The sequence below is a fragment of the Bubalus bubalis genome, chromosome 11 (assembly GCF_019923935.1).
Source record: "Bubalus bubalis isolate 160015118507 breed Murrah chromosome 11, NDDB_SH_1, whole genome shotgun sequence".
Classification (NCBI taxonomy): domain Eukaryota; kingdom Metazoa; phylum Chordata; class Mammalia; order Artiodactyla; family Bovidae; genus Bubalus; species Bubalus bubalis.
The window spans coordinates 14,717,719-14,859,364 of record NC_059167.1 but is presented as its reverse complement, the minus strand read 5'-3'; the positions used below and the strand labels follow the sequence as shown (position 1 = coordinate 14,859,364).

The window sequence follows — 141,646 nt, the reverse complement described above, 5'->3', positions numbered from 1 at the left end:
CAGTGTTGAAAGACATCTAGAAAAACTCTGCTGATTTAATTGGTTATGGGAATGGAGTTTGGTGACATTTGTAATTTATTACACTCTCCTTTTATTGATTATGGTATTGTCTGAGTTTGATTCCTTTGGCAGAACAGTAACTCTCGTGCATATATTGAAGTGTCTTTCCAGCTATGAATTCTTTACGGTAGAGGTTTCTTTACCAAATGTGAATTCTTTTGAGGAAGTATGAAGTTTTGTAGAAATTGACTGTGAAACGTCAGAGAAAAATAAAAGTCACTTACTTGAAAACTATTTGGCCTTGGGCTTTATAACTGCTTAAAACACTGAAATCAAGAGTAAATGTTTGATTGATAAAGGTTTCATACACATATTCTCAAGGTATTTGGGGATGTTGAGATTAGACACTGAACTTGTGGAAATTCACTGTTCAGACTCCCACCAGTGTGAACTTAAAGGCGATTCAGGCACTCTTAAGATAAATGGGTGGTTTGACATTATTCTCTAGAGTCATGGAGGGTTTATATTGGGTAGGTTGGGAGGAGAAAAGAGAATACAGTCCAGTGGTTTCTTCCATCTGATATGATACTTTCACAGATGGAATTTTTAAATGACAAAACCACTGTAGTTGTCTACTGGGATAAACTAAAGCCACATTAAGTAAAGATGTTTCTACTACAGGGAGGTCCTTAACGAGTGCCTCTCCATGCCTTTTCCTTCATGCTTCTCTGAGTTGATTCCTGAGGCTCTGCTCCTCCTCAAAATTCACCTACCGAGTCTCAGTGGGGAAGTCTGTTGAGTCTTCCCTGTCCTGAGGCCAGTCAGGACACCCCTCCTGGGATTTTTTTAAGTCACTGGAAAATAAGAAACTTATCCTCATTTAAAGTCCTGAAGGATTGTCATAGTCTTAATTCTTACAGCATTATTCCTATCCTACACAGTTTTTTAAGTAACTTTTCAAAATATGGCTGGAAGTGGCCCCTCCTGAAACAGAGAACCAGCCTCCCATAAGAGATGGAGACCAGAGACATTGGAGCCCAGAGTGGATCCTGAGAGGCTCAGGAGAGCTGGGTCACTCGCACCGTTGCTTCTGACCGTTTGGCGTGATTCCTGCGTGTGGAGACACTAGCCTGTTGCAAGCGTGTCTGCTTCATCCACGTCCCTTGGGGCATCACTGCAGAGCGTGGCCTGGTGTGGTGGGGTCCAGAGCCCTGCATGCACCTCTCCCATCTGTCCCTCATTGGCCGGCTGACTTTGGATAGGCATCCCTCCTCTCAGTGGAATAATGGAGTATCGGAAGTTGTCCTCTCTGGGGTGCTTCCCAGCTGTAACCACGTGTAAGATCTCTGGCTGTATTACAGCGAGCCTGATGGTATGTTATCTGACAATAACAGCTCTTCCTCAGTTTACCGTGGGGTTCCATCCTGATAAACCCATCATAAGTTGAAAATACCCTAAGTCAAAAATGCATGTGATCCACCTAAATACCGAACCATCATAGCTTAGCCCAGCCTCCCTTAAACGTGCTCAGAACACACATCAGCCTGCGGCTGGGTGAGCTCATCTCACACAAGCATTGCAGGCAGATTCTATACCATCTGAGCCACCATAGGGGCTAACAAAGGTTAGGTGTATCATGTGCATTTTTGACTCTGGATAGCTCACGTAGTTTGTTGATTGTTGCACTGAAAGTGAGAACAGTACAGCTGTCTTGAGAATGGTGGTGAGTGTATCTGTTGTTGACCCTCACCATGGCATGGCTGACCGGGAGCTGCCCACCATGAGGACATAAGATTGTACCACACATCACTCGGCCAGAGAAGAGATCAAAATTCCAAGTAGGGTCTCTACAGAAGGCCCATCTCTTTTGCACCATTGTAGAGCCGGAAAACCCTAAGTCAGAGACCGCCTGTAACCTGTTAAACAAAACCCTGGGGTTCCCACAAAGCAGGTTCCTAGTGCTTAGTTGATTTTAAAGCATTCTGTCAGATTCTAAACTTATTATATGTGGCTGGGAGACGTGTTTTGCCAGGCTGCTTTGATTTTGATTACCTGGTTGGAGCTCACATGGATTCACTCATTCCCATATAAAAGACTGCTCTCAAATGAAGAAATATTACCCCCAAAGGAGAATAATGGGGCGAAGAACAGACTCATTTAAAAAGACCCTGATACTGGGAAAGATTGGAGGTGGGAGGAGAAGGGGAAGACAAAGGATGAGATGGTTGGATGATATCACCAACTCAATGGACGTGAGTTTGAGTGAACTCTGGAAGTTGGTGATGGACAGGGAGGCCTGGCGTGCTGCAGTTCATTGGGTTGCAAAGAGTCGGACACGACAGAATGACTGAACTGAAATCAAATTGTGTCCTTTCCTAGTCAGTCAGCTGCAAATAGCTATTTCGTCTGAAATGAAGGACATTTAACGGGATTTTATGTTTTAGAGAGCATGTCAGTGTTCTTTTATTTTGTTCTGGGTTTCTCTACCCACAGCCTTTAACACTTCTTCTGGCCTACTCCCTTTGCCTCCCCTGAACCTGTGTGGTACTCCACTCTGTGCGCCGTGCTAGGAAGCCTCTTTTGAGACAGAGGGTATATTGCTGCATGTTTTATAAGGAGCCTCTTAGGTTGATTTACTGTTATTTTAATGGTAAATAGTCATAGACTGTGCAGATATGGTAGTACTTTGTCAGGACTTTATTCTGGACCCAGGCTCTGGGTGTCACCTTTCATCCCCACCGGGAGGGGTGTTAGAGACGAGATGAGGTCTGCCTGGGTGACACGGAACGAGCAGAGTAGCTGGAGAGAAAGAGGCAGCAGGAAGCAGCTTTATCTGTTTCCTTCATTAGAAGAGGAGACATTTGGTCCACTCAACATGCTGAGATTATGGTGAAGTACAAAAAAAAAAAAGATGTCTCTGAAGTGTTTTTTCAGTTGCTCCACAGAGCAAGGTAGCTTCCGTGCACAGAAGCCCAGCAGTGGAATTCACGTGATGGCATTCCACCCCTGAAGGGCTATCCTTTGCTTGGAATAATTAACACCGTCTTCTACCAAAATCTCATTGACAGCTAATGGGAAGAGAGCATGTCTCAACCCAGCCTCTTAACTGGTTTCCTGGAAGGAGGTGCTTTGTGAATCCCTGGACTCCTGTGAGCACTTTGGCTTTTTCCTCTCAGAATTCCTCCTCCGTTCTTACAACACGTGGCACTCCCATCTCTTTCTGAAGGATGGTTATGCAAGACATGAGAGAATTGCTTGAAAGAACAGTCTGTGTGGGTCCTGCCTCAAATTTACAGCATCTGGAGGAGACGAGAAAGAAAGAAAAGCCTGCAGAGTAACACAGGGAGTGGGTGGAAGCTCTTAGTAGATGAAAGGGAATGAAAACTGAAGTAGAACCCCAAGGCCAGCCCGCGTGAGTCAGGTCGGATGATGAGCGTTTGGGACAAGGCCGTCGGAGTGGCTGGCAAGCAGGAGAGTAAAAATAGCTGCCTTTACTTTTCCTAAAACCTCGCTTCATCTCAGGCATTGCAGGGGCCCTGGAAGACTGCTCACTAGTTCTGGTAAATGTTTGTATAACAGAGGTGGGCCAGGGCCTCTGTTCTCCAGAGGCACCCACAAACCTTGGGCTGCTGCCTGGGCAGATGGGAGCGCTTGGCCTGGAGCCCATCCTTCGTCCGGGGCCGATAGCATGGCAGCTCCCGAGTCCTGGCCAGAATCCCCAGACGTGTTCCTGCCTGCTGATAGGAAAACCCTAATACCACTCCAGAGAGCTGAGCTGAAATTGCCATCTCTGCTCAGCCCTGATAACAAATTCATGTCACCCCAGAGTCAGGGGAAGAGAAGAAGCTGAAAGACACCCACAAATACACTGCACCTTCAGTAGGCCCTGCGTCCTGTTCAACAAACGCAGGAAAGCCTGGTTCTGGAGGTCAGGTGGTCCCCACAGAGCATGAGTCATTCTGACTCCTCTGTTCTCCAGCAAGGCTTCGGGGCTGCTCACCTGTCACTGGGCTGCTCGGTAAATGCAACTGAGGGTTCACTTAAGCAAGACACACAGAGGAAGGGCAGTGGACCACCCAAGCCAACAGCCCAGGATACCCATAGCAGACAAGGCAGCCCCAGGCCTGGGTCAGACGCGGTGCTTTCGCTGATGGTCACTGATGTCAGTGAGGCCAGGTGGGCCAGGATAACTTCAAAGACGTTTTTTTAAAGCCTCAAGCCGATGCTTGTCTGTCTAGTACGGATGTATTTGGAAGTTGTGCTGCTTGTGTTCTCGAGGCGTTCTCCAGACTCAGTCACACTCTGAAGCCCCTGACGGCTCAGTGACCAGGGTTGCCTGTTGTGCGGTGGCAGGACTGGCCTCCTGGCCCCATTAACGGCAGGGCACTGAGAAATGTGGGAGAGCTTATACCCGGGCGTAAATGTCTCTCACGCTGATTTTTTTTTAATCAAGGGAAGAAAGTGCTCCTGGAGAAGGGCATGGCAATCCACTCCAGTATTCTTGCCTGGAGAATCCCATTCTCTCTGCTTCTGTTGGAGTGGGAGGGTAGAAGAGACCCTCAGTTAGTCAATCACTCCTTTGATGGTTTGTGTCTCACCAGGTCTTACACACCCAGAGTTGGGCGTGTGAGCCTGGGCAAGGTGATGTGGCCCACTCACTTCTACTTTTGTTTCAAAGATTAATGTTTTGATAATCTTTGGCTTTAGCATCCTTTGATTAGGGCAAGAGTCCTTCATGTTAAACTGCTAATTGAGAACAGAACTGTTGATAGAGGTACAGTATATGAGTTGGTAAGTTTCACTCCCAACATCCAGTACACTAGGAGAGAGTTCTAGAAAGCGGATTATCCTGTTTGGTGGCACCTTCAGACCTTAGGGCTCACCCACAACAGCACCTGCATCCGCTTTCCTCAGCCTCCCCCCAGCTGGTGCCAGCAGAAGCATTCACATGACCCCAAGCCTGAACACCTGCTTAAATTTTGCACTGTAGGCACCTTCTTGCCTCACCCAAGGCCCAGTCCTGGCAGCACCAAACGCTTCCTGAGGCCCAGGGCCCACAGAAAGACACACGTGGCCCCTGACCTTGGAGCCCTCACAGCTGAGTCAGGAGACGTGACTCACAGAGAGAGCAGCAGGGCAAGGTGGTGTGACGTGCCCAGGTCAGCTACAGACCAGAGTTGCAGGAGCTCTCCAAGACCTCAAAAGGAACGCAAGGTGAGCTGAGATTTGAGCTCAGCCTTGGCGTCAGGTGGAGTTTGGATAAGCTGCAAGGAAGTTCAGTTCAGGAGCTCAGTTGCGTCCGACTCTTTGCAACCACATGGACTGCAGCATGCCAGGCCTCCCTGTCCATCACCAACTCCTGGAGCTTGCTCAAACTCACATCCATCGAGTTGGTGATGCCATCCAGCCATCTCATCCTCTGTCATCCCCTTCTCCTCCCGCCTTCAATCTTTCCCAGCATCAGCTGCTGGGACCAGCATTTTAGCCAAAGGAAAGAGGGGCTTCCCAGGTAGCCCAGGGGTAAAAAATCCGCATGAAGGAGATGAGGGTTCAATCCCTGAGTTGGGAAGTTCCCCTGGAAGAGGAAATGGCACCCCACTCCAGTATTCTGGCTGGGATAATCCCATGGACGGAGGAGCCTGGTGTGCTGCAATTTATGGGGTTACAGAGTCGGACATGACTGAAGAGCTGCACGTGCGCACAGAGTAGAGGCATCATGGTGAGAGGGAAATACGACTTTGGACCTGGACCTGGGTTTCTGCATGATCCTGGCAAGTTACACAACCTCCCTGGGCCTCACTTCCAAGTTTGTTAGATTACTGTGCCACAACAAAAGGCTACTGTTCCATAAGGTGTAGAGTTGGCGGAGGGGGGTGGGAAAGGGGGGCTCAAGGAACTAATTGTACAATCGTTACTGCAGGTGAAGCAGGCAGTTCAAGGGGTGGGGATGGGCCAGCTGGACTGGCCTGTGTCCAGGGTCACAGCCTGTCACATAGACCCAAAGAGGCTGTGAGCAGCCCAGCTCCCTGCCAGACTCCCACACTCTGCTGCCCTGAAAACAGATTCCCCTCCTTAGCACATACCTCGCAGAGTACTTGTCAAGCATGCTCCCCAGTCCTAAGCCTCACCCCTCTTTAGGGCAGTTTGCCAAGGGGTGGGGAGCTATTGAGGAATCGGTATTGATTGCAGGCCCCACCCTAGCCAGGATTGCTGTAATCTCATACCTGGCCCAGCCTCCTGGCTGGTGACTCAGCTTGCAGCCTCCACACATTCCGTCCTCACACGTGTACTGGGTGAACTTGAGGCCCCCTTGCTCACATTACTGCCACCCGCCCCGCCAGGGCAGTGGGTCTAGCCTGGGCTGCATAGTGAAAGTGTCAGTCGCTTAGTCGTGTCCGACTCTTTGTGACGCCACGGGTTGTAGCCCACTGGGCTCCTCTGTCTATGAAATTCTCCAGGCAAGAATATTGGAGTGAGTAGCCATTCCCAGCTCCAGGGGATCTTCCCGACTCAGATTGAACCTGGGTCTCCTGCACTGCAGGCAGGTTCTTTACAGTCTGAGCCATAGTGGAAGCCCTTAAAATCCCGATGGCCAGGCCACACCAATTCTGTCAGATTCTCTGGGAGGTAGGACCTCCCTTCCCACCCCTGCCAGTAATTAAGGCTCCTTAGAGGACGGGCCAGAGAAGGCGATGGCACCCCACTCCAGTACTCTTGCCTGGCAAATCCCATGGGCGGAGGAGCCTGGTGGGCTGCAGTCCATGGGGTCGCTAAGAGTCGGATACGACTGAGCGACTTCACTTTCACTTTTCACTTTCCTGCATTGGTGAAGGAAATGGCAACCCACTCCAGTGTTCTTGCCTGGAGAATCCCAGGGACGGGGGAGCCTGGTGGGCTGCCATCTATGGGGTCGCACGGAGTCGGACACGACTGAAGCGACTCGGCAGCAGCAGAGGACGCGCACGCTAAACTGGGAATTACGGCAGTGGCTCCCCCTTGTGGGCTTGGGCTTGGGGCCAAGGAGAGGGACCAGCCCTGCACGGTGCAGTGCGGTCCGGGCATGGCCATCTCCAGGAGCTTGTTAGAAGTGCAGAAGAATTGTAGGCCCATCTGCTTGCAAATCTGCATTTTTAGCAGGTTCCCAGGTGATTCCTGCACACTGTCAAGTTGGAGAGGCACTGGCAGCAGCTTCCAGGAGACGCTCCCAGTGGTCCAGGTACAGAGCCAAGTGTTTACACACGCCATCTCAGTTCAGCCTCACAGCCTCTCTGCTGTTACACCCTCTCCGACAAACAAGGAAATAACCCACCATTTGTTCAACAAATCCTTATTGAGTGCCCAATAGGAGAGAAGCTCTGTTATCAGGGACTGGGGATCAAAAACGATGCTCCCCTGCAGATCAAGTACTCAGAGGCCAGTGGGGTATGATGTCAACATCATCGCTTGACAGCTGTGTGTTCCTGGGTGACACCCTTGGCCTCTCTGAACTCCAGTTTCCTCTTCTGCTGATCTGGATTGTGGTCATGATTCAGTGATTTTTTTCCCTAGGCGGAGTGCTCACCTGAAGGCCTGGATCTAGCCTGAGCTCAAGGATGGTTGCTATTGTTACAAGAAAGAAAGAAAAAAAAATAATGCAAGGTTGTGGGGGGGAGGTGCAGTGGGGCGGGGTAGAGGGGCACCAGGCTCCGGCAGTTGCAGAGGGGCAGGGAAGAGAGCGAGGTCAAAGGTCTTGGACGCCAAAAACTCCCAGGAGGTGATGCACGGGGGAAGGGCCAGGGTGTGGACGAGGTTGCCCTGTCCTTACACTCTCTGGCCCGATTTCTCCGATCAGGCTGGTTCTCTCAGAAGAGTAGATGAGTCAGACCACTATTGGCAGCGTGAGTCTGGGCCTCGATCCCGCCCCTTTGCCCCTTGAAGCTCTTTGCGGCTCTGGGGAGGAGAAGTCACCCCAGGCGGCCCCTCCAGGCTTGAATCTCCCCCAGGTCCTCTCCAGCGCGCCACCTTGGCCTGCGGGGCGCGGGCGCCCCCTTCCCGCCGAGCCGAGTCAACGCAGCGAGCCCTGGCGGGCCCCAGGGATGCCCAAGCGCGACGCGGAAGCGCAGCCCAGCCAGGGTAACACCCAGCCCCGCGCGGTCCTGCACCCACGGGGTGGGCCCGGGCTGTGGAATTGCGACCCTGGCCCGCGCAGGGCTCTGAGGAATCGGTTTAGGGGTTTCGTGTTCCCTCGGAGTACACCACCGTTTCCTGTAATTTAATTTTCTCTCCTGAAAGCGTTGCTAATTAAATCCTTTCTCCGGCTAGCAGTCGTTCCCCTCCCCTGCCCCTCTCTCCGTTAATTACCCAGCACGTTGCCAGGGAGTCCTGGCCCCTGCTGCCAGGCGCGCCCAGGTGGATGGACCTCGCTGCTGGCTCTACTGGCCGCCTGGGCGGTTCCCTCCTCGGGTCTCCCAGGGCCCTTTCCACCCGGACCTGGGGAGCAGCCCTTACCAGCCTGATTAAAAGCAGCAACAGCCCTTTTTCCTGGCGCTGCTGGCTTGGAATCTGTCAAAATCTAATTCATATGTGGTTTCACCTCCCGTGTCTTTCCAGTTCTGAAGTCATGCTTACTCTTGACTGCTTTTTTCGCCTAAGCACCCTTCCTGCCTTCTCCCCCACTGCCCACTGCACATCATGCTAGGCAGAAGTTTGCCAGACCAAGCCCAGTGTCTGGTGGAAGGGCACCCAGCGAATCTAGGACATGATCCGGACTAGAAGTCAGCTCTCCTGAGGCTTAGCCTCTCGGGGTCACAATTCAGAAGCCTCCCGCTGCCCTCTGTGTTGCCCCTTTGGGGGGGTCATTCAGACCAAGTGTCCCACTGAGGGCTGAGAATGTCCAGTTCTTGATAAGTCTAAGTCCAGAGAGGGTGTGGAGAAAGGGAGCCCTCCAGCCCTGTTGGTGGGAATGTAAATTGGTGCAGCAGGTATGGAAAACGGGAGGGAAGTCCCTTTAAAAACTATAGAGTTACCCCACAATCCAGCAATTCCACTCCTAAGCACATACCTGGAAAAGGCAAAAACTCTAATTAGAAAACAAACATGTACCGCAGTGTTCATAACAGCACTGTTTCACAATAGCCGAGACATGGAAACAATCTAAATGTACATTGACAGATGAATGAATGAAGAAGATATGATATATATCTACACGGAGTAGTGCTCAACCATCGGAAGGAATGAAATGGTGCCATTTACAGCAACATGGATGCAACAGAGACGATCATACCAAGTGAAATAAGGCAAAGAAAAAGAGATGTCATATGATATCACTTATATGTGGATTAAAAAAATGGTACAAATCAGCTAATTTATAAAACAGAAATAGACTCACAGACATAGAAAACAAACTAATCATTACTGAAGTGGAAAGGAAGAGAGAGGGATCAATTAGGAATTTGGGATGAACAGATATGCACTGCCATATGTAAAATAAACAACGACCTACTGTATAGCACAGGGATCAGTATCTTGTAAAAACCTATAATGGGAAAGAATCTGAAAAAGAATATATATATATATGCACACAACTGAATCATATAAATAAATATACATACAACTGAATCACTTTGCTGTATACCTGAAACACTGTGAATTACAGTAATAAACATTGCATTCAGTTCAGTTGCTCAGTCGTGTCCGACTTTTTGTGACCCCATGGACTGCTGTACACCAGGCCTCCCTGTCCATCACCAACTCCCAGAGTTCACTCAGACTCACGTCCATTGAGTTGGTGATGCCATCCAGCCATCTCATCCTCTGTCGTCCCCTTCTCCTCCTGCCCTCACTCTTTCCCAGCATCAGGGTCTTTTCAAATGAGTTAGTTCTTCGCATCAGGTGGCCAAAGTATTGGCGTTTCAGCTCCAGCATCAGTCCTTCCAATGAATATTCAGGACTGATTTCCTTTAGGATGGACTGGCTGGATCTCCTTACCATCCAAGGGACTCAAGAGTCTTCTCCAACACCACAGTTCCAAAGCATCAATTCTTCAGTGCTTAGCTTTCTGTACAGTCCAACTCTCATATCCATACATGACCACTGGAAAAACCATAGCTTTGATTAGACGGACCTTTGTTGGCAAAGTAATGTCTCTGCTTTTTAATATGCTGTCTAGGTTTCAGTTTTAAACATTGCATATTTAACTATTTAAAAAAAAGAGTCCAATGTCCACTCATGACAGTGACCTGCCGGGGGTCACACAGGGACTCAGCATCAGCACTCCTGGGTACTCTGGACTCAGTGTGGTGATCTTTCCAAGATGCCACTTACTGGATAGGGGATATGTGAGCCCCCCACCCTGACTTCTGCTTATGCAGGGTCCCCCTTCCCCTCAGAGCACCACGTCTTGGACGCCACTCCCTTTCCTCTCTATCTAAAAGCCCCCATTCAGGGATTTCCCTGGTGGTCCAATGGCTAAGACTCTGCTCCCAATGCAGGGAGCCCAGGTTCGATCCCTGGTTGGGGAACTGGACCCCAAATGCTGCAACTAAGATACAAGGCAGCCAAAAAAATAAAAGAGAAAATCCCCCATTCAGGCCATGTCTGGCCCAACTTTCAGCTCACTATCAGACAGGAAAGGAAAGCAGCTCAAACCAATCCCAGAATTTGAAAGGAGGAGTTTAGTGGTGATGGGGGGAGTGCTATTTTTTTTAAGGAGATATTGGTGGTGGGGATTTCAGGCATTAGGAGAGGGCCAGAAAGGGGCATTTGGGGACAAGGACTCTGGAAAGGAGCCCGTACACAGGACTGCTCCCTTCTGGAAGCCTCCAGCCCCGGCTCTCAGCTCTGTCGGCTCAGGGTTCCAGGTCAGCGCCCGGCTCTGTCTGCTGCACAACGGGCCATCCGCTGCCGTCCGAGGGGAGGATGTTACCACGTGCTCTCGCTTTGGGCTGTCCTCTGGGCCCTGCGGAGGCTTCTCTCTCCCCGTATGTTGTAGGTGAGCTTTGACGCATGCGCTGCTTTCTCCTCGGAGCCCAGGCCATCTCAGGGTCTCTGGTGCCTCCCCTGCTCTGGTCCCCAGGGGTGGGTGTGAGAGATGCTGAGCTCAGCCTCCTGGCAGCGTTTCGTCCCCTCCTGCAGGCGGCACAACACTGCCTGGGAGGGCAGCAGCCCAGAGACAGCTCAGGCCTTTCCGGCTGGCTGGGCATCGTCCCTGAGCCCTGGAGGAGGGTCCCCAGCCTGCACTGTCCTCAGGCCTCCACAATCAGCCTCCAGAAGAAGCTGCTTCATCCAGGGCAGCTTGCCATCATCAACAGCCTGGGAGGAACCAGATTCACCTCACTGGCTCTGAAGTCAGCCTGTTTCCATCTGCAAGGCCACCTTACGCAGCTGACTGTCTGCTCTATGAAGTCAGAGGCTGAGTCTTGGGCCTCTTTGTCTCCACCAGGGCCTATCGCATAGCGAGTGCGTGCTTAGTCACTTCAGTCGTGTCTGACTCTTTGTTGGGCACCATGGACTGTGGGCCACCAGGCTCCTCTGTCCATGGAATTCTCTAGGCAAGAATACTGGAGTGGGTTACCATTCCCTTCTCCAGGGGATCTTCGCGACCCAGGAATCGAACCTGGGTCTCCTGAATTCTTTACCATCTCAGCCACCAGGAAGTGACACCTAGTGCTGAATAAACGTGCTGGATGCATCCATCAGTCAATGAGTTGATGAATAAAAGCTCGACTCATGGTTACTTTTCAGCAGGAAATTTATTGGGTATCTACAACAGTCCGCGTAGAAAGACCAATTAGTGTCTGGGTTAGAAGGATAAACTCAGGAGCAGGCAGCCTGGGTTCAAATCCCAGCTCTGCCACAAGGCTTTGGGCAAATTATATAACCTCTCTGTGCCTCTGTTTCTTTATCTGGAAAACAGAGGTAATACTAAAGCACACCTCGAGGGGTTACTGTGAGGAATAAACAGTGCGGGTAGAGTGTGTATATGATAAGGATCTGCCAGGTAAAGAATGCTCAGGAAGCGTTGGTCATTATCACCCACAGTAGAATTACTACAAGAGCAGCATCAGTGGACCACACTCTTCACGAGGTGTGGGGGAATCCAGGGCAGTCCATCATCTCCACTCCCACCTTCTACGGCTTACAGTAGAGTTGGGAGACAAACCCACGCAGGAGGCAGTCAGTTAGAGCTGCCAAGTGTTGAGGAAGATCCCCCCAGTGCTGGACTACATACCCCATGGCATGTGGTGGGGCTGGGAGAGGCCTAGGCGGATGGAAGAGGCATGTGGTTGTGGGGCTGTCCACCAGGGGGCAGCACGCCACAAGGGGCATGTGGGCCTCACCAGTCAAGACAGGAGATTGTGTATTATGCAGTCTTCCCTGCGTTTCAGGGTTTTCAGTTTTTCAATTCTACTCTACTCCCAGAGGCTATCTTGACAGAAACAGTTTCCTCCAACCCCACTTGCTGAGTCTGGGTGGGAAGGAAAGAGGGATGGGGGAGTTCCCAGGGGCCCCTCTTTGGGCCCAGAAAGAGGTCCCAGTTGAGCTCTCCAGAGGCTTCAGGCTGAAACTCTCAGTGATGACCATGACCCCCTGCCTTAGACTCCAACCTGGAGGACCCTGCTGATCTAGACATCAGTTTGTGCCCGATGCACACAAGCGGGACAGCCTGGACCTAGGAGGAGCCAAGGTTTAGGCTGAGTCAAGGTTTTATAAGAAGTGGTCAGAGGGAGGAGACAGGGAGCATGTGCCCTCAAGACTAAAAACCTTCTTCAGCTGTGGCCTCACGTTGCCTACTCATAATCCCATCCCATGTACATGGAGACTTGAAATTCCCAGAAATCACCTGGCATCCCTCCTTCTGGATAGTCCTTCCCATCCCCACTTCCACCCACAGCCTTACTTTTCTGCCCAACCAACTCCTATTCATCCTGTGTGACCCAGGTGTCACCTCCTCTGGGCAGTCTTCCAGCTTACCCATGGCCCAGTGAGTGCTCTCCCCCAGGCTTCCCTAGCACCTTGTCCCTCTCTCTCCCATCTACGCTCTCATACCTCGGAACCACAACCATCTGTGATTGGTTGTCTTGCCAGTGAACTCCCCTAGATTAAGCAATGGGTCTCAGTAGTCTTCACCTGCCTGGTTCTTGGCATCTTGCCTGGCATTGAGTCGGCATCAATGAAAGTTTAAGGAATGAGTGGAGAAGCTGGGCCCGCACCACCCAGAGAGGGAGGAAGAAGGCAGAGGCAGAGACCAACATCAAGAACAGCTGAGCTCCCCTCCCCACCTCACCACACCAACAGGCTCACCTTGGCTGGTGAGCAGGACCAGGGTTCTGCCTCACCTCTATAGCACCTGGGATAAGATGGGAGCCAGGCATCCTTGCTCCCTGCCCAGCCCTCCTTTCTCCCCAGCAGGAGGGGCTGCCTCTCAAGCATCCCTGAGAGCATGCCCAGAAGCAGGGGGAGCAGTGAGGCCAGTCGGAAGATGCAGGGTAACAGAAAGGAGCCAGGAAACTTGGGGGAGCAAATGCATGGAATGATGGGGACAGCTGTGTTCTTAGGGGAGGAGACTGGCTGAAAGATGCCTGCCAGGACCTAGGACTGGCTCCTCATTACAGTGAGGGCGATATGGTTTAGGTCTCCTCAAGTACATCGTTATCCCAAAGCTCCTTTGGTTCTTGAACATTGAGGAGCCCAGTGTATCACTCCATCTGATACTGGGTGTGGAGGCCAGAGGACCTGTGACCTCTATTGCCACGGGCAGATGGTTCCTGACCCCCGGTTTTGGGAGCCAGAGAGTTGTACATTAAAGTAAGCTCTGACCCTCTTCTTCCACTCAGGGTTGCAGGGTGGTTATTAATGACACCATCAACTGCCAGCCAATGATGGGCCAATGACAGTGTCAAAGTGCTTCAGGGGGCCCTGAACCCCACCCAGGACCCCACCTAGGGTCACGTTCTCCCAACTCCAGGGCTTCTGCTGGCCTGCCTCTAGAGGGCACCCTGATCACCCCACTTCTACCCTTCAGGATCACTTCGGATCTTTCCCCAGTAGCTCTCTGGTCATGCTCCCTGTCTGTGAAGTGGCTTTGGCATCCCCCCTCCTTACCAGCCCACAGCCGCTAACCACCCAGACCCTGGTTACACCACACTCAGACCGTAGCAAATGCCTCCTATCGGGTCCCTCCCACTTCCAGTCTACCTGCCAAGGCTCCATTTCTGAATTCTAGATCTAATCAGGTAATCCCCTTGCTCAAACCTTCAATGGTTCCCTCAGTCAATTCAGTTCAGTCACTCAATTGTGTCCAACTCTGCGACCCCATGGACTGCAGCATGCCAGGCCTCCCTGTCCATCACCAATTCCCAGAACTTGCTCAAACTCATGTCCATTGAGTTGGCGAAGCCATCCAACCATCTCATCCTCTGTCCTCCCCTTCTCCTTCTGCCTTCAATCTTTCCCAGCATCAGGGTTTTTTCCAAGGACTCAGTTCTTTGCATCAGGTAGCCAAAGTATTCCCTATGACCTGTCAAATTCATTCTAGATTTCTTAGCTTGGCATTCAAGGCCCCTCTGCTCAGGTCCCATCTCTTAGCCTTAACTCTCTCTGTAATGTCCCCTATGCTTACCATTCCACACTCACTCCAAGGCTCCAGGCCTGTTCCCTCCACCCGGGCAGCCCTCCCCAGGTCCCTCCACCTGCTGAGACCTCATCTACCCTCCCCTACTTTACCCCACCCACCCGGAAGTCCCCTACATCTGGGTATTTTCTGTCCTTCCTCCGAGCACTCCCAGGAACCTCTCCCAGGGTGTGAACCCTTGGAGAACAGCTGTCTCATCTGTCTTCTAGCTCCACTGTGTGCAGAATCCAGTGCTGGGCACATTAGGGGAAGAAGACATATGGAACGCGCGAATAAGCACTGACCTGTGCAAACATTCGGTCAGTGTTTATCGATCATCTGCTATGTGCTTAGCCGCCGGTGGCATCCAGGGCAAGATGGTGAACAAGGCAGATGTCTCTGCCCGGTGGAGTACAGATGGCTTCTGCTCTAGAAAGTGCTGAGGACTGACCGCAACTCCATGCACCCTCTCCCCACCTGCCCCAGCATATCTAGGGGCTGCCTTGCTGGTTGCCTGGTGATGAGCATTCAGGGAGTGCAGACCGTATACAACACTGGCCTAGGCTGGAGGTTCTCCAACAGCCCAAGTAGCAAGCACTTTGCAGTTGTGTCCGCCATCAGTCCAGGCCTGCAGGTCTTTGGATACCATCAGAGGTTATGTCCACTCACCTTCTCAGGGGCCAGGCCCTCCCCCAGGCCTCAATGCCCTCCAAGCAGCTCCCAGGGCTAGGTAGCTCAAGGTGTCCTGATACTGTAGGAGCCAAGAGGGCAGGGCTCCCCGGCTCATTCTCAGTGCTGCTGAGTTCTGGATGAGATGGAAGACTGGGTGAACTCCTCAGCTGTCCTCTGACATGGGAAGGAGAGGGAGGAGGAGGCAGGGTTAGCCGTTCCATCCCTGGTGCCTGTGGGTCCGCAGATCCTAGCATGCAGACCTGTCTCCAGCCAGGGGTGATGCCCATGCTTTTACCAGCCACACAGCACAACCTTGACCCCTCACAATGGACACTGGCTGAAGGGCAGGAGCAGGGTCCTGGGGGTCCCATGCAGCTGCCAGGCATTGCCCTTTTCATTGCTGACTTGCGAGGGGAGCCCGGGACCCCAGGGGAGGAGCAGGAGCAGCTGGGACAGCAGAGGTGGATTATGGACAGTGGTTATTTACCTGCTGGGACAGAAGCATTGTTAATTCTTACCTTCAGCATTTTAGCAGTTAGTATGACTGTGTCTGTGCATTCCAGCCTGGCCAGCCCTGCTACCAATGACATTGCCAAAGCAACCACGTCAAATCCAATTTAAAACCACATATTTTATTGATGTTCTTTACTGACAATACTCAGCCATGTGTACAAATATTACTCAAGCCCCACACCTGGCAACCTCCCCACTGCCACTCCCTCTGGCCAATCAGCCAGTAGATGACTCCCTGCATCATCTGTCTTTTGCTCCTTCACAATGGCTGAGCCTCCAGGAGTTGGAGCGTGGCAGGGCTGGCTTCCAAGCCTGAGTTTTGGGGTCTCCCTGCTCCTCTTCCACTCCCAGTGCTTCAGTGTGGTCAGAACTGAGGGTGAGCATGCTCCCCCCCAATAACCCCTCCATCCTGGAAGCCTGGGAGCCCCGTTTCACTCCCTTTGCCACATCCTTCCCCTCCAAATGACCTGTCCTGCTGTCTAACGAGACAGCAGAGTAACCATTTTTCAGGGGGTGGGAGTCAGTGCATGGGGACAGCAACGGGATGCTCCCGGGGGCAGGGATCTCACCATCTTGTTCAGTGTTGTATACCAGTGCCTGGTAGAGACTTGGCACATAGTTGGTGCTCAATAAATACAGTAGGAGGCATGAATGAATGCATGAATATAAGAGGGAGAAGTATGAGCGGGAGGCACTGTTACTACATCAGTTCTCTGGAGGCATGAAGGCAGAATCTTCCCAAACTCTGCTCAAGAGCTCAAGGTGTTGTGAGGTGTTGTGCAGCCATGGTCGGGGTCGCTGTGACCACCAGCTAGACGCTGCAGAGTCTGGGCTTCAGCAGACTGGCTGCAGAACGGCTTTGGGGCCCAGTCAGGAGGGGTCATTTGTGTTGTCTCCACTCCCTCATATAACCCAGGGGTCTGGTCATCTGGGCCCCAGAACGCACAGCAGCGCCTTCATCCCGAGTCAGCCAGGGTTGGTATCCTATTTGCACCCCTATATTCTGCTCCCCCCTTCTTGAGCCTCAACTCCTCCTGTCTCCCTCCTCGGAGTTGAGCATCCCCTTCCAGCTTTGCTTTCCCCGCCACTGCCCCGACATGCTCCTGAAATGGCTCCATGCCCCTGTTCTCAAATGCCAACACCCCCAACTAGCATTAATACCCAGTGGTCCTGAAAGTTTGCATCATGATTTTCAGACCCCTCCCTACCTGCCTCATCCTCTATGAAAGCAAATAACTCCCAGGCATCTCTGCAGCAGGCCTTGCCTCTGGACCTGGCAAGCGGTCCTTTTGTGCTCAGGAAGACACTAGAGTCGTGGGGTGGAAAGGAGCTTCCTTTCCCTGGCCCTGTGCAGAAATTCCTTCCACAGCACACCTATTAGATGGCTGCTGAGTCCCTTCTGGAATACCTCCAGCTGTGGGACACTCACTATCTCCCCAGGCAACCATTCAAACATTGAGCAGCTTTAGCTGCTAGAATGTCCTTCAGAAATAAGCCCATTTGCGCCCCTCATTCTCAGTCCTAAAATATTCCAGTGCCCAATCTCTGCGTGACCCTCTCTCCTCCTATTCTGACTCTATTTTCATAACAACATTCCTCACCACCACCCCACCCCCCGTCCCCCCACACACACAGACACGTACACATGCCCTCATCTATGTGGCTGTATAGTCACACACCTCTCTCATTTATCAGTATCTCCCTTCCCTTCTCCCTTGTCTTCCTATCATCCATGGAAGACCTGGAGGTTGGAGACCAATGGCAAAGGCTGGAAGAGTGCCAGGGAAAAGAAGCATCCAGCCAGGTCCTGGACTGGGCTGGGGGGCCCAGCTCGGGTGGGGAGGACAGGAGACAGCAGCTGGAAAATCTCAGGCTGTTGGCCTCTATCTCCCAGAGAAAAGGCCTTGCAACTTGGGGGCTGGGCAGCAAGCTACTGAGTTCTTTTTTCCTTCCACTGTCCACAGTTCCACAGAGATGAGGACACACGACCCTCCTTTCCCAACTTCACTAGCAGTTGGCAGAGCTGACTTGGCTGCCTCTCACCCGTGGTCATTCTAAACATTTTTGCCAGATTTCAGGCCTTTAGGGAGCATCATACCAGCAGTAAGAATCCGCTCCCCACTCCTAGTCTAGGGTTGAAAGGAAAAGCTCTAGCGGATAGCAATGATGACAGGAGACTTGGTAGAGAGTGTATGCACCAGGCAGAGGGGAAAAGCAGGCACTCAAGGGATGGAAACAAAAACAGAGGCCTCTGAACAGTTATCAGCCACCAGGCTGGCTCATGGGGGAGCCTAGCAATGCCTGGGTGGCCATCTTTCCTCCTTGAGAACCAACACAGTTCTCTGGTGTTATAGACCAGGGGTGGATGCTAGGACCTTACCAGTCCAAAGTTGTAGTGGGTCATGGGTTGAGACGGGGTGCTGTGGTCTCATGTTCACGAGGAGTCAAGACAGACACACACACGCAGAGGAGTGATGGGAGCGCCCGCTACTTGTCCCGCTGCTTGCAGCTCTCGCTTCCTACATTGAACATGGGGACCAGCAGGCCCAACAGCCACCTCTTCCCGAAGACCTCCTGTAAGTTCTTGCGCCAAGGCCGGGCCCTCACCGCCACCCCCTTCCGCACCTGGTGGCGGGTCTGCCCCCGGAGAATCAACAGCAGCTGATGGCAGCAGAAGCCAGCGCAGGCCAGGCCAATGGCAAACCAGAGATAAAGCATGAGGATGACGAACATTTCAGAACCGAGGACAGCTCCTGCAGAGGGCGGGGAAAACAAATTTCAGAACCGAGGACAGCTCCTGCAGAGGGCGGGGGAAACCCCAGACTCACTTTACACTCTGGCCACGTAGGAGACTGCGATCCAGGCAGGCGCTTTCCGCTCCGGAGAGAGGGAGATGAATGAGACTGAAACTACATTTTGTAGCAGTCTCAGCGCTGTGGCGAGGGAGAAGCCTAGTTGTCCTAACTTTTTCTTAGTGCTGATGGCTTCTGAGGCGAGAGAGGAGCGCTGGGGACGTGGGGGAGAAGGAAAGGAAACTCCTATGGGCAGTGCCTAGATGCTAACCTTTGCTCAGGGTCAGTGCTTCCCATCTGTCTCTCTGCCTTCTCTTTTGGGGCTAGAAACAGGGAGAAGGGGGTTTTCTCAGGAGGAGAGAATGGTGAGCTGAAGACCCTGGACAGAGAGATGGTGCCTGGGCAACTGTCTGGACTGCAAAGCCTGCTGACTTCGGAGCTGTGAGCACTGGCTGGGAGGATTCAGGAAAGTGACAGCATGATGGAGAACAGGGCCTTGTCATCAAGAAGTCACGAGCTTCAGGGCAGTGCAGAGGATAATTCAATTATCAATGTTAAAAAGAGGACAGTATGGCCACTAGAACTTTCGACCAGAGCTGTCCTATCAGAGCTTGCTAAGGCTGGAAAAGGCCCCCAAGGTCGTCAGTCTAGCCCCCTGCCTTGAGCTGAACCTCCCTTAAACCCCTCTAAATCAGCACTCTGCATGACTGGCTTAAACATCCACTGAGTAAGTGATTCACCATTCTCCTTCCGAGCTGGAGTGGTCGGTCCTTGCTAAGTTTGAATCTCCCAGCTCTGTGGTCTTTCACAAGTTTCTTAACCTCTCTGAGTTTCAGTTTGCTCATAATGTAAAGTGGGTAGAATAGCAATAATTCCACAGGGTTGCAACATTCAGGGACACTGTGTGCCCAGTGGCCAGCATTCTGGTTCATTCAGCTCAGCCCTCCCTGCTGAGCATCCTTCACAGATAAGGAGACTACCTCCAAAAGAGGCTCAAGTTTAACTCCTAAGACCATCAAGCTTTCTCCTTCTCCTTTCCAGGGCTTGGAGACCTGGCTGATTTACAACTTTGGCAGCCTCCACCTGCCCAGCCATCAGGACAGTGGGCCTAGCAGAGAACTCAAAAGCCCTCCTCAGCCCCTCTCTCCTGCAGGGCAAGCTCACCACCACTCCCTCCAGTGAGACGCAAGTGCCTGCCAGAGACCCCACCTTACAACCTACTCATCCCTGCAAATCTCAACCATATACCTCCCTTCTCCAGTTTCCCCTGGCCCCCAAGGACCTCTTCTCATCTCCCCAAGCTTCCATTTCCAGATTCCTGAGGGCTGGGCTTTTAAAACTTTTCCAATCTGAGCAATGCTGGACTCAGCAACCAAGAGGACATGGATATGACTCAGGTTTGCTCATTAGCATCCCTGTCTTGCCCTCAGCCCTAGGAGATTTGATAGCAAGTTTCTCTTGGCAAACTTGGGGACAGATAAGTCCCACTGCCCGAGGGATGGGAAGCTCAGTCCAGCTGGCTTGCACTGGGGGCAGGGAACAGCAGTGGGACAGGGCTCACTTTGGGCCGTGCCATGCCTCTGACCCACTTCTTCCTCATCAGGTTAGCTCAGGCAGCCAAGTGTAGGATGAAGGACCCTGGGACCACGGTGCCCTCTGGGGTGCAGGAATGCTGACAGGCAAAGAGGGCCTGCAAGCTGGGATATGCGAACATCAGAGCTGTCAAGCACAAGCCTGCCTTGCAACGCAGCCTCAGGGACAAGCCTGGGCTGATGGAAGCTGTTTTCCACAGGCTTTTTTTCTGGCACAAATCAAGGCATACAGAAAAGACCTTGTGGCCTTTCCTTGGCCCCTTGCAGCAGCTATAAAAGGCTATTCTGGGGATCTGTTTTTTCTCAAAGTGTTTGAAGATGCCTAGCCTGGCTGCCTCAGCTCCTCTGAACTATTTAATAATCGCTCTGCTCCTTTTAGAAAATCACAGAATTTTCCTAATGGGTTGAAACAGTCACACCATCCAGTCTCTCCAGCCCGGTTTCCCACCAAGTACCTTTGATAGAACGTCACCCAGATCTTTAACATCCATCCAGGGATAAGAAGCTCCCTCCCTCCCAAAGTGACTCAATCATCAAGAAGCAACTTCAGAGGGGCAGCCCCAGGAAAGCAGTATGGTAGGAAGAATAGGGGCTCTGGATGCTAGCAGCCCTGAGTCCAAATCTTGGGTTTGATACTGTGTGTTCCAAAGCAACTTATCCTTGTTAAGCCTTTGGTTGCTGAGTCTTTAAAAATTATATAATAATACTTATCTTACAGACTTGTCCTGAGGATTGGCTGAAATAAGATCTGCATGGTGAGTAGCACATACAGTTTGCCCAACAAACATTAACCTTTCTATTTGTCCACTGGATTTTTTTGGCACCTACCACACTGGCATAGTTTTCCAAGTGCCGTGAACACAGGTCAGATGGCATCACCTCCCTTTCTCAGATGAGAAGAATGAGGCTCAGAGAGGTGAGACAACCTGCAGTGGTCCCATAAAGCCAAAAGAAAGAACAACTTCTAAAAATGTCACTGGCCAGTCCTTCTTCTCTGGCACCAACTGAGGGTGTGTGGGCAGTAGCCATCTGAAGACCCATCCCAGTTTTTGCCCCCAGGGCCCACATTCGCAGCCATCCCATGCTCTGGTGGCAGATCTGCTTTAGGGGCAGCCCCACAGTTGAGGACAGGTCAGCCTGGGCAACTTTGTTCCTTTTAACACCCTCCTATCCACCTAGCTTCCTGAGCAGATGAGAAGTCGGGGGGAGCCTCAACCATTTGGGTTAAGAAGTGAGGGAGAAGGAACAGGAAGGGAGAAGCTGAATAGGGGAGGTGTGTGTCAGGGCAGGGGAGAGAAAGGCTGGCAAGGGGAAAGATGTGTGTGTGTGTGTGTGTGTGTGTGTTAGTCGCTCAGTCATGTCTGACTTCTTTGCAACCCCGTGGTCTGTAGCCCACCAGGCTCCTCTATCCATGGGATTCTCCAGTCAAGAGTACTGGAGTGGGTTGCCATTCCATTCTCCAAGGGGAAAGATGAAAGCCTGGCAAAGGAGGAAGGTGAGATGAGACAGTTGGAGATTAGAAATTGAGGCCTCCTTTACTAGGGGGTCTGGCGAGGAGGTAAAAGATAGTGGGGCTTATTCTTCTGCTGGAACCAGGATCTGGGCCCCAAGAAAGGGACTGACTGGCTCTGTTTCCCCATCAGATTAAAGCAAGAGGCCTCTCTTCCTTACTTTCCTGTCTCCCAAACCTAGCACATATGGACAGTCCTCAAGGCCAGGCTTATCTCAAATCAAACCATTTCAACATCCTCCCTTAGGAAGCATCCATTTTTATGTGAATAAGACTACTTGGAAAAGGAAGTGTTATCAGGCTCTCTGGCTCTCCTCCTTCCTCCACCTGCTGTGCTCACACTCCACCCCCTAACCCGCCCACCTGCCCTCCCCCAGCCTGGTTATTTCAGTCCCCGGCAGCCTCCCATGCTGGCGCCCGCCCGGGTCCAGAAGGCCCCAAGAGCTCTGAGTTCTGGGCCCAGCTCAACCACCAGCCCTCAAGACAGCCCTCATCCCTGAGTCCTTCCTGGGCCTCTGTGTTCCCACTGCCAAATGGCACCAAGTTCTCTGTCTTCTAAGGACTGGGTCACAGCCCCAACGAAAGACCAAGATGCTGCTTCCCCAGAGTAGAGCAGAATTTCATATGAGCATCCAGCCCAGACATACCACAACCGTTTGGGGTTCTCAGTGGAAGTAGCTGTATTCTGTCTTTCTTTGTCCCTGAAAGGTCAGTGGGGGAGGACACAAGCCATTTGTCCTGAGCTGTTGTGTGTTGTCTAAAAAGACCTGGGAGGCAGGCCAGAGGCTGTCATTCAGAAATAAAGATACTGGACAGCCATTTGATCCCATCTGAGTCTGTTTCTTCATGAGAAATGGAAATAACAACATCATACACACACGGCTACCTGTCTATATATATATATATATATGCTACTGATTGTAAGAACCAAGACAGTCAGGGCCAGGGTGGGTGAACTGAAGGAAATGAGGTCAGGGCAGACTTCAAGGCCAGGTAAGGTGGTAAGAACTGCCACCAGGGACCAGGTCCCTTTGGGCCTTGATACCCCAGTCTCCTTGGGGTACACTTTACAAGGTACAGCCCTCACCAGTGTGCCTAGCTGACCCCAGTGTGAGGGCCCACACACACCTGGCTCCTACAGGTGTAAGAGCCTCCTGGAGGGTCAGATGCCCCACCAGTCCCATGATACTGGTGTGAAGATGGAGTCATTAAATATGGCTACAACTCCAGCCAGGGTGCTCTTTGCTCTGAGCCATCTGTAGACCGGAGAACAACCTGGTGGGGTCAAATATAACGCGTAGAAGGGCGGGACTGGCCCAGCACCCTGGTCAACCTTCCTGTAGTTGGTTGGCGAGATCTTTAGAGGCCAAAGTCCTTGGAGGAATGAGTGAGCCGGACTGGAGTCCAGGCAGAGGAAGGTCATAGCGTGGGGCTGCCTCCAGGCTGTGTGGAGGGACAGCTAGCACTCAGCCCTGCCTGCTACAGAGCAGATGTATTGCCTGGATGGCCACAGTTCTATGAGCACACGGACAGTGGCACCCAATGAGATAATGAATGAGGATGGGGGTGGAGAGGGAGGTTGCCAGGTGACATAGATGCCCTGTTAGTTTGAATTTCAAATAGATAACAAAAGAAAACAAACAAACAAAAAAACATATGAATATGTCCCCTGCAATATTCAGGAAATACTTTTACTGAAAAGTTAAGCATTGTTTTATCTGAAATTACAGTGTAACTGGTCATCCTGTATATTATTTGCTAAACCTGGCAAATGTAGGGTTGAGGTGGAAGGTGTCCGTGTAGGGCCCAACCTGCCTGCCAAGGCCCACTCACCGGAGAAGAACTGGCTGATGGAGGTGGGAAGGAGCGTGAGGAAGGCCAGAGGGTGGGCGAAGGAGATGGACAGGACCGCGGAGATGTAGGCCACGCCGGCCACCATGGAGTAGAGGCAGGCCAGCGAGGTGTAGAGGCAGAACAGGATGAAGTTTCGCATGTTCCTGCTCCCGATGCAGTTGCCGGTGAAGAAACAGTGGTGGTCGTGCCTCAGGGTGACTCTGGCACACACGCGGCAGAAGTGGGTGCTGGGCGGGGGGCACAGGGCCCTCCTGGCCTCGGCCCCCTGGCAGGCGTCCAGGTCGTCCGGGGAGTTCTGGATGACCAGGACGTAGTTGCCCAGGGCGTTGGCGGAGAGGAACAGGAAGAGCGCCCCGTGGAGCAGGGCGGGCGAGAAGAGGCGGGCGGCCGTGGGGTCCTCACGCATGCGGGGCAGAAACAGGAAGAGCTGCAGCACCAATGTCACCAGGGCGATGCACAGGAAGTAGGCGGGGGCCACCACGTTGAGCAGCCTCAGGGCCAGCATCCTCAATCACACTCCTAAGGGTCCAGGGTGAGAGGGAGACTTACCACAGTGTCCCGAGGGCGCCCTAGGGTGCTCCCCAGTTCTATCTGTTCTGCTCCACGAAAATCCACGTCCCTCAGATCGCCCCTCCTCTTCTCCCTAACCATGACCCAGCAGGAGTGACACCCTGAGATCACCATGGCCTCTGGGGCCAAGCCCTACGTCCTGGTGTCTGCCTCCTCCATTTTTGAGCAACCTCAGCACCCTGAAGCCCCCTGGGGGTCAGGCAGGAGGAAGGCTAGGTCAAGGGCTTGTTCCCAGTCTGTAGGAGGTGGGGCGGGGGAGGGGAGCTAGGGCTCTGCTCCCCTGTGGCAGTGGAAATGTGTCCGGTTTTGAGATTTCTCCCTCCGACCCCTAGGAGGACAAAGCAGAAGATCTGGGGTGGGGGCAGATGGAAATGACCTCCTGGCGGTCCTGTTTCACCTCCCCTTTCTCTGCCCCACCCCCCATCTTGGGCTGTACTCAGCAACCTTACCCATACCCCAAAGAGCTTTGAGGGTATGTGTGCCTGTGGGTACCCTGATGTTTGCATGGGGGTGTGGGGGGCTGTTCCTTGTGTGTGATTCTATGTATGTAATCTGTGTGTGCTCCTGTGTATCTGTGTTTGTGTGTGTCTGAGTGTACACATAGCAGCCGCTGCCACCCGGCTTCTTAGAAAAATCAATGACAACAATCAATACATTCACACACACATTTAGGAGGCGGGGGTGGGGGCCACACCGGAATACCAGGGTCAGCTGGTTTTGCTCAGTCCATCTCTCTGACTGCTGACTGCCCTAGCTATTTCTTGGCAAAGAGGCGACGAAATTAAAATCCCCCTGCGCCCCCTCGCACCACCACCCACTTTGCGCCTGCCTCCCGCCCTCCTGGTGCGAGAAACCCAAACAACCCCGATGGCGCCGCCGAGACCCTTTCGATGCCAACAAGCTCTCCCCGAGCACAGAAGTGGCTGCTTGGCCAGCCTTTCAGCGGACCTACCCCCGCCGCGGATTGCAGCCTCGCACCAACACATTTATCTCCCCTCGCCCCTCACAGTCCCGGTTCCTGCCCAGCTTCGGAAGCCACTGAAAAATAGGATTCTGGGCGCCCGCGAGAACTTTTCCAGGGGCTCGGAAGTAGGCGAGCCTGAGACTCGAGAAAAGTTCTAGGAAGGGTTGTTGCACCCAGGATGGGCGAATGCCACGAGGCCTTGGTCCAGGCTGTCCCGTGCCAATCGGGTGACTGATCACCTTGGAGTCGCCTTTGCAGGTGCCGGAGCCCCCAGGAGACTGCCGGCCGCCGTAGGGACCGCGGGCCTCTGTCAGCGGCGGGGGTCTCGGCGCAGGGCTGAGACCACTGGGGTTGGTCGCTAGGAGCCCCTCACCGCCCCTCCGCCAGACGCTCCGGGGGGGCTGCGGCGGCGGCGGCTCTGCCCACCCCTAGAGAGCCGGCAACCCAGGCTCCGGCGAGAAGCGAGTGTCTTCCCCACGCCGGTCGCCAGGGGGGCCGCGGGAGCAGATTCCAGATGCGCCGCGGCGCCGGGAAGAAGGACGGGCTGGGGGCTGCGAGGGGCGCACTGCCGGCGGCCGCAGCCCCAGCCGCGAGCGGGAGAAGGGACCGAGGGGACCGCCGGGGCGGCCCCGGCGCGCGGGGAGCTGTCCGTTCAGCACTGCAGCCGGCCTCACCCGCCGAGAAGGGAGGCATAGCCGGGGCCCCGGCGAGACAGACAGCGCGGGCGGCAGCGGGCTGGGCGGCCACCGCCTCCCGGGCGCCCGGGAAGCCGCCCCCCGCGCCGCCGCAGAGCGGGTAGGGAGAGGAACTCACCGAGCTCTAGTCGCCGACAAGAGGAGCCCCGGACGCCGGCTCTCGCCCTCCCCGAGGCTGCAAAGTTACGGGCTCGGCCCCACGGGCTCTCAGCCTCCTCACGCTTCGCTGGGGGACCGGGCAGGTAGCGGGGGTGTCGGGAGGAGGGAGCGGGCAGCTGCCGTCCTCCCACTTGGGCGCCGGCGAGTGGGGGCCAGGAGGCGGCGGGGACGGCAGCTGGGCATCCCCCCCCCCCCACACCGCCCTTCCCAGAGCCCCGCCAACCCTCCCTTCCCTCCTGGGGGCGGCGCTCTGGCCACCTCGCTCAGCTTCGTGGACTTGCTCCCCTCCCCAACCTTCCCCCACCTCGTTCCTCTTGAGCGGGCTGGGGCTCCCCGCCTGACTTCAGCCACCAGTCCAGCTGTGAGCTCTGGGTTCAGCCCTGATGTGGAGGCTCTCTCACCGTCATCTGCTCCTTCCCTCCCCACTGTGGCTGAGACCCTTCCATCCTCTCCCATCCTTCTCATACTGAGGAAATCGGAGGGGATTAGGAGTTCAGCTTTTCCCTGGGGGGCGACCACCCTTGAAGATCAGCGTCCTTGTGGTGATGGCTTGAGAGCCCCGACCCTGGAGCCTGTCTGCCCCAGGGTCTGAATGTCCATCATTCACAGCTGGGTGATCTTCAGATTCCAGTTTCTCCATCTGTAAAAGAGAGAAGTGAGTTTATATGACAACAATCTATGTAAAGAGCTTAAATCGTGCCTGCACAGGGTGAACGCTATTTGAGTATTCATTTGTAATTATTGACTCTATTTGCTGGGCCCTTACTGGGAACCAGGCACTATGCTAAGCCTTTAGCATGAGGCAGCTTTGTTCATCCTCAGCAGAAGCTCTGTGATGTCCATTGTATGGATAAGGAGACTGAGGCACGGAGGAGCTAAGTTCACATGCCCAAGGACATACTGCGGGTAAGTGGCAGAGCCTGGATTTGAACTAATGCAGCTGCTCTCAGCCTCTACACAGCCCAGCATCACCCTGAGACCCAGAGGGAGCTCTGACTTGGGAGAAAGGGGTATAACTGAACCATTTATCCAGACACAGAGCTTGAACAGCTTGAACCAGGAGTGTCTGCCTGGAGTCTTGGCCCCATCTCGCTCTTCCTAATTCCTTTCTTTTTTCTGACCTCACTAGTCTGAGGTAGGTACTGAGCAGCACCAAGAAGGTGGGGACAGTTGGCCAGTGTGTGTCAGATGGAGGTTGGAGGGAGCAGAGACGGCTTTAGAACCCCTGCAGAAATATGGGCACCACCACCACCTCGGCTTTTTGAGGTGTCAGAGATCACCTCACTACCCTGTTACACTCCTCTGGGTGAAAGCAAACATCATAAATGAGTAATTGTTTATTGCTTCCTCAACTGGTTGATTAAAACAAGAATAAGCCCTTAAAATGAGGACAATATGCTTATCAGCTCAGCCTATATTTTTGAAGCATCAGATACTGTTTTCTCTGTATTTTAACGGTAGGCATCAAAATGAAAAAGACAACCAGGAAACCTTTTCATGTTCTGCAAGGGTCTTATGTATAAGCAAAAGAACAGCTTGCCAGGTGTTGGCCTCTGAGAATCTGGCAGCCCTGTGAGACCTGATGGCCAGAGGGCAGGCACAGGAAAGCACAAATGGTCATTTTTTTTTTTCCTTTAGAGCCTCTTTGTGTCAAGATCATGGCTGTCTGGACCCTTTTCAGAAGCTCTGCCTGCCTCTCACCCTGGCTTGGGAGGGAGGGAATGGAGGACTTGGCTGTATTGATTGAAGATCTCCATTCCCTAAATACCTTGAGAGTCAGGCGGTATTTCTAATTTTATTTTGCATATGGGTGTGTGGTGGGAAGGTGTGTGTCTGATTGTGTGTGTGTGTGTGTGTGTGTGTGTGTAAGGGGAGGGAAGGAGAAGGAGAAAGGAGAAGCTAAGGAACGTGGGAAGATGTTGGTGGGGGAAGGGAGCATTCAGCCAGGAAAGAGATGGAGATCTGGCCTTGAAAACACAAACGGACAAGAGCAATTATTTGCTTAGAAATATGGTTTATCAACCGAAAAGGACATTAAAGCTTCAAGTCTAGAGCTGGTTCCCCAGCACTCCCCTCCCCCACTCAGTGAACTGGGGAAGAGGAAGGACAGCCAAGTGTTATTTTGTTTTTCTAAAATTGGTGATTATCTCTGACAAAATCAATAGGGAAGGCAATTTGAAAACTTCAGTTCTGGCCCCATCAAAATTAAGCAGACTAAGAACGGACACTTTATTGCCCCTGACCGCTGCTGTGGCACCTGGAGCAAAGTCATCTTACCTCTCTGCTCTTAGTATTCTCATCCATAAAATTTGATGAAGATGTTACCTTGTGATGGTGATGGTCAAATGGGATAAAATAAGTGCCTCGTCCTGGCAGGAGATTGGACAGTGTTAGCTTTTTCCTCCTCCTGCCTGTCTCTCTTCTGGGCTCTTATCTTTATTCACAAGAGCATCTTATCTTTCCAACTAAAGTGAGAGCTCCTGGTCTATGTGGGAAGTATTTGGGGGTCTCCTCCATGTCTCCTAACATAATGGTTCATCCAGAAGGGATGCTGAGTACAAGTGTATCAGTGATGAATTGATTCTGGACTTTGAGAGAAGCAGCTATGTTCCAAGGTCTTTGGAGTGTCTGATGAGGACATATTTCCTATTAATCTTGCATCCTGCCATCATCCACCCCAACTATAGTCTCATCCTCCATAAACAGCATCAGAAAATAATTTATAAACCACACTCTGCATCTCCCTTATCGTATATTCTCATAGTTAGCTATGACTCTACCTGCAGGCGATCCCAAGGCAGCAGGAACACAGACAGGCATCTGACTGCTGCTGAGTGTTTTCTCAGAAATATGTGCCACAAACCTTGCTATTTGGTGATGTTATCTGAATAAAATGAACTCCCTCCCCAGGGGCAATTATTCCATTTGCCTCAAAATGTTGTGTACAAAGAGAAAAACTGCACAGTAAGCGGCTTCTCCCTTGGATGAGGAACCATACAAATGTCTGTCTGGCCCTACAACTCAAGTGTTGAGACAGAGAATATTCCAAGATGCAAGGGCCATACCTCAGGAGGCTGTGGGAAGTGGGTTTCATTCATTCTTGTGCTCTTATTTCAGATTGATCATGAAGACAGGCTGGGGTCTCAAGGCTAACTGGTGCCCTGAAATTAAGATCTTAATAGACCTCCTCAGACAGGATGCTCTTTACTGCCAGGAGCAAGTCGTAGCCAGGGGCAACCACAAAGTGCTCCCCAAGTCTCAGAAGGTTCAGCGAGACACCATCCCTGCCTGCCTGGATTCCAAAAAGATACAAGTACAATCCTTGTCTTAGCCAGCCAAATACATGAAAATTGGGTTATCACAGAATTTCCATTTGGAGGTGGTAATTTGGTTGGCCAACTACATCTTCATTTTAATGATATTACTTTAATGCAATCAAGTACTTTGCAGGTTACAAAGTGCAGCCACAAAATTAAAATTTCATTCTGCAAGTCTCTCAACAGTCCTGTAAGCTAGCTGGGGAAACATTATTAAACCCATTTTTCTTACGAGGAAACTGAGGTTCAGAGATTTGCGGCATGTTGATTTGTAAGGCTGGCCTGTGTTCGATTTAAAATGTGACTTAACATATAAACATCTTATTGACGGTTAACTTTTCTAGAACATACAGAAAAGACAAAGGTACATGGCATACTTCCCTAGAATAGAAGACCTGCATAGTCTCTCTTTAAGTAAGTAATTTGTGTAAAATTACATAAATAAAGGTTGCACCATGTTAATCAGATGCTCTCCCATTTGTGCTGCTGGAGAGTGTGAATGTGGTTAAGCCAGTGATGTTCAGTCACCCAAGGCCACATGTCAAGGTAGGAGCAGCAGGTCTGAACGTCACCCTCTGGGTGACAGGTAACCTCAGTGGTCTCCTGGGTGATGGATGCATCAGAGTGGAGACGTTCACTGGACTTGGCAGAGCCTTCTTTGAAATGTTCAGGCTGCGGGAAAACAAATGCGATCTTTTACCAATTAGCCATGGTTTCCAGGGACTGCGCAGGTAGTCCTGGTAGGAACGCCTAAGCCTGTGGACCAGTACACAGCTTAGCAGACAGGGGTGGTGGCAGCAAGATTAATTGGCCCTTTCATCTCAAAGGCTGAAGGAGGCAGAGGGAGAGAGAAAGAGGGAGGTGTAGGGAGGGAAAAGAAAAAGGAGGTAGAAAGCAGAGGGAAGGAGAAGGAAGATGAGGGGGGAAGAAGAGGAAGGGAGGGTGGAGAGGGTGGACCCTCACTTGCTTGATGCAACCTCAGTTTATGTTTTTGTGATGGAGGTGCAGGGTGAGATCAGCTGTCTCTGTGGAGAGCCCTGCAATGCCAGGTGTCCAAGAAGGGAGGGAATGAGGCAGAAGGTTGACATCTCAATTAGAGGAGGAGGAGGGCAGACTTGGAGTCTGAGGTCACTGCAGGGCCCTTGGCTGTTTGTAGGACTCTCGGACATGTGGTTACAGGTGCAGAGCAGCAAGCAGCCCAGACCTCACACCCTGAACCCCCCCTGCCTCCGTCTCTCCTCTGCTCTAGCAGCGATGGCCCAGGGCCCAGTGTGATGTGATGGAAAAAACCACGTGTTTGGGTGTGAGATTTTGGTGTCTGCTGACTTGGACTTGAAGCCCTGTTTTCCCATTCACTTGCTGTGTGACCTCGAGGAGGTTCCGGTCACACAGAACTTAGCCACTTTGAGCCTCAGATACCCTGCCCTTTAAATGAGGATTTTTAACTAACCTGAGGCGTTTGTTGTGAATTTTAAATGACAAAGATGGCACCTGCCCTTTCAACTGAAATAGTCCCCCTGGCTACTAATTAACAAAAAATCCCGCTTGTTGCAGAGCACTCTTTGCTTCGATGATGATCCTATTTGTGTGTCTGTTTATTTGCTTGTTTATTGTCTCCTTCCTTCTGAAAAACTATAAGCTTCCAAGGGCAGGGACTTACCTGTCAGTTTTGTTTCTGTAGCTCAGACCTAACATGGAGCCTGCCACACAGTGCGTACTCAGTAAATATTAGAATGAATAAGAAACAGTCTTGGGGGAAAAGGTGCCTGAGGGAACAATTCAGGTGTGAAAATCTATACCTTGATTGTGGTGGTAGTTATGTAACTGTATGTTTGTCAAAGCTGTAGAACTGTACACTTCAAGAGGGTAGACATTACTGTTTGTAAATTATATCTCAAAATCTGACCTTTAAAAACAGGCTAGAGGGAACAACAGATAAACAGAATTCCACTAAGTAAAGACTGATATCTACTGACACTTATTGTGTACCCAGCTGATAAGGGGCCAGAGCCTTCACATTGGTTATTTCATTTAATCCTTACAGCACCCATGCCCAGTGAAAGCCTGATTCTATTTAATTTTGTAGAGAGGGAAGTGGAGGCTCAGAGTAGTTTATGAGATTTGCCAGGATTGCAAAGCTTGCTGGCTGCAGAGATAAAATTCAGGCTACTTGATTCCAGTGGCTAGGCCTCACCCAGTGTGGTTCCTTCTGTTTTTCTTACACCTAAACCCTCACACTGACATAAGATTAAAGAGCCAGCTTTTCTTATGGAAAGGAACTTATCATGCTGATGTCGATCTCTTACATCATAGCATGAATTAGCCAGCCAGAATCTTTTCTCAGTGAAACAGGATGTAGAGAGAATGAGCTTTTTGCTGGAAACAGGGAATGGGGTAGGGTGGGGATTAGAATTAACACAAGGAGACTTGGGCTTCCCAGTGCCGCTAGCGTCGCTAGAATCCACCTGCCAGTCAGGAGATGCAAGAGACACGGGTTCGGTCCCTGGGTCAGGAAGATTCCCTGGAGGAGGAAATGGCAACAAGGAGCCCAACGGGCTATAGTCCATAGGGTCAAAAAGAGTCAGACATGACTGAAGCGACTGAACTTGCACACACGCACAGGACTGTTACAAAGATTAAATCAGATAACATCTGTAAGCACTTAGAAAAGTGGCTGGCATAGAATTACTAAATAAGAGATAGAACCCCCATGGACAGAGGAGTCTGGCTGCCTATAGTTCATCGGGTCAAAGATTCAGACGCAACTGAGCAACTAAGCACACACACTCACGCTATTGTAATTAATTAAGATCAGTTTCTGGACTTCCCTGGTGGTCCAGTGGTTAAGAATCTGCCTGCCAATGCAGGGGACATGGGTTTGATTCCTGATCCAGGAGGATCCCATATGTGGAAGGGAAACTTAACCTATGTACCGCAGATACTGGAGCCTGTGTGCCTAGAGCCCGTGCTCTGCAACAAGAGAGGCCACGACAATGAGAAGCCCAAGCATCACAATGAAGAGTACCCCCCACTCCCTGAAACTAGAGAAAGCCTGGGCACAGCAACAAAGACCCAATGCAGCCAAAAATAAACAAAATTTTAAAAAATGTAACATCAAGTTATGTATACATTAAATATCTTTTTTTAAAAAAGAGTAGGTTCTATGATATGTGATAGAAATCCCAAGAAAATACTGGTTTAAGCTAAGATGGAAATTTATTCTCACTTTAGTGAAGTTTAAAAGAGAAAATCCAGGGCTGCTGTGGAGGCTCTGTGATAGCTGCTCAGACTCTTTCTACCTTGTTGCTCCATCATCCCAAGTATGTTGCCTCATGGTCCAGAATGGTTGCTCCTGCCCCAGCCATCATATTCATATTCCAACCAGCAAGAAGGAGAAAAGGAGAAAGGATATACACCTCTCTTTAAAGGTGTTTCCTGGAAGTTGCATGCAACACATCCATTTACTACCTCTTATCGCCCAGAACTTACTTAGAACTTATCGCCAGAACGTGGCCACATGTGTGTGTGCATGAGTACTTGCTAAGTCACTTCAGTCATGTCTGACTCTTTGTGACCCTATGGACTGTTGCCTGCCAAGCTCATCTGTCCATGTGATTCTCCAGGAAAGAATATTGGAGTGGGTTGCCATGCCCTCCTTCAGGGGATCTTCCTGACCCAGGGATCAAACCTGCATCTCTTACGTGCCCTACATAGGCAGGCATGTTCTTTACCACTAGCACCACTCGGGCGGCCTCACATGGCCACACATAGCTGCAAGTAACTAGGTAATGAGCTAAAATTTGTGAATTATATTGACGCGCCTGGGCCACCAGGGAAGCCCCATAAAAAAGAAAAGGAAAATTAATTTGGGGGACAACTTTGGAGTTTTTTCTTCTACTAGAAAGGTTTAGACATATTCAAGCTATTTATCCCCCAGGTCTCGGGACAGATGCAAGATTTTCCTGGCACTTTTAGCCTCTCTGAGATTCCAGCTCCTCATTGGGCAGATGCAGTTACTACCCACTGCCCTTCCCTATTCCCTCACTGACCCTTGACTTCCTCTTGGCATTTCTCCTCCCAGAAACATGCCCAGGAAAGGCAGCTCCAGCCTGCCAAAGCCTTGACCTCAAATGATCATGGACAGTGAGCAATAGAGGCAGCTGTGGTCAGTATCCCGGACCATCTGGCCAGCTCAGCAAGCTTGAAATCTGGCCCTGGGTAAAACAGAAAGGGGAGACAGAGAGATACATTTTAAATATTTTTAATTTTTAAAAATCATGTGAGTGATATGTTTTACAAGAAAATACAAATAATGTATTAAAAATTAAGCAGAAATCCTCTCATCCTAAACCCAGAGATAATCATCATTAATGTTTTGTATGTGTCTTTCAATCTTTTATTTATTCGGACTTTGCCCCCTTAATTACAAATTTGGGCTCACAACTTCATCCTCTTTTATAACCAGTATTTAAAATTCAACAATAATAAAACAGTTCTTCCATGCTGATACATACGTTTTCCACATCATTTTCAATGGACAGCTTACAGAAGAGACATGGTTTTGTAGGGATGCCCCACAATTTGGCTTTGACCTTGATATCTCAACAAAATACACTCTTCAGCTTCATCTTCAGCCATGGTCATTGAAAGGCTGAAAAGCTCGATTCAGACATTAGCATCATTTCTGGGTTCCCTGGACTTGCACATTACCCGTGAGTGTGACTGTGTTATGTAACCTTCGTGTCCACGAAGCAAAATAATCTCCATTATACACACATGGCATGGCATTTGGCTTTACTGCTAATAATCACCTTCAAGTGTGGATAACCTTCTAAATGTAACTTGTAATGAGTTCTTCTCTTGTGCTCTGTTTGTTGAAATTGTATCAACAGAGAATAAATATATATATATTTATTATTGCAAAGGTAAAATTCATATCACGCATGATGATTATCGTGAGTTCTGGGAGGAGAGGGAAGCCTGGCTTGCTGCAGTCCATGGGGTTTCAAAGAGTCGGACACGACTGAGCAACTGAACAGCAACATGATAATTATAAACACTGTCTCTTTTTTGTACAGAATTCATTATTAAGCATTTTGAGTATTTAAATATAGAAGGAAACATTGATAGCTCATAAAAATATTGTCAGCCAAATTCCTTTAGAAGATACTTTTTGAGGCAACAATAATAAAATATTAAAATAATAGTATGAAGCAGAATAATAGAGATTAGATTATATTTAATTTTAATTTTTGTAGAATTGAGATACTAACATTTGTAACACTAAACAAAATAATCTTTTAAAATGTAGTCAACTTTTAGTAACTTTATTCTGTGTAGGGCATGAAACTTTAATCAAAATGCTTATTTGTAATTATTTACACCTTGTAAAGACAAACTAAAAACAGAATGTCTACCAACTTCCCAAGGAGGCAAACCTCTAAAGTGATGTGTAACACTATCCATGGCAAATCATATTTGACCCTATGTGGGAAGAAATATAAAGAATATGAATAAAAGAATAAATTACTAGAACAAGTGAGGGTCCCACTCCTCCACCACCCTCAGTTGAAAGAAGCATCGATTTATTAACTCGAATGTGCATAATATACAATACAGGAGCAAGCTCGTTAACTCCCAGCACTGGAGAAGAATTGTTCTTGCGTTAAAATGTTAAACAGTTAAGCGCTGACATTCATTAATGAAATTAATTATCATCACAAATAATCTCTGATAACATTTTAGATGTACTCCTTTAACAAGGAAGTACAACTCCTTTCGTGAAGGTCATATTAGACGTTGGCCTGGACTTCAGCTGAATGAACAGGATTGATCTTGGCCACTTGGCATTTAGCCGAAGGGTGTGTTGAGTGCATCTCTAACTTTATATTACTTCCAATTTCTCACTATTGTTAGTAACATTGCGATGAATATCCTAGCACAAACAACTCTATGATTATTTCCTTGGCTGAATTCCAAGAAGTGGAGTGGCTGGGTCTAAATGACCCCTATTGCCAAACTATCCCCCCAGAAAGTTTGTACCCATTTCCCTCCCATCACAGGAGTGGAGCAAAGAGAGACTGGCTCCTGGCTCCAAAACAGCTATGGCATTTGCCTCCTCAACCTCCTACAGTAGTTGGCAGTTGAATGGCTGAGAATAGACTCCTTCCGATACCTCCAAACCCTCCTGGGTTCCATCGTAGGATCATAGCTAGACCTTCTTCTGGGTTTACCTCGTTTCTGGTATTACATTAGACCTTCTAGGTACTCCTTGCATGGTAATCCTCACGATGATCGTCTTAGTAAATGTTACTAGCCTCATTTTATATATGAGGAAACTGAACCTCAAGGGTTGGGTGGCCCTGCTCCCTGCTGTAATGGAAGCTTCCAGAAGCTGGCCAAGTAGCAGACTGAAAGCCTTTTCCTGCAAGTAAATGAAACTGTAAACTTCAAACCCCATTATGCCAACTGTTCAGCCCCTGGAGGCTAACGGGCTCCCTGAGCCCTCCTACCTGCATGCATCTCCAACCAGGGCTTGAAGGTGGAATAAAGGTGAAAGACAGTGCCAACCGCACCCAGCTCTGCTCTGGGTTGGGCTCTCTGCTGGGCACCTTGTGAGCTTGCATGCCCATCGCTTCTCAGTTGCTTCTAAAGGAAACTATGCCACAGCCTCTGTTATCCCTGAGCAAGTCACCCCTCTGGGTATGTGTGTGTGTGTGCGTGTGGTAAATCACAGTGCCAGGAGAAGGTCAAGACTGTTGGCCATGGAATCCCCTACATAGCAAGTTGACAGTTGACTACTTGGGGAGAAGGGTAAATGGTGACCACATGTCTGGGACTTATGCACCATCTCCTGCAGTTCTCAGACTGCCAGGTTTGAGAGCTATTATCCACATCTTACTGGAGAGGAGCCAGAGGCTTGGAAAATGTTCAAGGACTCATAGCTAGTATGTGGTGAAGGACCCAAATAGCCCAGGATAGAAGTTCACGCTTTCTCTGATCCAGATGGGAAAATACACCCTACTAAGTATTCTATTACTCTTGTAAGAGCCTGAAGCCTTGAGAGAGAAACAAAAAGCGTCTTCAGAAGCGCAGCAGAAGCAGGAAGGCTCTTGTTCTGAGGTCCTCGCAGAGGAAACACACATTGTCCCTGAGAGAGCTGAGGGAAACCCATGAGGGTGGACCGCCTTGGGGGGTGCTGCTGAGCCCCGACCTTTCAACTGCCTGGGCCGAGTGGGTGGGAGCCGTGGGGAGCTGTCTTCTCCTGTGAGGACCTGCCCTCTTCCTTTCCTTTTCTAAGTCTGGGCCTTGGAAGTGACACCCCAAAGCCTAGAGGAGATGAGGATGGAAGCCAGTTTCCTCTCCTCCCTGGCATCCTTCAGCAGACACACATACAAGACCCATGGGTGCCGCGGCCAGAAGTCACAGACCTCAATCCCATCTGTCTCAGTCACGCTCCAGCTCTGTGACACTAAGCAAGTTACTTAACCTCTCTGAGTTACTTAGCTTAAGCCATAGAATGTGGGCGTGCTAGTATTTCTTTACCAGTGGTTGTAAGGACTGAGTGAGCTGATGCCCCAGCCCCATTGTTGCCTCAGCCAGAAGCTGCCCCCCTACTCACTGTCTCCAGGGCCCACCTGTGCAGGGAGCCACCTTGGGCATGGCCTGGGACCCCTGGAGCTCCAAAGACCCACCTGGGGCCCTCCCGGATCTCACTCCAAAGCCTTGTAAGCTGCAAGCTTATTCTAGCCTTCAGGCCTTTGCATGTATTGTGGCCCCCACCTGGAACACTGCCTGGCCCTCTGCCTGCTTTATTAAGTTAGTTCAGGCTTGACATAGCTGTCCCTCTCGCCAGAAAACCTCCCCTAGGCCCCCCAAGTCCAGCTGACACGTGTCTCTCTGCACTATATCATGTAACGTTTTCATGTCCTGTTCTCCACTGGATTGCGAGCTCATGAAAGGCAGGGACTTGGTTCTGCCCATGTTGTTCCCACAAAGCCTAGCACGGGACTTGGCCCAGAGCAGATGCTCAGGACATGTGCACAAAGGAAGGATGAAAAGAGTCTATATGAGCCTGAGTAGCAAAACTATGGGAGACCGACTACAACAGAACCTCTGTTTGGGCCAGGGACTAAAAGATGAGGGCAGGACTTTAGTTACCATGATTTCCAAGGCCCTGTCCTTTTTCATTCTGCCAGGCAAGAGAAGATGTATCTAACCCAGTACAGTTGTTCAGGTTCTGCACTTTACAATTCCAGGGGGCATCATTTTCACACTTGAGTCAGCATGGATTTACATGATCATTTTGACAATTTCCAGTAGATGGCAGTAAAACATTTGAGTTTGGGGCATTTTGCGTGTGTGTGTGTGTGTGTGTGTGTGTGCAAATGCACCCTTTGGGTTCTCCACTGTTCGGTGCTCCTGTCTACCAGCCCTCCAATCTGCTGAGAGGTTGCCTGACATCCCCTGCCTTGTCACACCTCCTCTTCACTTCAGGGCTCTATAAACCACAGCCAGGGCCTTAGTGTTGGACTGGGGATTTCTGGGGAGATAGCCACGTAGAGCCAGAAATCCCCAGTTGCATCTTTTGTTCCAAAGAAGGGGGTGTTTGTGATCAGAAGCCCTGGGTTCAAGTTCCAGCTGCTGCATTTCCCAGTGAGTGGTCTTGGGCAAGTGACTCTGCAGTCCTGGGACCTACCTTTCTCTTCTGGAAAGACTGCAGTCATCATCCATGCCCTTGAGATTGTGAGGAACAGATGCTACCCTGAACATGATCGTTCCATTGGTAGCCGTAAAACACCCTTCCTAGGAATATCCTGTCTTAATAATATGCAGGGTTTTCCCAGCTGACCCCAGGAGGATTACACTATTTGGGCAGGGGTGTGCCGTAGACCACACTGACTCCTATTTTATCATTGCCCCGCCCCCCAGAGTCATCTTCCTCCAGCACATTTCTCTCCTGGTCTCCACCACTACTCCATCCCCAGGGGCTCTTCAGTCTCTGCTCCAAACAGAAGTCAGTCTGCCAGTAAACATTCACTGAGCATCTTCTGTGTGCTAGGGGCTTCGGTGATCTCTACCTCTCAGTTTCTCACAGTCCCGAGGGGGCAATAAAGTTAGCAAAGTCACCGTCTTGTTTCTGAGTCTTGAGATCTCATCCCATTTTTTAAAACACTTTTGTGTGTTGTTATATAAGGTATTGTTTTTTTTTTTTTTAGTTTCAGAACGTCACTGTTTTATTTTTCTGTGAATGCTGCACAAATCTGGTATCTTAAAACAACAGAAATGTGTGCTTTTACAGTTTTGGGTGCCAGAAGTTCAAAATCAAGGCATCTGTATGGCCATGCTCCCTGCAAATCTCTAAGGGAGAATCCTTCCTTGCTTCTTTATTTTTAAATTTTTATTTGTTTTTAAAAGACTCTGATGCTGGGAGGGATTGGGGGCAGGAGGAGAAGGGGACAACAGAGGATGAGATGGCTGGATGGCATCACTGACTCAATGGACGTGAGTCTGAGTGAACTCCGGGAGTTGGTGATGGACAGGGAGGCCTGGCGTGCTGCGATTCATGGGGTTGCAAAGAGTCGGACACGACTGAGCCACTGAACTGAACTGAACTGAATTACTTTACAGTATTGTGGTGGTTTTTGCCATACATTCACATGAATCAGCCATGGGTGTATATGTGTTTCCCATCTTGACCCTCCCTCCTACCTCCCTCCCCATCAAGGTGTTTGAAAGAGAAGGGATTATCTTTTTATAGGAAATAATTAGAGCCAGAATATTTTTCAATTATACTCTTTCTTCTAGGTTTACTATTGTTCCTGTATTGAAATTCATTAAATGAAAAACAGCCTTGTTTAAATGTGGCAGAGGCGAGTTCAACTCAAAAACTGTTAATATCGGGAACGTAAATTAATCTTTCTGGAAGCTGTGGCCCCATCTCTCTTCTGCTGGCTGTCAGGTGGATTTCAGATCTGTGTCTCTCTCCATGTTCTCTTCCTGTGATAGCTGGGTGATTCCATGAAGGGATCATTTCCTGCTGTGATGTGTGTAAGTGTCCACTCACTGTCCAGTTCTGGAGGTCAGAAGGCTGTTTTGCATTTCACTGGGCTAAAATCAAGGTGCCTGTCTGCTGGGACTCTGAGGAGAAAAAGGCCTTGCCCAGTCCCTTCCTTTGTGACTCCTAGGCCACTTCTTGACTGGACAGTATCTTAGGCCCATATCACTAAATATCCTCCAAGGTCCAGACCAAGAGAGGCTTAGCTGGGGTCTTCCCTGCCCATCTCATAGTAGCAAAAAACAGAGAACAAATTCACTATGAGTTTCCCTTAGAATTTGGCTGAGAAGGGACAAGAAACTCGAAGTAGAATTGGCTTAATTGAGATAGGTGTGTATTGCCCGCTCGGGTTGCACGGTTAATATAGTCACTCTGCAGTGTCAGGAAAGACCAAGCCCTTTCCAGTGCCCTGTTCTGTCGTCCCTCAGGTGTACTTGTCATCCTCACGGTAGAGGTGGAAGTTCAGGGGTGGGAAAGCCCATCATGACATCAGGACCAGGCACCTTGTATATCATTTCCTCACCATTCTCTGTATGCATCTCGTGGTCCAAAATGGTTGTTCAAGTGCCAGCCGTCAAGCCAACATTCCACCAGTAGGAAGTATGAAAGAAGGCTGAGCAAGGACATACCCTCTCTACAGAAGGACACTCCTTGGAAGTTATTCATGATTATTCCATTTATCTCTCATCGGTTAGAACTTAGTCACATGACCATATGTAGGTGCAAAGAAATTAGTCTTTATTGTAGGGGCATCCAATTCCTGGGGAAGAAAAGGAAAACGTTTATTGAGGAGCCATGAGAATTCTCTACCATATTCTGCCTGTGAGGTACCATCCCCTGCCTACAGGGTGGGTATCTCTACTTAGAAAGCTGCTCAGTATAAATTAACCAGGGAAATTACCAATAACCATAAGACCACAGAACAAGAATCACCCAAAGACAGCACCTACATATGTCATGTGACTAAGTTCTAACCGACGGGAGATAAATGAAATAATCATGAAAATAACTTCCAAGGAGTGTCCTTCGGTAGAGAGGGTATGTCCTTGCTCAGCCTTCTTTCATACTTCCTACTGGTAGAATGTTGGCTTGATGGCTGGCACTTGAACAACCATTTTGGACCACGAGATGCATACCAAGAATGGTGAGGAAATGATACACAAGGAACCTGGGTCCCGATGTCGTGAAGGGCTTTGCCAGCCCTGAACTTCCTCCTCTTTCCTCCCTGCATGTAAATGACACTTGTGTTCTGTTGTAATGATCACCATTGGCAACAGTCAGTACTGTGCACCCACTACCCTCACACTCTCAGCTGCCCACCGTCCTGTCCTGCTGGTCCAGCCACGGCATCTCCTCTTCCACCCGCAATGTGCCCAACACTACCCTCCCCTCCCTTTCTAGAGTGGAGTCTGGCTGAAGTGACATGAGGGCAGCCATGAGCGGGGAGGCCCTGTGGCATCAGCTGCCACATAGCAGGGGCGACGGTGGTTGCCCTGGGAAGTTGGGCAAAGAGGCTTGTAGGATTCTGCCAAGTGTTTCTTCCTGACCCCCCACCGCCTTCTCTTTCCTGCCTAGGAGACACCTCTTGAGGCCAAGACCACTCAGTCTCATCTTTTTCTCTCCTCTGCCTTTTTTTTTTTTTTAAATAATTTTAATTAATTTATTTTTATCTTGAGCTGTTCTGGGTCTTCATTGCTGTGCGGGCTTTTCTGTAGCTGCAGTGCACCGGCTTCTCATTGTGGTGGCTTCTCTCGATGCAGAGCACGGGCTCTCAGGCAGGCCGGCTTCAGGAACTGCTGCATGTGGACCCAGCAGTTGTGGTTTTAGGCTCGAGTGCACAGACTCAATAGTTGTGGTGCACGGGCTTAGTTGCTCTGAGCCATGTGGGATCCTCCCTGTCCAGGGATCGAACCCGTGTCTCGGGCACTGGCAGGTGGATTCTGTACCACGGAGACACCAGGGAAGCCCCTCCGTCTGCTTTTAAAATACCCCTTTGCCTGCTCATTCCTGGTTCCTGCGGGAAGGGGCTTCAGGCACCCTAGGGTGTGAATGAGGGTTCGGATGTTAACATTGTCTCTCTTGGACCCTCACCCCAGTCCTGCCCTGTAGGCTCCTCATTCCCACTTGCCAGATCAAGGCACAGAGCCCGAGGGCTGCCCGGAGTTGGTCCCGACCACGCAGCTGGTAGGTGGCACTGCAAGGGGAACCAGCTCTCTAAAGCCTGTGACACCTTCACTAGATTTCCAGGGACAAGAGCGGGGAGAGAAACCAGGACCTCGCTGATGATGTTGGCAGGAAGCCACATACCTGATCTGCGTTCTGGTGGTCACTTTGAGACGGAGAGCTGTGGGAGGTGCTGGCTGCTTCCCCCCACGGCCTCCCCAGCCCCTGGCCCCTGATCACCAGGGACCCTGGCTCTGCCCTGTCTCCAGATTCTCCGAGCCCGGGAACATCATCCCTCCTCTCAGCAAGGGAGGCTGTGCCTTCAGTCCGCCCCACTCCCCGCTCTGGGTTCTTGCCCCCTGTCTTTGTGATGGGGTCAGAGATATCCTTGCCTCTGGTCCTCCATGTGGGTGCCCGAGGGAAGGGAAGCCCGGCAGGGAGCCGGCGGTGTGTGTGTGTGGTGGGTGATGGGGGGGCTCAGCAGCTGCACTGGAGCAAGACTGGCTTTCCTGCTGAGTCATGGCCACTGGAGCTTCAAAGGAGGGGGGCAGGCCTTCTGGAGAGAGAGAGAGAGAGAAAGCTCTCCCACACAACACGCACACACACACACACCCCTCCCAGCAGAGAGAGGCTTTGTTCCCCCACAAGGTGGAGAAGCCGCAGGAACACAGGAAAGGCAGCTCGCGCCAGCCCCGTCCTCCGCTGCCATTTCTGCCCCTGCTCTCTGTCCTCACCGCATTTCCACCAAGCCGCCCTCCCCGCTCCATCCAACCCTGATCCTGTCCTCAGGTAACCAGTCATCCTGAACGGCCCAGGGTGATGGACCGTTCCGCAGCCAAGTTGCTCACCCTGTGTGCCCATGTCCATCCGCCCGTCCCCCGGCCCAGCCCCCTGTGAATCGTGCCCGCCTGGCCCCTCCCTGGTGATGGGCGCTTTCCTGGCTCTGAGGTGGTGTTCCGATGTTTCAGACTTTTATGAGGCTTGTCCTGGTGCTGTGGGAGACAGAGATGAATGAGGGTGGGTCTCTGTGTCCTGAGGGGCTTATACGCTGTGGGGCGGGGAGGCTGAGGATGGAGTTCATCCCCCCTCCCCCAGAGCTGGCTGAGGGCTGCCCCACAACATCCCACCTCCTCCCCCCGCCATGGGGCAAGGCTGCTTATAAATGGGGACTGGATGGGCGGATGGGCTGGAGACTCAGAAGGCGGCCTGGGTGGAGGACAGAATGCCTCCCTTGTTAAAGATCACTGCTTGTCTTTGTACAAAATCCCCAAGCCCAACTGTTATCTGATACCCAGCTGTACACCCTTCAGACCTATTCCTATTCATGTGGACCTGGTTTATGGGGAAGTCTGAATGTGACAGGATCAAACGCGACACGCTGTTGCTTTGTTTCTTATCACCGCCATCACCCATGCTTTGTCAAAGGTCTTCGTCTCTCGAACAATATTCCTGGCAGACTTGAAGTTTTCTGATCAAATTCCCTAGTGTTTTTAAATGATTAAAAATCCAGTTTAGTTTAATCCAATTTAAAAGTTAAACATCAAATGCAAATATAGGGTGATCCTCCCCTAGTGCCAAGCAATGCTAGGAGTGGGGAGGGGCTTCTCCTCCTTCCCTCCCCCATCAGAAAGCCTTGACCTCCCCTGAGTTTCAGGTTGGGGTATAAATGGAGGGTGGAAGAGCTGGAAGGGGGTTCAGTTCAGTTCAGTTCAGTTCAGTCGCTCAGTCATGGCCGACTCTTTGTGACCCCAAGGACTGCAGCATGCCAGGCCTCCCTGTCCATCACCAACTCCCGGAGTTCACCCAAACTCATGTCCATTGAGTCGGTGATGCCATCCAACCGTCTCATCCTCTGTCATCCCCTTCTCCTGCCCTCAATCTTTCCCAGCATCAGGGGCTTTTCCAATGAGTCAGCTCTTCGCACCACAGGTTTTGTTCTCTGGGCCAACACTGCCTGATGACGAGTGTCTCCCGGGGGTGAAGTCTTTCAAGTGGGGTGAGCAATTGGGTTCTCTGGGGAGAGGCATCATCTGGCTAGGCTGTTTTGAACATATCCTGTCTGTTCTTGCCCCTGGATGCCCCCCATTGGAATTCTTCCTCCTTAGGAGGGACTGACCCACAGGAAATCCCTGCGTCCTTGCCTGGCCAAATGGGCGTGTGCAGGCCACCTTCACTGCCTGGCTCTGTCTCTGTTCATTCTCTTTTCCACCCCTACCTCACCCCAAGGCGGGATAGGTTGACCAGTTGGCAGGCACTCAACTAAGGAATGGGGTGTCCACCTCTCTCCCACGGGCAACGCCTCTCTGGGGATAAGCTCTAGCAACCCTCCTTCCACATCCAGAAAGTGGAAGGAAAACCAAGCATTCCTGCTCTTAGCCTGGGGACATTTGCTGTGCCCAGGAGGGCCCCACACTTGGTCAAATGCCGGGTTGTCTTGAAATTCTTTATGATGTTTGAACAAGGAGCTACGTGTTACAAATCCTGGAAAATTATGTAGCTGGTCTCCCCTGGGACTGACTGCTCTCTGACCATCTTCATCTGCTTGTTGAAAGGAGGGGATGGGTGGTTGTGCTGGTTGGAGTACCACGGCTGGTTCTGGTCTCTTTGTGTCATGAAGAGTCAGACACGACTGAGCGACTTCACTTTCACTTTTCACTTTCATGCATTGGAGAAGGAAATGGCAACCCACTCCAGTATTCTTGCCTGGAGAATCCCAGGGACGGGGGAGCCTGGTGGACTGCCTGTCTATGGGGTCTCACAGAGTTGGACACGACTGAAGCGACTCAGCAGCAGCAGCAGCATAAGGACTTTTAGGTTCTCCATTAGGATCTGGATGACTTCTAAAGGGGCTACAGGAGAACCAGAGAGGAAAAAAGACCATAAAGAGGAATAGAGTCTCAGTAGCCTGTGACAATATCAATGGGAATAATATATAAAATTATTCCATATCATTGAGGGGGTGCATATTTGAAAAATAAAGGCTGAAAATTTTTCAAATTTTTTGAATAATATAAATGCACACATCCAAGAAGCTGAACCATTGCCAAGCACAAGAGCATGACACCAAGGTACATCATATTTAAACTGCTGAAAATCAATGATATGATAATGATATATCATTATCAGTGATGATCATTATCAATGAGATCAATGATAAAAAAATTTCTTTTCAGGGAGCCAAAGGTAAAAAGAAATATTTATGCAGGAAGGAAAATATATGAATAATCTCTGATTACTTAGTAGAAATAATACAAGTCAGGAGACTATGGAATTAAATTTTTAACATCTTACCAGAAAAAAGAAAGAATTGTCAACCTAGATTTGTTTCCAGGGATAAAGCTAAGGGAACTCATCATCTGCAGACCTATTGAAGGCTTGAGGGAAATGATATCAGGTAGAAACTCAAATCTCTACAAAGAAATAAATCAATAAATATGAAAAATGGTAAAAGCAGAAACTCAAATCTCTACAAATAAATAAATATGGAAAATGGTGAAAGGAAAATGTTTTCTCCTCATTCAAAAATTTATGTTAAAGATTAAAAGCTTAAGCAAAAATAATAACAATGTACTGTGGAGCTTATAATAAGGACAGAAGTAGAATGCATGGCCAAAACAGCACTAAGGACAGGAGAGGAAGGAAAGGAACACAATGTTGTAAGTTTCTTGTGTAACACGTGATGTAGGGTAACATTATTTAAAGATAGAAATTAAAGATGCGCATTGTAAACTTTAGAACAAACACTAGAAAAGAGAAAGGAAAAACTAATAAGCCAACAGATGAAATGAACTCCTAAAAAATACTCAGGCAAGAAAAAAGGCAAAAAACAGAACAAAGACCATATGGGACAAATGGGAAAAAAAATAGCAAGATGGTAGATTTAAACCCAACCATAGAAATAATTACATTAAAAGGAAATGGACTACATGGATGAACCATGAAAATATCACATCAAGTGAAAAAAGCCAGTCTTAAGAGACCACATATTGGACGATTCCATTTTTATGAAATGTCCAGAATAGGCACATCTGTGAAAACAGAAAGTGGATGAATGCTTTCCTAGGGCTGGGGGAGGAAGGTGGAGGGAAACAGAAGTGACAGTTAATTGGTACAAAGTATCTTTTGGAGGTGACGAAGCGTTCTAAATTTAGACTTGATGATGACTGCGCGAATCTGTGAATATACTGAAAACCATTGAATTGTACATTTAAATGAGTGATTTATATGGCATATGAATTATGTCTCAATAAAAGGATTTCCTTAAAAGTACATGAATTACATATTCTAAATTAAAGACATCGAACAGCTGATAAGAAGGTGAGGAAGATGCTTTAGCTCTATAGACACTGCAAACTAGAAGAGAAAGATGCAAACTTGGTCTGTGGCTTTGGCTGCTAGGCCACCCAAAATGGTGAGTTGAAACTCCCATACTTGAAGCAAAGTATGTTCAAACTACCATACAATTGCATTCATTTCATATGCTAGCAAGGTTATGCTCAAAACCCTTCAGCCGTACATGAACCGAGAACTTCCAGATGTACAAGCTGGGTTTCAAAGAGGCACAGGAACCAGAGATCAAATTGCCAACATTCGTTGGATCATGGAGAAAGCAAGGGAGTTCCAGAAAAACATCTACTCTGGTTCCAGATTGGGAAAGGAGTACGTCAAGGCTGTATATTGTCACCCTGCCTATTTAACTTATACTCAGAGTACATCATGTGAAATGCTGGGCTGGATGAAGCACAAGCTGGAATCAAGATTGCCGGGAGAAATATCAATAACCTCAGATATGCAGATGACACCACCCTAATGGCAGAAAGCGAAGAGGAACTAAAAAGCCTCTTGATGAAAGTGAAAGAGGAGAGTGAAAAAGCTGGCTTAAAACTCAACATTCTAAAAACTAAGATCATGACATCCAGTCCCATCACTTCATGACAAATAGATGGGGATAAAATGGAAACAGTGATAGACTTTATTTTCTTGGACTCCAAAATCACTGCAGATGGTGACTCTAGCCATGAAATTTAAAAATGCTCCTTGGAAGAAAAGCTATGATAAACCTAGACAGCGTAATAAAAAGCAGAGATACTATTTTGCCAACAAAGGTCCATCTAGTCAAAGCTATGGTTTTTCCAGTAGTCATATATGGATGTGAGAGCTGGACCATAAAAAAGGCTGAGCACCAAAGAATTGATGCTTTCAAATTGTGATCCTGGAGGAGACTCTTGAGAGTCCCTTGGACAACAAGGAGATCAAACAAGTCAGTCCTAAAGGAAATCAATACTGAATATTCATTAGAAAGTCTAAAGCTGAAGCTGAAGCTCCAATACTTTGGCCATCTGACTCATTAGAAAAGACCCTGATGCTGGGAAAGATTGAAGGTAAAAGGAGGAGGTGGCAGAGGATGAGATGGTTAGATAGCATCACCAACTCAATGGACATGAATTTGAGAAAACTCTGGGCGAAAGTGAAGGACAAGGAAGCCTGGAATGCTGCAGTCCACGGGGTCGCAAAGAGCTGGATATGACTGAGCGAATGAACAAAAACTTTAAGCTAGCACCCAAAAGGACAAGTCCTCAGTGTAACAATGGATTAGAAATCAAGTTTCGTGTAAGCTTTTAGCCAGGGTTCTTGTCACACCTGTGACCAAGAAAACCTCCATACTTTAACAAGACTTAAGGTATTTCCAGTATGACAGCCTTCAGTTTTAAAAAGCAAAAGCAAACAAACATCCTCTCTGGGGAAAGCACTATGACCCTAGGCTTCAAAGTATTCCAGCAAATACTTTTTAAATGCAATGTCCATCTGTATAGCAGACAATTAAGTAAAACATAGCCAAGCACACAAGGAAATAAGACAGTACGAGTAAGAACCAGCAGAAACAACAGCCAACAGAAACAAACGACTTGAAGCAGTGGAATCCTTGATCACAGGATGCGAACTATATGCTTACTATTTTAAAAGAAATACATGCTTACGATATCTGCATAGGAAAAAAGAGTTAAAACAAAATCTATAAGAAGTCACAGCGGTCATTGGAAGTTGCCACACTAACATGTCAAAGAGAAAAAAAGTTACTGTGAAGCGACTGATAATAACATTTAACATCTATTCATGATATAAACTAGGAAGAGAGGGATACTTCTTGAATCTGATAAAGGATGTCTATTAAAATTAGAGTAAACATCATGCTTAGTGGTGAAGCAATAAAAGTTTTCTCTTATGGTTGGAAACAGACAAATATTCTATTACATTTTATATTTACATCTTAGCTCAGAAAGGAGAGAGAGAGAGAGAAGGAGGGAGGGAGGAAGGAAGAAAAAAGAAGAAAGAAAGAAAAAGGTATAAGGGTGTTATATGAGTCTGCTGGGACTGCCATGACAGAATACCACAGCCTGGGTGGCTTAAACAACAGAAATTTATTTTTACAGTTTTGAGGGCTAGACGGTCAAGATCAAGGGGCCAGCAGCTTTGCTTTCTGGTGAAGAGTCTCTCCTTCCTGGCAGATGGTTACCTTCTTGCTGTGTCCTCATCTGGGCTCTTCTCTGGGCATAGAGAGAAGGAGCTCCTGTTTTCTTCTTCTTTCTTTACAAGAAATATTTATTTAATTATTTGGCTGCACCAGGATCTTAAGTTGCAGCACGCGAACTCCAGCTTCAGCATGAGGGATCTAGTTGCCTGACCAGGGACCAAACCTGGGCCCCCTGCAGTGGGAACCCAGAGTCTTAGCCACTGGACCACAAGGGAAGTCCCTCTTCCTCTTCTTGCAAGAACATCAGTCCTACTGGATTAAGCTTCCTCATGACATAAGGTCATCCTCATGACATCAGTTACCTTGATCTCCTTCTTAAAGGCCCTTTCTTCAAATTTAATCACACTGAGGGTTGGGGCTTCAACAGATGAATTGGGAGGGGGGCACGATTCAGTTCATTACAGATAGGAAAGGAAGAAACAAATTGTACAGATGATAAACTTATGTATATAGAGAATCTAAAATAATCTAGGAATTATTAAAATAAATAGAGTTTAACAAAGGTGATGAATACAAAAGTCAGTATATAAAAATCAATTATATTCCTATATAGCAAAACAAGTATTTTGAAAATGAGAACATTTTAGTGTATTATTTAAATACAAAAATGCCAGAATTTGGAAATAAATTTTTTAAAAGATGTACAAGACCTCTATAGGAAAAATGGTAAAACCTTACCTTACTCTTGGTATGATATACCATACTCTTGGATTGGGAGTTTCAATAATTTTAAAATGTCAAATCACCCAACTTATCTACAGGTTTGATCCAACCTGAGTCAAGGTACCACCAGGTTTGTTTTGGAACTTGAGAAACTGAACCTAAACACAAAGAACCAAATATTTTTAAAGTTTATTTAAACATGGAGGAGCCTGGTGGGCTGCAGTCCATGGGGTCGCTAAGAGTCGGACATGACTGAGCGACTTGACTTTCACTTTTCACTTTCATGCATTGGAGAAGGAAATGGCAACCCACTCCAGTGTTCTTGCCTGGAGAATCCCAGGGACGGGGGAGCCTGGTGGGCTGCCGTCTATGGGGTCGCACGGAGTCGGACACGACTGAAGCGACTTAGCAGCAAACGTGCTAATTTTTACATATTTTTGTGAGTTCCCTAGATTTCTTTCTATTATTGATTTCTAATTTTATTCCACTGTGGTCAGAGAAGAATATTTTGTATATTATGATCAGAGACCATAATACAAGATATTTGTGGTCAGAGAAGATATTTTATATACTTAAGCATCCTGCAATTTCTTTCATAGTTTAACTTGTATTCTGTCCTGGAGAATGTTCAACACATGCTGGGTTCTCAAGACGCACTGAGAAGAATGTGTATGCAGCTGTTGTTGAGTGGAGTGTTCTACAGATGTCTGCTAGGACTAGTTGTTTTACAATGTTATGCAAGTATTTTTTTTTATCTTTGCTGATTTCTATAGAGTTGTTCTACTATTAAAAACAGCACTGAAGTATCCAACTTTTACTGTCAAATTGTCTGTTTACCCTTTTAATCTTGTCAGTCTTTTCTTCATGTGTTTCAATGCCTCTGTCGCTACCATTATGTTTATAATTGTTATGTTGTTGTTGTCCCTAAGTCATGTCTGACCCTCTTATAACCCCCTGGACTGTAGCCTGCCAGGCTTCTCTGTCCATGGGATTTCCCAGGAAAGAATACTGGCGTGGGTTGCCATTTCCTTCTCCAGGGGATTTTCCTGACCTAGAGATCAAACCCACGTCTCCTACATTGGCAGGCAGATTCTTTACCACTGAGCCACCAGGGGAGCTCTTATAATTGTTATATATATTTGAGGAAATGACCCTTTTATAATTATATGATGCCATTTTTTGTCTCTTGTAACAATTTGGTCTTAAAGTTTATTTTTTCTGACAATTTATTTTTCTGACATAATATAGCCACTCTAGCTCCCTTTGATTATTGTTTGCATGGACAGTCTATTTCCATCTTTGACTTTGAACCTATTTATGTCTTTGGATCTAAAGTGAGTCTCTTGTAGACAGTTTATACTTGGAACATGTCTTTAAAAAATTTATTCTGCTAGTTTCTGCCTCTTAATAGGAGAGTTTAACCTATTTATATTTAAAGTAATTACTGAAAAGGAAGGACTTCTGCTATTTTGCTATTTTCTTAAGTCTTATATTGTTTTTGTAACTTATTTTATCCAGCACTGTTCTTTTATGTTAAATATATATTTATTTTATTTGCTAATATACTTGGGCTTCCCTGGTGGTTCAGACAGTAAAGAATCCTCCTGTAATGTGGGAGACCTGGGTTCGATCCCTGAGTTGGGAAGGTCCCCTGGAGAAGGGAACAGCTACCCAACTCTAGTATTATGGCCTGGAGAATTTCATGGACTGTATAGTCCATGGGGTTGCAAAGAGTCAGACACAACTGAGCAACTTTCACTTTCACACTTTCACTTTTTTACTTTCCTTGTTATTTCTTTTTGTTGTCTATTTTTGAGTTATTTTCTTAATGATTGCCCTGAGGATTACAACTAACATCTTAATTTGAAGCATCATAATTTATAATAATCTAGTGCAGATTAAGGGTTTCCCAGGTGGCACTAGAGGCAAAGAACCCCTCTGCCAATGCAGAAAACTTAAGAGACTTCGGTTGGATCCCTGGGTCGGGAAGATCCCCTGGAAGAGGGCATGGCAACCTGTTGTCTTAAAGGTCTGGGAGTGAGCAACGAGACTTAGAACAGAACACGAAAACTGGTGCAATGGGTCAGGGGGCCTGCAGCCTCTACTGGACTGAGGTGGGAGTCCACTCTGAGTCCAGCTTTTATTCCTAATTGCAGACTACAAAACTTTCTTTGATCTGTCTTTCCCAAGACACTACATTGACATAGTCCCGATCTCCCTGTTTTCACCCCAGACCATTCCCTTCTGGGATAGTCTCGGGAACAATCAGCAAGTTTGTAGGCAGTGTTCACACCTAATGCCGACCCGGTGTTCCAAGGTCCATGCTTTCATGATTCCAGTCATACTCTCTTCTGGGTCTGGCCTTGGGGTCTGTAACAAGGCCATTATTCTAAGAAAAACATGAAAAACAATCATCAACACAGTTTCTTGATGTATGCATGCTGTTTTTCCAGGTGCTGTTTCTAAGAAATTTCTCAAGGCTGTGAAAGTACATTATTGGAAATTCCCACTACAGCAACCCACACCAGTATTCTTGCCTGGAGAACCCCATGGATAGAGCAACATGGCAGGCTACCGTCCACAGGGTCACAAAGAGTTGGACAGGACTGAAGGGACTTAGCAGACCACACACAGTGCAGATTAATATCAACTTAGCTTCAATAGTATGCAAAAACTTTGTTCCTATATACCTGTACACCCACCTTTATGCTGTACTGTCATAAATTACATCTTCATACATTGTGTGCCTAGATTCGTAATTTTGGCTTCATGTGGTTATCTTTTAAATCATACAGGAAAGAGAGGAACTACAAATCCAGAATACATTAATACTAGCTTTTATATTGATCTGTGCAGCTACCTCCTGTGTTCTTTATTTCTTCATACAGAACCGTATTACCATCTATTATCTTTTCATGGCAGCCTTAAGGACTCCCTTTAGCATTTGTCATAGGAAAGATCTACTAGTGGCAAACTATATCAGAATTTGTTTATACCCTTTGCAAAAAAATTAACTCAAAAAGCATCATAGAGCTAAATGTAAAATTCAAAACTATAAAACTCCTAGAAGACAGCACAGGAGAAAAGCTAGATGACCTTTGACATGATGACTTTTTGGACACAACAGGCACACAACAAAAGGGTGTGATTCACAGAAGAGAGAATTGTTAAACTAGACTTAATTAAATTAAAAACATTTGCTCTGCAAAAGACACAGATGAGCCACAGATGGAGAAAACTATTTGCAAAAGGCATATCTGATAAAGCATTGTTATCCAAAATATGTAAAGATTTTTTTCAAAACTCAGAAGAAAATGAGTAGCCTGATTTAAAAACGGGCAAAAAGCCTGAACAGACAGCTCCCTAGCAAAGATATACAGGGTGTAACAAGCACGTGAAAAGATGTTCGATGGTGTATGTCACCAGAGAACCGCAAATTATGACAGCAATGAGGTAGCAGAAAACACCTACTGGAATGACTGAAATCCAGAACACGGACAGAATCAAACACTGACAAGGACGTGGAGCCCAGGAACCCTTACTGATTGAGGTGGAAATGAAAAATGGTATAGCCTTTTTAGATGTTAATTTGGCAGTTCCTTACCAAACTAAACATACCATTACCAAATGACCCAGCAGTTAGACCACTTACCCAAATGAACTGAAAACCTACGTCCACACAAAAACTTGCACATGGATGGTCATATTTGCCAGGTATTCATACTTGCCAAGATGTCCTTCAGAAATAGCCAAGATGTCCTTCAGTAAGTGAGTGAATAAATAAGCTAAGGCACATTCAAACAATGGAATAGAATTCAGCACTAAAAAGAAATGAGCTCTCAAGCCACGAAGAGACATGTGGGAAACTTAGATGCATATTACTAACTGAAAGAAGGGTGTGGATGGCATCACCAACTCAATGGGCGAGTCTGAGCAAATCCCGGGAGACAGTGAAGGACAGGGAAGCCTGGTGTACTGCAGTCCATGGGTTGCAGAGAAGCGGACATGACGTAGCAACTGAACAATAAGAAAATGAAAGAAGCATCTGAAGAGGCTACATGACATTCTGGAAAAGGCAAAATTATGGACACAGTAAAAGAACCAGTAGTGAAAGAGAGAGAGAGATGAATAGGCAGAGCAGAGAGGATTTCTAGGGCAATAGAACTGCTCTGAGGCTATTATAACGGGGCTAAGCGTCAGCATGCTTTTGTCAAAACCCTTGGGCTGTACAACACCAAGAGTGAACCCTAAAATAAATTATGGATTTTGTGTGACTATGATGTGTCAATGGGAGTTCATTTTGATGGTAAAGAGGCTGAGCATATGTGGAATCATGGGCAAATAAAATCTCTGCCCAATTTTGCTGTGAACCTAAAATTACTCTAAAAAATGGTGTATTTTTAAAATACCGTAAAGCTTTCTTACTGAGATTCAGCTGTTTTTTGCTCGATGAAGCATTACCTGGGTGCTGCAAGCCTTCAGGTAGTTTCCAGAGTTCCAAAAAAGTTGACTCTGATAGTTTTTTGCAACTTTGTTCACTGCCTTTGGGGAGGGACAGACTTCTGGAGCTACCTCCTCAGCCATTGTCACTGATGAGTGTTGGTATAGACTTAACTGCAAGATGCAAAAGAACTCTCAAGTTTTTAGAAGATAGTACAGAAAAATGTCTTTATGTCCTCAGAATCAGGAAACATTTCTTCAATATGATACAAAGAGATAGATAAATTTTGCTAAATTAACATTTAAAACTCTGGTTAACTTGAGAACACCATAGACCAAAAAAGCAAGATCCAAAACAGGAGCAGATAATTGCAAGGCTATTTATAATACCTTTCAAGTCAATTAGAAAGGCAGCTCAATTTAAAATAAAAATGGGTGAAAGACTTGAACAAATATCTCCAGAAAAGGAACTCCAAATGGTCAATACATTTGTGATCATATACCTCATCTCAATTATTCATGAAATGTGTATTGAAACCACATGAGACACTACTAAAACTCCTACCAGGATAGTCACAAAGACCATCAGTGCCAAATATCAGGCAGGATGGAGACCATCAAAGACAATCAGTGTCAAACAGATCAGGAAGGATGGAGACCATCAGAAACTTCGCCCCCTGCTGGTGGATGTACACACTGATACAACCCTACTTTGGAAACAGCATTAATTAGTACAGCTGAAGACACGCACCCCCAAAGTGGACGATCATTCCCTCAACTTTACTTTTGGTCTACAGAAACTCCAGCACGTGTGTACCAGGCACAGGGGCATTGTTTTGGAAAACAAGCTGACAAACAGAAATTGCCACCAAACGGGATAAATTAATTACGGCAGAGTCAAGCTAAGGAGTACCATGAAGCAATAACAATGAATAAGCAGCTGCACACCACAACTTGAATGAACGTTTAAAATACAATGTTAGACTTCCCTGGAGGTCCAGTGGCTAAGAATATGCCTGCCAAGGCAGAGGACACGGTTTTGATCCCTGAACTGGGACGATGCCACGGGACAGCTAAGCCAGTGAACCCCAACTACTGAGCCCGCACTCTACAGCCTGTGCTCTGCAACGAGAAGCCGCCGCAAAGAGAAACCCACACACCGCAACTGGAGAGTAGCCCTTGCCCTCTGCACCAAGGAAAGCCTGTGCACAGCAATGAAGATCCAGCGCAGCCAAAAATAAAATAAATACATAAATAAAAAAAAATTTTAAATGTCTTTACATGGCAACATTTCTGAGGGAGACCTTGAATATGTTTTTTAAAATACAATGCTGCATAAAAGCCCAACAAGAAGTATAAGTATATAAGTGTATATATAATAGATTCTAAGTATACATAGAATAAATTCCATTAATATCCACTTTAAAAAGAAACACAACCAAACTCTATTGATTAGGGATTAATCATCAGGTGGTAAAAGTATAAAGAAAAGGAAGTGAAGGTTACCATTAAAGTTAAGAGGAGCCTATCTCTGGGTGGATGGAGAAGGAAATGGCAACCCACTATGGGGTCTCATAGAGTCAGACACGACTGAAGTGACTTAGCAGCAGCATCTCTGGGTGGAGGGCAGTTGGAGGAGAAAGGGGTGTGATTGGACAGCAATACAGAGAAATGCCTCTTGAGAAATCTGTATGCAGGTCAGGAAGCAACAGTTAGAACTGGACATGAAACAACAGAGTGGTTCCAAATAGGAAAAGGAGTACATCAAGGCTGTATATTGTCACCCTACTTATTTAACTTATATGCAGAGTACATCACAAGAAACGCTGGGCTGGAAGAAGCACAAGCTGGAATCAAGATTGCCAAGAGAAATATCAATAACCTCAGATATGCAGATGACACCACTCTCATGGCAGAAAGTGAAGAACTATAGAGCCTCTCGATGAAAGTGAAAGAGGAGAGTGAAAAAGTTGGCTTAAAGCTCAACATTCAGAAAACTAAGATCATGGCATCTGGTCCCATCACTTCATGGCAGATAGATGGGGAAACAGTGGAAACAGTGGCTGACTTTATTTTTCTGGGCTCCAAAGTCACTGCAGATGGTGATTGCAGCCATGAAATTAAAAGATGCTTACTCCTTGGAAGGAAAGTTATGACCAACCTAGACAGTATATTAAAAATCAGAGACATTAGTTTGCCAACAAAGGTCCATCTAGTCAAGGCTATGGTTTTTCCTGTGGTCATGTGTGGATGTGAGAGTCAGACTATAAAAAAAGCTGAGCACCGAAGAATTGATGCTTTTGAACTGTGGTGTTGGAGAAGACTCTTGAGAGTCCCTTGAACTGCAAGGAGATCCAACCAGTCCATTCTAAGGGAGATCAGTCCTCGGTGTTCGTTGGAAGGACTGATGATGAAGCTGAAACTCCAATACTTTGGCCATCTGACTTATTGGAAAAGACCCTGATGCTGGGAAAGATTAAGGGCAGGAGGAGAAGGGGACGACAGAGGATGAGATGGTTGGATGGCATCACTGACCCAATGGACATGGGTTTGGGTGGACTCTGGAATTGGTGATGGACAGGGAGGCCTGGAGTGCTGCGGTTCGTGGGGTCACAAAGAGTCGGGCACGACTGAGTGACTGAACTGAACTGAACTGAACAGAGAAATGTCTGGTATAATGTTCTATTTCTTGACTTGGGTAATGGTTACATAAGTGTTTGCTTTATGATTATTCATTACAGTGCTCATTTCTATTTTATACATACTCCTCTAATTGTATACTGTATTTCAGAAAGTTAATGCAGGTTATAAAACAAAGAACGTGTTCATTACCAAAAACTGATGCCAACTCCCAGAGCACAACAGAGCTGCTTTCAAGAGCCTGGCCATGGAGACAGGATCCTCACTTTGCAGCCTAGAAGAAATCCCATAAGAAACCCATATTTCTGCCCCTTGAGGATCTGCTCCGGGTGGGAGTCAGGGATGGTCTCTAGCCTCAATAAATATCAAATGAGTACCCAAGTATTTAATTAATTTTTTATTGAGGTAACATTAGTTTATAATAGTGTATGTTTCAAGTACACATTATATTTCTACTTCAGCATATATTATATCATGCTCACCACTGATAATATAGTTTCCAAGTATTCTTTCATGACTTGATCCTACAGGGCATCAGCTAGGCTTAAGATAGGATGGAGGTGAGGTTGTGCAGGCTTCAGACCTCCAGATCTGCCCTGGAAATGTTCAGTTTAGCTCATTTCTGGTTAGGGAAGTGCTCCCTCTCCGACACGTGCCCAGAGTTCCATCATAACAGTGGTGCTTCCTTTGTGATGTCACCAGCATCCGCCTCTGACCTCGCCCACCGGCAGTTTCCAATATTGATCATTGGTAGTGGCTGTGCGTGCTGAATGACAGAGACCACCCCCACCCCCCCAACTAGTCCTGACTTTCCCCTCTTCCAGGACAGAAGTACTAGTCAAAGAGGCTGCTGCGAGCTAAGAGCATCTACCTGGTGGGGTCTTGGTGAGTGGGGACCCAGCCTGAGGCCAGGGGTAAGGGGTAAGGGAGGGCAGGGAGGCCAGGGCTGTCCCAGCAGAGGGGAGGCCTGGATTCTCTGCCTTGAGGACCACATAGTTAGAGGGCTCTGTCTTCTCCACTCTGGCCCCACCATCCTGGGAAGTCCTGCTTCCAGTGAGGGATCTGTGCTGTGTGTCTCTTGAAATCCACAGCCCCATGTCTGACTGGATAGAGGACATGAAAATCCCAATATTGCTGCTCCCCTACCTTCTGAACAGGAAATCAAATTCCTATTGTTGTTGCTGTTGTTCAGTCACTCAGTCATATCCAGCTCTTTGCAACCCCATGGACTGCAGCATGCCAGGCTTCCTCGTTCTTCTCTATCTCCCAGAGTTTGCCCAAACTCATGTCCATTGAGTTGGTGATGCCATCCAACCATCTCATCCTCTGTCTCCCTCTTCTGCTGCCCTCAATCTTCCCCAGCATCAGGGTCTTTTCCAACGAGTTGGAGGGAAAGACAGATAAGAGGGTGTTGTGACAGAAGTCCGAGCTCCCAAAACAGACCCACTTTCTTGCAGAGTCTTGACTGGGCTCTTGGGGGCAGGGGATATCCTACAGTATCTGCATTATCACTTAAAGTATTAATAGTGATGTAGTTCTGCCTTGAAAACACTGTCCCTATCAGTGGCTACGTTTACTTCTGGATCGTATAGCAAAATCCGCGGACTTTCAAGATCATTACCTCCAGACCCATCATTCACCTTCTTACAGGCTGCTTAGCAACCTTACCCAGCACCAGCCTTGGGGTGATGGGGACAACAATGTAGCTCTGCTGCCTTGAAACCTAAAATCTTAGGAGTCGAAGTGATGTGAAACAAACAGTGAGCACGCCGACTAACTTTCCCGGGCCTCCCACTTTTTCCCTCCCATTTTGAGTTTTCCTGAACATCTAATCTGGACAGTGCAGAAAGGCCACGCCCTGTTGTGTAGGCTGTGTTCAGTTGTATTTGGTTTTGGAATTACAACCAGTTCTGTAATGAAAATCCTGAGCATTTTGGCCTTCTGAGTTCAAGAGAGTGTTTCTGATGAAATGATTTCTAGACAACAGGAGTAGGGTCAACATGGGCTCTTAACACTCTTGGCTAAGAGGGCTGTGCTCCTGAAGCTCTCCATCACGGTATTTTGGGACCCCAGGCAACTTCACTGCTCAATTGTCCACATCAGCTCGTGGAACCAATAAGCTCTGCAATCTAAGGTAACACAGATTTCACCCCCTTAGCAATTAAGGAATATTTATTTGAGTCATCATTGTGCCAGATACTAGGAATAGAAAGGAAAAGGAGATACAATCTGATTTTTTAAAAATATTTATTTATGTGGCTGCACTGTATCTTACTTGCACAGGGTCTTTACTGGCGGGATGCAAACTCCTAGTTGTGGCATGTGGGATCGAGTTCCCTGACCAGGGATGGAACCCTGGCCCCTGCCTTGGGAGTCTTAGCCACTGGACCACCAGGCAAGTCCCTACAAGCTGATCTTAAAAGGATTTATTACCTAGTGGGGGAGAAGGCAAATATCAGTGAATCAAAGCCTCTACTTTCTGGCCCATCAGGAAATGTATTATTTTGAATAGATGCTGAAGGTGTCTACCCTTAAGCATGCAAGTTTTAGGTCAACTATTTTCTATCATATATACTTTCTAAATATATCACATAATTGCTTTTCTTTCAATATAAAATATTCTGTCACAATTAACTTTCTCTTAATGATTCAAGATTGTTGGTGTGACCATTTCCAACATTATCCTGTAATACAACAGTGCCCCCAAGGCTTCTTGGCATGATCCTGAACTAAATAACCCCAAACTCTGAATCTGTTTTACAGCCGTTTTCTCTCCTCTCACTCTAGGTTTTTGCTAATTTCACTGTGCTTTCAGTTTTATGAAAACTTTCTCCTTCCAATATGCTGCTCCCTATCTACTGTGGGCTTGGAAACCAGGAAACTGATCAGGTTTATCAGTAAGGCTCTTGGTCCAGCTATTGTCACAGAGACCAAGGTGTCAGTGGTCCAGAGCTCTTCTCTTCTAGGTCATCGTGAAACTCAGGTTCTTAAGGTCTTGTTGATTGGCCAACCTTAGGGTGCTGTCCTTGCCGGCATCATTAAAGATGCCCCCATTTCCATTCCCATGTCCATGGTCCAGTCTGCACAAGGGGAAAGAGTAGTGGAGAGCAGGCAACTTCCTTTTAAGAATGTGGCCCAGAGATGAAACAGATCACTTCCACTCACATTCCATTGGCCATAAGTTAGTCCCATTGCTGCACCAGCCTGCAAGAGAGGCTGGGATATGTAGTCTCTAACAGGGTAGCCGTGTATCCAGGTTTTAACCTTGGAAGCTCTACTGCTAAAAGAAAGAGGGAAAGAAAGGACATAAGTGGACACTCAGTAGTCTCTGCCACCATGGACCTGTTAAAACTGTATAGAATAAATGTAGCCAGGCTGTCACTGAAGACACAAGCCACTCTCCTGCAGATAAAGCATCTGATTTGGACAGTTGACAGTTCTGTTTGGGTTGCTCAGATACCTTTTGGGTCTTCGTTGTTATTCTGGATTATGTTCCCAGACAAGACACTGGAGGTTAAGAAAGCAGTCACAAAGACAACTCTCATCATCTTTCAGAGATCTCCCACATGAGTGAGAACATGAAAATGTTCTCAGCACCCACAGGCCAGAAGCAGCTTTCCTCTGGAAGATTCTCAAGGCCACAGCTATTTACGAAAGCCTCAGCTATTCATTCCCACACACCTTCACACCTTTACAAAGCACCTTCTACCAGCCTGACACTCATCTAGGTTGCTGGTGTTCAGCTGTTTGGGACATGGGGTCGTCTCTTTGGGGCCCACCATATAAATCCACCTGGTACTCCCATGGATTCTCCCTCCTCTTCTGTATCTCCCTGTATTGTACATACTTGACCCTCCAGGAACTGGAGAGGGTGGGTACTGGCTCAAAAATTTTATCCTGTAGCTGCTGTTCAAAAACTTTTCATGGTCCCCTTTGCCTACTAAGGAAAGCCTAAACTCCTGAGCCCCATGTTCAAGACCTGCTTCTGGCCTCCCATTCTGGCCTTGGTTCCCAGTAGAGGGTACATTAAGGGATATGGCTTATCCAGGGAGGCTGGTTCCTAGGTTCTGTATGGATGGCATCTTGGCATAGGGGGTTGGAGAGCTGCTGCTGCTGCTGCTCTGGGTCTGGACTAGAACACCCACTACTCAGTCTCCTCACAGGACACTCAGTCAAGGACACCTAGAAATTTCAGTGCTAGGGCCTCCCCTCTATTCTATCTAGGTCCCTCCTGGGAGAGATTAACATTGACTAGGAATCTTCCATTTGTGGAAAACTAAGTTAAATACTTGACATGCATTTTATATTCACCGTGACGCTATGCTGTTATTCAGTTGCTCAGTTGAGTCCAACTCTTTGCGACCCCATGGGCTGCAGCACATCAGGCTTCCCTGTCCTTCACCACCTCCTGGAGCTTGCTCAAACTCATGTCCATTCAGCCAGTGACGCCATCCAGCCATCTCATCCTGCCCTCAGTCTTTCCCAGCATCAGGGTCTTTTCCAAAAAATCCGCTCTTCACAGCAGGTGGCCAAAGTATTTGGGCTTCAGTGTCAGCATCAATCCTTCTAATGAATATTCAGGATTGATTTCTTTTAGGATTGACTGGTTTGATCTCCTTGCAGTCCAAGGGACTCTCAAGAGTTCTCCAACACCACAGTTTAAAAGCATCAATTCTTCTGCACTCAGCTTTCCTCATAGTCCAACTCTCACATTCATACATGACTACTGGAAAAACCATAGCCTTGACTAAACAGACCTATGTTGGCAAAGTAATTTCTCTGCTTTTTAATACGCTGTCTAGGTTCATCATAGATTTTCTTTTTAGGAGCAAGCATCTTTTAATTTCACCATCTGCAGTCATTTTGGAGTCCAAGAAAATAAAGCCCGTCACTGTTTCCATTGTTTTCCCATCTATTTGCCATGAAGGGATGGGACCAGATGCCATGATCTTAGTTTTCTGAAGGTTGAGTTTTAAGCCAGCTTTTTCCACTCTCCTCTTTCACCTTCATCAAGAGGCTCTTTAGTTCCTCTTTGCTTTCTGATATAAGGGTGGTGTCATCTGCATATCTGAAGTTATTGATATTTCTCCTGGCAGTCTTGATTCTAGCTTTTCACATGATGTACTTTGCATATAAGTTAAATAAACAGGGCGACAATATACAGCCTTGACGTACTCCTTTCCCAATTTGGAACCAGTCCGTTGTTCCATGTCTGGTTCTAACTGTTGCTTCTTGATCTGCATACAGATTTTGCAGGAGGCAGGTAAGGTGGTCTGGTATTCCCATTTCTTTAAGAATTTTCCACAGCTTATTATGATCCACATGGCCAAAGTCTTTAGCGTCGTCAATGAAGCAGCAGTAGATGTTAATCTGGAATTCTCTTTCTTTTTCTATGATTCATTGGATGTTGGCAATCTGATCTCTGGTTCCTCTGCCTTTTCTAAATCCAGCTTGAGCATCTGGAAGTTCTCGGTTCACGCACTGTAGAAGCCTGGCTTGGAGAATTTTGAGCATTATTTGCTAGCATGTGAAATGAATGCAATTGTGCAGTAGTTTGAACATTCTTTGGCATTGCCTTTCTTTGGGATTGGAATGTGAAAACTGATCTTTTCCAGTCCTGTGGCCACTGCTGAGTTTTCCATATTTGCTGGCATATTGAGTGCAGCACTTTCACAACATCATCTTTTAGGATTTGAAATAGCTCAGCTGGAATTCCATGTGGATCCATGTGGTAGATACTATTATTGGACTCCTTTTATTTGCATTATGATACTCATCTTACAGATGTGAAAATTAACCTTGGAGCAGTTAAGTAACTAGTACAAAGTCACACAGCTAGTAAAAAGCAGAGCCCTGTTTTTTTTTTTTTTTATTTTATTTTTGGCTGTGCTGGGTCTTGGTTGCCATGTGGGTTTTTCTCTAGTTGTAGCAAGCAGAGGCTACTCTCTAGTTGCGGTGCATGGGCTTCTCATTGTGGTGGCTTCTCTTGTTGCAGAGCACAGGCTCTAGGGCGTGCAGTCTGCAGGAGGTGTGGCACGTGGAGTTGGTAGTTGCAGCCCCCGGGCTCTAGAGCCACAGGCTCAATAGTTGTGGTGCACGGGCTTAGTTGCTCCGAGGCACGGATCATCCTGGACCAGGGATGGAACCCGAGACTCATGCATTGGCAGGTGAATTCTTTATCATTGAGCCACCAGGGAAGCCCAGAGACCAGTTTTTTTTTTTTTTAATATTTATTTTTATTTACTTATTTGGCTGCACAGGGTCTTAGTTGTGATATGTGGGATCTAGTTCCCCAACCAGGGATCAAACCCAGGGCCCCAGCACTGAGAGCTCACAGTCTTAGCCACTGGACCACCAGGGTAGACCGCAGAGCCCAGTTTTGAACCAAGGTTCAACTAGATCCAAAGACCATGTTCTTTCCCTTTAACATGGGATCCTTCTAAAAGAACAGCTATTACCCGCATACTTAAGAGGCTTACTCCTTTCACCCTGGGGTCAGACACTAGTTCTGAAATGAGGAAGCACAGACAGAGAACATGCTGCTTGTGTCCAGGTTTTACTCTCTTCCACCTGTATCGGAACAACAGCAGCAAAAGCAACAACTAATATTCACTAAACATTTACTCTGTGTACAATAGCTCATTTAATCCTCACAACTTAAGGTTGTTATTATTATTCCCCCCATTTTGCATATGCAAAGGAAGAAGTTCAGAGAGTTTAAGTCCCATATTTAGATGGCCCAACTGGGATGTGAATCCAGGCAGCTAGCGCTCTTAAACACTACTTTTGTGCTTACCTTGTTTATCTTTGTTCCCACCAGCCTTTACCCTAAAAGAGAGGAATAGAAATGTTAGGGTCCAGGGGGCCTTACACCCCAACTAGCCCTCCCCTCTCAGGATTACAGATGAGACAGAAAAATAAAGACAGAGACATCAAGCAAGTTACCCAAGATTGCACAGCACACTAATAGCTGAGCCAGGACTAGAACCCGGCCCTTGATACACTGTTGTTATTACATGATAGATAATCCAAAAGCCTTCCTGTCCCAGGAATGAATAAATAAATGAATGGGTGGTGAGTGAAGACATGGACGGATTTCAGCAGAATGTGTAGTGGCTCATTTGGAGTTTTGATGGCACTTTGCTGTTGTTCAGTTGCTCAGTTGTGTCCAACTCTTTGCCACCCCATGGACTGCAGCACACCAGGCTTCCCTGTCCTTCACTATCTCCTGGAGTTTGCTCAAACCCATGTCCATTCAGTCAGTGATGCCATCCAACTATCTTGTTCTTTGTCACTACTGGGTCAAAAGAACCCTGGGGGTGGTGGAGGGGATGGGGGCAGGTGCAGGGCAGGGAGAGACATGACCAGGGTGTGCCAGCCTGGGGGGAGCACAGCACTGCTGCCTATGGGGAGTCAACCCATGAAAGCCTAGCCACCCTTGGACCTGCAGTGTCTCATGACTCGACGTTCACACGTTTCCACTATGGCCTTCTTAGTGGACTGTGAACAACTCTGTCAATATCTTAGCATTATATAACTGTTAAAAGAGTCACTTTCGAAGATTGGTCAGCAGCCCCCCTCTCCCATTAGCTCTTGTACTGCAATTACTGGATAAGGTCTATTAAATAAACTTGCTGAGGCCCCTTCCTGGGACAGAGGAGAGTGGCTTGACTTCCCTGGTGGCTCAGATGGTAAAGCGTCTGCCTACAATGTGAGAGACCTGGGTTCCATCCCTGGGTTTGTAAGATCCTCTGGAGAAGGAAATAGCAACCCACTCCAGTACTCCTGCCTGGAAAATCCCATGGAAGGAGGAGCACGGTAGGCTACAGTCCATGGGGTCGCAGAGTCGGACATGACTGAGTGACTTCACTTTCACTTAGTTTGTTACACTGACCTTTGGGGGTTCAAACACTGGCACCTGCCTCCTGGATCAAAACGAGTGTCTCTAGCAGAGTAGCCAGGACTTTGAAAAAACTGGAGACCTACAGGAACTGTGGTCCATGGCAAACTAGAAAAGACAAAACCCACTCTCTTGGGCCTCCCGGGCAGGGCTGTGGTCAATCTGTAGATCTTCCCTTTGCTGGGGAAGAAGAAAGAACTGGGTACCAGCCACTGGGCGGGTACCCACAGCTGGCCCCTGGGCGGGGCTGACCACTGCTACCTTTGTGCAGGGCTGGGCGTCTCTCCTAGCTTTGACTTTTTTTCTGGCGGAGTTGGGTGGGTTTCAAGGCGGACGTGCCTGGGAGGAGAGCTTGAAGTAGGGGACAGCCGGAGAGCAGCAAGACCAGAGCTTCTGGTGTTGGGGACCCAGAGCTTCGGAGTGTCTCCCACAAGGGAGCAGCAGCCTTGTAGATTTGCTGTAGTAATTTGCAGACGGTTCCTGGTAGCTACAAGGTCGCTGAGGCGGAGCCTGGGCCTTTGCATAGGAAAAAAATCCAGCCTGGGTTCCCCGGCGGTCCAGCAGCACTGGGGCGGGGCCGAGGTTGGCGGCGGCCGGGGAGGAGCCGCGATGCCGCTCCCATGGTGATGCTGCGGGGAATTTGCTGACCGTCCCTTGCCAGGTGGGGCTGGCTTCGAGCAGGCCAGCGCGGAGGGAGGACCGGCGGGCAGTCTCCTCCCAGGTAGGGAGCGTGTCGCCTGGCCTCACATCCCGGCCGCCTGCCTACCTTGCCTGGCGCTGGGGCCGCGGCGCCGAAGGCGCAGACGTGGTGAGCACGCGGGTGGGATGCTCCAGAAGCGATCCGGCTGGAAGACGGGGCACGGAATCCCGGTCCTGGACAGGGGTAGGGGTGGTGATGGGGTGGGGGCAGGACTGCTGGCTCTACGCTTTCCGGGACCTCGGACCCTGAGGGATGGGGGCGGGGGAGACTGCGCCATACTCCCCGGTGGCTCGGGCTCTCCCCCAGCCTGGACCCGGGGGAAGGGTGGAAGGAGCCGCCCACCAGGAGGGGCCGTGGCTCGGTCGACCGTCTTCAGTGGGTCGGTAGAGGGTGGACAGGAGGCGGTCCCCCGCCGCCTGCCTTGTTGGTTGCCTCTCCGGACCACCTCCACGCCGGGATTCCCGGGGGCTGTGCCTCCGGCTCGCCGGGCTGGCCTGGGAGGGTGCGCTCTCCCCCGCAGTCTCCCCGCGGCTCTGAGTGATAGCAGCGTCAGCGCTGCGCTGCAGCGGGTGCGGGGCGGGGTGGCGGGGGGTAGGGGTGGGGGTGGTCATCATTCCGTGCCGAGTGGGCTGGACTTCTGGGCCCCCAGGGGCACAACACCGCCACCTTTTCTCCTGTGCTTTCAAAGAAAGGCTCTTGCCTCCAACCTCACCTTGGCCTTGAGAGAGAAACTTTGGATTTGGATGATGGACCTGGGGACACCGAGGCCCTGGGCGGGGGTGGGGGTGGGGTGGTGCCGGTGGCTTCCCCCCAGAGTCGCTTAGCACGGTCCTGCAGAGCTGACCTCCCAGGTACTGCCTTGACCTGATGCTCTGTGGAGGGGCAGGGGTCAAACTTGCTCTCTAGACCTCTGGTCCAAGCTGGGGTGGACTCCCACCCGCCCCCTCCCCCAGGGCCCCCCTTTCCCCATTCCTGAGAATGCAGGGGTATAAGACTTCTGTGAGAGGCTCCGGAGTATCATGGTGTGAACATCTCAGGGGCGGAATTGTCTGAGGACAGGAAATACAATGTTCATCTGAGCAGAGGAGCTAAGGGGCCCCTGCTCTCCTTGAGGGCTCAGGGCGGAGAGTGAGCATTGTCTTCCGGGAGAGGAAGGCCCTTCCGGGCCTCAGCCTCGTGTACCAGCCCTGATGAAAGTCAAGTGGAACTTCCCAGGAAGCAGTGGGAAAAACGGGGAATAGGGAGATGGACTTTCTCCTTTCACAGCCTCGTCTCCCGGGAGAAGAGGTGGGAGAACGGAGAACCGAGTCCGCCTTCTCTGAGCATCACCCGCTGTGGTCCAGCCTTTCTCTCTCCCCAACTCCTGTTCCCAGGAGGAATGGACTCTTGCCCTTGGAGGTGAACTTTTCCTGAATTTACCTTGCCTTCCTTCTCCCTGGCTTGGCTGGATTTCTCTGGAGGGACACTGAGGCAGGCGGAGAGCTGTCTTTTATTTTAGAGCCGGAGCCGGGCAGCGTCACTGGGCAGGCCAGGGAGCTGAGTCGCAGAGGGTGTTCTGGGGCTCTCACCTGCACTCAGGTCTCCTGACTGCCTGGCCTACCTCCAGGCCGGCGGGATGGGGCCCCTTCCTCTCTGATCCTCCCGCACTTCACCCCCAGCGCCCTAGTGAGGCCAGGCTGTGAGGACCTCCTGATGGGAGGGGACAGCTCCAGCATCTTCTCCATTAAGATGTGTTTTCAAGTTTCTTAGGAAAGAAGCAACCTGAAGAGGGGAGCTAAAGGCACCTGGCTACCTTCCTACCATGCACCCACAGTGGACACACAATTTCTGTGGGCCTCTCTGAGCCCTTGAGAAGGCAATGGCAACCCACTCCAGTATTCTTGCCTGGAAAATCCCATGGACAGAGGAGCCCGGCAGGCTACAGTCCACGGGTTCGCAAGAGTTGAACACAACTTAGTAACTAAACCTCTGAGCCCAGATGGTCTTGGGGCTAGCTGCTGTGGTCACAGCCATGGAGGGGGCCCAGAGGCATGGGGGACTTCAGCTATCTCTCTGCCAGCATCTCAGGATGGGAGGTCCTGCCCAGCCCATGAGCAGAGCAGTTACCTTGTGCCTGGTGCTTGAGTTGATGCTTTTCAGACACACCTTCTGAGCACAGAGGCCCTGAAAGCTGGCCCCTGGTGACTGCACAGCATGCCTTGCGCTCCGTCATGACCACAGGAATCCTGGGGTGACCCTGTAGGACGGGGTGGGGTTACCAGTAAACCAGATGACAGCTAGCTGCCCATGGAGTGACAGTACAATGCCAGAGAGAGGAGTACTCACGGTGGGTCTGGTTCCTCTGCACCCCCCTCTCAGGCTTCCTTCTAACCCTTCTCCAGGAGAAAGGCCCCAGCCCCATGATCCAGGGACGCTGGTGGTGCCCCCTCCGGGCTGGCGGGGCAGAGGTAGGCTCTGAGACTGCTGGAGAAGAACCACTTACAGGGCACAGTACCTGGTTCTGGACCGAGCCCCCTTAGCTGGCGCTCTGCCCTCCAGGTTTCCCTGCCTGACAGCTGGGCATGAAAACACCTTCCCCAGATGGGTGGGGGGCTTGAGAAACATGTCAAGTGCTTATTGCAGGTGGGGAATTATTCCTGGAGACTCTGGAATTGAAGCCATCTACTTCCTGCCTCAATGGGGGAAAGGTGGCCATTCCCTCTATGAAGGATGCCTGACCCCCCATCCTGCGGCCAGTCTAGGGCACCCCTCTGGGCTTGGAAGGCAGAGCATCTCTCCCCAGCCCAGTTCAGATTGTGCTTTGGGGCCCTGAGGACTTCCTCTCCCCCTTCTCTACCGTTGTGACATTTCACAGAATTTCCACACCATAAAATGCAGGTGACTGGTGGCACAGCAGACCTGTTCACACACCTGATCTTCCCCCCTGATTCTTGAATCCCTTGGACTGTCTAGTCTGGCTTCTTCCTCAGAAGCAGCTTGTGGAAGAGCCACAGAGATCATGGGTATCAAGTGCTGGGAGCTCTGCACAGAGTGTTGAGGGTGTGGGAAGGCCGCGGGGTATTCGGGGCCATGGGCAGGCTCGCTCTGGGAGGCTGGACTGTAAATACTTAGGCGGAGCGCTCAGCTACGAGTAAGATTGGCAGCTCTTGGTGCACTGTTTCTCCTGAGCTGGGGCACAGCGTTCGCTCCTCTTCCCTCTCTGGGAGAGCAGTGGTTTTTGCAGGCCACTCCCACGTCAGCAGGGGTAGTGTACCCTGGGCCCCTTGTTCTTGCCCAGGAGGTGGCTGGTGCAACTCATGCAAAACGGTGATGGGGAAGCTGAGATGAGAATGTGGGCAGCTCATGAGGCATGCTGTGTCCTCGTTACACTGTGTCTGGATTGCTTGGGGCCAACCGAGGGGGTGCTTTAGAAGAACATCAGTGACCAGTGTGTGCTGTAGCTCTAGGGCAGGGTTGCACCCACGCTGCCATGGTCCTTCCCAGCACGCCTGGGGTTGGTCCTGGAACCTGCAGAAGCGGGGGTGGGGGGAAGGGTGCCCCACTGTCGCCTCCCGCTTCCTGGTGATCAGTAATGTTCCCAAAGGGAACTGAAGCCTGGACCCCCACTTAGAAAACCAGGATCCAAGTGTCCTGGGCTCCCGCCTTCTGCTTTTTTCACCTTCCGTTCTGCTGTTTCACGCAAGCACCCTGAAGGCAGGCTTTGAAGAGCTGGGCTGGGGTAACTGAGGTCCAGCCCTGCCCTGTGCTGCAGACCCTTGTTCAGGCTGAGCTGCAGCCTCTGGCAGCCTCAGAGCATTGGAGATAGAGAGGTCAGGCGAGCTTTTGGCCAGAAGCCTAGCCTGCCACACTCATGACTGAGTGGCCTTGCCAAAGAAGATGGCCCCAGAGATAGGAGCCTTCTCCTCCCCCTGACTGGATCTTCTCAGAATCGAGTCCAGCCAGAGGGACACTGGCCTCAGGCCACGGGGTCCTCGCAAAAGAGCAACGCATCCTGAGGTCTGTGGAGATACCAATGAGCAGGATGCACCTCTGGCCAATTGGCCAAGGAGACAGATGGCTGTTTGCTGAGCTATTCATGTGGTTGTCAGCTGTGCTTGATGGAGGGCTTGGGAACGTGGAGGCTGGCACACACATTACCTGAGGGCACTTGGGAGCTGGGCTTCCATCTGCTTCACTGCCTGCTCACTTCACTTCTGTGAGTCTTCCCTTTACAACATGGTAGAATAACCCCTGGGGCTTCCCTGGTAGCTCAGCTGGGTAAAGAATCTGCCTGCAATGTGGGAGACCTGGGTTCAGTCCCTGAGTTGGGAAGATTCCCTGGAGAAGGGAACGCTAGCCACTCCAGTATTCTGGCCTGGAGAATTCCATGGACTGTGTAGTCTGTGGGGTTGGAAAGACCTGGACACGACTGAGCTACTTTCACTTTCAGAATAACCCCCAATGCATTGGACCATTCAGTGGAGGGAAGCAGAAAAGTGTCTGGTATGAGACTGGTGATGGGGAGCCCCCCTCTTTCCCTTTGCTTACCCTTTTACCTGCTGAGTGGCCAGTGGTCCTGGGGTCTCTGGGCCAGCTGGTCAGGCTTCGGTGGCAGCGGCTGACCAACAGTGTTGGTGGCTGTGGGCACTGTTGGAGCTGAGCTGTTCCCTTAAAAAGAGCTTCAGATCCCTGTAGACCTTGTAGAGGGGAACATCTCAGAGCCAGCGTGTGTGTGTGTGTTGGGGGGGGCGGGGGTAGAGGTGTCCTTCAGTACCACAAATAGGCTGGTACTGGGTCAAGGACCCTTCATGGGCAGGGACCTAGTATGCCCTGGCCTGCGAACTAGGCCAGGCTTTGGGAAGGCCTCCTCAGGCCCTGAACAGTGTCCCTGGCCTGAGATTCTGGTGCCATTCAGGGACCTCATGTTCCTTGTCATTCCTATTTTTTTTTTTTTTACTAGAGGGGCTGCCCTTTGTCGCAGAGGGCAGCAGAGGGTGAGATGGTTGGATGGCATCACTGACTCAATGGACATGAGCTTGAGCAATGTGAAGGACAGGGAAGCCTGGCATGCTGCGGTCCATGGGGTCACATAGAGTCAGACCCGACTGAGCAACTGAACAATGACCCCTGCACTCAGCCTTCATTGCGGCGAGCAGGGGTTACTCTCTAGCTGTGGTTCACGGGCTTCTCACTTCAGTGGCTTCTCTTGTTGCAGAGCATGGGCTCTAGGTGCTCGGGCTTCAGTACTTGCGGTACGTGGGCTCAGGAGTTGCGGCTCGCAGGCCCCAGAGCACAGGTTCAGTCTCTGTGACACACGGGTTTCGTCGCTCCACAGCATGTGGAATCTTCCTGGACGGGAGATTGAACCTATGTCTCCTGCACTGGCAGGTGGATTCTTAACCACTGGACCATGAAGGAGGTCCCCTTGTCATTATCTTTTAATCCTCTGTGAGCCGGCATGAGTAGCCCAGGTGATAGATGAGAACGCTGAGGCTCAGAGAGGTGGTGATAGCACAGCCACACCCATGCACAGACGTGGCGGAGCCCACACCGGCCCAAGGCTGGTCTGTCTGCGGCAGAGGGCTCCTCCTCCCCGAGCATGGCTGACACCCTCAGGTCGCCTGCTGCTGTCACTGCTGGTGGTTTTGCTGAAGTTGCTGAAGACAGGACTTGGGAGTGAAGGTCGTGTGTTTTCCCCTTCCCCTCCACTCTGGGCAGGGTGCCCAGAGCTGGGTTCTGCTGAAGGACAGCAGAGAAAATGGAAGGATAAGATTCCCACCCAACCCCTGCCCCACTGGGACAAGCCAAAGGTGTGTTCAAGATGCCAGGTCCTGGCTCCACACTTCATGGAGGGGCTCCCTGGAGCCCTGGTCCTGTCATCTGTCCAGAGCAGCAGGGTTGGAGGGGCTGGGTGATGGGGTGGTGGGGGTGGGTAAGTGATGTGCAAGCCCCTGACCTGGGCCCCCAAGCTGCAAAGTGAAGGAGCACATGGCCTGGGGCCCGCTGCCTGCTGCCCTGATCTTTCCCCAGAGACAGAGGAGGGAAAGAGGTTGGGAGGAGCAATCTCTCGCTGACCGAGGCCTTATTCCAGAGGCTGAGCAGCTACCTGCCTGCTCATCGAATGAATCATCTTTGAGCTAGGCTCTGACCTGGTTTCTTCTCACAGGCTCCCCAGAGCCTGCCACTGAAGACTCACCGTGGAGTAAGCCCCAGATACCTCTTCCAGTTTGCCCACCTGCTTCCTTCATCCTGTTCCAACTCAGAGGCTCTTCTTGCGTGGGGATTGAGGAGGAATCAAACCACTATGAAGTTTTTACAAAATGCACACACCCTTACCTGCAGCTCGGCTAGGAACCATTACTCCAGCAAATCGAATGTGCCCTGGATTGTCTGACCCACTTCCTCCTCCCAGCCCAGTCCTTGTCCTCATCCCCATCCTCACTTGTTCAGAGTCTCTGTGTTCTTCAAACCCCGACTTGAACGCCACCTCCTCCATGAAGCCTTCCCTGGACCCCGGCCAGAGGAGGTCTCACAGCCCTTAATGCACTTGTCTTATTTTGAGTCTGTCTCTTCTGCTAGACAGTGAGCTCATCCTTTCATTTATCAAGTGTTCATTGAGTGCCAGTCACAGACATGCCCTCCAGTAATTCACAGGGAAGGGGCGGGTAGGCGAGTCACCGGACGGTAACAACCGCTTCAGAAATGCTCCAATAATGGGAGTGCAAACACCAGGGGACGCTGGGGCAATGGCAGTTAAAGGTGACAATGTACATCCTCTGTGACCAACAGTTTCACATCTGGCTGATTAATTACCCAGAAAAATTCACGCATGTGCATAAGGAGACGGTTCCAAGGATATCTAGGGCAGCAGTGTTCGAAACACAGAAAAAGAGGTCTCAACTCGCAATGATGGAGTAGACAAAGATGTGATGTTGCGCAGCAGTTACTATATAAATAACTGGGGAATTTTATGTTTTGTAAGTTATGCCTCAAAAAAGCTGATGTATATACACACATGTATTCATAGTATTATCATGAATCAGTCTCAAAAGCATTATTGTGAAAAAAAGGGAATTGCAGAATAGTGCCGTTAGTGAAAATTTAATTTTAATAAAAATCACAAAACAGTATCTATGTTTTATGGGCACAAGCACGTTGCAACGCTGTAATACCTACCAGGTTCGCGCTTGTGCTGGTCTTTGGAGGGGTGGAGGGAAGTCGCTGAGACTGATGGGAAAATAAACGAGTTCTAATTTGTCCGTAACACTTCTTTTAAGAAGAAAGATTGGAAGCAAAAATAACAGAATGTTAGCGTTTGTATTTTTAAAACTTCTTTTTATTGAAGTGTCGTTGATTTACAATGTTGTACCAATATCTGCTGTACAGCAAAATGACTCAGTTATACACACATAGACATTATATTCTTATGTTCTTTTCCACTATGGTTTATCACAGGGTATGGCATATAGTTTCCTGTGCTTTACAGTAGGGCCTTGTTGTTTATCCATTCTATATATGATAGTTTATATCTGCTCACCCCACACTCCCAGGCCTCCTCTCCCCTCACCCCACCCACTCCCCCCAACCCCCGCCGGCAACCACAAGCCTGTTCTCTATGTCTGTGAGTCTGTTTCTGTTGTCGATAGGTTCATTTGTGCCACATGTGAGATTTCACGGGCTTCTCTGATAGTTCAGTTGGTCAAGAATCCGCCTGCAACATGGGAGACTGGGGTTCAATCCCTGGGTTGGGAAGATCCCCTGGAGAAGGGAAAGGCTCCCCACTCCAGTATTCTGGCCTGGAGAATTCCATGGACTGTATAGTCCATGGGGTCACAAAGAGTCGGACACGACTGCACGACTTTCACTTAGATCCCACATATGGGTGATATCGTATGGTACAGTATTTGTTTTCTTTCTCCCTTCCCAAGACCAGCACAAATGGCATTATTTCATTCTTTCTTATGGCCGAGTAGTATTCCCTTGTGTGTATGTAGTGCCTCTTCTTTATCCATTCATCTGTCAACGGACATTGTGGTTGCTTCCATGTCTTGGTTATTGTGAATAGTGCTCTTATGAACATAAGGGTGCGTGTATCTTTTTGAATTATAGTTTTATCTGGGTATATGCCCAGGTGGAATTGTTGGATCGCATGGTAATTCTATTTTTAGTTTTCCATAGTGGCTGCACCAATTTACATTCGCACGAGCAGTGTGCGCCCTCTCCAGCGTTAGTTCTTTGTAGACTCTGTAATGATGGCTATTCTGACCGGTGTGAAGTGGTGCCTTGTTGTAGTTTTGATTTGCATTTCTCTAATAGTGGTGTTGAGCATCTTTTCCTATGTCTACTGGCCATCTGTATGTCTTCTTTGGAGAAATGTGTATTAAGGTCTTCTGCCCATTTTTTTGATTGAGTTGTTTGTTTTTTGTTGTTGTTGAGTTGTAAGAGCTGTTCATATATTTTGGAGATTAAGCCCTTGTCTGTCATATCATTTGCAAAGATTTTTCTCCCATTCTGTAGGTTGTCTTTTCATTTTTTTATGGTTTCCCTTGCTGTGCAAAAGCTTTTAAGTCGATTTGGGCCCACAGAATATGAACATTTGTTAATTCCGTTGATTTTATACTTTTAACCTTTTGGGACCTGAAATTTTTCAAAATTAAAATAAATTAATAATCCAAGACATCAGAGGAAAGGCACTGGCTTTTCGCAGGGAAATCAGGAAAGGTTGCAAGAGGAGGTGACAGCTGGGTATTGAAGACTGGAAGTTGGTGAGTTTAACTGGGTCGGGGAGTTGGGGAAAGGAGATCTACGGTGTTCAAGGCCAGGGAGTATGTGGGCAGGCTCTTTGTACTTTTTAAAAATATTTAAACATTTATTTTTTGGCTTTGCCAGGTCTTCACTGCGGTACATGGGATCTGTATTGCAGCATGTCAACTCTTAGTTGTGGCTTGTGGGATTCAGTTCTCTGACCAGGGATCAAACCTGGGCTCCTTGCATTGACAACATAGAGTCTTAGCCACTGGACCACCAGGGAAGTTCCTCTTTGTACTCTTAAAATGTTTGCCAAGCTGCCCATCCCCTGCCACCTTCCTCATCCTCATCCTGAGCTCGTTCTAGCTCCTCCATTTTGGGGATGTGCACACAGTAAATAGGGTCCTGAAAAAAAAAACAGTCACGTGTCCTTTTATGATTTTTTAAAGTGTAGATAATCTAACGTGAGCAGGGAGAAGAATGAGCCAAATATGTAAAACTGAACATTAAAATGGAGACGTGGCCAGTGATACAGACAATATAGAATTCTATAAGGATACTGTGCTCAACCACACGCAAATTTAGCTGAAAATCAGCTAAAATTGATAGTTTTCTGTGTGCTGTGCTTAGTCGTGTCTGACTCTTTGTGACCATCCCATGGACTGTAGCCCACCAGGCTCCTCTGTCCATGGGGATTCTCCAGGCAAGAATACTGGAGTGGGTTGCCATGCCCTCTTCCAGAAGGATCTTCCCAACCCAGGGATCGAACCCAGGTTACTCTCATTGCAGGTGGGTTCTTTACCTTCTGAGCCACCAGATAAGCCCAAGAATGCTAGAGTGGGTAGCCTATCCTTTCTCCAAGGGATCTTCCCAACCTAGGGATTGAACCCAGGTCTCCCACACTGCAAGTGGATTCTATACCATCTAAGCCACCAGGGAAGCTCAGATAGTTTTCTGAGAAAATGCAAATCATCAGCTTGACCCCAGAAGAACTAGAAAGACCTCAACAGACCAATAATCATGAAAGAAACTGAATTTTCATAAACTCCACTCCAAAACACCCAGGTTTAAACAGCTCTTAATTTCTATCAAACCTTAAGGGAAGAGAGAATTCCAGTGTTCTTTAAACTGCATCAACTGTGTGAGATCATAGAGAAGGAAACACTCCATAATAGTCTATGAAGCCCGCACAACACAGACAGAAACAGCCCACACAGGAAAAGAGAAAAAATACTAGAAAAAAATCTCATCTATGAATATTGGTGCAAAATTCATATATTAATAGAAACAAATAGAATCATACAACATTATGCTTAGAAAATGAATACACCATGAGCAAGTGGGGCTATCTTCCAGAGATATAGATTCAATATTAGGAAAACTATTAACATAATTGAACAAAACAATAGTTCAAAAGAGATGAGAAAATAATATCACAGCTCCATAAATGCTAAAATGCCTAAAAGGCATTTGATAAAATTCAACATATGTCCCTGATTTTAACTCGTATTTAATAGGAATAGATGGATATTGCTTAACCTTTTAAGTGTTTGTGTATGTGTGTGTATATGTGTGTACAGAGACATACATACAAGGAAAAAGTGACCACCATTACCGTCATCCTTTAACACTTCTCTAGAAGCGCAAGCCGATACAAAATTTGAAAATATGGGTTATGAAAGGAGACCAGTTTATCAGTTTAAATTGTAGATGATAAGATTGGCCATCTGGAGAAAAAAAGAACAAGACAGTCCACTGAAAAACTATTAGAAATAATAAAGGAATATACTAAGATGGGACTTCCCAAGTGGCACAGCGGTAAAGAATCCGACTGACAATGCAGGAGACGCAAGAGATGAGGGTTCAATCCCTGGGTCAGGACGATCCCCTATAGTAGGAAAGGGCAACCCGCTCTAGTATTCTTGCCTGGAAAATTCCACGGACAGAGAAGCCTGGCAGGCTACAGTCCATGGGGAGTCGGACATGAATGAGCAACTGAGTGCACACACTCAAACGCACATACTAAGATGACTGCTAATCACTATTCAGAACAAAAACGTATAGCTTTCCTGTGTATAACTTTAGCCTGTTTTGCAATATAGTGAAAGAAAATATAATATCAGTAAAGGTGCTAAAAATCATTAAAAGTGAGCCTAACTGGAGGGGAGAAGAACAGCTCTTATTACTGCTGCTCACTCTTGGTTCTCAACACTTAGAACAGGGCCTCACACATAATTACAGATACTTGTTGAGTGATGGAACTGGCTCATAGATCGAGGAAACAGAAAATACCTGTTAAGACCCAGACACAGTTACCAGGTGGTGATGGTAACAGCAGTCACCAATGTATAGTAGTTCCCATGTGCCGGGCACTGTGCCAGGCCCTCGCTGCAGCCTAAAACACAGTCTTTCGTAGAGAATATTCTGTGTGCACTTGTGAAGAACATGCATTCTGCTTCTCTTAGGAGGAGTGTTCTGTATATGTCCACTGGGTTTAGTTGGTCTATCAGATCAGATCAGTCGCTCAGTCGTGTCCGACTCTTTGCGACCCCGTGAATTGCAGCACACCAGGCCTCCCTGTCCATCACCAACTCCCAGAGTTCACTCAGACTCACGTCCATCGAGTCAGTAATGCCATCCAGCCATCTCATCCTCTGTCATCCCCTTCTCCTTTTGCCCCCAATCCCTCCCAGCATCAGAGTCTTTTCCAATGGGTCAACTCTTCGCATGAGGTGGCCAAAGTACTGGAGTTTCAGCTTTAGCATCATTCCTTCCAAAGAAATCCCAGGGCTGATCGCCTTTAGAATGGACTGGTTGGATCTCCTTGCAGTCCAAGGGACTCTCAAGAGTCTTCTCCAACACCATAGTTCAAAAGCATCAATTCTTCGGTGCTCAGCTTTCTTCACAGTCCAACTCTCACATCCATACATGACCACAGGAAAAACCATAGCCTTGACTAGACGGAGCTTTGTTGGCAAAGTAATGTCTCTGCTTTTCAATATGCTATCTAGGTTGGTCATAACTTTCCTTCCAAGGAATAAGCGTCTTTTAATTTCATGGGTGCAGTCACCATCTGCAGTGATTTTGGAGCCCAGAAAAATAAAGTCTGACACTGTTTCCACTGTTTCCCCATCTATTTCCCATGAAGTGATGGGACCGGAAGCCATGATCTTCATTTTCTGAATGTTGAGCTTAAAGCCAACCTTTTCACTCTCCACTTTCACTTTCATCAAGAGGCTTTTTAGTTCCTCTTCACTTTCTGCCATAAGGGTGGTGTCATCTGCATATCTGAGGTTATTGATATTTCTCCCAGCAATCTTGATTCCAGCTTGTGTTTCTTCCAGTCCAGCGTTTCTCATGATGTACCCTGCATAGAAGTTAAATAAGCAGGGTGACAATGTACAGCCTTGACATACTCCTTTTCCTATTTGGAACCAGTCTGTTGTTCCATGTCCAGTTCTAACTGTTGCTTCCTGACCTGCATACAAATTTCTCAAGAGGCAGATCAGGTGGTCTGGTATTCCCATCTCTTTCAGAATTTTCCACAGTTGATTGTGATCCACACAGTCCAAGGCTTTGGCATAGTCAATAAAGCAGAAATAGATGTTTTTCTGGAACTCTCTTGCTTTTTCCATGATCCAGCGGATGTTGGCAATTTGATCTCTGGTTCCTCTGTCTTTTCTAAAACCAGCTTGAACATCAGGAAGTTCACAGTTCACATATTGCTGAAGCCTGGCTTGGAGAATTGTGAGCATTACTTTACTAGCATGTGAGATGAGTGCAATTGTGTGGTAGTTTGAGCATTCTTTGGCATTGCCTTTCTTTGGGATTGGAATGAAAACTGACCTTTTCCAGTCCTGTGGCCACTGCTGATTTTTCCAAATTTGCTGGCATATTGAGTGCAGCACTTTCACAGCATCATCTTTCAGGATTTGGAATAGCTCAACTGGAATTCCATCACCTCCACTAGCTTTGTTCATAGTGATGCTTTCTAAGGCCCATTTGACTTCACATTCCAGTATGTCTGGCTCTAGGTCACTGATCACACCATCGTGATTATCTGGGTCGTGAAGATCTTTTTTGTACAGTTCTTCTGGGTATTCTTGCCATCTCTTCTTAATATCTTCTGCTTCTGTTAGGTCCATACCATTTCTGTCCTTTATCGAACCCATCTTTGCATGAAATGTTCCTTTGGTATCTCTGATTTTCTTGAAGAGCTCTCTAGTCTTTCCCATTCTGTTGTTTTCCTCTATTTCTTTGCATTGATCGCTGAAGAAGGCTTTCTTATCTCTTCTTGCTATTCTTTGGAACTCTGCATTCAGATGTTTATATCTTTCCTTTTCTCCTTTGCTTTTCGCTTCTCTTCTTTTCACAGCTATTTGTAAGGCCTCCCCAGACAGCCATTTTGCTTTTTTGCATTTCTTTTCCATGGGGATGGTCTTGATCCCTGTCTCCTGTACAGTGTCACAAACCTCATTCCATAGTTCATCAGGCACTGTATCTATCAGATCTAGGCCCTTAAATCTATTTCTCACTTCACTGTATAATCATAAGGGATTTGATTTAGGTCATACCTGAATGGTCTAGTGGTTTTCCCTACTTTCTTCAATTTAAGTCTGAATTTGGCAATAAGGAGTTCAAGATCTGAGCCACAGTCAGCTCCTGGTCTTGTTTTTGCTGACTGTATAGAACGTCTCCATCTTTGGCTGCAAAGAATATAATCAGTCTGATTTTGGTGTTGACCATCTGGTGATGTCCATGTATAGAGTCTTCTCTTGTGTTGTTGGAAGAGGGTGTTTGTTATGACCAGTGCATTTTCTTGGCAAAACTCTATTAGTCTTTGATCTGCTTCATTCCGTATTCCAAGGCCAAATTTGCCTGTTACTCCAGGTGTTTCTTGACTTCCTACTTTTGCATTCCAGTCCGCTATAATGAAAAGGACATCTTTTTTGGGTGTTAGTTCTAAAAGGTCTTGTAGGTCTTCATAGAACCGTTCAACTTCAGCTTCTTCAGTGTTACTGGTTGGGGCATAGACTTGAATTACTGTGATATTGAATAGTGTTGAATATTTCCAAGTCCTCTGTTTCCTTATTGATCTTCTGTCTGATTGTTCTACTCACTAGCGGAAGAGGTTCATTGAAATCTCCTCCTCTTATTGCGTTACTGTTTCTTTTTTCCATTCTGTTCATGTTTGCTTCCCATATATTTGGGTGCTGTGCTGTTAAGTGCATATATATTTACAATTGTTATTTCTTCCTGGGGAATTGACTTTTATCATTGTGTAATATCCTTCTTTGTCTCTTGTGACAGATTTTTACCTAAAGTCTATTTTATCTGATGTAAATGTGGCCACCCTGCTCTCTTTTGCTTACCATTTGCATGGAATATCTTTTCTATCTTTTCACTTGCAAGCCGTGTATGTCTTTACAGCAAAGGTTAGTTTCCTGTAGAGAGCATATAGTTTCATCTTTCTACATCCTTTTGCTCAAATGGTTCGTTGAACTCTCACAGTAACCCTATGCAGATGTTGCTACTGTTGTCCTTAATGTTTCCTAAAGTTAGAAACATTTATTTATTTAGAATTACAATGAAGTCATATCAAATAATGTGTCAGAAAGCTGACAAGTATCACACATATCCAAAAATCCATAGAAATAATATAGCATTTTTCTTAGTGAACTGCCTGAAAAATTACACATTTCCCTGTATTTTCCCCTACGTAATTTAGTTAACCTCACTTTTACATGAGGAAACTGAGGCTCATGAAGCTTTAGGCAACCTCTCCTAGATCCAGTGAAGGTGGAATTTGAATCAATATTTGATTCTTTGTTATCCATCCTGCTGCTGCTTCTGCTAAGTCGCTTCAGTCGTGTCCGACTCTGTGAGATCCCATAGACGGCAGCCCACCAGGCTCCCCCATCCCTGGGATTCTCCAGGCAAGAACACTGGAGTGGGTTGCCATTTCCTTCTCCAATGCATGAAAGTGAAAAGTGAAAGTGAAGTCGCTCAGTCGTATCCGACTCTTAGCGACCCCATGGACTGCAGCCTACCAGGCTCCCCCGTCCATGGGATTTTCCAGGCAAGAGTACTGGAGTGGGGTGCCATTGCCTTCTCCGGTTATCCATCCTAATATAGTTAAATTGATATTTTGAATCTGGAAGAGGGAGGGTGAGTGGGGGGAGAAAATGAATTATTCAAACATGACTTTGAGATAACCAGCGCCTTGGGGAAAGAAATAAAGCTGGGCCCACCACACTCCTAACACCAAAATAAAATCTAGAAAGAAAATTTTAAAGAAGGAAAGAGCAAAAGAATGATTAAAAAGAAAAAGAACCCTAACAATACCAGTGGGAAACATGAGCATATATTTTTAGGATCCTCTAGTAGAAAATATTTTGGGCTATAGAAATATCTGAAATTTCTGTAAGCAGTGATGCCATAAATAGAGTAAAAAAAAAAAATAGACAAATGACAATTTGTAATGCACATAACAAGAAGTTAATTGTCTTAGTTTAGAAAAAAATCTCTTAAAAATCAGTGAGTTAATTTAGAAAGAACATAGTTCACAGAAAAATAAATGCAAAGGCCACCAATCAACGTGAAAGCAATGCCTGCCTTTTCTGATATTAAAAGAATTACACACTGAAACAAGATGTCATTTTCAACTCACGTTTTGGCAAAGCTTAAAAATTTGATGGCTGGGCAGTGCAGACTGGTTCATCTTCTTTGAAGGACAATCTGGCAAGACCTGAATTTTAAATCCACCTAAGCTTCAACTCAACATTCAGAAAACGAAGATCATGGCATCTGGTCCCATCATTTCATGGGAAATAGATGGGGAAACAGTGGAAACAGTGTCAGACTGTATTTTTCTGGGCTCCAAAATCACTGCAGATGGTGACTGCACCCATGAAATTAAAAGACGCTTACTCTTTGGAAGAAAAGTTATGACCAACCTAGATAGCATATTGAAAAGCAGAGACATTACTTTGCCAACAAAGGTCCGTCTAGTCAAGGCTATGGTTTTTCCTGTGGTCATATATGGATGTGAGAGTTGGACTGTGAAGAAAGCTGAGCGCCGGAGAATTGATGCTTTTGAACTGTGGTGTTGGAGAAGACTCTTGAGAGTCCCTTGGACTGCAAGGAGATCCAACCAGTCCATTCTGAAGGAGATCAGCCCTGGGATTTCTTTGGAAGAAAAGATGCTAAAGCTGAAACTCCGATACTTTGGCCACCTCATGCGAACAGTTGACCCATTGGAAAAGACTCTGATGCTGGGAGGGATTGGGGGCAGGAGGAGAAGGGGACGACAGAGGATGAGATGGCTGGATGGCATCACTGACTTGATGGACATGAGTCTGGGTGAACTCCGGGAGTTGTTGATGGACAGGGAGGCCTGGTGTGCTGTGATTCATGGGGTCGCAAAGAGTTGGACATGACTAAGCGACTGAACTGAACTGAACCTTCAACTCCTTACAGCCCATTCCAGTATTCTTGCCTGGAGAATCCCATGGATGGAGAAGCCTGGTAGGCTACAGTCCTCGGGGTCACAAAGAGTCGGACACGACGGAGTGACTTAACTTTCACTTTCACTTTCAACCTTCAACTCCTTGCCCCTGGGGATTTATCCTACAGCTAACCTCACATGTACACACAAACATATATCATCAAAGATGTTCGCTACAGCTGTGTCTGTGCAGCAAAAACATAGAAGCAAACTAAACCTCTGCCAACAGGGATAGATTCGTGTAAATCGTGGTGCGTCCTTCAGTGGGAGGTTACGACAGCTACAGGAGTGAAAGATCTGTCTCCTGGTATGCAGAGATGTGTGATGTGTAATAACTAAGAAACAAAGATAGAGTACTGGGAATATGGTCCCAGTTGGGTTTAAAATAAAGATGTAGGCATATATATATATATATATATATATATATATATATATATATATTTGTCAGTATTAATGGGAAAATTCGTGAAGAAAATGTTTATTTTGGGGAATGGAACAGAGGTCTGGGATAGCAGGGAGACTTTTCATTCTGTATTACTTTGAATGGTTTGATTTCTTTCCCCTTACATAAGTATGTTATTTTCAGAATTCAAAAAGTGAATTTAAAGAAAAAAACCAATGATACAGGGAGAATACTATTTAAAATGCTTCCATGAACTTCCTTTTAAAATTCATTTCTCAGTGGGTTCACCTTTTTTTTTAAAACTGATCATTTTATACCGATAATTTTACACCTGGAAGGGCCCAAGAGATCATCTCTAACCTGCATTTTTGTCCACAAGAAAAAGAGACCCAGAGAGGGTTTCAGCAAGTTGCCCAGGGCCCCTGGCTGGTTGGCTGCAGAGACTGGGCTCCTATGATGCTGCTTTTAGGAAAGGGACCAACGACCCCCTCACGCAGATGATCAAAGCGTCATCCTTGGACTTGTCAACCCTTTCCCAGCACACATAGTCCAGTGAGTCCTAGTTCTTTGGCATCCATGTGGGGAACCTGCTAAAATGCACATTTCCAGGCACCTTCCTGGAGATTCTGATTCAACAGGCTAGGATAGGGCCCTTAAACCTGCAGTTTAGCAGGACCCCACCCCAGGTGATTCTGATTGTACTCAGAGTCACCTGGTGGTTACGGGCCCCTCTGGTCTCCCCAGCTCAGCCCTGCAGGCAGTGTGTCTGTGTGTCTACATTGAAGCTCACACCCCACTGAGAGAAAGTGGGATGCTCTACCTCACCAGGGGCAAGTAGCAGCCACAGATGCCAGGACTCCCAGTTTAGTGTTGTTCATGGTCCTCTGGCTTCCTCCCGGCTTCTGTTGATCTTGGATGAAGGATGGCTCCCTGGGTTACCTACCCCAGGGCTGGGCATCTGGATGTGGAGTAGAGGGGCAGACCGGGGCTTATGGCTGCATATATGGGGTGCCCCTCACCCCATCAGAGTTCCCATGAGGCAGACCTGGCGGGGCGGTGCTGACAAGCTTGGTGGACCTGGGAGGGCCTGGCCTGCTTGGGCTGGGGGAGGAGCCTCGGGGAGGAGCCTCAGGGAGGACGAGGATCCATGCCCACCTGCACTGAGAGCACTTCTTTGTCCCGATGCCACAGAGCCTTGGAGGAGCCTGCTTTGTGGTCTGGAATTAAGCGGAGACGCAGCCGGGACCCTTGGAAGCACCTGGGGATCGATTAAGAGGAGGGTGAGCCGGTGACAGCTCATCTCGGGAGCCCCCTGACCTCACCTGCTGCTGCAGGTAAGCGCTGTCGCTCTCATCCCACCCAGCAGGGCTCAGTCCCTACTGCCAGCTCCTTCCTCAAGCTCTCTGCTCATCGCTTGAGCAAAGGCCCTTTCCAGCCCTCCCACACCCACAACCTAACAGGAGAGGCCAGGAGGACAGTGCCCCAGGTGACCCTGGCTCCCGAGACCCGGGAAGGGGGCCAGAGGCTGTGTGGCTCTGGCTAGGATGCCCCCAGGCTGAACTGCCAGCAGGGTCCCAAGCGGCTCTTGCCCAGCTGACCCCAGTGTGGGGACAGGCTAGACCCAGTCAGACACAGCTCTTCTGAGTGCTCACTGCCTCTTGATAATTTTTCCTTGGGAGAAGATTAAGACAGATGGTATCTTCACAGACTGTTGGAGCTGTAAGGACTCTTGATATACTCCAACCTCAATTTCTTTTAACTTCTTAAGCCTTGCTTGTATCAATAGTGTCGTTTAAAATGTAGCCGATCATCTCAGAGGCATCAAGTGTAAATCACGTCAAAACAGCACAGGAAGCCCTGGGTCTCAGGCAGCCCTTCCTGTGTGCAGCTGCCTCCCCTCTACCTGGCCAGAGCCAGCCCGTGCCCTACATCCTTCCCTCTCCTTCCATCTACCTGGTGACTCCCAGAAATTCATCCTCTTCTGTGAAAGGAGCACTGGTGATGATCACACATCCAAAACTAGAAGGCATTAAAACCAGGTTCAGCACCAAAGTGAGGCTTTCTCCTCCATTTAAGTAAATAAAAGTGTTAGTCCCTGAGTCATGTCCAACTCTTTGCATCCCCGTGGACTGTAGCTCACCAGGCTCCTCTGTCCATGGAATGCTCCAGGCAAGAATCTGGGAACAGGTTGCCATTTCCTTCCCCAGAGGACCTTCCTGACCCAGGGATCAAATCCAGTTTGCCTACATGGCAGGCAGATTCTTTACCGTCTGCGCCACCATTTAAGTAAATAAGGTAATACATAAAACCAGGAAAGGACTGGATAGACAAGAGAGGTTATAACTGTGATATTATTTCTCTGTGGGAGAGTCTCTAAAATCTCTTTTCCGTGAAAGAAGTTATCCTGTCTGGGCTGTTGTCCAAGAACATTGTGATTGTCGCTGTTATCAATAACAGTGATCTTCGCTACAGTTCTTTTCCATGCAGATCAAAGTGCCTGATGTTCACATTCTCCCTTATGATTTCCTGGTCTGGCCACGTGAGAGCTCTCCAAGGCAAGGAGTCTTAACCGCAGGCAGTGTTTCACTTCCCTCCCTCCGGCCCTGCCCACAGCCCAGCCTAGACCACTGCAAGAGGCAGCAACAAATACTCGTAAGGAAGGCAGGCTTGGGAGGTAGGTGGGTTCAGTGCCCAACGCCACCACCTACAAGGCTGATAAGATCACTATACATCAGTCTTCCCATCTGTAAAATGGGAACAACCATGTACCCTAGGGTTACTAAGAAGATTAAAGTTAGTATTTGTAAAGCTTGAAACAATCTCAAGTTCTCAGTAAGTGCTCAACACATTAGCTGGAATCATTACAGAGGCCGGTTCTCCCCCAGCCACACTTTGCTGCTGCCTGATTCACCTCTTAATCCACTCACCTGCTCTAGAATCATCCACGGTTCCCCATGGTCTATTTAGTGACTATGCTCTACTCTGTCCTTTAGAGCCTCAAAGGCAGAAAGCCTCTCTTTTCCTTGCACATAAGGACTCAGTGATGTTTACCGAGAGGGAGGGTTTCTCCCCTCAAGGTGGGTTAACTGTGTTCCTAGGCTGGGAATGCACAGCTGGGGGGTTGAGCCAAGCTCTTCCACCTCCCCAGTGACGGCCCAGCTGTGAGCAGCCCTGGATGTTGGGCATTGGATCTGCACACAGGGGTAGGTTTGGTGTCCCTGGTGTCCGCTGGGCCGCCAAGGCAGGGAGCCCTGTCCTCGACTTCAGCTCTTGTGGTGCACACAGAAGTGAGGATCGGACGCCTAGCCACCGGCCAGAGCAGGCAGTGCCCGCAGCTCATCACTGTCCGGTGAGCTCAGGTCGGGTGGCAGATGTGACATCATTGTCCTCCTTCATCATTGGGAAGTGGCCAAAACCTCAGCTCTTGATAGCTCAGGTGGGAAGCCTAAGGCCAGCAGAGACCTCCGTAATCTGATGATGCCTTGGACAGAGAACTCAGCAAGCCCCTCTCGCTGCATCTCAGCTGCTTCTCTTGCAGAAGAGAGCCTGTGTGCCATAGAGGAGCAAGCACTGGCTTGGAGGAGGACAGACCTGTGTTCAAACTGGGGCTCCCTCAGCTGGTGGGAAGGACTCGACCTTATCAGTTAGCCTCTCTGAGCCTCTATTTTCCCATCTGTAGAATGGGAAGATAATACCCATTCCATAGGGTTAATGGGAGGCCCAAATGGAACAAAATGCATAGAGCTCCTCTACAGTGCATGCTGGGGTGGGCGCTCATTAGTAACTGCAAAATAATTTGCAGTTATTCCGATGAGCCCATCAGAGTTCTTCCAGGCTGTTGGGTGGGGCTGCCTCAGGCCTGCGAGCCTCTTGCTTCCCTCGACTGAAATTTTCCTTGCTTGGCCCCTACTCCAAGATGAAGGGAAGTGTTTTTGGCAGAGGAAGGGAGAAGGAGCCATCCAAATCTTCCCAGATTTATGGCAAGGGTGAGAGGCACAGCAGGGAAGAAGCAGAATTCTGTCTGATTTTCTCAGATTTTTCCGCTTGAGTGCTGCCAAGCTCAGGAAGCCAGGAGCAAAGTGACAGGGAGGAGACAGAGCAGACGCTGGTTCATGCAGGGTGGAATTTTTCTCTTGATTCATTCCACACACGGATGGATTTGTTGGGATTCCAGGCACTATGCTAAGCACTGGAATATTGAGCAGCAAGTAAAACAGACATTGACCCTTTCCTCATGGGGCCTTCATTCCAATGAGGGTGGAGCAGATGATAAACAGCATAAACCACGGATGAAGGATGTTAGAAGGCAGTGAATGTGACGGAAACACAGAGAAGGAAAAGGGGGAGTGCCAGAATTGGTAAATAAGATCATCAGTACGGTTGAGTTCAGTTCAGTTGCTCAGTCGTGTCCGACTCTTTGCGACTCCATGGACTGCAGCACGCCAGGCCTCCCTGTCCATCACCAACTCCCAGAGTTTACTCAAACTCATGTCCATCAAGTCACTGATGCCATCCAACCATCTCATGCTCTGTCGCCCCCTTCTCCTCTCTCCTTCAATCTTTCCCAGCATCAGGGTCTTTTCAAAGAACTTGGTTCTTTGCATCAGGTGGCCAAAGTATTGGAGTTTCAGCTTCAGCAACAGTCCTTCCAGTGAATATTCAGTACTGATTTCCTTTAGGATGGACTGGTTGGATCATCAGGACAGGCCTCACCAAAACAGTGACATTTGAGACACCAGTTGTCTGCTCCCCTTGGGACCCTCTGAGAAGTCAGTGGACTCAGAATCAGGGCCAGGTGCCTTTCAGGAGGTACTAGCATAGGAGCACAATCTAGACTCCCTTCCAGTCTCAGCCCAGATAATGCCATGCTCTTCCTCTGGCACCTTCAACAGCTCCCTGCTGGCTTCAGTATTACGTGCAAATCATTCAGCCTGAAATTCAGGACCTCATGGTCCCCCACCTGCCTGTTATCATACCAGATTCTTCTCACCCAGCCTCTGCAGTCAAGTCAATCTAACCTGCCATTTCTGGAATATTCCACTCTATTCTTCCTTTCTCTTCTCATTTGCCCCCTTTGCCCAAACAGAAGACTGCCCCCACTGTCTTCTGCCAGCCGAGAGACCCCACGTGTCCCTGTCAGAAGCCTTCCCTGACCCCCTGAGGCTCTGGTCTCTCAGCCTTTTCACCTTGGCTTGTATCTTTCTCATTGCATGGCCCTTACTCTGCCTTGAATGTGGGCCTTGGTTGAACTTTCTGATCTCTCCCCTGCCAGGCAGAGTCTGTGGTTCTTTCACCTCCATTAGGTGGAGGGCTCAGTGAACAACTGGCTGGGTGGAGGGTGCCCAAACTCAAAGGCCCCCAGCAACACTGAGACAAGCCCAGGGGAGCCTTTGCCCGCTCAGAGAAAGAAGGCAGAAATGGGAGGCCAGCAGGAAAGGAGAAAAGGAACTAACAGCATGGATGAGATTTGCTGGAGAAGTCATGAAAGAGGAGAGAGAGAAATCTCCACCATATGTCTTCCAGTCAGACAGACTGTCACAAAGACACAAGGTTAGGTGTCTTCCCCAGAAGAAAATCTCTCTTCTCCCTTGAGTGTCCCAGGCCAGTGCTCTTCTTGCGTCTGATTAGAACACCTCTTGCTGCAGCTGAACCTCATACCCTCTGGTTCCATCCTCTGCATTCAGGTCCCTATATGAGTACTCATTCAGCCTGGCTCAGAGTGGCCTTCCTTACCCTCCCTGCCAAGAGGTGAGAGCAAGGTTGTAACAAGGCTGGCCAGAGACCCCTATAACCACCCAGAGGCTGCCTGGGGGCCAGGGACTGAGGGGCCACCCTAAGTCATGGAGGTTGTGCCGGCCAGTCACCCCTCAGCCTCTCTTCGGGGCTAAGCTTCATCACAAGCAGATCTGTAAATAGAGTGCCCCCGCCCTGTAGCCCTGTGGTTCTCGGGCCCCTGTGTCCCTGCTCTGGCCCCAGGCCACGGGAAACCATGTGCGCCAGACCCACAGCCTCTGCCATCTGGCTCCCCGCTTAGCTGGAGCAGCTGTGCTCACGGAGCACCTTCCTTCTGCCTCTCTCCAGATCCCCGCTGTCCCTCCCTGATGCTGCCCAAGGGAGTGGTTTCCAGCTGGGGGGAAGCCTCTGTGCCTGCCTCCCTCTCCACATGGGTGCACACGCAGTCCCCTCCTGGAATGCCCCGCCCTGGCCTCCACACCACAACTCGTCTTCAGGTCAGGATCCATCCCCACATAGGCTCAAGGTTAGGAATGTGGCTACCGGAAGCGGGCTGGGCTCAAATCTCCCTTCAGCAACAATTAGTTCAGTTCAGTTCAGTCGCTCAGTCATGTCTGACTCTTTGCGACCCCATGAATAGCAGCATGCCAGGCCTCCCTGTCCATCACCAACTCCCGGAGTTCACTCAGACTCACGTCCATTGAGTCAGTGATGCCATCCAGCCATCTCATCCTCTGTCGTCCCCTTCTCCTCCTGCCCCCAATCCCTCCCAGCATCAGAGTCTTTTCCAATGAGTCAACTCTTCTCATGAGGTGGCCAAAGTATTGGAGTTTCAGCTTTAGCATCAGTCCTTCCAAAGAAATCCCAGCAACAATAGTTCCCTCTTATTGTGAGTCTTGAAAGAGTGCATGTTTGCAAAGTCTCAGCACAGTGCCTGGCAGTGAGCCTTCAATTAATGTGACTACGGTCGGTAGTTCCTCTCTTAAGAGCTAACTTTGGCTGACACCTCCCACAGGCAGCCTTCCCGGGTTGCTCCAGGCTCAGCCAAAGGCTCCTCCTCAGTGCTCCCAGAATCCCTTCAGCGGGCCTCTGGAGTTCACTTAGGCAGAGCTGTCCTGGTTTCTCTGGTGGATCTGTGTACCCACTGGAATCTTGTGCCTAGACTGTCAGTATCTTGAGTGCAGGGAACAGGGCCCATTATTTTACTGAATAAATGATTTCACGAGTGGGTGGGTGACTGTGAGAGACAGACCATGGAATAGAATTGAGCCCGCCAGCCCTGACTTTTCCAGGGGCCTGTCCTAAAAGATGTGGATGCCTGCTGCAAGGCCTGGGGGAGATGGAGGAGGAACCCCATCCCATATTGTATGCGCTAACGCGGTGATTCTCAAAGCAAGATCCCAGTCCAGCAGTGTCGGCATCACCCGAGATCTTATTCGAGATGCAGACCCTCAGGCCCCACCCCGCACCTGCTGCATCAGACCCTCTGCCGTGGGGCCCAGCCATCTGCCGTGTAACAAGCCCTCTGGGTGACACGGGTTTACCAAAGTTTGAGGACCACTGCTCTCATGTTTTAGAGTAACTCAGATTCACGGGAGGGGGTCTCTCTCTCTCAGGGGTCTCTGCTCTTTTGAAGGACTCCAAGAAGGCTGTCAGGCTGGGCGCCCAAGATATGGCTCCTGTAAGACCCACACTCCTAACCTTGAGACCCTTTTACCAACAGAACAGGTGCAATGGAGGGCACCCTCCCAGCAGACCACCCCCTTTCCCAGGCGGCCCTAGACCAGAGGAGGGGCTGTGCCAACCCAGCCTTGTCGTTGGTCCCTCTCCTCTACCCCTGGCCCGCATTTCCCTGAAGGCCAACCTCTGCTGCCGCAGGAGCCCCAGGGCAGGCTTCTGGAAAGTTAGGGCCAAGAGAGACTTTAGAGATCGTTGACTGTATACACATCAGCTCTCAAACATACCAAAGCACATGCATACACACACACACACATAAATGTACACACAAAACTGCACATAAATGAACACACAAACATGCATGTACCCCAAAATACACACAACACCTAAAATTCAAAATGCAGCCATAAGTACTTTCCCAAGCACACACAGACACACACAGACTCCAAACCCACTGATACACACACCTCAGGATACACAGACACAAACGCATAGGCCCACTGTCTTCATCTCCTGGGGCAGCTGTAATGCATGAACCGGGTGACTGACGTTTGCTCTCCTCCTCTCCCTGGAGGCTGTAAGTCCAAAATCAGGCTGCTGGCAGGGCCGTGCTCCCTCTGCAGGCTCACGGGAAGTGCCTTCTTTGCTTCTTCCAGTTTCTGGGGGGTGGATGACCCTGAGTTCCTTTGCTGATTTCTGCTCTGTCTGCACGTGGCTTTCTTCTCTGAGTGTCTCTCCTTTTGGCCTTATTGGAAGAACGCAGCCACTGAATTCCGGGCCCACTGTAATGCAGTATGGCTTCATTTTAACTAATATCTCTGCTTGACGATAAGTCGCTTCAGTTGTGTCCGACTCTTTGCAACACTGTGGACTGTAGCCCACCAGGCTCCTCTGTCCTTGGGATTCTCCAGGCAAGAATACTGGAGTGGGTTGCCATGCCCTCCTCCAGAGGATCTTCCCGACTCAGGGATGGAACCCACACCTCTCAGGTCTCCTGCATTGGCAGGCGGGTTCTTTATCATTAGCGCCACCTGGAAAGCCCCAGTATCTCTGCAGATTCCCTATTTTTAAATAAGGTTGTAATTTTTTTAGGTTGTATTGTTTTACTTGAAGAATAATTGATAACGTTATATTAGTTTCAGTTATACATCATGATCTGATATTTGTATATATTGCAAAATGACCACCATAATAAGTCCAGTTACCTGCCATCACCATACATATTATTCAAATAAAAGCTATATGCTGTGGGAGGTAGAGATGCACTTTGAAGAGATAACCTTCAACCCAGTAGGTCCACACATCCCAAGATACAGAGACTGACCCCCCCACACACACACACCCCTTGCAGATGGGAACTCTGAGTGCCTTGATGTCGGGGCTGCCCGTTCCCCCTCCCCGGGCCCAGCATGGAGTTGCTGCCCCTATGGTAGTACCTGTCACATGGTGCTTGTCATCTTTGTTTGGCCTTTTTTTTTTTTGTTTTTTTTTGGTTTGGTTAGTTATCATCTTAGTACAAAATCCAAACAGTAGAAAGGAGGATATCATGGAAAGTCATCCTTCCTTTCCCTACCTCAACCTCCATCTCATTCCCTTCCTAGGAGGCAGCCCCATCAAGAGTTTCTTGAGTTTCCTTCCTGAGAAAAGTCCAGGCGCGGGCAGGGCACCGGTTCCTCTTTGCTCTGATTGCTCTCGCCTGACCGGGTGTCCACTGGGGGCAGAGCCCCCTGCCGTCCTCCCCACATCCTAGTCCAGTGCCGGACGCAGAGCAAGGCATTCAGTGAAGCCTGGCTCTGTCTGCACAGCAGCGAATCATCAACAGCTGGTTGGCCTGCGTGGGCCAGGGCTCAGCCTCCTGGCTGCAAGATTCTTGGGTCTCTCCGCCTCCCGCCAGCCTGTGACACAGTCCACCACCAGAACCCCTCTGAAGGCAGGGGGAGCTGGGCTTGGACGGCGCCCCGTAGCATCCCGCATGCTCGCTCCTGCTGTCGGGCACCTTCCTCCCCGGGCGGATGCAGATGGACTGGGGCCTTCCTCCGCCATGGCTCCATCCCAGCTGCCCCCCCCACCCCCAGTCCACTGCAGAGGAGCCCATCAGACAAGAGGCTGAGGAGGGAGCCCCACTGCAGGCAGCTTAGCTTGGGGGACGGGGTTCCAGCCGCTGCTGAGCTCAGTCCGGACTTGTTACCACGGAGACGGAAACTGCAGCAATAACTCAGGTTGAATTGAAGCCTGCAGCTTCACCAGGTTGCGGAGGGCGTGGATGTTTCCCCCCAACACTCAGATACCAGATGACGTGTCACCATTCCCCCCCCCCCCCCCCACTAAATCCTGGTGGCTCAGACAGTAAAACGTCTGCTTACAATGCGGGAGACCCGGGTTCAATCCCTGGGTTGGGAAGATCCCCTGGAGAAGAAAATGGCAACCCACTCCAGTACTCTTGCCTGGAAAATCTCATAAACGGAGGAACCTGGCAGGCTACAGTCCACGGGGTCACAAAGAGTCAGACACGACTGAGTGACTTCACTTTCTTTTTCTGACATAAATGGATACCTCAGTCCAAGATTTCATCATTCCCCCGATCCTCTGAATGAGGAGAGCCTGGTGGGGGGCGGGGGTGGACCGAGTGGAGCCTTAGCGCTTCCCGTGAGACTGCAAGCTGCGGAAATGCGAGCCAGCAGCAGCCTTCGCTCATTTGAGGAAGGAGGGGCTTGGGGTAGAGGGTCTGTAAGAGCCCTTCCAGCCAAGATGCTGAGTCTGAGATCACGGGGCCAGATGAGACCCGCCCTAGTTCCGCTGCTGATCATCCCTTTCTTCAACAAATATTTGTAAAGCGCTGTGCTCTACCCAGCACAGCAGAGAAAATAATGAGCAAATACAGCCCCTGGGCTCTGTCATCAAGGAGCTTTCCATCCGCCAAGGGAGACAGCCATTTGCTGTGTCATTCCATGAATAAATATTGGAGGGACTAGGTACCCGGGGGCTTCCCAGGTGGCACAGTGGTTAAGAATCTGTCCGCAATGCAGGAGACACAGGAGATGTGGGTTCGATCCCAGGGTCGGGAAGATCCCCTGGAGGAGTAAATGGCAACCCACTCCAGTATTCTTGCCTGGAGAATTCCATGAACAGAGGAGCCTGGCGGGTTGTAGTCCATGGAGTCCCAAAGAGTCAGACCTGACTGAGCAACTGAGCAGGCATGCATGCACCAGTTACTCACAAGGAAATAATACTTCACTGTACTGAGCCATGGGGGTGTGCTAGGCACTGTTCTGAGTGTTTCATGTGAATTGGTTCATGTAATCCTCACATTCACCTGGTCAGGTAGAGGCTATTAACATCCTCAATTTACAGATAAGGAAACGGAGGCCCCGGGAGGTTAAGACATTTGCCTAAAGACATGGAGCTAGTAAGTAGCAGAGATAGGGTTTGGATCCCAGGAGTCCAGTCTCACTAGGGGCCCACACCTAAGCACCAAGCTCTGTCTGTCTTCCAGGATGCCCTGAAGCATGAGATGTTGGGGCTTGACCTGGACTGGAGCTGTTCGCTAAGGAGGCAGAAATAGACCTGAGATTAACTAGTGGGAGAATGAGTTAACTCAAGGGCGAGGGGGAACACTCCAGGTAGGAGGGCTAGCATATGCAAAGGCAGGAGGGAAGGTGGCATGCTTCAGGCACTGAGGGACAGACAGAGGGGCCAGGGGGTGGAAATGAGGGGAGAGGTGGGTGAGACGGATCTGGAGCCATGGGCAGGCCTTGTTGGCTAAGTCAAGAAGAGCTACAGAGAGCCCTTTCAGAAGATTCCATCATGACCTGCAGGACCACTAAGGCTCACCTGGTCCTAGAAGGGTCCCTGGACACCATCATTTGGGCTCCGCAGCCCTCCCAGTGAGTCCTGTCCCCGGGGCAGCCCTTCTTACAGACTGTATGTTATAATTGCCTCTTAGCCAAGGCCTTTGACACATCCCTTCTAGAGTGTGGCTGGTGGAAGGAGAGGTACATCTCATCCTTCTTAGTGCCACCAGCCTTAGAGAACGCAGGAGAGGGTACATGAAGGGAGGATGAGCTTGCTGAGACCCAGGGAGCCTGGAGGAAGCGAAGCTGAGCTGGCCTGACAGTGGAGCATCCTTTTGTGGGGAGGTTCACGAGGCTTTTCCACAAAGGAGAGGGGTGGAGGGAGCAGAGAAACCCGAAGCCTTTGAGGGACCGGGGCTGCCCAACCACTGGAGCTGAGGCTCCTTCTTGGGAGACGGGGGAGACGAGGGAGACGAGACTGGAGGAGTCCTGGGGCCAAGGGGGCCTCCGCCTGGAGCAGGCCAGGAGCCAAGAGCTCAGATGTCAGAAGGAGCTATGGAAAAATCTCAGGTCTTGGCTTCAGACCCCTGCCTCCATCTGCCTTACCACTGTGGGCTGTGTGACCCTGTGTAGGCTCCTCACCCTCTCTGGGCCTCAGCATCCTCTTGGGCCAGATGGGGACAGTCATTACCCCTGCTGCCACCAGGCTGTTGGGGGTCAGGAGAGATGATGACTGTGAACACACTTCGCCACCTGGAAGAACGTGTGCCCCTGTCAGGTACCGCGGAGACAGTCCAGAGGCCAGGCCCAGCCCAGGAGGCTCCTGTCTCTCCTTTATTCCCTTCCCCATGGGGATCTAGGTTTAGACTGCCCCCAGTCACGCTGCTGGGGCCTTAGTGGTCCTGATCTTCCACTGATTGATCGATGTGGGGTCTTTGAGAAGGGAGGCTGGCCCGCACTTGCTCAGGTGAGAGCTGCCCTGGGCACCACGGAGCCCCGCTCCCTGGTTACTGCACCTGGGTCTTCACCATGCGGCCAGCACCGCAGCTGCCAGAGGAGCTCTTGACCTGGGAAGGGAGGGGCAGCTAATGGCCACCTTGGCCCACATGGTGCCCCTGGCCCAGCCAGGCCCTGTGGATGGAGCAGGGAAGGAGTGGCCTCAGATTCACCTTCACTCTTCTTTCTGAGCAGGCAGCTGGCACAGGAATCCCTGGGTCACCCCAAGGGCCTGGCCCCTGCACCCTCTCCACCCTCTCTGCCCCATTGACAAACTTGAGTGGGAGCTGGTCACGATGAGGCCACTCAAGGTGGTGAAGGAAAAGGATTTGATGCCAAAGGATGAGGAGAAGCTGATTGTATGTTCAGTTCAGTTCAGTTGCTCAATCGTGTCTGACTCTTTGCGGCCCCATGGACCGCAGCACACCAGGCCTCCCTGTCCATCACCAACTCCTGGAGTCCACCCAAACCCATGTCCATCGAGTCGGTGATGCCATCCAACCATCTCATCCTCTCTCATCCCCTTCTCCTCCCTCCTTCAATCTTTCCCAGCATCAGGGTCTTTTCAAAAGAGTCAGCTCTTTGCATCAGGTGGCCAAAGTATTGGAGTTTCAGCTTCAACATCAGTCCTTCCAATGAATATTCAGGACTGATTTCCTTAAGGATGGACTGGTTGGATCTCCTTGCAGTCCAAGGGACTCTCAAGAGTTCTCCAACACCACAGTTCAAAAGCATCAATTCTTCGGCTCTCAGCTTTCTTTATAGTCCAACTCTCACATCCTAGAAATACCAAGGCTGCCTTTTTGAATAGGATTTTTTTCTAATTATAAATAATAATATATGCTTATGTTTAATGGTTTTTCAAATTCAGGAAATACTTTTCAAATGCTAGTAAAAGAAAATAGTCCCACCACCCAGAGATAGCTGGTCTTTTTTCTACAGGTACAAGTTTGGTTTTTTATACCCCGCCCCTGCCTTTCTTTTTGAACTGAAATCATCTAGTTCACCATCATTGTAGCCTGCTGTCTTCACTCCCTACTTTGTGTTTTCAGCACAAGTAGGGCATTGTCCCTCCTTCTCCCGGTGTGTGCCTGTCACCGCCCAGCTCCCAGGGGCAGAGTCTTGATGTCGTTCCCACTGCTGCCTCTCCCCTGCCTCCAGCCCTGTTTGGACACAGTTACGGAGGCTTACTGACTTCTGGGCCGTAGGCAAAAAAGCGTGGGCTCTGGGTGCAGGTGCAGTCTGGGGGGCAAGGGAAGGAAATTTCCCAGCAAGCAGAGGGACTCATGCAGGGTGGGGGAGCACCCAGAGGGAAGGCAGTGAAGGGGGAGCCGGCACACTCAGCTTGCACCTCAGGTCCAAGAGGCTACGGTCTCCCCTGGCTGCACTCCAGCCCCCTCTACCCCGGCAGCCTTTCCTCCTGGTTAGAGGAGAGCCCCTGGGATGTAGTAGAGATCCTGGGTTGGGGAGTGGGGTGCTGCCTTCTTGAAGCCCAGAAATACAGCCTTCCCCAAATGGGCCAGGCAGCTCTCTGCTCACATGGTTCCTTCAGAGGTCATGTGATGCGGTGGAACCAGACCCTTTAGATGTCAATTCTGCCTCTGCCTCTCCTCAGCTGTGTAGCTTTAGGCCCATTGCTTGACCCCTGTGAGCCTCAGTTTCTCTACCTGGAGAATGGGGCTACTGATATCCACCTTTTAGGCTGCCACCTCTGACCTGGCTTGTGAGGCATGCGTGGTGGCCCCATCTGGCCCTCCACAAACATCCGTGTCCTCTCCTCCCCCTCCTTCTGAGGATTTGTCATGGGCTGTGTCCACTTGGGCCTGGAGTTTATCCCTGGGATTCTTTGTCAGCTTTTTCTCTTCTCCACTTAGCTTCTGTCTTTAGCCTCCTAGAAGCTTTGTTCCTATTTCCTGGGATGTTTGCTGGAGTTCACTGCCTTGGGGGTGGCACATGGAAAAATGGTTGGTAAGGGGGCTGGGGAGTCAGCTGCCCTGGGCTCAGGTCCCACTGCTCGCCTGAACTCGGCCATCACTTAACTTCTCTATGCCCAAGATGGGGTAATAATAGTGCCTCCCCATCGTTAGCACAGGAAGCAAAAACCACTCTAAGAACCTTAAGCAAACCTTAAGCAAAGAGAATTTAAACCAGAGAATTACATACTCTGTAATTCTAACGCTAGAACCTGGGTCTTCAAAACAGAGCAGAGCTGATTTAACTGCTTCTGAGCCACAGCCAAGATGGGACTACCGGAGCCATGAATTCTGTGTTCTCTTTCTTGCAAGCCAGGACCTAGGAGCCTCTGCAACCTACCCCAGGGTGTCTTCTCGCCCCTCCTCCCTGGGAGCATTGATCTGGGCATTGATCTGCTACAGAGAACTCCTTCCCCTCCTCAACGTTGTTTGTCAGCAGAACGCAGCAAGGGCAGCAGGCCTTATAAATCTATCTCCAGTGCATATAAATCGATGGAATTCAATCTCTATTTAAAACCCCAGCTGCAAGGGAGTGTTGTAAATGTAGTTTTCAGCTTTCTAGCTTCTGCAATATAGGAAGGTATACTGGAAAGGGGAGGGAATGGGTGCCGAAGGCCATTGACCGTACCCAACAGGCAATCTGATACGTTTGTTGTTAACCCGGTTGATGCATTAAGAGAATTGGCACAGTGCCTGGCACACAGAACTCATTCAGTAGCTGTTTTCTGGCATTATTATTGGGCCAGGAGTATTGTCGAGCACTGCTCACAGGACCCTGGCAGAGAGAAGCAGCCCCAGAAAAGAGTGGCCTGGTATGGTGCTGTCCGTGGTGCTGAGTGCGCTTCTGCTCTTAGCGGGAGAGACCCCAACCCACTCACCCCACGCTGGGGCTGCTGGCTACAGGGATGATGGAGGGGACCATTCAGGAGCTTCTGAATGGAGGCTGACCTTAATCCTAGAAAGAGGATAGCAAAGGCAGCAACCCCATTTGGGGTACTTATAGTTTATAAAAATGTCTCCATGTACTGTCTCCTTTAAGCAATCTTCATAACGACTCTGATATAGGCAGGATAGATGTAATTATGTTCGTTGGTGGTTCAGACAGTAAAGAGTCTGCCTGCAGTGTGGGAGACCTGGGTTCAATCCCTGTGTCAGGAAGATCCCCTGGAGAAGGAAATGGCAACCCACACCAGTATTCTTGCCCAGGAAGAAGTGGCCAGGCCACTGACCTCTGACCCAGGGAGAAATGCAAGAGTTTGGGGATTCAAAGGAAGAGGTGGTGCAGGTCTCTTTAGATTTCTGGTGAACGTTCCACTGACTCAGAACAAGCTGGGAGGGGGGAAGGGAGATCTCCTGAGAGATGAATATAAGGACCAGTCTCATGAGCTGCCCCACAGCAACACAACTTTAGGGACACTAGCTGCAGTCCTTTATCCCCAAACCTCCTCATCCTCATTGCTTATTTAGGGGGAGTCAGAAAACCTTTTAGATCTTCAAGAACCCCTTATCTAGATCAAATAACCCTAGAAATCTTAAGCTGCTGTTTCTCTTTCTTGGCTGCACATAAAAATTGACTGGAGATTCTCATATCTGAAGTCTGGAGTGCAGCGTGAGTCTTCTGGATCTACTTAACACCTACCGGGTAATTCCAGTGTCCACCACCCCAGGCTGAGCATCACTGGTCCATGCCCAAAAGTGTTGAATGGGGAGCCAGAAAACTCAAGTTCTGATCCCAAATCTACCAGCTTCCCTGTGTGTGCATGCTAAGTGGCTTCAGTCGTGTCTGATTCTTTGTGGCCCATCGCCCACCAGGTTTCTCTGTCCGTGGGATTCTCTAGGCAAGAATACTGGAGTGCGTTGCTAGTCCCTTCCCCAGGGGATCTTCCCGACCCAGGGATCGAACCTGTATCTCTTCCTGCATTGGCAGGCGGGTTCTGTACCACTAACGCCATCTGGGAAGCCCAACTTCCCCACCCTTAGGCAAATCTCTTAGCTTGCTGCTGACCCATTTTCTTTATGTGTAATGTTGGGCAAACCATCCTTAGTGAAATCACTCAGTCGTGTCTGACTCTATGCAACCCCAGGGACTGCAGCCCACCAGGCTCCTCCATCCATGGAATTTTCCAGGCAAGAGTAGTGGAGTGGGTCACCATTTCCTTCTCCAGGGGAATCTTCCTGATGGAGGGATCGAACCCGGGTCTCCCACATTGCAGGCAGATGCTTTTACCGTCTGAGCCACCAGGGAAGTCCAACCTTAGCTGTGAAGATATGAGGAGACTCAAGGGCAGTTCAGAACAAGGAAGGACTTACTGACATTTAGGGGAAGAGTCATAGCCAGCTGGCATGGCGGGGAGGGAGAGATGTGAATGGGAACCTTCACTGTAACAGCCACCTCCCCTCCTCCCTGTCCCCCAGAGGAACCCCCCAGCGGTGAGAGTGAACCTGAGCTTTTGTCCTGGAAGGGTGGGGGTGGGGACAGAATCTGAGGGTGGAGGGCAGGGACGGGATATAAGGAAAGACCCAGAGAGGAGGGGAAATGGGACCCGTGCCCAAGGCCAGGAATGCCATGTTGTTTTTTTGTTTTGTTTTTTAAGTTCAGAACCATGGAAAATAGTCTTTCTTGTTATGAACAGAAGGTGTTGAATTATTGAAGAGGCTGAGAAGGCCAGATGGCAGGAGGGTGCAGGGCATGCTCTGTGGCTTCGTGTGCTCTGGTGCGGAAAGGCCTGGGGGACAGGATTGGGCAGCTCCCTATCCACAGCTCCTTCCCCTCGGACACTGCGAGTGGCTGCAGTAATTCTCATCTACAAATCAGTGGCCAAGCCCTGTGGACCAGTTCCTGAGAACTCATGGGGACAGCGGAGCAGAGTCAGCTCAGGCTGCCGGCTGTGTGGGTATTGGCTGCGCCTCTGGGACGCCTGGGATCCTGGCTCCAGCCTGGTCCTCAGAGACCTCCCAACCAAACCCCTCATCTTACAGACAGGAGGCCAGAACAGGGAAGACATGTGCCCACAGGTGGCCTAGAGCCCAGCTCTCCTGGGATCCCTCAGTCCACAGTACCTTCCTCTGCCCCACCCTGAGAGACTGGGAAAGGCTCCATCTCTAGATGAGGGCTTAAGCAAAGTCATTCCCTCCCCTTGACTCCTGCCCAGCTCTGCAGCCCAGCAGAGGCCCAGAGGGCCTGGGGGTATCAGAGCAGAGGGTTATGAACTGCCTGGGTTCAAGGGCCAGGTCTGCCACTTACCAGCATCATGACCTTGGGTGAGTTATTTAACCTCTCTGAGCCTTAACTTTCTATTTCATCTAGGGGTGATTCTAGTATCCTTGGGTACTTCTGAGGATTACATGAGCTGGTATTATTTTCCTATAATAAGTGCTCAATAAATGTTAGCCATTAATAAGACTGGCCCCTTCTAAGGCTTTCTGAATCAGCTAAACTCTGGGATTTGAGCTCAACCACAGAAGACTTGGGGCTTCCCAGGGAGCACTAGTGGTAAAGAACCCGTCTGCCAATGCAGGAGACATAGAGACATGACTTTGATCCCTGGGTCAGGAAGATCCTCTGGAGAAGGGAATGGCAATCCACTCCAGTTTTCTCACCTGGGAAATCCCATGGATAGAGGAGCCTGGCGGGCTACAGTCCATGGGGTCACAAAGAGCTGGACACAACTGAGCGACTGAGCACACACAGAAGACTTGGCCTTGAGATGGCCAGCTCTCCTGGAAGAAACCATGGCAGAAGGTGCTGGCCTGGCTAGTTGGGACAGTAGGAGCTGAAAGCAGGCCAGGTCTAGAAGCCTAGAATGGGCAAGAGGAGTTATAAAGACAAAGCCAGTTCAACTCTGCTGAGGCCTCGGACTGCTGAGCCTCCAGCTGGTGCCACCGGAGACTCAACTCAGTTCAGTTGCTCAGTTGTGTCCGACACTTTGTGACCCCATGGACCTCAGCACACCAGGCTTTCCTGTCCATCACCAACTCCTAGAGTTTACTCAAACTCATGTCCTTTGCATCGGTCTTGCCATCCAACCATCTCATCCTCTGTTGTCTCCTTCTCCTCCCGCCTTCAATCTTTCCCAGCATTTCAAATGAGTCAGCTCTTCGCCATCAGGTGGCCAGAATATTGGAGTTTCAACTTCAGCGTCAGTCCTTCCAATGACTATTCAGGACTGATTTCCTTCAGGATGGACTGGTTGGATCTCTTTGCAGTCCAAGGGACTTTCAAGAGTCTTCTCCAACACCACAGTTCAAAAGCTTCACTTCTTCAGCGCTCAGCTTTCTTTATAGTCCAACTCTCACATCCATACATGACTTTGGAAAAACCATAGCTTTGACTAGATGGGCCTTTGTAGGCAAAGTAATGTCTCTGATTTTTAATATGCTGTCTAGGTTGATCATAGCTTTTCTTCCAAGGAGCAAGCATCTTGTAATTTCATGACTGCAGTCACATCTGCATTGATTTTGGAGCCCCCCAAAATAAAGTCTCTCACTGTTTCCACTGTTTCCCCATCTATTTGCCATGAAGTGATGGAATTGGATGCCATGATCTTAGTTTTCTGAATGTTGAATTTTAAAAGCCAACTTTTTCACTCTCCTCTTTCACCTTCATCAAGAGGCTCTTTAGTTCCTCTTTGCTTTCTGCCATAAAGGTGGTGTCATCTGCATATCTGAGGTTATTGATATTTCTCCCAGCAATCTGATCCCAGCTTGTGCTTCATCCAGCTTGGCATTTCGCATGATGTACTCTGCATATAAGTTAAATAAGCAGGGTCACAACATACAGCCTTGACGTACTCCTTTCCCAATTTGGAACCAGTCCATTGTTCCACGTCTGGTTCTAACTGTTGCTTCTTGACTTGCATACAGATTTCTCAGGAGGCAGGTAAGGTGGTCTCATGTTTCCATCTCTTGAAGAATTTTCCAGTTTGTTGTGATCTACACAGTCAAAGGCTTTGGCGTAGTCAATAAAGCTAGAAGTAGCTATTTTAGGGTGGGGCAGAAATGGGATGCGAGGAAGGCCTCACACTTCCCTATCAGATAAAATGTGCAACTGAAGAGACCTGAGACTCCCAACTCACCAGCAACCTTAACATCCTCTCTTGCTGCCCCCCCGGGTCCAAAAAGCAGGGCTGACATTTACTTTTCATGTCCAGGAAGAGCAGAAGCAGCACCACCCACAGGCTGCAGTTTGAGGGTCCAGTAAAGTCCTTCCCTCACTCTCCATCTCTCCTTTTGCCTGTTGCAGAGCAGAGTAGGGATAAGGAGACTGGGAATGGTCCGGTCTGGGCCACTCATCTCACAAATAAGCTAATGACAGTGATCTTGGTGCTGGCTCATGTTGAGTGCATAGATTCCCAAGCACCATATGAAGGGCTTTGTGCAAATTATCTTATTTCATCTTCACAGTAACCCTGAGAGGCAGTTCTCTTATTATCCCCACTTTCCAGATTTGGAAACTGAAGCTCAGAGTGATGAAGTCACTGTCCAGGGTCACACAGCTAGCAAGTGTGGTTCTGGGACTTAAGCCGAGGCAATCTGGCTCCAGAGAGATGCTCTGAATAGCCAGCATCCCTGTGCTCTGCTATGAAATTCATGCTCAAAGAGAAGAGTTCCTTGATGCCTGCTGCACCAGGCAAATTGGTGCCCTGCTCTGTGCTCCTTTTAACACCCTCGGATTTCAAGTTTTATTATTTTGGGGGCTGATGCTCAGATTGCCAGAAAACATTCTGTCCTCTTTTTCACACACAAGAGCTAGCTCTACCTCCAGAATGCTCGCCTTCTGGAAAGAAGGGAGGACGAAGGTCCAGGCTTGGTGTAGGGGTGAGGAGAAAAGGTTGGGTGCTACTCTGTGTTTCCATGGCAATGCAACAGCCTCCCTCATTACTGCGTCTGCTTGCTGCTGAGAGAGCTGAGGACTGTAGTGAGGTGGGGGTGAGGCTGTCTTCTCTCGTTTCCTTCCTCACCTCCCCTTAAGGCTGGGCTGCAGATAAGCTGAAAGCCCGCACCTGACCCAACCTTGCTGGCTAGATTCCACCCCACTCTACATTTAGAAGCTAGAACCTTGTAGCTGGGTCCTCCCAGGCAGAATAGCAGTCTGGGCCAGGCCTCTCCCCAGATCCCAAAGGCTGTGAACTCCCTAAAGAGGAGGAACGTATGTTTGTACTTCCAGAGTCTGCACAGGGCCTGGCGAGAGTAGATGCTCAATGAATTCATGTTGAATGAATGAATGAACAAATGAAAGAACAGACCGGCGACCCATCTGACACTGCAGCCGCGAGTGTTCATTTTCACTTTCCCAAACCTCCGTGCTCTGTCTCCGCTCCGCGTCTTTGCCAATTCGGTTTCTTCTGCCCACGCTTCCCCACCGCACTGTGCTTTCAGGCACAGAGGTCACTTTCCCACAGAAGGTTGTGTAGACTCCTTGGCGAGTCCTCCCCATGGCCCCGGGCTAGGAGAGTGCTGGAGTTCAGAGACTATGCCTTGCGTGCTTGTGTCGCCCCAGTGAGTCTAGGAGCCTCATGCAGGTGGGAGCCATGTCTGCCAGGCTTCTAGAGCCTGGCATGATGCCTGGCTTATAGTAAGTATGCAGTCCTTCTTTTTGGAAGGTTGAAACGGAGGGAGAAAGGGGGCGGTTCTTTCGGAATAAGAGAGACAAACGTAGTGGGAGTTGATGAGTAAAAAGAAAGCATCCAGAACTCAAAACCTTCTTAGATCCAGATGGGAACCAGAGCTCTTCACAGCCCAGTGATCCCTTCCTGGGCTCATCACACACAGTATCAACCAAATAATAACAGTCTTGAGTCCTTGTGGTTGGACAGCAGCTCACCAAGCTCTTTCACATCCTTGGCCTGGTTCCAGTCCCCAGACAGCCCAGAGAAGGGCTTATAAATTATTCCCCTCCTTTTAAAGGTGCTGGGCAACTGGACAGCCACATACTCCCCCAAATGAGCTTAGACCCTTACTTCACACCATATGCAAAAATTAACTCAAAATGGATCACAGATTTTGACGTAAGAGCAGAAACTCTAAGAGAGAGAAACATCAAGGAAAATCTTTAAGATTTTGGGTTAAGCAGAGATTTCTTAGACACAGTACCAAAAGCATGACCCATAAAAGAAAATTGGATACATTGGACTGTCAAAATTTTTGACTTTGGTGCTTCAAAAGATACTCATGACAAAAATGAAAAAAACAAGCAAGACGGTGAAAAATTACTTGTGAAACACATGTATGATAAAGAAAGAGCATCTGGAGCTTAAAGGGGAGGAGAAGGGGTCTGGGGGAGGGTGCCACGAGCAAAGACAGCCTGGGTTCCTAAGTCTGGGGGACTCGCCACTGCGTCTGTTCTTTGCAGCACACCCGTGGCTGAGTTGGGCCGCCAGGCCTGACTGGGAGGCTCCCTGGAGAACTGATTCAAGTAGGCAAAATCTCTCCCCTAGGCCTTCAAACTTAATGGACGTGCCTGCCTCCTTTTTCCACCTGCTTCCTCAACAAGGGCTCCCCCTAGTGGCCACCGGCAGAACTGTCATTTCATGCCGCAGCTGACCTAGAGCCCGCGAAGGCTGAGATGTCGGCCCCATCCGCCAAGAGACCGCAGGAATGCCATAGCTTCTACTCTGACTCTCCAGCAGATGGCTTACTGTTTAAAATATATTGTGCTCAATATAAACTATTAATAATTGTACATTTGGCTAAACACGTTAGTGTGAATGTGTTAACCAGTGACCTGGGGTAATAAAATGGTGGGCAAATTAAGCAGACAGGCGAGCAGTAAGTAGGAAAACCCAACATCTGTCTCCATACCGGCCACTCCCATGTCATGTTTCCAATCGCTGCTCTGCATTGCAGACACACAGCCCACCGCCTGCCCAGCGTGTCCACGACCCAGCTCCCAGCCCCCCCGCCCTGCACCTCCCACCCAGCACGTCCTGTCTTTCCCATCCAATAACAGCACCTCCAGTTTTCCAGTTGCTTAGTCCACAAGCCTTAGTCATCCTGGACTCCTCTGTTTCATGTTCCTTATGCAGTCTATCAGCAAATCTGGTTGGCTCTACCTTCAAAATATTTCCAAAGTCTGACCCTCTTCTCACTGATTCACGGCTCCCATCCCAGTCCAGGCTTCCACTATCTCTTGCCTCGATTCAGTTCAGTTCAGTCACTCAGTCGGGTCCAACTCTTTGTGACCCCATGGACTGCAGCATGCCAGGCCTCCCTGTCCATCACCAACTCCTGGAGTTTACTCAAACTTATGTTCATTGCGTCGGTGATGCCATCCAACCATCTAGTCCTCTGTTGTCCCCTTCTCCTCTCGCCTTCAATCTTTCCCAGAAAGATCTCTTGCCTGGCTTGCCACAAATTCCTCCCAGCTGACCCCCTCTACTTGCCCTCACCCCCATTTAGTCTTAGTACAAGTGACCCCTTTAAACTATGAGTCACTTCATGTCCCTCTTTTGTTCAGGCACCCCCATGCCCTTCACTCTCCCCTGTCCAGCCACACTGACCCCTTAACTCTTCCTCGCTCCAGGCAAGCTTCCACCACCACACGACACCCCCCAACCCCACCCCTGCCACTCCATCCACCAACCCCAGGCTTTTGCTCTGCCTGCAGCACCCTTCCCACACAGCTGGATGGTCTGCTCCCTCTTCAAGTCTTTATTCAGACGTCATCCTCTTTGTGAGGCCTTCCCTAATCACCCTCTTTATAATCCTAATCTCACTCCCACCCCTGAACTGTCACTCCCCACAAGAATTCCATAAGGGAGGGTTTTGGTGTTTTTTTTTTGGTCTTACTATTAGTCTAGCACAAAGCAGTTGTTCACCAAATATTTGTTGAATGAACCAGCCTGCTTTTCTTGAACGGGAGTGAAGAATCTCTAGGGTGTGATGTAGTAGCCTGGAGCCAAAACAAGTGATATGTCCAAGCAGCTGCCGGTTCCCTCCAGTTTTCACTCACACTTTCCCCTCTTACCTAGGCCTGAAGAATGCGGATGACCCTGACCGTGAACCCTGCATCTGAGTCTCAGGCTTACTGCATTGGCTCACGACCCTGAAGGGGTGTTGATCTCTCTGGTCAAGTTCGAGGTGAAATAGCGAGTCCCTGTGGTGTGCCAGGTACTCCACATTCTTTCATTACTTAGTCTTAGAAGTGATTTGCCTTCCCTGGAAACTGGACCAGAGAGTCGTAAGATGATAAAGACAATCGTTAATGGCCCTGTCTGCACGGGTGTCCCGTGATGCGGTGGTTCCATCCTCTAAACTGAATATTTTCTCCCTGAGACCTTTGTGAGGTTTGTTCAAGAAAAACATCACAGAGGTGGAAGTAGGAAGGCCCACCAGATGTGCATTTACCAATGTATCTGGGCTATTCTGCCATCTCGGCCCTGGGTTTGAGGAAGTTGGTCTCTTACAGGACAGGCCTGCGTGCCGTCTGAGGGCTGAGCTTGCCTTGACCAGTTATAAGCTCAGCGTACCCCTCCCAGCTCCCCGACAGGCTTCTGTATCTTGCACAGTTTGGGGGAGGGGGGCCTCGAGTCTGACCTGGGGACCCCTCTCCAGCAGGGAGCCTCCCAGGATGACTGTCTTGCCGAGCAGCCTGAACATGGTGGGAAAGTCCCGGAACTTCACGGTGGACGACTGCTTCAACTCTCGGAACACTGTCCTAAAGGGGCAGCCCTTTGGGGGCATCCCTACTGTTTTGTTCCTCAACATCATCTTGTGGGTGGTGAGTGCTGGGCACTGCGGAGGGCAAACCAGAGGGGTCTCACCGGGGCACATGATCCAGCTTTCCCAAGGGATACAAGGGACCCCAGCTATCTGTAGCTGTGTCCCACCAGCCACAGCGCCGGGAACCATCTGAAGGTCAGCCTGCCCAGGGTGGCCCAGGGCGGGTGCACCTTGGAGAAGAGGGGTCTTTGGGTACAGCCAAATCCCTGATTCTCTTTCTTGCACCCTTATCCGAAGGTCCCCCCTTGGCCAGTGCCCTTGAGCTTCCCATCTGGCCCCTTGATGGTTTCTTCAAGGAGACCTCTCGTTCATTGTTCTAAACGTGCCATCTTCATTCAACCAACTCTGAGCAACCCCTCTGTGCCAGGATGCTGCTGGGCACTGGGCCTTGAAAAAGGCATGACCCCTACCCTGACAGAGCTGGCCACCCAGAGGGGAGCCCTTGGGGCCCTCACCCTTGGGAATGTAGGGGTGAGTCGAGGGGAAGGAGTGTGTGAACACTCTTGCCCCTTTCCTGGCCCGCAGGTCATCGTCTTGGTTTATTCCTTCCTCCGGAAAGCCGCATGGGACTACGGGCGCCTGGCTCTGCTGATACACAACGACAGGTGAGGAGGGGCTGGGGTGGGGATCCAGCTTCCTCGGGGCATGTGCTGCCGTGACCAGGACACGGCCCTGACCCGTGCCCAAGCTACACAGGTGTCAGCAGGTGGCATCTCATTACCACCCCCACCCCGCTCGTCCCTCCCAGCACAGAGGTGACTTCCGGAGGGCAGCCCTCTCTGGACCCAAGGCCACTCTTCTCAGGTCTCAGACAGTCTGGATCATGATTCCCCAAAATGCCCAGAGCTGGTGTGTCTGCTCCTGGTGGGAGGGGCCCTGGGAGTGGGCAAGACAGCGAGGCAGGAGCCTAAGAGCCTCCTCTCCTTGTCCACCTCCCCTTTCCTGGCCGGCAGCCTGACCTCACTGGTCTATGGGGAGCAGAGCGAGAAGACGTCCCCCTCGGACATCTCCCTGGAGATGGAGCACAGGGACAAGGTGGGTCCTGGGGGGCCGGCGCGGGGAGGGCGGGGGCTGGCACGCTGGCGCGGGGAGCGCGGGGGCGGGCGCGCTGGCCCTGGACAGGCGGCCCGGGCACGCGCAGGACGCGCCGGCTCGCGGGCAGGGGCCACAGCACGCGCTCCCGGCAGCCTGACCTCGGACAAACGCCTCAACCTTGCCAAGCCTGTTTCCCCAGCGGAAACACAGAGACTTGACCCCAGCTGCCTCCTAGGGTGCAAGAGAATGGTGGTAGGTAGGGCACAGAGGATAAAGGCAGCAAGGGGTCCCGCCACGCGACGGGGCGGAGCTAACGTGCTCTGCGTGGCGCTCAGGGCTGGGTGGTCTTGAGCGGAACTCAGAAGAGAGGTCTGGCTTGCCACCTCTACTCCTCACCCTCCGCTCACCCGTGGCTCCCACCCAGACAGCCCCGGGGTCACACACAGCCCCACGTCACGAAACCCAAAGGCCGCTCCTCGGTTCGCATCTCATCTCATCTCTCAGAGCCGCCTTCCCTTCTTGAACAGAGGAAAGCACTTCCGGCTGCTTCCGTGGCATCCTGCTCTCCGGGATTTCCCTCTGTCGGTGCCGCCTCCACGCCAGGAGACTCCCCAGCCCCAAGCCGTGTCATCCATACTCACTCACGACTTCAGTTCTACACGAAAGTGAAAGTGAAAGTCGCTCAATCGGGTCCCACTCTTTGCTACCCCATGGACTATACAGTCCATGGAATTCTCCAGGCCAGAATACTGGAATGGGTAGCCTTTCCCTTCCTCAGGGGATCTTCCCAACCCAGGGATCAAATCCAGGTCTCCCACATTCTTTACCAGCTGCACTACCACGAACCCCAAGAATACTGGAGAGGGTAGCCTATCCCTTCTCCAGCAGATCTTCCTGACCCAGAAATCAAACTGGGGTCTCCTGCATTGTAGGCGGATTCTTTACCAACTGGGCTATTAGGGAAGTCCCCAGTTCTACATGGATCCCTCCTAAATTCCTATCTCCAGCTAAACCTTCCTCTGAGCTCCGGCCCCATTTATCTAGTGGCCTTCAAAATATTGTAAGGGCGTTTCGGATTCAATATGCTGTGATTTTCATGCCCCACAACCACCTGTCCCTGGACCACTGGTCTCAGACTCTTCCCATCACCCACTCAGGTACGTGTTGCTGCTCTCATCCAGGCCCCTGAGCATGGCTGGCTTGTTACCTAATTGTGTTGCTTGCGCCTTCCCAGTTTCGTTTCTCTCCGCCTCTCCCACCATCCCTCAGTCCAGCTTCCATCAGTCTTTGGCTTGGGTGAGCATGGTAGCCTCTAACCAATTTCTTTTGGTCCACACATGCCCCCTACTCCATCCAGAGTGAACTCCATGAACAGGGACACAGGGTCCCCTGTGTAAGCTTTCAATGGCTTCCTAATGCTCTTGGAATCAACTGCCATGGGCTTGTGGTTGGGCCTCTTGCCCACCTGTCCCATCTCTCTTTTCCCTCCCGACTGCCCCACCCTCCACCACACTGGCCATCTTTCTGACCCTCCTTCTCGCCTCACGCCCGTCACCTGCTCTCCCCCTCCCCACTGGCCCCTCTCTGGCTAACACACCCACGCTCTGTTCAGATTTCAGCTCAAGCACCACTTTCCCGGGATCCTTGTCCACTCCTCTGGATCCCAATCTCTTGTTATAGCCTCATAGAAAACGCACTCCTTCTCTTCAGTGCTCTTAGCCCAGACTGTGACGATTCCCTGTTCTGCGATCAGTCAAGTGTGCCCACTTCCCCCCTCGAGACCAGTGTCGTCTGGTCTCACTTGCCATTGTCCCAGCACCTGGTCCACCCTGCCATGTCATTAGTATCTGATACATATTTGCTGGAGACAGGGAGTAGGTAGAGCCCTATTCCTTCCATTTTCATCCCTCCAAGAGACCCAGTCCCTTTCCTTGCCAAGACCTGCCCCAGGCCAGGCTGGGAGCCTCAGACAGTTCGTGTCTTGGAGGTTTCCTCTGTCGAATGAGGTCACACCTACCTTGCAAGGTGATTCTCATATTTACCTTTGGAAACATCGCTTTGCCTTTGTAGTGTTTTTTTCCTGCACAGTGACATTTTATTTTAAAAATATCTAGAAGATAAATCATTATGGCAGCAGTGGGGCAGTCAAACAGATGAGGGTATAAATTTCACACAGAGGGAAAGTGTGGTGAGGGGTCCCAGGCAGGCTGCGAGCCCCTAGCCTGGCTGAGCGGCATGAGTGAAGCCAACCGGTCTTCCCATAGTGCCGTGAGCAAGTCGGGACAGGCGTGGCAGGATCGGGGAGGATGGGGCCACCAAGGTGGGTGGACTGACCACTGTCACTCAGTCTTTCCAGCTGAGCAGGCTCCTGGGAGCCTGTGACCATTTCCTCAGGGTGGGGAGAAGAGAGAAGATACGTCTGCTTCTTAGGCCCGCTGTTTAGCTGCAAAGGTTTCAGAATGGTTTATGCCTTTCAGAGCTATGGTGTGTATGCAGGGAAGTGTGTCTGTGAGAGAGAGAGAGAGAGAAAGCGAGAACGGATCCACAGCTGTGTCCGTGCACTCTGCACGAGTTTATAGACCACACTTCCACTCACGACCTCTGCCCTTTCACTGGTGGCCTCCGCTCCACACAACCACGAGGGTCTGTCAGCAAGCCTGCCTGCTGTCTTAATGAACTGAGAGCTGGCCCAACGGTGGGTGGTGGGGAAAGGCTCTCCATGTGGGGAGGGGTGGTCAGCCTTGAGAGTCAAGCCCAGTCTTGTCTAGCAGTTCACCCCCTGCCTGGGACTTGCCCAGTCTCCGCTGCCACCATCGTACCCTGTCCCTTCATTGCTCTGCCTCATACCCAGGCCTTTATCCCTGTTTAGTTCCCTAGGTCATAGCTAGGGGAACGATTCCCCTGACAGGCATTCCCACTGTCAACACACCCAACACAGCGAGGAGGCCTGGAAGGTGGGCCTTACGCCGAAGGTAGCGAGGAACTTCCTTTTGTTTCGTGTTTACCAGCCTGTCCTTGCTTCCTTTTGGGAAATGTGTTGTTCTTCAGTCGCTCAGTCGTGTCCATCTCTTTGTGACCCCATGGACTGCAGCACACCAGGCTTCCCTGTCCATCACCAACTCCTGGAGCTTGCTCAAACTCATGTCCATCAAGTCGGTGATGCCATCCAGCCATCTCATCCTCTGTCACCCCTTCTCCTCCTGCCTTCAATCTTTCCCAGCATCAGGGACCTTTCCAAAGAGTCAGCTCTTCGCATCAGGTGGCCAAAGTATTGGCACTTCAGCTTCAGCAACAGTCCTTGCAATGAATATTCAGGGTTGATTTCCTTTCAGATTGACTGGTTTGATCTCCTTGCAGTCCAAGGGACTCTCAAGAGTCTTCTTCAGCACCACATTTCGAATACCTATTCTGTAATCCACGTGGTTCAACTGAAAAGGGAGGCTGCCCAGTTCACTGATGTGCTCATGACCCAAATGGGGTCAATCAGGAACTGCAACCTTTTCTAAGGTTTTGCCAAACCCTCCGGAATCTCAGAAGCAAGCATGCATCAGAGCAACTTAACTAGCTGCCACATCTGGTGGCTTTTACAGCCATGGCCCTCTACCCATCTTAGCACACAGTTCCTAAGCTGACCCCTCTCCAGGCTTCCCCCTGCCCCGAGTCTCTGGCCAAGGCCACCTTTTCCCGTCACCCGGAAACTCCAGACAGCAAGACCCTGGGAGAAAGGCATTATCGACAGGACTCTCAGGTGCAGAAGAAGAAACCAGCTCCCGCTCACAGTTATAACAAAAGGGTGATGTGTGGCTTGAGTGTGGAGAAAGTAGAAGTGTCTGTTTCAGGTCCAGCTGGATCCAGGAAGTCCAGCATTGCCACCAGGATCCCTCTCTGGTCCTTCTTCGTCTGACTGGGCTTTTTTCTCAGGCAGACTACTGTGTGTGGCATCAGAGACTCACCAAGCCCCTCCAGGCTGCCTGGTGTTGACCGAGAGGCAAGAACCCAGAAGAAGCCATGCCATGTCAATTCCCTTAAGGGCACTCTGTTTGGCCCCACTTGGGTCAGGCTCCTGTTGGTCAACTGGCAGAAGCCTTCTTGAGGGACAGCCCACTGGGCCACATGCCTGGGGGAGGGGCATTTCCCAGAGGGAAGCAATGAGAAACAAACAGAAAGCAACTGATGTCCACCCCAGAGTGCCTTCTCTCCCTCCAGTCCAAGGCCCCCCCCCAGGCCCCCACTTCCTGTCACAGGATGCCCGACTTCTGGAAAGACATCCCCCTCAGCACCAATTCCCGTCCGGACCTTGCCTGGGGAGGAAGCCCCGGACACTGCCTGGCTGGCTTGGACGTCCCAGCGCTGGGTTTCTCACACTTTCTCTCCTTTCCCCCCCCAGGGCTTCTATTCCTGGTTTTTCAACACCATCACCATGAAGTAAGTGCTTGAATTTTCTGAGCCGCGGGGCCTCATCTGCTGGAGGGTGGGGGGCGGGCCTTCTTCCCCACAGGACCGGACCTGGGGCCCGAACTCCGTGCGCCAGCCTCCACTCCCCACTCCCGGCCGCCCCCCACAGCGCAGCCCGGGGAGGGGGGGGGGGAAAGGATGCTTTCCAGTTGGTGAAATGGGAACAGGGGGGTGCCCGCAGCCCGTTTTCCCTCTGCCACAGTTCCCAGGAAAGGACCCCTTTCACAGGCTTGTAAAAATGCTTTTATGAAGGCCACACGAGGAAAAAGAAGTCCTTCCCATGTGTTGTTTGCTTTTCTCTTGTGAACGTCATTCCTCGTATTTGCCGAGATGGAAAAAACCAAAACCACTGGAGAGAAGGGCAGGCCTTGTCTCCCAGCCTCTGTGCCCACTCTGGAGGGATAACCCCTGGCCCATGGCATCTTCTGGATCTCTTTAGTGTCAGATGCCCTTGGCAAGGAGAGAGACCACCCCCCCCGGCCTGTCATCCCCTAATTGCCTCATCCCAACCAGTCTCTGACTCTTATCAGAGCTCTCTATCTCTACTGCATGAACACGTATGTGCGTACACACTTACTTGTGTACACACAGCTCTGTCTCCACCTCAGAGCCCTGTATGTTCCTGGGTGCTCCCTAAATAGCTCCCATCCAGCCTGCTCTTCTCGTCCTTTGACCCCCCTCCTCCAGGGTCCAGCCTTGCCTGGGGTGCCTGCCTTAGGGGGCTGCCTAACTGCTCCTCAGAGGCCACTGCACAGGGGTCCGCCTGGACCTGCTCATTTGGTTCTTTGCCAAGGCTCTTAGAGTGTCTTCCATCGTGTGTCTCCACGTCCACCATTCAAGAGCCTTGCTGGGAGCATTCAGATATTGCCCCCAGACCCCATCCCAACCCACACAAGCCACACCGGAGCACCTCTCTTTCCCCAGACCTGGGACCCCCACAGGGGTGCGGGGCATCCTGACTGGCCCTTGGGAATCCAGAGCTGGCCTTGGGACTGGCAGTCTCTGGTGTTTGAGCCCCAGCCCTGATGGAGGACTCCCCATGGCCTTGGCCTTTCGTCTTCCTTTATCTTTTGCTGGAGTCCCCAGGAAGTGATACAACTAGTTTGTGTGGGGGTTGGGACCCTTAGCCCCATGTTGGGGAGTGGAGGGAAGACTTTTATTTCTTGGCACTTTCTCTAGTTTTGCTTTATTTTGAAAAGCATGTGCAAGCTTGCATAAATGCAGTTTCATTAAGAGAAACATGAAAGTTCACCTGCAGTCTCTCATCCATTTCATGACCCTCCCTTCCTGCAGAAGCCAAAGTCCCAGGGCACAAAGCCCACTCAGTCTAATCAAAAACACAAAGGTTAACCAGACCCATGACACAGAACTTCTCACAGGAAGCACATAACTGCTGTGCAAAAGGCATTTGGGAAAATGAGAACTTAATTCCAACGTTGGGGTTCGGAAGAAGCATGGTTTTGAGCGAGGCCTTGAAGAATGGGAAGAATTTTGGTCATTGTGATATGGAGGGCCCAATCAGAAATTAAGGACTCTTGGGGCAAAGATTTGAGGTGGAGATGGCAGAGAGTGTCCAGAGATGGTAAATCTTGTGGTGTGCTAGAAGCAGGAGTACATAGAAAGAGACGAGATAAAAGACTGGGCCGGAAGGATCAGTGGGAATCTTGACTGCCATCCCGAGAATCTTGGCTTTTGATTTAGAGGCAGCAGAAAGACAGTGCCTGTTTTTGAGCAGGAAACTCAGGATGATGTCTGTTTGTAGGCAGAAGTTTGAGGGGTGAATGGCAGTTGGAAGAGGCCAAAGGCAATGCAAGCAGCTAAGAAGGCTTTCCCAGTGTCCAGGTGAGAGGTGGTGATGACCAGGGAATTGACGTCGAGGAGACATGGGAGGGGAGGCTCTGGGCGACTGTCAACGGGTCGTGGTTTCCACCTGGCTTCCACCTGGTTAGGAAAGAGGGAGAAGTCGAGGTCTTGTTTCTGGGAAGGGCGGTGATACCATTAGGTGGAAGGTGAGAAGATAAAATGAGTTGGGAAATTGATAACACAGAACCAGGACAAGTATGGGAATTGATGGTCAAGCTATTGAAAAACAGAAATAAAGCTTAGGAGAAAGGTTGGAGCTGGAAATTTAGATGGGATATGGGAGCAAAGAGGTTGTGGTTGAAGTCGTGGGAGCAGATGGTTCACCCAAGGGAGCAAGATAAGAAAGGATGTGAGGGAGAGAATAGCTGGGGCAGGAGGAAAAGGCAGCATCCTTTAGGGCAGCAGCTCGCTGTAACCAGGCAGGCACGAGGCTCCAGACATGGTGTGCTCTGCAGCCTCCAACCCCGTGAGCTGGACTAGAACGAGTACTCAGGAAAGGAAGTCGACTTTGAAGACTTGGGTCTCCCCTGGGAGGGCAGGTCCAGCATGAGGAGACGTCCAAGGAGTAGAGGCTGAGAAAGGACGTCACCTTTTTTCAAGAAGTGGGTGGGACAGGGACGTAAGGATATTGGGTGGAACTCGAAGGGAAGCTGGTGAAGGAGTAGATGCTTGAGGAGCTTCTCGGGTTTTTCTAAGACTGAAACATGGGCACTTGAACGTGGCTGTCGTTGAAAGGGAAGAAGTTGGGGTGGCTGTAGAGAGAGAGGAGGTATTAAAGGTGAAAGAGAAGGATGCCAGGTACAGCGAGTCTCCAGTAAGAGGTAGAGGACAGGAAGCGATTTGAGCAGAGACAAGAATTCATCATGAGTAGGAGAGAGGGTGGTGCCTGGAACGTCATGGGGGCTGCACTTTAAAGAGTGGTGGGAAGAGGACAGAGTTGAATAGAGGAATATAGATAGGCTCAAAAATTCAGGCTTCCCTTAGAACTGTAACATAGGCTGCTGAGTATAGCCTGGGTTTTCCGGTGCAGATGGAGCAATGAGCCCAGTAGGGGCAGAGGGAATTGCTAGTCCAGAAACGAAATTCTTGTGTTCTCGGTCCCATCCAGCCCTCTGCTCTCACTATTTGATTGGAGGCTCTCACCATGCCTCAGGCACACTATATCATGTGAGCAGATCTGGGCACCCCAAGCCTGCAGGGGGATATTCCTCCCATTCTCCCTTCTCACCACTCCTCATCCACCCCATTCTTGGGATTTAATTCTCAAATGCAGGGCAGGAAGTGTTTTAACAGCTTGAAGTTTAAAAAAAAGGTTGAGAGCTCTAAATTACTGAAATGGTGATATTGAAAGCCTTGAAGATATGCTGTACATTGTAGTATTGTTGAAAAATAAATCTGAATATTGGACTGGATGTTATAAGTTGCATACCACCTTCAAGTCTGATCAGAGGGCAAGGGTGAGTAAACTATGGTACGTGCACAAGTGGCGGGGCAGGTGTGCACCTTGGGGCTAAGTGTGAACTAATAATCCACAAACAGGCCATTGTCACCATTATTACTGTGCAGTCATAAAAATATTTAGACAAAATGTTAAACTGTTAGAAAACACTTAAGATTAAATGCGGAGAAGGCAATGGCACCCCACTCCAGTACTTTGCCTAGAAAATCCCATGGACGGAGGAGCCTGGTGGGCTGCAGTCCATGGGGTCGCTGGGAGTCGGACACGACTGAGCGACTTCGCTTTCACTTTTCACTTTCATGCATTGGAGAAGGAAATGGCAACCCACTCCAGTGTTCTTGCCTGGAGAATCCCAGGGACGGGGGAGCCTGGTGGGCTGCCATCTCTGCGGTCGCACAGAGTCAGACACGACTGAAGTGACTTAGCAGCAGCAAGAGTAAATGTGAAATGAAAGAAAGTGGGAAAAAAGTGAAAGTGTTAGTCGCTCAGTTGTGTCTGATTCTTTGTGACCCCACGGACTGTAGCCCACCAGGCTCCTCTGTCCTTGAAATTCTCCATGCAAGAATACTGGAGTGGGCAGCCATTCCTTTCTCCAGAGTATCTTCCTGACCCAGGGATCGAACCCAGGTCTCCCACGTTGCAGGCAAGTTCTTTATCATCTGAGCCACCAAATGCTGTTTATACTACAGTCACTAAGGTAAACCAGTAATATAATAAGAAACTAAAGGAAATTGACCAAAATGATTAATACCCATTGTCTTAGGTTTGATGCGATTGTAGGCGAATGATTTTCTTCTTTCGTATTTTCCAAAGTTTCTATTATAAGCATGTGTTGCTTTTAAAATTTTTAACTGGAGTTAAGAAACATGCAGAGACGTGCCCAAAAAATAGATATCCAGCTCAGTTATCACCACCTCCCTCCTGATAAAAAAAAAAAAAGAGCATTGCCAAGACCCCAGAAGCTCTCCTCCTGCACCCTCCCAATCTCCTAGCACCTCCCTGCTCTTCAGAGGGAACCAGCATCCTGACTTCTAACTCTTCAGTTCAGTATTGCCTGTTTTTGAACTTTGTATGTAATGATATGGCATGTATTGTTTGTGTGTGTCCTCCTTCACTCAACATTACGTACGTGGAGTTCAGCTGTGGTCATCCATTTTTATCTGTGTATAGTGTTACATTACGTTCATGCATAATGTGATGTATGCAGCTCAGTGCGTGTGTACTTCATTCTTGTGTCCATCCCACCTTTGATAGACATTTAGGTTCTTTCCAGTTCGGGGCCATTACAAATAATGCATCTCTGAGATTCTCATCCTTGTCTCTTAGTGCCCATGTGCATGTATTTCTGTTGGTTTTAAACCTAGGAGTAGAATTGTTAGGCCATAGGGTGTACATATAGATGATTTCTATAGATAATGTCAACTGTTATCCAAAGTGGCCATGCCAGAGTCAGTACCCATGAGTGTGAGAGAGCTCCCAGCACCCCACACCCTCACCAGCACCTCCTCCCAGAACCTTCCTCACCAACTTTCCAACGCTGACCAGTCTGGCAGTATGGAGTGATAGCTCATTGTCGTTTGAAGTTTTTAGCTCATTGTGGTTTTTAAGGAGCAGCTTTTTGAAAAATAGGATGAATCTTGTTATCACTAACGGTTTGTTCAGTACCTGTACCATGGCCAGCACTAGGAATGTTTGAAGAAGCAATAAAAGAGGGAATCAATGTCTGATTTAAGAGTGCTTCTGGATTCCCAAGTGCGTTATCTGCAGCCTCTTTCTTTGTTACGCCTGTGAAATTCAGTGAAACCCATTTCGGGCCTAACAAGTTTTGAGAAGAGGGATGTTTCTGAAGATGAAGACACGGGCATGGGGCGGTCATTTCCTCGCCCTTTGCTCCCTCTGCCCCTGACTTGAGTTTTGGCCACACTGGCCCCTGAGCAGTGTCCCCATCTCTGTGTCTCCTCCAGGAATGAAGATCTGATTAGCAGGTGTGGAGACGATGCCCGGATCTACATCATGTTCCAGTACCACCTCATCATCTTTATCCTCATTCTCTGCATCCCCTCCTTGGGCATCATCTTGCCTATCAACTACACTGGAGATGTTCTGGGTATGTGGAGCTCTGTGGACCCCGAGCCCAGCCCGCTAGACCTAAGAGGCAGCCCAGCTGGCGGGACAGAGCTTGGGGCTTGGGCATCTCAAACTCTAACTTCTAGTTGCACTTCTCAGGATTAGTTATGGGACCTTAGGCAACCCCTGCTTCTGGTTCCCTCACGTGGAAACCACAGGCGATACCTCTCTGGGTACCAATTTGGCCCAGGGTCTGGCGCAGAGAAGGCAGATAGTGTAAGTCAGTCTAAAACCGAATGTTTATCCATGATCCATGACCCACACTGTGCCTGGCCAGGTGTTCATGGAGGCCTTGTTATGGCGTGTGACCCACTGCCAAGATCCCTGGACCGGATCTCTGGCTGTACCCACTCCGGTGGACGCAGCGTCGTAGGGGCAGAATTTCTCATCTGGAGTCCATCAACATTTCTCCTAACAGGGTAGATTTTGACACAGTAGTGTGGTGGGTGAGGAGGGTTGGCCTTCAGAGACTGAAAACTTATGGTTCCCCACCGTTTACCCACGTCTGCTTCCCAGAAGATTATTTCATCTTACACAGTGTCCCCAGGCCTCGGTTTCCTCAGCGGTCATAGGGATAAAGACGATGCACGTCACGTGCTTCGCACGCTGCCTGTAGTGGGTGCTCAGTGAATAGCAGCCAGAATTTCACTAGTGAGCGCAGACACAGAGCTGAACGAGGGCCGTACAACTAGGTGGTGTGTAAATGTCCAGATGGCACCAGGTGTGTGCTGATCACTCAGGTTTCCACCTGTTTCTCCTTGGCCACTGGTGCTCGAGCCGAGTTGCTCAGTCGTGTCTGACTCTTTGCAACCCCGTGGACTGCAGCCCGCCAGGTTGCTCTGTCCATGGGGGCTCTCCAGGCAAGAATACTGGAGTGGGTTGCCATTTCTTACTCCAGGGGATCTTCCCAACCCAGGGATGGAACTCATGTCTCTTGCATCTCCTGCAACAAGCTCTGGGGAACTAAAAGGAAGCTCAGGAAGTAGGCAAGCGTTTCTAGGCCCCAGGCATTCACTCGGGAACTCTAGGGTCTGGTGCCCAACCAGTCGAGGAGCCAGGCTTGAGGTTGGCAACCTTCTGTCTTTCAGACCGGGATAGTCACTTTGGCCGGACCACCATTGTCAATGTCTCCACAGAGTAGGTACCTGATCCTCTTACCTCCCATTCTACTGGCTGGGGCAGGGGAGGCGGTGGATGTTGGTGGGGAGAGGTGGTCTGACAGTGAGTCTAAAACATGGGCTCCTCTTTGCTGATGAGAAAGGCCTGGTTTCTTTGGGAACCCAGGTCCCAAGTGGGATGCCAGACACTGCCTTCTCTTCGTGAGAAGTGTTCTTGGTGCCTCCGTGTCCCCATCTCTGTAATGGATGGAACTAGCTAAACCAGTCACTCCTGAAGTCCCAGCAAGGTGGTCCTCTTTGCTTGGTTATGTCTAGCTCCCGATAGGCAGAAGCACTGTAGTAAGTGGAGGTTTAAGGTACTGCTTCCTCTGCCCACAAAAGAGTTCAGCTCAGGCCTTAAGGAATTGAGTGAAGCACAGACCTGATGCCCGCGGCCACGAGACTAAGGACCCAGAGGAGCTGGGTTCCTGCCCCGGCTCTGCCGTTAGCCGGCCCTGGGTCTGGGGCAGAGCACCCTGCTGTGAGCTTCATCCCTCGTCCGTGGTGGCGGAAAGGCTGTTGGACATGAGCTCTAAGGCCCCTCCAGCCCTCATGGTTCAGGAGCCTGTGGACGTTAACGTCAGCCAACCCCTCGAGTGGCCAGAGCAATCTGTAGGACCCAGACGCAGCCCTGCTGGTCTCGGCTGAGACAACAGGCCCCCCAGGGCTCATGGCTGGCTTCCTGACAGAGCCGAAGCAGCCTTTCCAGCAGGTGTGAGTGAGCTTGTGCGCTCCTAACCCCACCTCCCTTTACCCCACCCCATCTTCTGACCCTGCACCCCTGCAAACCCCACCAAACTCCAAAAGCACCAGAAAGGCTGGGACCCCTTTCGCCAGCTCCGCCCCGGGTGCTGGAGGCGCCAGAGCAGAGCTTAAACAGCTTCTCCCTGGCCAGTCGCTGGTATAAGTGCGGTGCCCACAACTTCCAACAAGAAATGAAGTCTAATAGGGCGGCCAAGAGCCCCTTCAACTTTCCTAAATCCAGAGAGCTGGAGCGTCCCTCAGGGACCATGTCACCTTGCCCTCTCTGAGAAAACTGAGGAGAGAGGCATTTAGCCAGATGGGGAAAGTTAAGTGAAAGGCCAGGCGGAGGAGGTGGGGCGGGGGAACAGTGATGAGATATTTTGAAGCCAGGCAGCCTCTCTGTCCTCAAACTGTACCAAATAAGGCGGGCCCTGTTTCTGAGCAGCCTTCCTGGCCTGGTGCCTTGGGACAGCCTCACGTGAGTGCAGAGCCCTGGGACCCAAACACTTCCTGCCCCAGGGAGGTGAGCCGAATCTGCAGGCCCTCCTTTCTGCAGGCCTGCTCTGCTTGGCCTCATGGTCAGCTGTGCAGTGGCAGGGGGTGTGGGGGGTGGGCAGGGGTATGAAGAGTGTAAGTGCTTCTGCAGTTCTGGGCTCCCCTCCTGGGACCGCCACGGCCAAGAGTAGCCTTGGGCAGGCACTCTGGCCCTCGTTTCCCTACGAGTAAAACAAAGACATTCACAGCACCACGCTCACACGGTCCAAGAGTCTAGTGAGAAAATGTACACAGAGCATCTGCTCCCACCCTGGGTCTGGCATATAGTGAACACTCGAGCAACGCTAGCCTTCATTCGTTGGAGTGGACAGCCCCTTCTCCATCCCCTTCCAAGGTGCCTGAGTGTCTGGAGGCACTGGAGGGTGGCCCTTGGGAGGTGGGAGGAGGTGGGGTGGGGGTCTCACGCCTTCCGTGTCTCATTCTTGGCAGGAGTAAGTTCCTGTGGCTACACAGCATCTTCGCTTTCTTATACTTCATCACCAACCTTCTCTTCATGACTCATCACTGCTTAGGATTTGTGCCCAGGAAAAGCTACACGGTGAGTAAGTGAAAAGAACTACCAGGACCATGCCCTCTCACCTAGAGCCCCTCCCCCTGCCACCCCCCCAAAGCTGGACCATCCCACTCCCAGCCTTCAGAAGCATCCCAGCTTGTAGTGGTCTGCACAACAGGCAGTCTTGCCCGAGCAGGGAGGCCTCCTCTGCTTATCCCTGGGAATTGTCACCTGGCACATCTGTCTGGGCTGTGAAACCACTGAGACCCTTCCAAACCAGCTGGTGAATAGCTGCCCCCAAGTACGTCCTCCTGCTACACCCCTGCTGCCCTGGACCCTCTCCAAGGACCCCTGGATCTCCCCACCACTGGAAAACTGAAGGCTTAACTGTGGTGGGGGTGACCTCCATCTTCAGTGGCCAGTGCTCCCAGTGGGTAGATACTTTGACTACTTTGCCCACTCTTGCATCCAACTCCTGTCCCTTCTACCATCTCCCTGAGGTCAGAAACGCATGGGCTGCCTCTTTGTGTTCTCACTGTCTTGGTTTGTATTTCTCCCATCCCACCTCCCAAGCAGAACCTGGGACAAGGGTTTGAGTAGCATTCACTTATTTGTGAGGTGATCCCAGGAAGGACCACTAGGCAGGTAGAGTCTCCTAGAGGGAAGGAAGATGACAGATAAAAGAGAAATGGGCTCCTTCAAGCCTTTCATCCTAAAGGACAGATTCCCTTTACCCCACCCCAGAACACAATTGCACACACCCCAGAATGCAATTGCACACACCCCTGAAAGGTAACCCCGAATGTCTCAGCCTGCCAGGTGGCTTGGACACTCCTGGCCCATCTGGATTCGGCCACATCAGCTTTCTGTCTTGTCACCAGAAGCTTCCACCCAGACTCCCCTCTCTAGCAGGACAGTTTACAGATGCTTGCCATGAGGCGATGGCTCAGGAAGACATGTCCCACTCACAGAGTAACATGTGAACTTCGAGGGACTTCCCCATTCCCTCCCCACAGTCCAGCTCACGTTCCAACTCCCCATCCCCAGTCTGATGATAGGGATGTCTCCTCGAGGTGGGCATCACGTGGAACAGTGGAGACCGGAGGTCAGCAAGACAGCATGAGCTGCCCTTGCAGGTCATGGAGCTCTGGTCCTCCCTGAGCCCTCCACCTCTCCGTGCAGCCTCTGACTCTTCCTCCCCTGACTACAGCCATCCATGGCAAGGGGTCTCCCGGTGTGGGGGGGCAGGCGGAGCACAGGTCACAGGATGCACAGAGGTGTAGCTTGCCTGCCTGCTGACCTCAGGGACGTGGGCTGGGTGGGGAAGCTGGCACCTGGCTTACCCAGCAAGGAGGCAGCCTGATGTGAGTACACAACCTGCTCCAGGTGGTTGAGGCCACTGGAAGACCCAGGATTCCTGTGCGAGCAATCTTCTTTCTCCACTGACCTTCCCCACCTAGGTCACCAGGACACTAATGATCACCTATGTCCCCACGGACATCCAAGACCCAGAGATCATCATTAAGCATTTTCAGTAAGTGGGGCGGGGTGGGCTGAGGCATGGATGGCCTCCCGGTCACCCTTCAGCCGTGGTGCCCAGTCTAGAACAGGTCATCTTATCTTGTGGCTCCTTCTGTGACCTGAGTTCCAAACCCTAGAAGCTAATTATCTGTCCGTGAGCAGCAATGTCCAGCTCTGGTCCCTGGCCCTGTTCTGTGTCATCTGGGAAGGATGCGGCAAATCTCTCATTAACAGGGATCAACCCTGATGTCCAGGCTTAGGAGCCGGGGGTGGATTCTACCACCCAAGCACCGGGAACCCCTGGGAGCTATGCCCCTCAGCCCTGTGGACTGTAGCTCTAGGGAAAGGGGAAGTCCCCAGCCCCGCAGGCTGGCTCATCATCTTTGTTCCTGGCTTCAGCGAGGCCTACCCAGGGTGCATAGTGACCAGAGTCCACTTCTGCTATGACGTCAGGACCCTGATTGACTTGGACGATCAGAGGTGAGGCTTCGGCGAGACCTGTCTGGATCTGGGGCGGGGAGGGAAGCGGAGGCTGTTGCTCTGCTGGCCTCCAACCGCGAGACCCTTCACCGTGTCACCTGTTGGCTGGCAGGCGCCACGCGATGCGGGGCCGGCTCTACTACACTGCCAAGGCCAAGAAGAAGGGGAAGGTGATGATCAAGGTCCACCCCTGCTCCCGGCTGTGCTTCTGCAGGTGCTGGGCTTGCTTCAAAGAGGTAATTGGCGCGGACATCAGGGGCGTGTCACAGGGGCTGGGGCACTGGGGCTTCAGGCTCTGTCCACAGCCCCGGGCGGTATCCCAGGCCTGCATCCTTGGGCCGCAGACTCCGTTCAGAGCAGCCCCTGGCTCACGTTCTCCTTTCCAGCATGTTCTGTCTCCCTGTTGAGAAGGCAAAGGAGCCTTTCTTGGAGCCTCCCCCTCCCAGAGTGATCCAGGACGGGGCTGGTTCTTGCTCCCTTCGGGGCTTGGTGGGGAGGACCAGCAAGGACACAGCAGGCTGCCCAGCCTCGGGTGAAAGAGCTGGGACGGGAACATTTGAAAGCTGTGGGCTCCATCTTATCACCCCGCCCATGTGGCTAGAAGGAGGCCTTGGCAGGACTGAACTCATCTAGCCAGTTCAGAAAAAAAGCATGATTCCCTCACTTGAAAAGGCTGCAGGCACTTGAAAAGGCTGTCGCTCCTTCCGAGTCCACCCCGAGGCCAAAGGCACCCCTTCACCCCTGGGGAAGCCTCCGTTTCCCCAGATCTAAGAGCAGAGAGCTTGTTTCAAAGTGACAGCCTCTTCCTGCTGGAGAGCTGGGACCTGGGAGCCCACCTGGGGTCCTGAGCTTTTTTGCCAGGCTTCCTAGGGAGCTGGGGATGGAACCAAGACACACCCCCATCCCCACCCCACACCAGCCTGCGCCCCGGGGGGTAGAGAGGCGGCCTTCCTGGAGCCCTGGGCGCTCCAACTCTGAGGCCCACGTCTGGCCCACTAGGTGGACGCAGAACAGTATTACAGCGAGCTGGAGGAGCAGCTGACTGATGAGTTCAACGCTGAGCTCAACCGCGCGCGGCTGAAGCGTCTGGACCTGATCTTCGTCACCTTCCAGGACTCCAGGATGACGAAGCAGTGAGTGCCGGGTGGGGGGCGGGGGGGGCGGGCAGCTGCTTGCTGCACCCATCCCGGCCCCAAGAGCGGGCCTCTGCTTCTCCGAAACCATCCTTTCCCACCCCCATTCCAGCCGAGGGGAGGAGGGGAGGAGGGGAGAGCGCCTGCCTCCGTCATGCCATGCCATGCTCTGCCCTCCTCCCTTCAGCCCCGCCCTGTTCCTCGCGGGCATCGCCGCTGCCATCTTGCTTTCCGGAGCATGGCCACGTGCGTCTTCCTCCAGCGGCCGGGCTCAGCTTGTCTCCAGAGACGCCCAGGTCCTGGGCTCCCCACCCCCATGCATCCTTGCTTCAGCCCAGAAGTGGTCAGCGTAGCCCTTGACCTCTTGGTTCCTCTTCCAGGCCTTGACAAGAATGATACCCATTTTCCGCCCCTCATTACCCATCACCCCTACGTCACCCTTCCCCTCACCGCGAGTGACAGAGTCAGCATAGAGAAGACCCAACTGCCATTCCTGCTCCTCTCCTCTCCTCTGCAAGCCTTCTCTGTTTCATAGCTTTGCAGGCTCCTCCCTCTTCTGCCCCAGCCACTGGCAGCCCCATCTTGATAAGGAATGGATGAGGTCTGCTCTGGAGTGTTCTGGAAGGAATCTTAGGCCTGGGTCAAATACATAGGAGCCTCAGAATCAGTCTTTTGAGGACGGTGGAGCCATCCTCTCCCCGAGGGAGCCTGATCGTTCACAAGGCTTTGTTTTCACCCGCCCTGACCCTGCAAAGGAACAGTGGCACAGGCTAGAATTCAGGGCAACAGATCACCTGCAATTTTGCAAGTTAGTTACACCCTCAAGTTTCTTATTCATCAAATTTGGTTACTTACATCTTCCTTGTCCGCCTCCTGGAAGGGTAAGAAGGAATATGTGTCCTGTTTAGTGTGTGTGAGACATCTACATATCTTTCTGAGAACCATCGCTCAGTAGAGAGGGATCTCAGGTTTAATTACAGCAGATGTGAGTTAGGAAACCCAAGATGGGGCCCCAGTGCCAGCACCCGCCCCTCTTTGGTTGTGTCTTCAATAATCTATGCAGCTAAGATGATGTGACTCACCAGTTAGCACAGTGTCAGGCACTGGCTGGAAGAGTCGGTAGCTATTGATATTAAGAGGAGGCTAAATGAGTACCTCCCCTGTCAACCTCACAGAAGGAGCATGTCTTTGTGCTTTCACTACCATTAGGGGGACAAGACGTGAACTGAGAACTACGTGGTCCCCTCTTTTCCTGGGCAGTCCATCCCTCTAACACCCTTTCCTCCAGTGACCAGGCCTGAGGAACTGCCCACCTATAAGGTCAGGAGAGACATATCCAAGTCTCCAAGAATTCCTCACCCCCAGACCTCTGTCTCTTCCTCCTCTCCGCAGCATTCTGCAGGACTACAAGTTCATCCACTGTGGGATGTCCCCCAAAGAGTCCTCAGTGACCACCATTGTCAAGTCCTACCGCTGGAGGGTAGTCCGTGCCCCACACCCCAAAGACATTATTTGGTAAGCCCCCTCTGTCTGTCTCCTCTCCCTTGAGCTCCTTTGGGATGGAAGAAGGCTGTAGGATGGGGAAAAGAATCAGGGCCCGTCCTCCTCCTCCACATATGGCCCCTGCTGGGCTGTGTCTCTCCTGGGCCTTGCAGCCTCTGCCTGCCCCCAAGTCCACCCCACCACAAGCACAGAAGGCACCCACCTTTTGGGGAAAAGCTTTTTCCTGTGGAAAAAATTCAGATAATTCTTCTGGCTCACCTGTGGGATGTATTCAGAGCCTTACAAGTGGCATGATAGGAGAAGGCCTAGGGTTGTCGCATGCAGGCTTGGGCCCCCAGGGTTGAACTAGACCAGGGCAGCTTGGTCCACAGCTGGCATGCAGAAAGCAGCGTGGCTGGGTCTGAGGGCTGAGACCCACAGCCCTAAGCGTGTCTCCCTCCTCCATCCCACCCAGGAAACACCTGTCCGTCCGCCGCTTCCATTGGTGGGCCCGCTTTATCGCAATCAACACTTTCCTCTTCTTCCTCTTCTTCTTCCTCACCACGCCTGCCATCATCATCAACACCATCGACTTGTACAACGTCACCCGCCCCATCGAGAATTTGCAGGTGCCTCCTCCACTCAGGCCAGGCATGGGGGCCCCCCGGGAGACAAAGGAAGAGCTCCGGCGAGGATGGGATGGGGGGCCCACTGAGACGTGACTCCAGAGCCCACGCTGTTGTGGCCCTGGCAGTGGGTGTGCATGGTGGCCCAGGGTCTCCTTTGCTCTAAAGAGGATGCGTGTGGGCCACTGCCCATCTTAGGGACTAGGGCTAAAGGGTAGGGGAGCCTTAGGCAAGTTCTGGGCTGAATTTGGGGGGATGGGCTTGGAGGACTTCTTTAGATTGGGTCAAGCTAGAGGTACAAAAGAGCAGCAGAGGGTGGGGCGACCGTGACAGCTCCGTGTACCCCACGTTCTCTAGAGCCGAGGTCCTTGGTGTGAAGATAAGGTGAGGGTGGGGAAGACGGAGGTTAGTTCTAGGGCAGCCCTTCAAGAGGAGTAGGCTCTCTGGCTCTGGTTCCACTTGCCTCACTTCTGGACACACAGACCCCAGGTTGGTCCACAAGAGCCATCCCTGCCATATGCATAGAGGAGTTCCGAGGAGCTGGACGGGCCCATATCCAAGTTCTGTAGCCTCAAGGCTCTTGCAGTGATCCTAGAAGGCCCCTTCTCTCATGTTATCCCCATGCCTGTTCCAGCAAAACACGCAGGCACACACACACATGTGCACACACAGTACACATGCACATACATGCATACATACACATGTGCACACTTGCAGTGATCCTAGAAGGCCCTTTCTTTCATGTTATCCCCATGCCTGTTCCAGCAAAACACATGCAGGCACACACATGGAAGTGCACACGCAACACACATATGCACACACACACATGCACACACGTGCACACAGTCAAGCCAAGCCCTCGTGCTGCCGCTTCTCCTCTGTCAGCTTCACAACAGGCCCCAGGCCGGGGCACCACAGCTCTGCCCGGGGATTCTCACACCACACCCTCCCCTTCTCCACCATGTCTCACACAACACCACGGTAAAAGCAGTGTCTCCTCCCTAAAGTCTGAGCGTCTCCTCCCTGAGTGACAGCAGGTGGCTGTGGCCTTGGGGCCAAGTCGGTGGGGTCAGACTAGGCCGTCCCTCCAGTGACGTCAGCATAGGAGGCCTGCACCCCTTGGGGATGCCCCTTGACGCTGAGGTGTCAGCCTCTGGCTGCCCCAGCCAGGCAGATTCTGAGTGAGAAAGGCCCCAGCCCACTGTGCAGCCTCAGGGACACGAGGCCTGCTCTGGGACTGAGCTGGAGAAGTGGCCAGAGGTGTGGGAGAAGGCAGGGGAGGCCTGTGACGGGGAGCGGGCTTCTCGCATTGACGTCTGTCTGCCCCGCCTCCATCCACCCACACAGAGCCCCATCGTGACCCAGTTCTTCCCGTCTGTGCTGCTCTGGGCCTTTACCGTGACACTGCCTCTGATCGTCTACCTCTCTGCCTTCCTTGAAGCCCACTGGACAAGGTGAGCTGGGGGCTCCCCTCTGATCCTTCCCTTGGCACCAGCTTCTTTCCCCACTCCCCCGTCCCCACCAGCCCTGTGCTCCAGCTTCCTGTCTCACCTGGGGAATGGAATTGATGCAGGATGGCTTTGATGCCCAAAACCATCCCCAAAAAGTAACAGATACTTTTGTCTTTGGAAAGAGGGGACTGGTTTGTCTCAGGGATGCTGAGATACCTGAAACCAAGCCCTCCTCAGGCTGCTCCCTCATCTTCCAGCCATACACTGAGGGCCTGGAGCCGTGGGCAGAAATGGCCAGTGCCAGGAATGCCAGGGAGAGGGCGGAGGATGGGAGCAAGAAAACAGGACTTGTCTGAAAAATGTTAGAAAGGCTGTTACGGTCATCGCAGAGGAGCCCATGCCCTCAATCTGACTGAAGACCCGTGTAGCCCATATGGTGCCATATTTTAAACAATCAAAGAGCCCCTCCCTGTTTATTAGCCCTAATAGTTCTGTGGTAGGAGCTAATTAGTTAGGAAGTATATACTATATCTTGGGGCAAAATGGACCTGCTCTGGACTGAAGGCTGCTTGGGTCTCAAAAGTTATTTCTTGCTCCCAAAGTTTCTATCATCCTATCAGGCAGTAAGCCAGGAGGTTTCTCTTAACAGAAATCCTTCCTGGGCTTTCCTACGGCCAAGGCTCATGTTGCTTATTGAAATGCTGCAAGGATTCTGAGTATTGTTAGTGATGTCCCTGCAACAGGGGCGTCAAGTGTATGGTATGTGTGAGCCTTCCCTTCCCTTTCCTCTGCCCACGGCAGACATCACTAGTTGATCATGCCGTTCTTTCCTGCTGCTCCCAGACACAGCATGGCTCTCAGTGTGCTGTGGAGATGGCATTGGCACGTGCTATGAAACTGCTTTCTAGCCCAGGCAGCCGTCTCTCTCTCTCTCCATTCTGTAGTCAGTCATTTGGTTCTTATCATGTCTCTCTTTGTTTCCTTCTAGAACAAGTCAGAATCTGATCATAGTGCACAAGTGTTATGTCTTTCTGGTGTTCATGGTGGTCATTCTGCCCTCTATGGGACTGACCAGGTACCTCACCTCCAATTATCTCTCCTCTCTCAGCCAGGCTCACCCTAGAGTCGGAACCTCCTCCTTCAGATACTGTAGGCCCACCTGTGGTTGCTGCAAATCCATTCCTCAGATGACAGTCCAGTGCCTGTCATGAGCCTAGCATGAGCCAGGTATCATGTGAACTCTAAGCAGTCAGCCGTGAACTCTGCCCTCAGAGTGCTTATCATCCAGCTGTGGAGACAAGCCATCCCTCCCAGCTGCCTGGCAGCCCAAGGTGGGGGAAATGTGCAGTAGAAATTCAGAAGAGGGAGAGAGCGCTGTGGGAGAAAAGGCTGGCGGAGGTTTGCTGGAGGGGAGTCCTTGAGTGGAAAGGTCAAAGAGTCAGGGACAGGGTGGGCAGCATTAAAAAGAGAGGCAGTGTCGATTGGCCAGCTGGAATATTAAGGTGCGAGAGTCTTCGGGGAGTAGGCAAGGGAGGTTGGAAGGAGGGAAGCCAGCCCAAGAGAAATTGAACCCCAGGCCTTAGTTCATCGATTCACTAATGGAGGGTCTGCTTTATTCTTGCTTCTAGTTTGGACGTCTTTTTGCACTGGCTCTTTGACATCTACTATCTGGAGCAGGCATCCGTCAGGTTCCAGTGAGTACTAGAGCGCATGTTTCAGGCGTACTCCCAGTGTTCACCGGGGCTTTTGTGGGTTCATACCAGCTGGATATGCCTATCCTTTATCTGCTCATATAGGTAGACATGAATGCGTGCCAACATTCTCATTAGGCAGCCTCTTAACGTTTCCTGTGCCATGAACCCCTTTGGGGGTAAAGCCCAGGGACTCCTGCTCTGAATGAACTTTTTCAAATAATTGTAGATTCAAAGGAAATTGCCAAAAAAAAAAAGTCCTATATATCCTTATGATTATACAGTGGAAGTGAGAAATAGATTTAAGGGACTAGATCTGATAGATAGAGTGCCTGATGAAGTATGGACAGAGGTGCGTGACATTGTACAGGAGACAGGGATCAAGACCATCCCCATGGAAAAGAAATGCAAAAAAAGCAAAATGGCTGTCTGAGGAGGCCTTACAAATAGCTGTGAAAAGAAGAGAAGTGAAAAGCAAAGGAGAAAAGGAAATATATAAGCATCTGAATGCAGAGTTCCAAAGAATAGCAAGAAGAGATAAGAAAGCCTTCTTCGTCGATCAATGCAAAGAAATAGAGGAAAACAACAGAATGGGAAAGACTAGAGATCTCTTCAAGAAAATTGGAGATACCAAGGGAACATTTCATGCAAAGATGGGCTTGATAAAGGACAGAAATGGTATGGACCTAACAGAAGCAGAATATATTAAGAAGAGGTGGCAAGAATACACAGAAGAACTGTACAAAAAAGATCTTCACGACCAAGATAATCACGATGGTGTGATCACTGACCTAGAGCCAGACATCTTGGAATGCGAAGTCAAGTGGGCCTTAGCATCACTACGAACAAAGCTAGTGGAGGTGATGGAATTCCAGTTGAGCTGTTTCAAATCCTGAAAGATGATGCTGTGAAAGTGCTGCACTCAATATGCCAGCAAATTTGGAAAACTCAGCAGTGGCCACAGGACTGGAAAAGGTCAGTTTTCATTCCAATCCCAAAGAAAGGCCATGCCAAAGAACGCTCAAACTACCACACAATTGCACTCATCTCACACGCTAATAAAGTAATGCTCAAAATTCTCCAAGCCAGGCTTCAGCAGTATGTGAACCGTGAACTTCCAGATGTTCAAGCTGGTTTTAGAAAAGACAGAGGAACCAGAGATCAAATTGCCAACATCTGCTGGATCATCAAAAAAGTAAGAGAGTTCCAGAAAAACATCTATTTCTGCTTTATTGACTATGCCAAAGCCTTTGACTGTCTGGATCACAATAAACTGTGGAAAATTCTGAAAGAGATGGGAATACCAGACCACCTGACCTGCCTCTTGAGAAACCTATATGCAGGTCAGGAAGCAACAGTTAGAACTGGACATGGGACAACAGACTGGTTCCAAATAGGAAAAGGAGTATGTCAAGGCTGTATATTGTCACCCTGCTTATTTAACGTCTATGCAGAGTACATCATGAGAAACGCTGGGCTGGAAGAAGCACAAGCTGGAATCAAGATTGCCGGGAGAAATATCAATAACCTCAGATATGCAGATGACACCACCCTTGTGGCAGAAAGTGAAGAGGAACTCAAAAGCCTCTTGATGAAAGTGAAAGTGGAGAGTGAAAAAGTTGGCTTATAGCTCAACATTGAGAAAACGAAGATCATGGCATCTGGTCCCATCACTTCATGGGAAATAGATGGGGAAACAGTGTCAGACTTTATTTTTCTGGGCTCCAAAATCACTGCAGATGGTGACTGCAGCCATGAAATTAAAAGACGCTTACTCCTTGAAAGGAAAGTTATGACCAACCTAGATAGCATATTGAAAAGCAGAGACATTACTTTGCCAACAAAGGTCCGTCTAGTCAAGGCTATGGTTCTTCCTGTGGTCATGTATGGATGTGAGAGTTGGACTGTGAAGAAGGCTGAGTGCCGAAGAATTGATGCTTTTGAACTGTGGTGTTGGAGAAGACTCTTGAGAGTCCCTTGGACTGCAAGGAGATCCAACCAGTCCATTCTAAAGGAGATCAGCCCTGGGTGTTCTTTGGAAGGAATGATGCTAAAGCTGAAACTCCAGTACTTTGGCCACCTCATGCGAAGAGTTGACTCATTGGAAAAGACCCTGATGCTGGGAAGGACTGGGGGCAGGAGGAAAAGGGGATGACAGAGGATGAGATGGCTGGATGGCATCACTGACTCAATGGATGTGAGTCTCAGTGAACTCCGGGAGTTGGTGATGGACAGGGAGGCCTGGTGTGCTGCAATTCATGGGGTTGCAAAGAGTCAGACACGACTGAGTGACTGAACTGAACTGAACTGATATACCCTTCATCCAGTTTCCCCCAATGGTCACATCTTGCATAACTAAGGTACAGTATCAAAACCAGGAAAGTGACATTGATGCAATCCACAGAGCGTGTTCAGATTTTGCCAGTTTTATATACACTCTGAGTAGATTTCCTATATATATTTTTTTAATTGGAAGATAATTGCTGTACAATGTTGGGTTGATTCTGATTAGATTTCTTTTTAAAAAATTATTAATTTTTGGCTGTGCTGGGTCCTCACTGCTGCACAGGCTCTTCTCTAGTCTGAGAGTGGGGGCTGCTCTTTGTTGCAGTGTGGGCTTCTTGTTGTGGTGGTTTCTCTCGTTGAGCACAGGCTCTAGGATTCGGGTGTCAGTAGTCGTGCAGGTGGGCTCAGAAGTTGTGGTTCCCCGGCTCTAGAGTACGGCTGAATAGTTAAGATGCACGGCTTGGTCGCTCCGGGTCATGTGGGATCTTCCCGGACCAGGGGCTGAACCCATGTCTCTTGAATTGGCAGGCAGATTCTTTACCACTGAGCCACCCAGGAAGCCCAGTTCTTTAAATGTACAAAATACCTGGGCTATAACGAAAACCGGTTATGTCAAAATATAGTTACTGAAAATATTTTAGAATTCAAATGTATAATACAATCTCTGTTAATACATTTAATAATAGGTCAATGCATTCTAAATGGAAGCAAGCAAAAGTTACATTTTATTGTTTTAAAGCCATCCATGTGAAAATTGATGTTAATTAGCTAAAAGAAGAACATTCAACTGGAACAGAGGAGTGGATTTTTGACAAGGCAACATGCAGGTCTTGGACGTCCAGCCAGTTTCTCTTTTTGTTTGGCTTTGTTTTGTTTTTAGGGTTACAAATGTTGAAAGTCCCAATTTTTCAAAGATGTGCTGTTGCCAATGCCATGCAACCTTTCATAGCTTGCTTTACAGGGCAAGAGCCAGAATTCTCCAAGCTTTCTACAATTAAACTATAATTGTAATAAACTTAGTTTTTCCCAAGATGAGTGAGTTCATCTTTGGCTAGGTCGTTATTTTTAATACAGTTTGTAAATATTTGAGAAGGAGAAGAATTGTGAGTTCATGACTCACCTTTGATGCCCTCAAGAAAGAATAGCTTTTGAAGGAGTTCTGAAATATGTGCAGGGACTCACAGATTTTTCTTCTTGAGGGAGTTATCAGAACTGTATAGACGACAGAGATGCGTGGGTCACCAATGTGAGAACATGCAGTGCGACAATCCATTCAGGTGGCTGAATGGCTCTTAGCTGAAGTTGGCCAGCTGGCTACACGTGTGCAGACAGGAAAGTCTCAATCATGCGAATTTAACATGTCTAATGTAGTGGCCTAATAACTAGCATCATTTTGAAGAGATGATGAATGCAAATGGTGTTGTGAGCGCTCAACAATAAATACAACATGATATGAAAATACCTCACTTCAACTGGCAACAGACTCACAGCCATGGCTGGCATGCCTGTGATTTGTTGCCCACCCTCTTCATGGAAGGAAGTGCTAAACTGCAGAAAGTGAAGATGCAATCTTTTCCCTATTCAAGGTCACAGACCCCCAAAAGTCTACCTGTGAACTCTCCAGGGTCTGTGGATCCAGTCAAACAGCCCTTCTTTATTTTTGTTTTCTTTCACAGCCCTTCTGTAGATCAAGCCAGTACATGTGTCTCCTAACCCATCCACCCCTATCCTTGTTCAAAAGGCCCTTGTTTAAATTACATTGGGCTGGAAACACATGTATACAGTCAGCCTTCCATGTCCACGGATTCCACATCTTCAGATTTGACCTACTGCAGATCAAAATATTCAGGGAAAAAAATTCAAGGAAGTTTCCAGAAGCGAAACTTGAATGTGCCGTGTGCAGGCAACCACTTGCATAGCGTTTAGTTGTATTTACAGCTGATTACATTGTGTTAGTATTACAGATAATCTAGAGACAAGAGTACAAAGGAGGATGGGCATAGGTTATCTGCAAATGTTATTGACATTTTCATATAAGGGACTTGAGCATCCCTGGATTTTGATATCCGCGGGGGCTCCTGGAACCAACCACCCGCAGATACCAAGGGATGACTGTATTTGAAAGCTCTTCTCTCCATCTCTATCTCCACCCCCTGCCCATCCCTTCAATTCTCTTCCTCTCTCTCCTCTTTGCTCCCAACATCTCTGCCCTCTCCCTCTTCTCCGGCTTCTGTGGCCATCATCTCCCGCCCTCCTCCACACCCAGGTGTGTGTTCCTGCCAGACAATGGCGCCTTCTTTGTCAACTACGTCATCACGGCAGCCTTTATTGGCACAGGCATGGAGCTGATGCGCCTGGGGTCGCTCTTCTTGTACACCATCCGCCTCATCTTCTCCAGGTCGGAGCCAGAGAGAGTGAACATCCGAATGGTGAGGGCCAGGCCCTTCCCTGACACAGGCCTTGGAGCTTCCCTTGGGCGGGTGTTGGAGTGGGGGGTGCCTGTTAGAAGTGCAGAGCGACCTGGGAGCCCTGGTGGGCGGAAGGGGCCAGGTGCTCCTCCGACACCAGCCTCAGAAGGGAGGCTGCCTTGCCGGATGAGGAGCTGCAGAAGCAGCCATGCCAAGCGGACCCTGCCTTCTGCCCCAGAACCAGGCCATTGACTTCCAGTATGGGCGCGAGTATGCGTGGATGATGAATGTCTTCAGCGTGGTGATGGCGTACAGCATCACCTGCCCCATCATTGCTCCTTTCGGTGAGTTGTCCCTGAGGCCCCCACCCAGGGGGAGCCCCAGAGCATCCGGCTCCCTCCTGGCTCAGGAGGAGACCCGGGGCCAGCCGATCAGAAGGGCAGGGGAGGGGGCCAGGTTGGTCAGGGGGGCCGGGGTTGGATGGCTATTTACAGAGGATGCTTGTTAGGGAATGACTACTTAACCAAAATGACAGAATAGGTTCTAGGATTCAAGGGAAGCAGCCGGGCACGTGAGATCGGCCCCACGGGGCTCCCACAGCCTGTCCTTGGCCCCCTTGCCACTCTGGCTGACCTGCGTCTGGCATCTCGGGCCCGGGGGAGGGGAGGGTCTTGGGATGGCCTCTGAGCCTGCCTCCGTCTGCCGGCCCCCAGGGCTGCTCTACCTGTGCATGAAGCACGTCACGGACCGCTATAACATGTACTACTCGTACGCGCCCACCAAACTCAATGAGCAGATCCACATGGCCGCCATCCACCAAGCCATCTTCGCGCCGCTCCTGGGGCTGGTTTGGATGCTCTTCTTCTCCATCCTACGCTTAGGTACGTGCCGAGCCCCCCCGGCCACCCCGCCTCTGTCTGTTCCCCCACCGCTCAGTCGCCCCTCACCGACGACTCTTGTCGAAGCAGACCAAGCCCTAGGAGGAGCGAGGTGTTCCTCGTGGAGCACGGCCACGCTCAGCGCCTTCTGTAGACCCAGAGGGCTCGTGTTAGAGTCCCAGCTGACCCTGGAAGTTAAGGGTAGCACCGGTGTGGTCCAAACCGTAGACATTTCGGTTTACAATTTTCAGGGAAATCACCACCACAACAGAAACATCCTACTCCTTCATTCTAACTCAAGGCTGGCAGGAAATAAAATTTTATAGTATCTATCATCAGTCAGTTCTGTTCAGTCGCTCAGTCGTGTCTGACTCTTTGTGACCCCATGGACTGCAGCACTCCAGGCCTCCCTGTGCATCACCAACTCCTGGAGTTTACTCAGACTTATGTCCATTGAGTCTGTGATGCCATCCAACCACCTCATCCTGTCATCCCCTTCTCCTCCTCCTTTAATCTTTCCCAGCATCAGGGTCTTTTCCAAGGAGTCGCTTCTTCTTATCAGGTGGCCACAGTATTGGAGTTTCAGCTTCAGCATCAGTCCTTCCAATGAATATTCAGGGTTGATTTCCTTTAGTATTGACAGTAGGTTGCCGTTTTTTACCCCAAGGTGTCTTCTCAGGGATCAAACCCTCGTCTCCTGTATCTCCTGCATTGGCAGGCAGATTCTTTACCCCGAGCCATCTGGGAAGCCCCCGGCAGACTTCATTTTTTAATAAGACTTTTCTGCTAGGTATAAAAGACTACAGATTTATTATCAAAACTAGGAGAAAAAATGGAAAGATTAGAGTTTGAATGACTGTTATCTCACCTACAGCCTCCCGTCTGCTGCTCCCAGACCTCACTCTCTGCATGTGCTTTAGAGGACAGGGCAGAGTAGGAGGGGGTTTACAGATTGACTTTACAAAACTGTGGATCCGTTTTATTCTAGTCAGACTTACAGCCTGAGTTTCTTCAGTGAACATTACGCTCTGAGCAGTTTCTTGCATTATTAAAATACTGTTAGAGCACGTGTCTTTGAATGGCTGCATTAATTTCTGCCAATTTTAGTCAGTTCACCCTTGTTGGGATATTGAAGTTGTTTACCATTTTTTGCTTTTATAAAAACACAACGATAAATGTCATTTTGCAATAACTTCCGACTGTAAAGACTGATTTTTAATATTCATGTACTTAGAAAACTGCCGTCGTGAAAAAGTTACCAAACATCCCCAAACGAAACAGAAGTGACTTTTAAATTCTGAATTGCTTTTCCGTGCTATTAGCACATGTGACAGAGTATGCTTACTTCAAAAGGGCTTGTGAGAGTTAAACAAAGACAAATTTCATATGATATTGCTTCTATGCAGAAAATGATACAAAGGAACTTATCTACAAAACAGAATCAGATTCACAGATTTAGAGAATGAATTTATGTTTACCAGGGGGGAAGAGCAAGGAGGGACACGGTAGGAGTTTGGAATGGAGATGTACACACTGCTATTTTTTAAAACAGACAACCAACCTCGACCTACTGTATAGCACAGGGAACTCTGCTCAATATTCTGTAATAACTTGTATGGGGAAAAGTATTTGAAAAAGAATAGATACCTGTATATGAATAACTGAATCCCTTTGCTGTACACCTGAAACTAACTCCACACGGTTAATCAACCGTAGTAGTCCTCATGTCAGTCACTCAGTCGACCGATTGTGACCCCACAGACTGTAGCCCGCCAGGCTCCTCTGTCCATGAGATTCTCCAGGCAAGAATACTGGGGTGGGTTGTCATTTCCTTCTCCAGAGGATCTTCCTGACCCAGGGATCGAACCTGGGTCTCCTGCATTGCAGGCAAACTCTTCACCGCTTGAGCTACAGGGAAGTCCACTCCAATATAAAATTTAAAAGAATTTTTTTAAAAAGTTGGGGGAAGGGCTTACAAGGGAAGGTGTGGGTCAGTCACTGCATTTGGGGACAGGGACATAAATGAGTGACCTGAGGGAGTGACATAAATGACTCAGATACGTCCCAGGGACCGTGATATGGAAGGTGGCTGACATCTAGGGGGACATTTAATGGACACCTAAGTGGCTATTTAAGTAAATGAATTTTTTTTCGTGGAATCTGCCGGATGCCAAATTCTAAACTGGTCAGGTAGCACAGAGAGATGATGTCCCTGGGTGGGGCTCATAGATTATGTGGTAAGGGGAGAGCTGGGCAGAGACATCTCTGCCCCGGGCTCCAAACTCCTGCACAGGTGCCGGGCCAGGGCCCCAGGCATATGTCAGCCGGGCCAGCATCTCTGCCAGCGCCCCGCACACAGCTCTGGTCCTCAGGCACCAAGCCCATGCCTCTCCTTCTCCTTGCAGGGTCCCAGCATGCCATCACCATCTTCTCCCTCACCACCCTTATTGTTTCCATAATAATGGCCTGTGTTGCCACATTCCTGGGGAAGATGTCGAAAAGGACTAACTATGAGGTGAGTTGCCAGCCTGCCTTTCCTCCCGCAAGTTCTCCCCGGGGACGCACACAGCTAGAGGACCCCCCCCCCGCCTGGGGCGCCCACAGCATCAGAGCGATGAGAGGCTCTTGCCTTTCTGTCTGGTGGTGGGATGGGCAGAAGGTGCTGGGTGTGCGTTCTGTGTGTGTGCTTGCACTGCCCCAGAACCACGCCTCCCAGGGCAGAAGACGTCGTCCTCTCCTCTTCCCCACTCTGACGTCTCCTCCAAACTGCAGGCTGCTGGCCCATCCCTCCTACGATGTGAGCCTGTCCAGCCACAGAGCTGCTGGGGCCATTCCAAGGGATGGAGAGTTGAGAGAAAGGATGGAGTGAAGGAGTAAAAGAGGGGGTGGTAAGAATGAGACCCTGGGGAAGGGGAACAGTCATCTCACTTTGAAGAATCTCAGGATACTCTGGTCTTGTCTGGAAGGGAGGCCTGGTCCTCTGGGCCCCATGACTCCTTTGACTCTTTGCCGTATTGTTGTTCAGTCGCTAAGTCGTGTCCGACTCTTTGCAGCCCCGTGGACTGCGGTACACCAGGCCTTCTGTCCTTCCTATTTCCCGGAGTTTGCTCCTGTTCATTGACTCAGTGATGCCATCCAACCATCTCACCCTCTGTTGCCCCCTTCTCCCCCTGCCCTCAATCTTTCCCAGCATTAGGGTCTCGGGGCCCAGCCAGTTATTAGAGAAGGGAACCCATCCATGCCAACAGAACTATGTGCTCTAGATCAGCACTTCCTGAAGTGGGGTGACTTTAGAAGCGTACTGGAATGATTTCCAGTGGACTGAAATATTTTCTGTTTTTCACGGTTACACCTTTATTTTTCTAGTTGACCTTGTTTATGGCAGCTGACACAAGATTTTTGTTTATAATAGTGAATTATTTCCTTTTCAAATGAATTTAAATAAGAAAGAAAGTTGATTTCAAGTACTAGCATGCTACTGAGCTGGAGAAGGGAGCCTCTGAGAAGAGGATCTTCTTGCTTCCGGTGGTCCCATCTCTGGGGTCCTGGCATAGGTGCTTACTCCCTTTCTCCCCGGATCCTCCTCCATCCTCTGGCCTGAGTCCGTGCTAGCGAAGTACCTGGGCAGACAACATCTGTGGCTCTTCCCAATGCAACAATGCCATGGGATCTGGTTGCTCAAGTGTCCACTCTAGAGACAGAAGGTGACAAGGGACTTAGACCTTCATCTCAGATAAAAGGGAAATTCTGGCAGGGAAGAGGGTATTGTTGAGGTCAGGGCTTCTCCTGGAGTCAAAGCAGCAGGGTCATCTGCACCACAGCTTCCCACAGCTCTCATCGTGGTCCTTGGGGATGGAACCTTCCAGAAGGGTCTCCCCAGCATCCCAGTCTTCACTCTGTCCCCCGAGGGTTCAGCCCGGCCAGCTGGGCTGCAGGTCTGGAAAAACAGAAGATGAGTTGAAGGGGAGCAGGGGGCCCCTTAAGCCTGAGGTTAGGGTCCAGGTTTCTCTGGATATGGGGAGGGCAGGGGTGGGGCGCATTCACTGACCCTCCCTGTCTCTCCCACCGCCGCAGCCTGAGGAGATGGAGACCGTGTTTGACCTGGAGCCTAGCAGCACCTCCTCCACGCCAACCTCCCTTGTGAGTCAGTGTCTTTGCCCTGGGACAGGTCGGGGTGGGGAGTGGGGTGCTTACAGGGATGGGCTTCTCCAGCAGCCTTGTGGGGGCACCAGCGGTTAGAGTCCACCCTGGGTATCGGGGAGGAGATGGGGTGCCTGGGACTCCCCCCTCTGACGCAGCAGGACTTGGCCCAGGTCAGATTGCTGCCGTGGCCCTGGCTGAAGAGCCTTCAGAATGATAGAAGATCCGAGAATTTCTCCAGGACACACTATAGAAGGAGCTCAGAGAGGAAGAGAAAGGGCAGGGCGGACTCAGCCTCAGCGAGCTCAGTCGTGTAGACGCAGGGGCCTGCTGGGGTCCTTCGGCCTCAGGACCGAAGGCTGCCGCCAAGGGCACGGGTGCCAGGCAGCATGGCGCGGACAGAGCTGCCGCGAGCTATTGGAGGTCTGCATGGAATGGTAAGACGAGTGAGCCCGTCAGCTTGAGAGGAGACAAGGCTGGACTTCACGTGCAGGGGTCCAGCAGGCTGGGCACTGGCTCCCACCCCTGTGGCTCAGCCTGGAGATGGGCATGAGTACTCGCCAAAACCTGGCCACAAGGATGGATGCTGGGCTGTGGAGGCATGCACTGAGCTGGGTACTGGGTTGGCCCGTGCCCCGATGCCACGGTGCCTTGGAGGAACACTGAAGAAGGGCACCAGCCAGCCCTGGGCACTCAGGGAAGGCTTCCTGGAAAAGGGGAGATCTAACCAGACTCCAGGCACAGGAGAGTTAGGGGTTGCCAGATGGAAGAGGGTGTCGGGGAGAGCACTCAAGGAACAGGGCCAGCCTGTGCAAAGGCCCAGAAGAGAGAATCCAGGGCATCAGGGAACCAAAGACAGTTTTGGGCCGGGTGCATCTTCAGAGCGGGCAGCGCTCGCAGAGTGGGTGGGAGAGGGGACCCCTTAGACAGCAGTGGGAGGACGTGCCCATGCCGGGCGCACAGAACTACAGGCCTCGCTCTGAAGCGAGCCCCACAGAGAGGGCCCAGTGAGCTCTGGGGGGTGGCAGGGGAGACGGAACTTCAGTACCAGGAGAGACAAAGGTTTCGAAGCAGGAGTCTCTCTCCACGAAGCATTTCTCCTAGGGCCCTTCTAAGATGACCCTTCCAGAATATTGTCAGCAGTTGGTTATTGAAACCTTGCAAACTAGATGCTTCACCATTCTTGCTCTTGATCTTTGCACTTAACCCACACAGTGGGGGGTTTTATCCTCATTTTACAGATGAGGAAACTGAGGCTCAAAGACCTGACTTAATTTAGACCCTAGGGTACTACTGTGCAAGAAAATGGCAGAACAAAGTTTGAACCAGGTCTGCTAGACTCCAGAGTTTGAGCTTTTTTTTTTTTAAAGAAATTACTGGAATTGATTTTTTAAATCTTTCATTATTATAACAGAGGTTTCTGAGCGTTGTAGGTAACTATGGGGAAAAAAACAAAGAAGCCAAAATAAAAAATAAAAGTCCATATTTCTACCACCTACAATGACCACTGACACCTCAATGTATATTCTTGCGATATATATTTCTTCTAAAATGTCATAACACTGCACACTGTTTCATAACCTGTGTTTTTAGTTAACAATCTCCGTCTTCCTACATATATACGTTTTTACCTCTTCAAATACCTAGTCCATATTCAACTTGCCCTACGGTTCCAGAAATATATTTTGCAGCTCATCCAAACCAGGATCCAATCCAGGGTCTGTGCTGGATTAATCTGGCCCCTGCCCATGTCCCTTTTATTTCAGCACCATCTCTATTTTATGACTTGTCGGAGAGACCAAGCCTGTAGTCCTGCAGAAGGCCCCATCCTCTGGCTTTTTCTGGCTGTTTCTTCATGGTATCTTACGGGAGGTTACAGTATCTCCTGTATTTCCTGAAAACTAGAAGTTAGATTCAAAGGCTGGAATTGAAGATTCAAGTTCAACACTAGGGCCTAGAACATTACTGGCAGCGCTCTGTGTCACACCGGGAGATATATAATATCCCATTTATTACCATTTATGATGCTAAAGTGACTCCCGGGTTCAGGGATGACTGCTGGCTTTTTCCATTTTTCAGTTACCATTTCTCCTGGAGGACCCAAAAGTCATCTGTGGGGTTGGCTTTGGCCCTATGAAAATACCTGAATTCTATTGCAGAAAAAAATGTTCCTTCATCATCTAGGGCTGTTTGCTGCTGCTAAGTAGCTTTAGTCGTGTCTGACTCTGTGCGACCCCATAGACGGCAGCCCACCAGGCTCCCCCGTCCCTGGGATTCTCCAGGCAAGAACACTGGAGTGGGTTGCCATTTCCTTCTCCAATGCATGAAAGTGAAAAGTGAAAGTGAAGTCGCTCAGTCGTGTCCGACTCCCAGCGACCCCATGGACTGCAGCCTACCAGGCTCCTCCGTCCATGGGATTTTCCAGACAAGAGTACTGGAGTGGGGTGCCATTGCCTTTCTCCAAGGGCTGTTTAGTCTCACTCTAATAAACTCCTACAGAAAAGGTTTCATTCTATCCAATAATTACCTGTTTTCAAAATAAGGAATTTGTTTCAAAGTCCCTTCAAAGGACGACAGACAGCCCCATCCCTGTTACTTCTTGTGTTTTTCTATTCGGCTGTTGTCCCAGGCATTCCTGAGCCCGGGCCTGGACTTCACAGGTCTCATGACCAAGACCTCAGACGGCAGCCTCGGTTTCAAATCCTCATTCACGGGCCAGCCAGTGATGCAGCCCAAGGGTGTTGGATGCATCTCTGAAGCTGCAGTAGAAAGTGCACTAGCTCAGGAATGGGGGTTCCCCCCAGACCCCAGTGTCAGAGAGCCTGTCATCTTCCCCTGGGTTCAGCCGGACCTGGAACCAAGACTGAACGGCACGTGTGCTGAAGAAGCAGTGGACTGGGAGTTAGGAGACCACTGACTAGTCCAGGGAGCATATAGATGCCTGCGACGTGCTCGAGAGCAACTGGGAAGGCAGACTGGGCAGGCTGGCCAGGACGCGGGCTGCCGGGGGAGGAGGAAGGAGCCACGGCTTAGAGGGTGGGGGCCCTGAGAAAGGTCAAGCGTCAGGGTGGGGTGGGCAGGGTTGGGGGGAGGGTGTGCCCAGACGGACGTGACCTCGCCTCGCCCCGGGTGTGACCTTGTCCCATCTCCCTTCTTTGTCCTGAGCAGCTGTATGTGGCCACCGTGCTGCAAGAGCCGGAGATGAACCTGACCCCTGCCTCCTCCCCAGCCCAGCCCACCTACGGCACCATGAGCAGACAGCCGGAAGAGGGAGAAGAGGAGAGTGGTGTGAGGGCCTTTTCGAGGGAGCTGGACTCGGCCCGGTTCCAGGAAGGGCTGGAACTGGGGGACCAGAGCCAGTATCACTGACCGGGACCCAGGCCTCCACCTGGCAACTCCAGTCGGGAGTGGCTGCCAGGGGAAGGGCCTGGCAGTGAGAGGCAGCAGGGCACCCTGGCCCGACCCCCCAACACATCCTGCAGACTTTGGGAAGGCTCCAGCAGAGCCCTGGCTGTATCTCTCGGCCACGTGGAGGCCCCGGCCTGCTGACCAGCTCGAACAGGAGACGCTGGGCAGTCTAGAAGGGCCCCCCCAGGATAGGACGGAGGATACAGGCAAGCCCCGCCTCTTGGCAACAACGGCTGGAGCCCAGAGCACAGAGACTGAAGGCTTGGAGGGCTTTCCTGAGGTCACGAGGGAGAAGGTGTGCCTGAGGAGGAGGCAGGAAGAAGACTCTCTGGGATCTTCCCCACCCTTCCACCAGCTGCCCTGCCCGAGGAGCTTCTGCGGCTGCCCCGCCCCACCCCTCCTCGCAGCCCCATCCCTCCCCTGCAGTCTGCGGAGGACCCAAGACACAGAGGACCACCTCCTCCCAGCTTCCCCACATGGACAGCCGCAAGGAAAAAGTCCTGCACCCTACCGGCAGGAAGGGATGGCTGAGACCCTAGACGGGAAGGAGGCGACTGAGCCGCTTTCTGTCCCCCGCTCCTCATCAGGGGTCCCAGGAGCCTCAGGGTAGAGACTTGTTCTCTTGTCTGTCCCTGCAAGGGTAGCAGGGCTCATTAAATGGGACCTGTGTGCATTCTGATGAAAGCAACCTGGGCTGGTTACTGTCAGGTGGGAGGGGCAGAGGCAGAATTCATGGAGTTGGCGGGGCGGCGGGGAGGAGGGGGTGTCTTCTCCCAAAATGCCAAATGATGAGAAACCAGATATGCCTCCCCCAAGCCCCAGGGCCTAATGAGAGGACCCCCAAGGTCAAGAATGTGGCTGCTGAGAGCTGCCCCTGCCTCATACCCATCTGAGTGCCTAAGCCCCCAGCCAAGGTGGGGGGTATAGTTTAGGGTGAGAGCCCATGCTGCAGACCAGGCACTGACTGGCCTTTCCCTGGGCTCCAAGCAGGACCCATGTCTCTTTTCCGGGCCGCCCTGTACTCTGGGCTGAAGAGTGCCTCTGGCATGATCCTGGCTCAGACACTGCGGATTCCCTGTGGGTGGTGGAGTCGGGGGCGCTGTGTCCCCCATGGACAGGCAGACTCAGGCTTCCCTCCCAAGGCGGCCACCACCCGGGGACCAGAGGAGCCGAATCCTGAGTAGGAAGGACTCTGGTGGCACCCTCACCCCAGGCAGGGAGTTGCAGGCCTTGGCCTCCGGGAACAGGTGGCCCACCAGGACCACCAGGCGGCCAGGCCGAGGGAGACACAGAGAAGGGCTGCATGGGCCACGGTGGGCCAGGACGAGCCGCGCCAGGCGGGGTCTGTGTGCCCTAGAGCTCTCCTGAGCTCCGTCCTCCAAAGGCCTGGATCCCTGCAGCCAA

At 50.0% G+C, this 141,646-nt stretch overlaps 3 protein-coding genes and 1 long non-coding RNA gene across 10 annotated transcripts in view; 2 read left to right on the top strand and 2 right to left on the bottom strand.

The window, feature by feature from the left end:
* Nucleotides 1-294, top strand: part of CIPC (CLOCK interacting pacemaker) — a 16,394-nt gene extending 16,100 nt beyond the window's left edge. For all 4 annotated transcript variants that reach the window (XM_025295159.2, XM_044924704.1, XM_006052876.3 and 1 more), the window contains one exon: nt 1-294. This exon is cut by the window's left edge and continues 3,199 nt beyond it. The gene's annotated coding sequence lies outside the window, so the exon portion shown is untranslated.
* Nucleotides 295-15,873: 15,579 nt separating this feature from the next.
* Nucleotides 15,874-27,091, bottom strand: ZDHHC22 (zinc finger DHHC-type palmitoyltransferase 22). 2 transcript variants are annotated; one of them, XM_006052874.3, is made up of 3 exons: nt 25,871-27,091; nt 23,503-24,042; nt 15,874-18,528 (listed from the first exon to the last, which is right to left on the bottom strand). In XM_006052874.3, exons 2-3 carry the CDS (start codon nt 24,026-24,028, stop codon nt 18,263-18,265), a joined length of 792 nt encoding a protein of 263 aa, XP_006052936.1. In that variant the 5' UTR covers nt 24,029-24,042; nt 25,871-27,091; the 3' UTR covers nt 15,874-18,262. The 2 variants fall into 2 exon arrangements, with proteins under 2 accessions (XP_006052936.1, XP_044780638.1); XM_044924703.1 differs by lacking the exon at nt 25,871-27,091 and adding an exon at nt 25,297-25,803.
* Nucleotides 27,092-57,120: 30,029 nt separating this feature from the next.
* On the bottom strand, nt 57,121-63,747 carry LOC112588002. Its single transcript, XR_003112532.2, has 3 exons — nt 63,618-63,747; nt 62,520-62,551; nt 57,121-59,003 (listed from the first exon to the last, which is right to left on the bottom strand). It is a non-coding gene; the product is annotated as an uncharacterized LOC112588002 (long non-coding RNA).
* Nucleotides 63,748-64,208: 461 nt separating this feature from the next.
* Nucleotides 64,209-140,930, top strand: TMEM63C (transmembrane protein 63C). Of its 3 annotated transcripts, none has more exons than XM_025295154.3 (25): nt 64,209-64,344; nt 82,152-82,294; nt 104,100-104,238; nt 104,683-104,848; nt 105,376-105,455; nt 105,804-105,885; nt 110,273-110,310; nt 115,627-115,769; nt 116,878-116,926; nt 118,675-118,783; nt 120,199-120,272; nt 120,659-120,739; nt 120,852-120,975; nt 121,739-121,872; nt 123,265-123,387; nt 123,830-123,983; nt 125,328-125,434; nt 126,420-126,506; nt 127,060-127,125; nt 131,675-131,837; nt 132,055-132,160; nt 132,530-132,697; nt 135,100-135,209; nt 136,769-136,834; nt 140,003-140,930. In XM_025295154.3, the coding sequence occupies exons 4-25, from the start codon at nt 104,699-104,701 to the stop codon at nt 140,201-140,203; spliced, it is 2,415 nt and encodes an 804-aa protein (XP_025150939.1). In that variant the 5' UTR covers nt 64,209-64,344; nt 82,152-82,294; nt 104,100-104,238; nt 104,683-104,698; the 3' UTR covers nt 140,204-140,930. The 3 variants fall into 3 exon arrangements, with proteins under 3 accessions (XP_025150939.1, XP_025150940.1, XP_025150937.1); XM_025295155.3 differs by having other exon boundaries at nt 64,300-64,431; nt 104,686-104,848; XM_025295152.3 differs by having other exon boundaries at nt 64,300-64,431.
* Nucleotides 140,931-141,646: the final 716 nt, after the last annotated feature.

Bases quoted from the DNA above. Each gene is read 5' to 3' on its own strand.
- TMEM63C (XM_025295154.3), top strand. From the start codon at position 104,699: ATGACTGTCTTGCCGAGCAGCCTGAACATGGTGGGAAAGTCCCGGAAC. The intron at 125,435-126,419 runs GTGAGCTGGGGG...GTTTCCTTCTAG, and splicing joins CTTGAAGCCCACTGGACAAG to AACAAGTCAGAATCTGATCA. The intron at 126,507-127,059 runs GTACCTCACCTC...TCTTGCTTCTAG, and splicing joins CCCTCTATGGGACTGACCAG to TTTGGACGTCTTTTTGCACT.
- ZDHHC22 (XM_006052874.3), bottom strand. From the start codon at position 24,028: ATGCTGGCCCTGAGGCTGCTCAACGTGGTGGCCCCCGCCTACTTCCTG. The intron at 18,529-23,502 runs GTGAGTGGGCCT...CGCCCTCTGCAG, and splicing joins CATCAGCCAGTTCTTCTCCG to GAGCTGTCCTCGGTTCTGAA.